At 37.6% G+C, this 103451-nt stretch overlaps 10 protein-coding genes across 19 annotated transcripts; 5 read left to right on the top strand and 5 right to left on the bottom strand.

Moving 5' to 3' along the window:
* Window positions 1-1651: 1651 nt before the first annotated feature.
* On the top strand, window positions 1652-3657 carry LOC106161420 (uncharacterized). The gene is made up of 2 exons (XM_013538369.2): window positions 1652-1883; window positions 2628-3657. Exons 1-2 carry the CDS (start codon window positions 1861-1863, stop codon window positions 3229-3231), a joined length of 627 nt encoding a protein of 208 aa, XP_013393823.2. The 5' UTR covers window positions 1652-1860; the 3' UTR covers window positions 3232-3657.
* Window positions 3658-4323: 666 nt separating this feature from the next.
* On the bottom strand, window positions 4324-15323 carry LOC106161442 (uncharacterized). The gene is made up of 5 exons (XM_086997053.1): window positions 15150-15323; window positions 8745-8875; window positions 8225-8368; window positions 7873-7951; window positions 4324-7639 (listed from the first exon to the last, which is right to left on the bottom strand). The coding sequence occupies exons 1-5, from the start codon at window positions 15214-15216 to the stop codon at window positions 6531-6533; spliced, it is 1530 nt and encodes a 509-aa protein (XP_086853179.1). The 5' UTR covers window positions 15217-15323; the 3' UTR covers window positions 4324-6530.
* A 10-nt stretch (window positions 15324-15333) lies between these two features.
* Window positions 15334-26623, top strand: LOC106161443 (4'-phosphopantetheine phosphatase). Of its 5 annotated transcripts, XM_086997049.1 has the most exons (17): window positions 15334-15489; window positions 15701-15860; window positions 16645-16727; window positions 17176-17393; window positions 18193-18382; window positions 20062-20154; window positions 20381-20543; window positions 20811-20998; window positions 21487-21568; window positions 21950-22047; window positions 22432-22587; window positions 23024-23136; window positions 23415-23502; window positions 23818-24022; window positions 24472-24626; window positions 24813-24982; window positions 25519-26623. In XM_086997049.1, the coding sequence occupies exons 2-17, from the start codon at window positions 15767-15769 to the stop codon at window positions 25781-25783; spliced, it is 2361 nt and encodes a 786-aa protein (XP_086853175.1). In that variant the 5' UTR covers window positions 15334-15489; window positions 15701-15766; the 3' UTR covers window positions 25784-26623. The 5 variants fall into 5 exon arrangements, with proteins under 5 accessions (XP_086853175.1, XP_086853176.1, XP_086853174.1 ...); XM_086997050.1 differs by lacking the exon at window positions 15701-15860 and having other exon boundaries at window positions 15340-15489; XM_086997048.1 differs by lacking the exon at window positions 15334-15489 and having other exon boundaries at window positions 15673-15860.
* Window positions 26624-28910: 2287 nt separating this feature from the next.
* Window positions 28911-46638, bottom strand: LOC106161404 (transmembrane protein 164). 2 transcript variants are annotated; one of them, XM_013538348.3, is made up of 6 exons: window positions 46355-46638; window positions 44993-45496; window positions 35490-35606; window positions 35043-35121; window positions 34292-34392; window positions 28911-33921 (listed from the first exon to the last, which is right to left on the bottom strand). In XM_013538348.3, exons 2-6 carry the CDS (start codon window positions 45383-45385, stop codon window positions 33697-33699), a joined length of 915 nt encoding a protein of 304 aa, XP_013393802.2. In that variant the 5' UTR covers window positions 45386-45496; window positions 46355-46638; the 3' UTR covers window positions 28911-33696. The 2 variants fall into 2 exon arrangements, with proteins under 2 accessions (XP_013393802.2, XP_013393803.2); XM_013538349.3 differs by having other exon boundaries at window positions 46441-46638.
* An 81-nt stretch (window positions 46639-46719) lies between these two features.
* LOC106161416 (methylosome subunit pICln-like) lies at window positions 46720-49959 on the top strand. Of its 2 annotated transcripts, none has more exons than XR_015331351.1 (6): window positions 46720-46994; window positions 47298-47434; window positions 47849-47962; window positions 48132-48206; window positions 48405-48619; window positions 49176-49959. XR_015331351.1 is itself a non-coding variant. In XM_013538364.3 (6 exons), the coding sequence occupies exons 1-6, from the start codon at window positions 46858-46860 to the stop codon at window positions 49244-49246; spliced, it is 642 nt and encodes a 213-aa protein (XP_013393818.2). In that variant the 5' UTR covers window positions 46723-46857; the 3' UTR covers window positions 49247-49959. The 2 variants fall into 2 exon arrangements, 1 of the variants encoding a protein (XP_013393818.2); XM_013538364.3 differs by having other exon boundaries at window positions 46723-46994; window positions 48405-48512.
* Window positions 49960-50555: 596 nt separating this feature from the next.
* LOC106161417 (uncharacterized) lies at window positions 50556-54330 on the bottom strand. Its single transcript, XM_086997769.1, has 4 exons — window positions 54178-54330; window positions 53749-53981; window positions 53624-53650; window positions 50556-53270 (listed from the first exon to the last, which is right to left on the bottom strand). Exons 2-4 carry the CDS (start codon window positions 53965-53967, stop codon window positions 50919-50921), a joined length of 2598 nt encoding a protein of 865 aa, XP_086853895.1. The 5' UTR covers window positions 53968-53981; window positions 54178-54330; the 3' UTR covers window positions 50556-50918.
* Window positions 54331-56506: 2176 nt separating this feature from the next.
* On the top strand, window positions 56507-62876 carry LOC106161448 (uncharacterized). Its single transcript, XM_013538405.3, has 8 exons — window positions 56507-56779; window positions 57375-57507; window positions 60117-60238; window positions 60539-60636; window positions 61265-61359; window positions 61711-61850; window positions 62173-62259; window positions 62738-62876. The coding sequence occupies exons 1-8, from the start codon at window positions 56572-56574 to the stop codon at window positions 62806-62808; spliced, it is 954 nt and encodes a 317-aa protein (XP_013393859.2). The 5' UTR covers window positions 56507-56571; the 3' UTR covers window positions 62809-62876.
* Window positions 62877-63003: 127 nt separating this feature from the next.
* LOC106161447 (uncharacterized) lies at window positions 63004-68794 on the bottom strand. Its single transcript, XM_013538404.3, has 3 exons — window positions 66759-68794; window positions 66324-66456; window positions 63004-63514 (listed from the first exon to the last, which is right to left on the bottom strand). The coding sequence occupies exons 1-3, from the start codon at window positions 68707-68709 to the stop codon at window positions 63499-63501; spliced, it is 2100 nt and encodes a 699-aa protein (XP_013393858.2). The 5' UTR covers window positions 68710-68794; the 3' UTR covers window positions 63004-63498.
* A 277-nt stretch (window positions 68795-69071) lies between these two features.
* Window positions 69072-80454, top strand: LOC106161418 (uncharacterized). 3 transcript variants are annotated; one of them, XM_086997243.1, is made up of 8 exons: window positions 69072-69145; window positions 74819-74961; window positions 75993-76146; window positions 76646-76819; window positions 77161-77258; window positions 77833-78017; window positions 79117-79256; window positions 79443-80454. In XM_086997243.1, the coding sequence occupies exons 1-8, from the start codon at window positions 69134-69136 to the stop codon at window positions 79536-79538; spliced, it is 1002 nt and encodes a 333-aa protein (XP_086853369.1). In that variant the 5' UTR covers window positions 69072-69133; the 3' UTR covers window positions 79539-80454. The 3 variants fall into 3 exon arrangements, with proteins under 3 accessions (XP_086853369.1, XP_023931532.2, XP_013393821.2); XM_024075764.2 differs by lacking the exon at window positions 69072-69145 and adding an exon at window positions 72302-72400; XM_013538367.2 differs by lacking the exon at window positions 69072-69145 and adding an exon at window positions 73258-73665 and having other exon boundaries at window positions 79443-80453.
* A 1403-nt stretch (window positions 80455-81857) lies between these two features.
* Window positions 81858-94964, bottom strand: LOC106161405 (uncharacterized). 2 transcript variants are annotated; one of them, XM_086997242.1, is made up of 13 exons: window positions 94927-94964; window positions 92479-92609; window positions 90287-90385; window positions 89877-89975; window positions 89455-89553; window positions 89130-89228; window positions 88714-88812; window positions 87221-87319; window positions 86167-86256; window positions 85174-85390; window positions 84332-84476; window positions 83803-84206; window positions 81860-83523 (listed from the first exon to the last, which is right to left on the bottom strand). In XM_086997242.1, exons 2-13 carry the CDS (start codon window positions 92578-92580, stop codon window positions 83387-83389), a joined length of 1689 nt encoding a protein of 562 aa, XP_086853368.1. In that variant the 5' UTR covers window positions 92581-92609; window positions 94927-94964; the 3' UTR covers window positions 81860-83386. The 2 variants fall into 2 exon arrangements, with proteins under 2 accessions (XP_086853367.1, XP_086853368.1); XM_086997241.1 differs by lacking the exons at window positions 92479-92609; window positions 94927-94964 and adding an exon at window positions 91065-91259 and having other exon boundaries at window positions 81858-83523.
* Window positions 94965-103451: the final 8487 nt, after the last annotated feature.

Genomic DNA, 103451 nt, shown 5'->3' with positions numbered 1-103451 from the left:
AAAGTTTTTTTGGTGCTTGTAAGTCTATCACCCAATTGTTTGTTTTTCTTTTTTCTTTGCAGATATTATTTTTGATATTTGTGGGATAGAGGCCAGTGAAATGTTATGTGCCAAATTCGTGATATTGGGTTTAGACGTTATTTTACAAGATGCTCGAAGATACATTCGAAGCAAGCATAAATGTAATTCCCTGTACAGCATTTGTCGAGAAACAGTTCGTCACCACATGCAAATAAATAAATAAAATAAATAAATAAATAAATAAATAAAATATAAAATAAAAGAAGAAGAATAAAACATATTTTGTGCAGCAGAAAAAATGGATTTAAAACTGCATCTTCATCAATTTTTTGGTCGTAATTTTATCTTTTTTTTTACTTTTTGTCTGCAATGCACAGCACATGAGCAGAAAATCTGTAGAAATACCATTTCCGGAAATATGTTATGAAACTGTGGAATTTCTTTTCAGTTATACATCTACTAGGTCCCTATTTGAAACTATATAGTGGCATTTGTTCGGGTTAAGTTGCTGTAATTCGAATACTTACTCGCTCAATATGCGTCTTTAAAAACATGGGAGTTAGCACAGCAAATGTCAAACAAAATCTCCCAACCCACATCATTTGTCTACAAACACGTCTTCCCCCAGGTCTAGGGAGGATTTTGACTCCAATCTCACAACAAGTTCGATAAACGATAATTCTCATAAGGTTGGTGATAGAATATCTCTGCCCCCATACCATTTACATATCATATAATTCACTATACTTTACGTTAGTAACAGCTTCATTTCTCACAAATGTGGTGTATTACATCCCTTTGAAAAAAAAAGCATATAGTAATAAATATCGTTTTCACTGTGCACTAGTCTTTTATTTATCTCACGTAATCTCGCTGTGTTTGCACAAACTTATTTTAACCAGCAATCATACTTAGCAGGCCACCAATTCCCGATGTTGGTTTGACACTAAAAGCAATAATGCAAAACAATATATTTGTATTTAATGATATTCTTTGATAAAGAATCACTTAAACATGAATTCTATTTGGCACTATTTTTCGGCAATATTAACTATATCTTTGCCTACCATTGTACTTTTTAATAACGTTGTTGTACATTTGTGTATTTTTGCGTACTATGCCCTCTCAAGTGTGAGGTAAATAAAACAATAAGAAAGGAAAGCAAACAAGTTGCAACTGCCGGTGTAAAATATAGGCCTCCGTGCAGAGAACCCGCCCTCCATTAGATTCATAGAGGTTAGGGTTACCATGACGCAAGTGGGTCAAAATCTAGGACGGGATTCGCCTGTACAAATCATTGGAGAACTGGCTGTATCACAGGGGATTCTCTCTCGTGCATGATACCGGAGTGTTTATCTCGCTGTTACCCGAGCCCTGGACCTTAATACTCCTGGGCGTCTTCCTAAGCGTCCCCGGTCATCCAACCTCCTCTCTCCGTAAATCCTCGCATCAACGCTTTAACTAAACATTAAACAAGTTGTCCGTCATAACTTACGCATTGTACACAGACAAATCCAACGACTTAACACTTATTAGCAAAATTAATTAAGTTCCGATCAATTGCAATTCAAGTGGGGACTATTCATTCGCGTCAAGAGAGATTAGAAAGAACGCCCACAGAGTCTCGTAACACCCTCAGTATCGAGCTGGAAATATCCATTAGCTGAATAGAGGGCGTTCACCAAACATTCTGGTTATAAAAGAGCCTGGTCCTGATCTCAGACCAGATAACACTGACACCTGAACACCAACCTGATGTCACGGACTGATTTCTGTGAGGGAGTTTGTAGCCAGGAAAAATATTAGGAAAGTTACATTGCGTCCAACTCTTGAAACAAGATGGTTGTGATCATGTGGAAAAGGTATGGTTTTTTAAAAATTTTTATTCTATGTCATCCTGAAAAACGATCTCATTACAAGGGTTTGTTTTGCAAATGAGGAGCTAATAAATAAAATAGGGCTATTTTAATTGGCAGATTAAAAAAATTCTTTCTTTCTTTATCATTTTATTATCATTTTTTTTAGGGGAGGGGGGTGCATAACGTTTTGACTTGCGGCATAAAAGATTTCAGTTTAATTTTGTCTGTTCCTTATTATCCGAAGAAAAAAAACTTTTGAGATCAACAAGAAAGAAAAGAAGGATAACAAAACATGGTCTCATATTTTTCTATAACATTGGTTATCTGATAAGAAGATTTCCAAAAGTAAGTTTCTTGTAATTATTTCCAGATTGCATTGATGGTTTATCGTTGGAAATTTGAGACATAAAAGAATTACAAAACAACTTTTTACTTACAAATTCTTTCATTTGTGAAAAATTATCTATGATCTCTACATATTTAAAATGGCTTTTTTTATATTTAATTTAGAAATTTCATAAATCTAAAGTAAAGGAAAAATACCACGTGTATATATTAGCCCATTATGGACGTAAATATACAGTATATCAGAATTACAAGTCACTTTCATATGGAATGGTGAAAGTCGTGGACTGAATGCTTTCAATTTATTTAGTTTATGAAAACAAAAGATAAAGTATTCATATTTATTATGTTCTTAGCATGCATATGTATTCATTGAATGAACTGTTTATTTGCGCATTTCAGAACATGTCGCAGCGAGCAGGTGTCCCGTGCCGTCCACGTTCTCTTGTTTAGCGCAACGCTGTGCACGGCCTTAGGTTCCTCTGCCGCCAGGCTGCTGCAAAAAACAGACGACACATTTCCCGGTTACCGTCCAAGACAAGCGGCACCCAAACATTTGCAGACGAATCAAAGACTTTCAAATCTTCCAATTGAATTTCAACCGATGTTGACGGAAACTCGACAAAGATATCTCTCGACAACGAGTTTTCCACTTTTCTTCCCTGCCCGCCAAGTTACTGATCGTGAGAAAGAAGAAATCCATTTAAAACCAAACGCTTTGCGCAGGTCACATGGTTTTGATGGTTCTCTCCCTCCTCCCGGGAGGGGCATTGCTCATATACAGACAATTCTAGGACGCTTACCGGGAAAAGAAAAACCATTGAAACAGTTAACGAGAAATTTGAACTTCGAAGATGCAATTTCTAATTTGAGAGACGCTGATGAGAGCAAATTTACAGACACATTTCGATCCAAAATGCTGCGCTTACTGCGAGGAATGAGGCACGTGAAGCCTGACAAACGCCAAGGCGGCACTGGGCCCCCGATGTACCCCCCGGGATGGTGACAACACCCCACGGGACAGGGGTGAAATCTTTGATCAGAACTCAAAATGCTCAATATTGAAGTTACACAATAGACAAAGAAGTATTAAAATATAGCGAGTTTTGCGATTTTTACTAGCATTGTGGTTTTAATCTGTCTTGTTTAGTGAATGGATCGGAATGCATTATCTTTCACAGATTTTCTTCACATTTTCATTTTCTTTTAGCACGATTTAAAAACTGCGTTTCTCGAAAAAAAAGCATCAAATTTAACATCGTACGTGAAGGTTAACGATGAAGCGGATTAGTTATGTGTTTCGTTAGGAAGAAATACGCTTCTGTTAAATAAATTAATTTTAAAAAAACGTGTTTGGATGTCGTGCACTTAGTGACTGACACCTGCGCATGTGACATTTTGTGAGATAAAATCTGGGAAAGGCGCTTTAGATCGCAAATAAATCGCCATCGAACGTTTTACATTAGATTGCCACGAAACCTTGCTATTTCTTCGTCTGTGTTAACAAAATGAGCCATTGCCGGTAAGTTGACAATTTTAAGCAGACCCGCCCCCCCCCCCCCCCCCCCCCACCTCTCCTGGCCTGTCCAATAAAGGGGAAAAGCCGAATTCTTGATCTAGAGAATGCTGAATCAGTTTCAAAATAAGCCCAACTGTAAAACTTTCAAAGGGGAAAATCTCCGTTTTCTTGCATACCGGCCAAGGACAAGTTGCCCGTCTCCAATCGGTCTTTATGTATATCGGTTGGTTAAACCCATATTAATTTCTGAGTTATTTTAGGAAAACGTTTTAAATAAATGCCATGAAGATTTTATGATTCAACCTTTCTTTGTTTTGGTACACCGGAAAAATTAACCATCTTAAGTCAAAAGTGCCATGTCGGCTTATGTGACTGCTGACAGGTGTCGTTGTCCGGCAGTTTTGTCACCTGAGAATTGTGTGTGTGTGTGTGTGTGTGTGGGGGGGGGGGGGGGGGGGGGGGGGGGGGGGCATCGTTTTTGTAGATCAAAACCCCTAAGTGACTATAAAATGAGCTCGAGCGTCAAAACTACTTGAGAGTGAAAAAGAATGTTTTTTTTTAAATCACACGAGACTGAAGTTGAAAAATCAGTAACTGTTTTATTCAAATATATTATATTCAAATTACATTATACTTGAATGAAAGCGCGCGATTTAGAATCATCCAAACAGAAAGACAACTTTTCAAGTTTAAAATAATATGAAAAACATCTCACTTGAAAAGAGAGTAGTTCTTAAATATTTTTACCTGCACAAAACACAGGATGAGATTTTACATTTTAAACATAAAAATAACTGTTCTCACGTAAATGCATATGGTCTTGTATAGTTACATAATTCAAAGGCGCCAAGTCTTCAGAACAATAAGTTCTGAAAACATTATTTCTACAAAGTACTATCGCGAGAAAATAAATAAATAGAAAGAAAAATTGCTCTAATACAAAAAAAAAAAAAAAAAAAAAAAAAAAAAAAAAAAGTCAGATCTTCGGTAATTTACCGACCTCTCTCTCGTGTCGTGTTCCCAGCCCGGCTTGTACGATCTAACTTGGGGACGATCTCGGCAGAATGGTTGAATACGACCAAATCGAAACATGTTCACTTTAGGGCATCTTTGGGGATTCATCATTAACACCGCATTGATCTTGTAAAAGAAATAAATAAAATACACTGACAACGCATTAGAACTACATTGTATGCCTCAAGCTCCAAAAAGCTCCGACTCTTTTTACCTATCATAACTGATCCTTATATAGATGCGTTTTCAATGTATTTTATTAACTTCAGGACCGAACACGACTATCAACACGACTTAATAGCACACCTTGGGCAAACGTTGAGACACTCGACTTCTTAGCCCCTCTAGTGAGGGTTACACTTCACTGGACAGGTGTAACGTAACTGAGGATCCGTGTAACAGGAGGTCCACCCTCCATTTAGTTATGATGGTTAGGGTTAGCCTGACCTAAGCGGGTCAAAATCTAGAGCGTGGCTTTAATACCTGTAGAAATGAATGGAAAGCGGACTCCCGGTCATGGGGGACTCTGTCACGTTACACCGGTCGATTTTGAGAGATTGTCCACTTGATAAACTGGCCAGAAGTTGCCTACAAAGAGCTCCAGCATTCTACACGGCTAATTTAACTTATCAAATAGCAGGTGGCAAAGAGATTTTGTAAAATGATAATGATTATAAATAATAATAAATAATAATAATAATAAAACAAATAAAAAATAAAAACTGAAACTTAACCACAAGTTCGGGCCTCTCAATGTGTACCACACCCTGATGGAAACCTTTGAATCCAGCACATCATACTGCCCCATAGGACTTGTTGCAACTTTTCCATGTTATTAAAAAAACCTGCAACAGATTATATCAGTAAATATCTACCATTTTAACAGATCTAGGAAAATCAAACAGCTGTCTATTGTAGCTCAGGTATACAAAAAGATAAAATAATCAGACGTTAACCTTAAACAATATCTAACAAAGCAGCTAGGACACTGCATCAGCTGTTCTACCAGTAACACATGATGCAGAGTTGGTGTGACAGGAATGGCAGGCCTAGGAATGGTGCTCCTAGGAATAGACTTCCTAGGAATGAAAGTCTTGAGTACAATATAATAAGTATAGGTCGGGTTAAGCAGTGGAGTATCGGAGCAAGTATATGGACGAATGCCACCAGTACAAAGTAATGGGGAATGGACTAAGGTTTCTATCAGACTGTCACACCTGTCACACTGACACAACCCTGGCTGTCATCAACAGGACTGACCTGAGAAACCATACTGGTCTTCTTAACATGTGCCTCATACAGAAGCTGATACTTGACATTTATTTGTTGGCTTTACCTGTGTTTCAGCCCTCTCACTATGTGTATCCTCATTAAGGGTTAGGGCAGTGAGGAGGTATAAAATCTTTAGAAACTAGTTTATCGCAGCAACTAAGGTATAAATCCCTGTACCATTAAACTAACATGAAAAATACTGAAAGACAACTGGACACTTTGGTAATCAGTATACTGAATAACATGAAGCAACACAGAGATAAGTAAACCTTGAGTGAGAGATCAAATAATTGCTATATGAAATGCATGAATATCTAAGTCACAACTTAGACCTCCTCTGGCACGGAACTTGTTTTAAAATATGCCAGCTTTATAAATTTTCTCCCAGACTAAGGCCTTACTCTTGGCATGTAGATTTTTAAATTCATTTAAGCCAAGATGATTTATAACTCTCAGTTCTCATCCATATTTCACATCCTCTAAAATATTCAGGTTGTAAATCAGACAACTGGCTGCATTTGAGGTAATTTTCTCTTTGGTTTAGCACCGCCATACCCATTGGGGTTATCCGTGACTGTCACACTAGAAGGAGCCACCTCAGCTGGTTCCAGATAACTGAAAGAGTGGCCTGAGGCGGCCCTGTCTGTCCGTGCCCCATTGGTCATGTCTGCAGCCTGCCGTGTGCTGTCTGAGACAGCTAGCCCTGCAGGGTCCCTGTGCAAAGAGGCAATAAGTATATGATCATCTCCCAAAGATGGGTGGTCCTCGAGAGACCCAGGCTCCTCTGGGCCAGGGTATAAGCCATTTGTTTGTCTGCTTTTGAACTCTTCATTCTGAAGACTTGAGAGGCGCACAGAAAGTTCTTCTGCAAATTTTTCACCGCCATCTTGATGAACGCTCACCCCTTGTCTGGGTGGATTTGAGAATCTTTGTCCTCCTTTTTTTCTTTTTCCTCTTCGCCCTCTTCCAGAATGGACTGAGTGATCAAATTGGTTATTATCCAAACCTCCTGAGTTTCTTAACTGACTGCCATATTGGCACGAATAGATGTCTCCTCCATAAAGTCCATCTCCCCTGTGAGATTGTTTACTCCTGTGTTTTTGTTTTCGGGAACCACCCCCTGTATCAAAAGGAGTGAAAGGAACCTTTCCTGAGTGTGAAGGGTTTAAGCTATAACCCACAGCCCCTTCTAAATCAAGGGGCCCCTGGCCACCAGAGGGCAGTTTGGCATTGATACTGTCTTGGACAGACTCGCTCTGAAACTTGACATCAGCTTCTCTTGGCTGAAGTGCAGTAGAGCTCACAGCCCCATCTACAGTTGTTTTCTGTGCCACTGAAACTTTTTCTTTAATTTTATCACTTGATCCACCTGGCACTTGTGGAGCATCTTTTTTGTCCTGATGATGTCTTCTGTTGGCAGAGGATTGACCTGCGTCTGCGAATGGTTCAGCTACTGCTGGGGCCTCCATGTTTAAGATTAACTGCTCGCGACGTTTGGAATGTTTGCGTCTTTTGTAGCAAACAAAGCCCACAGCAACACCGAGGCTGATGACGGTGACAGTTACAAATATCCCAGCGAGGGCCGCAGCTACAGGGTTGGTGGTGCCACCTGGTGACAGACATAGTATACTTTACACAATAGGCAAAATAGTTTGAAATAAGACTTCTTCTTATGCAATGAAAATTACTCACGGCAAAGAGGATAATATTAATATGTAGAAAAGAGATGATATGCAGAAATCTGAAGGAATGGCCCCCATAAAAGATGATTAAATTTAAATAATATAGCCATGGTCTTATTCTCTCTCTCTTTCTCTCACTCACACACACATAGAGGCTCACCGTGACAGTCTTCTGTGCTAACCATAGTGGAGGTCTTCAGAAACCTGTTCACTCCTTCTTTAGACATTATAATCCAGGCCTATGAATAACAAACAACACTCACTTTAGTCTGGGAGTTAGTGCTTTAACAGCCACTGACAGTGCTCAACATGGTCTAGTCTATCTTATAATCTACCAGCAAAAATTAAGGACACCTATTACAATCGGAGTTGTGTTTGAAACCAGACCTTAATGAATCTAAACAGACATTTTGCTAAAAAGAGGATGACAGTCTTTTCCCTGGTCGCATTTCTCTCAACATCAAAATCAGTAAATTAATTAGTTTTTTCCCCAAAAAATCATTTTCCCTTACAGCCATCCTAAGCTCTGGTTTGTCCTGCCAGAAATATCTGTCAATCTGAAACTGCATGTACGTCTCCTCTGTGTAGTTACCAATCCGCTGTGTCTCCCCATCATTGGCAAACGTGTGCTTCCATGTGAAAGGTGGCTGGTCATTCTTAAATGAAAGATAAAAATTGCAATTTTTTTACGCCATAAATATTTTTGGAGATTTTTTTCATAATTGTTATCTTCTTGTCAAACAAAGAGGGGCTAAATATTCTAAAATTAAGGAAAACCGTAAACCCCAGAGTGGCATTAATAGGCTATAACTAATCTATAGCTCTATGGAGACATCTAAATATTATATATCAGCTTACCTGTAGCTCTACAGTGAAATCTTTATACATTATATATTTACTTACCTGTAGCTGCATGGTGACATCTATATATTATATATTAACTTACCTGTAGCTCTATGGTGACATCTATATATTATATATTAACTTACCTGTAGCTCTACAGTGACATCTATATATTATATATTAACTTACCTGTAGCTCTACAGTGACATCTATTGGCTGGTGACACTTGTTGATAGTGGATGTTATGGTGACATTATATTGTTTCACAGTTGTCCTGCAGCGGGAGACGAGGTCCACAAAGAAGCAGGCGTCTGGGTCAGCTGAAGAACAAGATGATATATATAATAGAATGCTTTTTTATTTATAATAACATAGTTCGAAGATAACAGCTGAGAGTAGAGATGAAAAAAGAAATATATATATAAATTAATAATATAAATAATAAAATAATTATTAAATATATGATAAATGATAAATCTAATAAGATAAAATTTGCTAGAACTTTTTTCCATATTTTAGACTCTACTATAAATGTGAAATTTAAAACTGTACATTGCAGTATAATTTCAGAGTACCTGCCCCCCCCCCCCCCCCCCCTTTTTTATACATATGGTCAGTGTATGAAATTCAAGGAAATTACTAGCCAGACCGCCGGGCAGGTAACTCTGAAAAGTTACCAGCCCGGCCATGTAGTTACCTGCCCTATTTATGATAACCCCTAGAGTTAAGAGAGGTATGCTGAGGGGGTCTAGAATGCATTCTTGGGAGAGTAATTTGGAAATGAAAGGGCAATATCATGCCTTATGCATGGAAATTTAGAAATATTTTGGAATTTCTACTGAATGATACCTTGTCAGTGTTGGATTTAGAGGGGGTCAAGGGGCTCCTGACGCCCCCCTTTTAATTTCTGTAAAAAAAACTCACCTCTTGAAATAAGATTTTCACTAGTTGAATCATAGTTCTAAACCATACCAAATGGCACCATTCACCATCTAAAATACCAAAAATTTTCAGGGCCCTTTAGCAGTCGGGGGAGGGCGGGGGTAGTCAATTCAGTTTATGTTCACCTTGCAGGCTGTCTCATTTCTTCGTCAATAATTTATTCATAACTTTTATTCCGATTTCGTGATATAATTTGATCATAATTTTTGCTTTTTTGTATAGCAACAAGTATGACCAAAAAAATATATATTGTTGTCAAATAAATCGATCTCTGTGCTAACAATAAAGAAGAAAAAATTTAGCACGTAGGGTCCCTTTGAATATCGCTTTTAAGCTTTAAAAAGCGGTCGGGGACGGTCCTGCACGCTAATGGCCCATAGACAGTCCTGCAGGGCCCCGTATCTCGAAAGCATTGCTTATTGAGAATAGCTATATATATCACATAGAGGCTACAATATCATTTTTATATGGGGCGAGTATGGACGAGTTATTGGATCGAGATGCTTGCGCTCGGTCGCACTGCGTGATACTTTCGAGTTACGGTTTTACGAAAAAAAATGTTGCCGCTCGACTAATTGCAAATCGAAGTCACCTTTCCATTGGTCCCAATTTGTTCTCTTTCGTTTGGTTCTGTCGTAATCTTTGTTAGTTTTATTTCTTTCCTCAATTGTTTTTCAAATTCTCTATCGGACTTGATAGAATTTTTTCATTTTTGACAGCCCAAGATGAAAGCACGTGGGAAAAGAACTACATCTGACGCATGGCTTAAACTCGTACATTCACTCATAATTTTGGGATTCAAATTTTTTGTAAAATTCTCCTTTTATTTGCCTCCATTGCCTATATTACTGTTGATTATAAGCACTTCATGTACCTATAAGTCGATTTAATCAATATCATAACTTTTTATACTTTCACATTTTTATTACTCTCAACCTACAAATTGCTACTCGCGGTATCTCCTCTACACAAAACAACGACGTAACGTTATCTGCTGTGCACTGAAGCTGGTTAAGAACATTGTGCCTCGTTTCAAATTGTCTTTCAACTTCATATCACACAGACAGAACTTCGAAAACGAGGCCACTGAGAGGGAGACTGTTGGTTACATTTCGATACGAGCGTTTGATTGCAAGCTATGGATAGTTCTTTGCTTCTATGAAAGTGGGTGAAAACAGTGAGTTTGTTTGATATTTTGCTGAAATTGTTGTGAACATAGACAAAATAAAAGGTGAAAATAGGCTGTAAAAACAGCCAGCCCGTCGGGCGGGTAATCTGCAAATCTTACCCGCCCGGCCTGAAAGTTACCAGCCTCGGGCTGGCGGGCAGGCGGCCATTTCATACACTGATATGGTACATCCTTCAAAATAGAAAGCAGAGTGGCACCTGCCTTAGAAAATGCAGCAAAAAATCAAATTGTATGTGTGGAAACTTTTTCAACTGAAAGGTCAAAAGTTGTCTTGCCTACTGGCTCACATGCCCACTTCCTTAAAGTTAGAAGAAAAAAGAAAGTTAGAGGTAGACCTTCAGGTGGAATTGTGATATACTATAAGAAAGAGTTCCGAGATGCAATCAAGATGTTTAATAGTAAGAGTGAGAACTTGTTGTGGATTAGACTGTCTGGTAAACATTTTGGACTGCAAAATGATATATTTCTCTGTGCAGTATACATAAAACCAAGCAATTCTCCATCTGATGAAGCAACTTTTGATATACTAGAGGAAGAAATTGCACAGTTTAAAGCCCTGGGCTCAGTTTGCTTGTTAGGTGACTTTAATGCCAGAACAGGGATGTTGCAAGACTTTGTGAAAGATGATAATATGATTGGTCCTATGCCTGACAGCCGCATCAGTGACAGGAACTTAAAGCCTAGAAATAACCTAGACAGTGTGGTGAATCCCCAGGGAAGAACCCTACTAGAACTGTGCATTAGTAGTAACTTGTGTATTCTAAATGGTAGAATACGAGGCAATTCTTTAGGATATTTCACCTGTTACAACACAAAGGGTTGCAGCACAGTAGATTACGCTATTGTTAGTGATGGGCTTTTGAGCAAAATCAAATATTTTACAGTACATCCAATAGATTACTTATCAGATCACTGCAGGTTAGATCTGACATTACAAATAACAGGTTTCAAACAGTCTGCACAAACACAGCAAGTAAAGGGATTCAGTGACCGCTACATTTGGGAGTCAAACTCACGTGAAAAGTTCATAGAGGCCCTAGAAAATGAGACAATGATGAATGACATTTGCTCCCTGCAACTTACCAATTTCCCTGCTACAAAAGAAGGTGTGCACAATGCATGCAATTCACTTACAAACATCTTGGAAAAGGCTGCTAAATCATCCTTGCGTATTAAGAAGCGAACTGAAAATAAGCCTAAAAAAAGACCTAATAGAACGAGAAAACAACCGTGGTTTGACGGCACTTGTGCTGAAATACGACGAAATGTAAAGTACCTAGGCAAACTTCTTCAAAATAACCCAAAAAATAACTTCATTTCTTGCACATACCATGAAGTGGCAAAAAAGTATAAACAAGTAATTAAACAAAAGAAACATAACCACAAAAATGCACTCTTAAATGACCTGTTAAACCTTGAAGAAAATAACCCCAAAGCATTTTGGCAAACCCTTAAAAAACTAAACCATGATAAAGAACAGCAAAACTTAATTAGCCCAGATACATGGTTTAGCCACTTCTACCATTTGTGTGGGATCCCTCCTGAAGGTGACCATGCCTTAGATAATGAAATTAAATCTTATGAAAGCCTACCTGGTGAAGCAGTACTTGACAAACCTATTACAGTGAAAGAGGTTAAAAATGCCATTAAATATCTAAAAAATGGGAAATCACCTGGGGAAGACAAGGTGAGAAATGAAATGTTGAAAGCAGGAGCACAGTATTTTGCAGTTGTGCTCACAAAACTATTTAACATGGTGCTAAATACATCTGAAATCCCTGAATCTTGGAACCTAGGAATTATAATCCCGCTTTTTAAATCAGGAGAACATATGAACCCTGAAAACTATAGAGGCCTCTGCATAACTAGTTGCTTAGGGAAATTATTTAATTCAGTTTTAGCACACAGGCTCATCCAACATATTAACAATGAAAACAAATTAAGTGAAGAACAAGCAGGCTTCAGGCCAGGTTATAGAACAACAGATCATATCTTTACTTTGAAATCACTAGTCAACAGGTATCTCAATCAAAACAAAAAGCTGTATGCCTGTTTCATTGACATGAGAAAAGCCTTTGATTCAGTATGGCACAAGGGACTATTACTGAAATTACTTAAACTCGGGATTAGGGGGAAATTCTACCGTGTCATAAAAAGCATGTATAGTAACACCAGATTAGGCATCTCGGTAGGTTTAGGTTACACTACCCCATTTCTATCAAGATTAGGAATCCGCCAAGGAGATAACCTTAGTCCCACTCTCTTTAATTTATACATGGATGACCTCAAGGAGGCTTTCCTTTCTTGCAACCAGCCCGGTGCAATTAATGGACTGAATCACATCTTGTATGCTGACGACCTTGTCCTAATATCGGCATCCAGAGATGGTCTACAAAATAAACTAACGACACTGCAAGCTTACTGTAAAAAGTGGAAACTAAACATAAATGAAAAAAAGTACAAGATCATGATATTTAATAAAAAAGGAAAATTAGACTCTGCAACATCATTTACAATAAATAATATAGCCATTGAATCAGTAAAAGAGTACAATTATCTGGGTTTAACCTTTACAAATACAGGTTCAATGAAAAAAGCAATTGAAAATTTAAAGAAAAAGGCTCTAAAAGCAACTTTTGCTCTTAAAACAGCCCTGTCCTCAAACAAGATAACATCTCCCACACTCAACTTAAAACTTTTTGACAAAACCATCAAGCCCATCTTACTATATGGATGTGAAGTTTGGTCTGAAGAAATATTCAAGGAAAAACAAATGTCACTTACAAAACTAAATAAATTTCCTTTTGAACAACTACATCTAAAAATGTGCAAATGGGCACTAGGTGTACAAAAAAATGCTATGAACAATGCCTGTAGAGCTGAATTTGGAAGATTTCCACTCTATTCTGATATTGCAAAACAGACACAGAGATACAGCGCCAGACTCAAAGAGCTACCTTCCAGCAGATTGGTCAAAAACATTTATGAACAGGAGCAAAAAGAAAAAGGACCCTGTTGGTCTGAATCAATAAGAACATTTATACAGTGTTGGGGTCTGGGTCATAAAACTGATACACAAACACTAGATAACTTTGAAAACCTAAGAGATGCTATCAACAATAAAATTGAGGAACTATTTTGGAAAGACCTGGAAAGTGATAACTACAGTAAACTCAGGACATACAGATTACTTAAAAAAACTTACACCCCTGAAAAATATCTGTCAATGAAAGTCACCCCATCAGAAATGAAGACTATTGCAAAAATGCGGATTAGTGACCACGAATTAGAAATTGAACGTGGCCGCTATACATCCCCTAAAACCCCTACTGAAAATCGCAAGTGCCCCCACTGTAATGAAATTGAAACGGAGATCCACTTTTTACTGAAATGTGAAGAACATAGTGTCAGAAGAATTAGATTAATGATACCTCCTGAGCAGAAAACAGATCATGAAAAAATTCAGTGGCTGCTCAGTCCAAAAAGTGAATTGTGTTTGAGAACATTATATCTATATATAACTGAAAGTTTGAAAAAACGACACACCCACCAATAGCAATAGTCGTTTTATTCTGTGCTGCTTCCCAGTAATCATTCAATAAGAGCGGATTCTCAACGAATTGAGCCGGGCTTTGCAGGGCCGGTGACCTAAAGGTGGCGGACGTACATGAAGGAGGAGCCGCCTAATCTTTTAATAGTCTCTCCGCCTCCCCGCGCGTCGTCCCTGCGGGGTACAGTAATTAAATCTCGGCTCCAACCTCCAACTACGTCTACTGGGGCTGTGTAGTTCTGTGAATATCTCTGGTGATATTATCTCCGTAGATAGTCGATTCGTTGCTGCTCTACGGGCCAATTCATTCCTTTTTCGTCTCTGTTTTGACAGATAATAAAACAGAAGAGCTTTTTTCCTTCGAACACCTTCTGCCGCCATGCTTTCTTCACCACGAGTTTAACTGATGAGCATGCGCAGTTAATATTTCTCAGGTAGCTTCCGCATGGCGAACGGAGCCGAGATTTAATTACTGTATCCCGCAGGGACGACGTGGGGGGAGGCGGAGAGACTATTAAAGGATTGGGCGGTTTTCTTTCATGTACGTCCGCCATTTTTGGGTCACCGGCTTTGTGGAGCCTGGCTCAATTCGTTGAGAATCCGCTCTAAGTATTGTATAGCTTTGTATAATTGTTGCTAAGTTGTTATGACTAGTGTAGAGAGCCTGTAAAATGTAATATGTATGCATTTTAGTGCTCAATAAAGATTATATTATATTATTAAAAATCAAAAGTAACAGCTAAGACTGACACAGTTCACATAATTTAAAGCCCTTAATAAAATGTTATTTAACATAATTATTTAGTGTTTGGTTATAAATACTTTCAGATGACCTCTAGATCTTCAATTAATTGACCAAATATAAATCACTGCAAGGTCCGTAATTTAACAGAAAAATTAAAAATAAAACTACCTGTTATACTAGCCAGCAGGCTCAGGGAAATTAAGCAGGCGACGGTCGTGTAACAGCAAGCAGTCATTTTACACGATAGCTCTACATTCCACGCAAAAATTCGGTGATTTCGCTTTGGGCAGGTCGACGCTCACTTCAGCCTAACGTGTGATTCCAGCGCTTAACCTTCATATTAAGGACCTATAATAATCAGATATCCATAATTTTGCTTCAGTTTTGTCCTGATCCACTAAGGAGGTAACAGTGAAGAGGTATGGAGAGGAAACCGTTGAGCAAACACAAAGAGGCTTCATCATGACCTCATCTACAACTTTCTTGCTTGGACTTGGCAAAAAGCGAGGTAAATCTTACTTATATAGGGATATTTTGAAACAATTTCTCATAAAATTTTGTTTTAAAAATCTATAAAAATATCTAAATGATACACAATCCTAGTAATAATATTAAATGAATTATACATTTCGCATTCAGTTTTCAATAATCATTCCGATAAAATTCTTGTTTCATACGAGCTCGTTGCTGGTATCAACTTCCGGTTCGCGTGAAACTAGGTCAGATGCAGGTCGGGAGGTGCAGCAACTGCAGCAGCGAATAATTTACCCATTTAATGTCATGACATGGCTGAATCGCAATATGCCAAGAGCATTGAGCTCTCACATGCAGAGGCATTCAGAAATATGAAAAATGCAAAAAGATTTGCAATTGATATAGGTCAGTTTTGAAGCTGTCGACTGTCAGATTGCTCTGTTGTTTAATAAGTGCATGTACTGGAGTTTTACAGGAACTTGAAGAAGTCATGCTCGTACTCGGCTGTCACCTAGATCGATTACTGAATGCCAAAACATATAGATACTTAAAAGTACCACGTTTGTTTACCATAATTCAAAAGAAAATATTAAGTTTTCTTTGAAATTTTTTTAAAAATCTCCAATTTTCCGAATAATTTTTGTTTTTAATTTTTATTATTATAGATATTTTTTATTTCATTTTATTTATTTATTTATTTGCTTGTTTGTTATCTATAATGTAGACTGGGTACCCATGCAGTATTGTGGTATTCTTGAGTTAGGGAAGATCGGGGCTAGTTGGACCCCGGGGTAAGTTGACCCCCCATCAAGTCTCTTTAATAAAGTTACTTTTAGATGCTAAATTATTTCATTTGGACTCACTGCCAATGCTTTCTTAGCACTATTGGATACGGTCACTTTACAAAATGATGTGATAAATTCTTTTACCCCGTAAGGCATATAGTTACTTTGTTATAAATTGATGGGGGAGGGGGGGGGGGTAACTTACCCCGGGGTCCAACTATCCCCAGTCTTCCCTATTTAATGTAGTTTTTAGATTCATTAACTTATCAGGGTGACAGCTGATTCTGCTGTGCTAGAATTTGAAGGATAAAGGTAAAAGGTGGAAATGGTATTCATTCTTGCCTTCACTCCACTGGAGAATTTTATATCATTTTTCCCATGTGTTTTCATTTCATTCCATTGAGGTGGTTCCCTGGCCAAGCTTGCCTACATTTCCACAGTACAGAGGAAGAAGTCACTACTGGCAGAGGGCCTTGATAATCTGGAGGTACACATAGTAGAGCTGCTGAACTAGTCCAAGAAGATGGTTTTAAGTAGAGTGGATAACTCTGTGCATTCTGCATACTATTTAGGACTATTACTCCCATTGTATACTGAGATTATTCTATTGTTTTAACATAAGGCATTAGACAAGTTCTGTGCATTCTGAGGACTGTTATATGTTGCCAGGTCTGTTTAAGTTTTATGTTAAATAATTTTGAGCTCTAGCAAATTGTACAGTGATGAGATACCATTGATATCATGTACTTAATCTTCAAGGACACACCTGTCACACCCACCTGATTGTCACACACACACCCCATAGCCCACCTACCCCACTGTCACCCCTACCCCACTGCCATACCCACCCACCTTTGCACCCACCCTACCATCACACTCAGTGCTTCAGTTTTTCAATTTTCTCCGTTACCAACTTAATTTATATTTTTCTCCAGAATGCAGAGCATATATACACAGTTGTGGAGGACATTGAGAACCAAGATGCCTTACATTTTGTGAAGTTTGAGAGTAAATTTATAGAGACCTGCCTGGACTTCATCCAGGGAAACCTACTGCCAGCAAATAAGGAGAACCTGAAGAACAAGGTCATCAAGGTCACAGGAGGGGGAGCCTTCAAGTACAAGGATTTGATAACCAGTAAATTAGGGGTACAGTAAGTGTTAGGTTTGTGAGTATGTTTGTTTTTTGTTTTGATTATTGTGCATGATAAATTATAACAAAATTTGCGTGCATTCACACAGTTATATATAGTTCACTTTCTAGAAGAGGCCTTTCGTTTACAGTTGTTTTCTAAATTTATAGTTCCTGATTCAGAACCTTGACACCATAAGTGTTAAATGTGTATCCATCATTGCACCCTCCAGGGTAGATAAAGAAGATGAGATGTGTAATGTGTATACTCCAGGGTAGATAAAGAAGATGAGATGTGTAATGTGTAATGTGTATACTCCAGGGTAGATAAAGAAGATGAGATGTGTAATGTGTATACTCCATGGTAGATAAAGAAGATGAGATGTGTAATGTGTATACTCCAGGGTAGATAAAGAAGATGAGATGTGTAATGTGTATACTCCAGGGTAGATAAAGAAGATGAGATGTGTAATGTGTAATGTGTATACTCCAGGGTAGATAAAGAAGATGAGATGTGTAATGTGTATACTCCAGGGTAGATAAAGAAGATGAGATGTGTAATGTGTATACTCCAGGGTAGATAAAGAAGATGAGATGTGTAATGTGTATACTCCAGGGTAGATAAAGAAGATGAGATGTGTAATGTGTATACTTCAGGGTAGATAAAGAAGATGAGATGTGTAATGTGTATACTTCAGGGTAGATAAAGAAGATGAGATGTGTAATGTGTATACTCCAGGGTAGATAAAGAAGATGAGATGTGTAATGTGTATACTTCAGGGTAGATAAAGAAGATGAGATGTGTAATGTGTATACTCCAGGGTAGATAAAGAAGATGAGATGGAGTGTTTGATAAAAGGTTGCAACTTTCTGCTGAAGAACATCTCTGACGAGGCATTCACCTATGTCAAACATGGCAACCCCGAGTACGACTTCCAGGCTGTGGGTTCAGACCCTGAAATATTCCCGTATTTATTGGTCAATATAGGGTCTGGAGTGAGCATATTGAAGGTGAGGGTCTTGGTTAAATAATGTTGAAATACCTCTTTGATTGGGTCTTGAGATAATATATTATAATTTAGTATTTCAGTTAAAAAAGATCATAAGGAATATATATATATACAGTGTTTCCCCTGCACTTAAATGATTGAGGCGCCTGCCTCGATGATATTTGCAAGCGCCTCGCTGAAATTTGTCAAAAGCACCGCCTCGCTGGACTATATGGAACAACAAAGTATATTGTCACTCATGCTAACTGAAAATTATATTTATTTCTAAGCAAATATGGCATTTTCTGTTTACATAAGTAATCCCATGCTTCTGAGAACTTGATTTAGTAGTAACGGAAAGACGCATGTGCGTATGCCTAAAAATAACCAGCAGTTACTATCTCCCTGTGAGTGCCTCGTTTTCGCAGTTCTGTGCCTTATTTGAAGTATAAGAAACAGAGCGAAACGAGGCAACTGTTCTTGACACCATTTAATCACGTGTCTAGAATACACTTTCTCTATCACTTCATGTTCCGAAATTCAGACCGCCTGTTGTTTGTTTTTATAGTTTACGAATATTCACTGATAAAAAAGGAGCAAATAAAGTGAACTTCGTTGATTTTATAAACTTGGAGAAGATTTTCTATTGATTTATGGGTGAGTTTTGTGAAAGCAGTAGCGTTGTAAAACTGGGTCACGTCAGTATTTCGCGTGGAAACTTATGCATTGAATATGAATTTCCATGACTGAATAGAACCATATAAATGAATAAACGAAGAACTAAAATTGATGATAAGTGTGATTTTCATCTCTTTAATTCCGAGGCATTCATTTAACGGTGTTTGAAGTTGTTGATTATAAATTACATCTCAAACTACGTATAAGTAGTAGCGGGAGTCGCTTTGCGCTGAACGACAAGAGAGAGAACTTTTGCGGCAGTTTTATATTAGGATGAAGCGCTCCCACACGCAAAGTCAATTGACCAGTTACTTTCACAAGAATGTGAAAACGGTAAAAACAACATATTTTATCAACTTTTTGGTCAATTTAAAAATAATTCAATGTAGTAAGCCCTTTTTCTCGTTTCTTGTAAGTATTAAAGTAGTTAACTTTTTTTTTTTTTTTTGAAAGTATTAACTTTTTTTCTTTTTTTGAAAGAGTATGTTCTATAAACTGAAAAGGACTAAACTGAGTGAATGCACAGACTGGAAAATAAATTTTGTCCAAACCTTTGTTATGTCATTACTGAATTTACTCCTCAAAACATCTAAAACAAGACAATTCAGTGCCACATAAAATGTAAAAAAAATCAGTTCTAAATACCCTAAAATGCACCAAATTGCACCTCGATTTAAAAAATTTTCCAGGGGGGCATGCCCCCCGACCCCCCTAGTATTGCTGGGATCGCGGACTGCCTACCACCTCGCAGAGCTTGAAAGCCAGGGGAAACACTGTATATATATATGAATTATTTGTTACTTTCAAGAAAGAAAAAAAAACAAAAAATAAATAAATAACATGAAATGAGTCTTATACACTTTGAAAAACTTCTATATTTATAATTATGAAAACAAAATAAAGACGTAATATGAATACCAGTCAATGAGCAATCACAATGTCAAAGTCATGAAGATAATATTGACCTACATGATAAGTTGTGCAATTTTAAATTTATTGATCAGTGCTGCTGTAATATTGCAGGTAGAGGCAGATGGTCAATATGAGAGAGTTGGAGGCACATCTATGGGAGGAGGAACGTTCTGGGGTCTTGGATCTCTGCTCACCAAGGCTAAGGTATTTACAGTGTGATGTTAAAACTAGTGGCACAACTAACACAATCGGCCATCTTTGTCACATCTGGCACATTTGCCCTGCCAATCTTGACTTACAGAGACTATTTGTTATTTAATGGTCATTTTACTTTTATTTCCTATACTCAGGGCTTTGATGAGCTGTTACAGCTTTTTGTCTGTACATTTGACAGCTTCGCTGCCTTATTATTGTTATTTCCTACACTCAGGGCTTTGATGAGCTGTTACAACTGGCAGCAAAGGGAGACCATAGGAACATTGACATGTTGGTGAAGGACATCTATGGAGGAGCTTACAACAGGGTGGGCCTGGCCTCTGATGTCATTGCCAGCAGTTTTGGGAGAGCAGCTCGGTCGGCACAGGAGAGACAGTGTAGGTGAAGCCTGCCACTAGTTACATATCACTGGGCTAGGAAGAGATGGGATTTTCCACTCTTGTGACCAGCTCACATGCAAATCTCTTATTATGTGCATATATATATATATATTATGTATTAACCATAGCATAGGGTTCCTTCAGATGTTCCATATGGGCTTAATAAATAAATAAACAATTAATAAATAGCATGTAAAATGATTTACACAAATCTCCACATCAGAACTATCATATTTGAAATTTCTTATCTGTTTGTTATGTCAGATGCAGACTTCAAGTCGGAAGACATTGCCAAGAGTCTTCTGATCAGTATTAGCAATGACATAGGACAACTGGCTTATCTACACGCCAAGTTCCACAAGCTGAAGAAAATCTACTTTGGTGGCTTCTTCATCCGAGGTCACCCTATGACTATGCAGACCATCTCTTTTGCTATTAGTTTTTGGTCTAAAGTGAGTATTTTATTGCCAGAATCTAAGGGATTTGTTGTGGCAGTTTGGTTACTATGTCCACCTTTTTGTTGTGAAATTTATGGTTGTATAGAATTTTGTTCACATTCAGAAATGCTAGTTTTTTATGATATTTAGATGCGTGGAATATATGGTTTAAAAAAATATTCCATTTTTTATTTGGCAAGTAGAATGAATAATTGGACACATTTGATATGTAAAGAACTGTATGAGGAAGAAATCGGGAAACTAGTATTTTTACAATGCGTTTCACTATCACACCTAGCACAATTACCCACTTCACTGTCACACCTAGCACAATTTCCCACTTCACTGTCACACCTAGCACAATCACCCACTTCACTGTCACACCTAACACAATCACCCACTTCACTGTCACACCTAACACAATTACCCACTTCACTGTCACACCTAACACAATTACCCACTTCACTGTCACACCTAGCACAATTACTCACTGCCTGTTTCAGGGAGAGATCCAAGCTCTATTTCTCAGACATGAGGGATACCTTGGGGCCATAGGAGCCTTTCTGAAAGGAGCTGAGGAGGAGGGTAAGTGGACCTCAGTCCCTCATTTGTCACACTTCACTAAATATTTTTTCAATATAATAATTTGTATTAGTTATTACTTTTATCAAATGCGTACATTTGGTATTGTTATTTTAATAAAACACAGTTTGATATGCTCAGTACAATAAGTAGTAGTTGAAAATGCAATTGATATCTATGACCAATTATAACAGAACACTTGAGCCAATGAGAACATCTGTTTGTTGGTTGATGAAGATGATAAGCCTCTCAAAAAAGATAATTTAAATGTACACAAAATGGTCTATTAACAGACTTGTTAGTGGAACACATTGCTGCCAAGTCACAGCATTGAAAAATAGACATCAGAATATGTGTATTAATGCCTCTTTTGTCTTATTCCAGAGGCTGACAAGTACTCGTGGATTGAGGACTACGCAGGCAGCTCTGGTCTACAGAGTCCTAGGACCAGTAAAGTCCCTCTGAGGGAGAGAAAGTCCACAGTAAGTTATAGATGTATTGATATATTGTATGAAACAACAAACAGTTCCACATACAGGCCTTATAAATGAATTAGGCATGTGAGCACAAGTACCCAAATTTAAGACAAATCAAGAACCCAAGTGTTCAGTTTGAAGCCATGAGCACAGTGATATGACCCACAAACCGTAAATCCAAATTCTCTGTGCAGTCTAACCCTGTGCTCATGGCTACTAATTTTACCGTCGGGTATTTAATTCATGGCTATACTCATATGTGTTCCCAAATCTAAAGCTCTTGTAAACAAATGACAAGTATGGTGTATGAGATATATTTTGGGTATTTCTTATAATATTTTCCAGTTTGACATGCTAGAGTTACACAGGTTCTCCTGTTATATTTTCCAGTTTGACATGCTAGAGTTACACAGGTTCTCCAACCCACTGGTCAACTGTCCACTACTGCTGGACCCGTCCAGTTATTTCCCTGATGTAGTGGACCTGACCCAGGACGCGGCGGCCAGGGAGTACTGGCTGCAGTGCTTTGAGGAAGCCACTGATAAGGTGACAAAATACTTGGAATAATTATTATTATGGATTTTACTGAAATCAGAGTGAATGTTGAAGCTAGGGAGAAAAATTAGCTTCTCTAATAGACAGTTCTCCATGTTCAGATTGATAATGATTGTGTTTGAACTAAATGAAGTTTTTGGATATTTTATGTAATGTCTGGATAAATACATATAATTATGTTATAGTCAGCATTTTCGTGATTTTGTTGAATACAATTTCTAATTTGAATTTTTGATATCGGTATATCTATTCCTCCAAAAAAAAAAAAAAAACAATGATATTGGTTATTCTGACCTTGAATATTGTAGTAACTGTTGCTACCTGTACACTGGCAGAAGCGAACGAGGCTCAAAATAGACTACACTGTTCACGAAGCTCTGTAATGGTCAAATTTACAAATGTCTTATCAATATTTGGTTTCTATCAGTTTGTGGAACGTGCTATTGCCAGTCAGCCGGACTCCGCAGACGCCAGTGACAGGGCTGCCAAGTTCAAGGACAAATATTTACAGAGATTGAAGGAGTTTAAGGCAAATCCATCGTAAGTCATGTGACAAGATAAGACATAAAAATCAGCAACCTTTACTTTCAAGCTAAAAAAACTATTTTTTGTGCTGAAAAAAAAAGAAGACACTGCATGAGATCGGAATGTCCTAATTTGACCTTCTACTCACATGTAAATAAGAATCATTTTCTAAGTTTGTTCAGATCAATCCAATATGTTGAAATCAAAAGAAATATACATAATCCCTTATTTCATTAATTTCTAATCTATATAAGGTACATCTATATAAAGGTAATTTGTATTATACTTTTCAGAGCATTTGGGTCATTAACAGTCCGTAGTCTTTTAGATACAAGAGAACATTTTTTAAAGGAGTCAAGTTTCTCGGACCCTTATATACAGGTGAGATATAACCCATGCATCCTGAAGGGATCAGTATTTTAGACCTCAGTCCTTCCCAGCTATCTTTGATAACTGCTTCATTTATACCTCAAGCTTTTCCCTTAGGATACCTAGTAACTTCTGTCCTTGGGTGATATCACTCTCTGATTTCATGATTTTTTATCTTGTAATTTTTTTTCATATTTAAAGAGGCATTTGTTATCTTTTCCAGAAAGTAATAACAGACTTGAAAATAAACAAAAATGAATGATGAATCATATTTAGTGACTTATTTCAATGGCATTTGTTCTTACCTATGTTTTGTGCTTTTTACAGCAAAAGCAATTTGAAAATGAACAGGCTTTGAAGCATCTAGAGGACCATCTGAAGTTTTTAGACAGCTTGTCTTGGCAGGCTAAACAGCTGGCCCTGGTGGAGGGATTGCTGGCGGGGAATGTGTTTGACTGGGGAGCCAAGGAAGTGGTGAACATCATGGAAGAGGGCCAGTTTGGGTTCACTGAGGCCAGGGCTAGGCTGCAAGGTGAGAGTCACATTCTTTCTCAACCAGCTGTCACAACTAACACAATGCTGGGATGAATGCACAGAGAGGTGTGATAGCCAGGTTTTGTACATCTATACCACATTACCTAACTGGGTTATCATAACACCATATTCATTTAGTTCACAGTTCAACAAGTGAGGCAATTTGTTTACCATTTTCAAACACAATGATTGACAGAAAGATGCCTCCTTAAACTTATTAAATTTTAAAGACGATTATAATTTTAATTATAATTCTTTAAAAAAGGCTCTGAAATTATCCCTGAAAAACCTTGGATGTCAGAACGGAATGATGCCAAGCAAAACTAGAAAGTGTGCAACATTTTTTTTGACCACACTCCTCCAAATCCTATGAAATTTAGCTTTATTTCATACAAAATCAATCTCAAATGATTCCCATTGATGATCTTTATGTTTTTAAACTCCCAGAGAGGCCCTGGTTGGTGGATAACTATGAGCAGTGGTTAGAGAGGCTGAAAGGTCCTGTCCACAACTGTGCTGTCATCTTCTGTGACAACAGTGGCATTGACATTATACTGGGAGTGTTTCCATTTGCCAGGGAGCTGCTCTCTAGAGGGACTAAGGTACATGAGATAGCATAATTTTTAAAACATCACCATGATTATAATGATCTTAATAAAGAATATATTAAATAGAAAAATAATAATATAGAAAGAAAGATCTGTGTTACCTCTAACCTAGGAGTACCTCTCACTCACCTGTATTGCCTGTGAGATATTATAATACTCTCTCTCTCTCACCTGTTCCAGGTAATCTTATGTGCTAACACCATGCCAGCACTGAACGATGTCACATACAGTGAAGTGATAATACTTGCCAAAAGAGTGGCCGCCATCTCTGAGACGATCTCCCGGGCACTAGCAGAGGAGAGACTGGTGATAATGGAGTCTGGTCAGGCTTCACCTTGTCTTGATCTCAGGTAAAAGTCTGGACTGGCTTCTCCTTGTCTTGATCTCAGGTAACAATCTGGACTGGCTTCTCCTTGTCTTGATCTCAGGTAACAGTCTGAACTGGCTTCTCCTTGTCTTGATCTCAGGTAACAGTCTGGACTGGCTTCTCCTTGTCTTGATCTCAGGTAACAGTCTGGACTGGCTTCTCCTTGTCTTGATCTCAGGTAACAGTCTGGACTGGCTTCTCCTTGTCTTGATCTCAGGTAACAGTCTGGACTGGCTTCTCCTTGTCTTGATCTCAGGTAACAGTCTGGACTGGCTTCTCCTTGTCTTGATCTCAGGTAACAGTCTGGACTGGCTTCTCCTTGTCTTGATCTCAGGTAACAGAAGAAAATGTATTTATGAGGTAAAAAATATTAGGAAACTACTGAAGTGCATAAAATGAGACTCCATCAGTTTTCATATGATTTTGAATGCCTGTGCATAAAGACAGGAGTCTAGCTTGAAAACTAACTAGAGTATCTATTAAGATATTAACTGATTGATATTGTGTTGTATATTCTAGGTATATCAGTTATGACCTGAGTTTGAAGATACGTGACATGGCGGCTGATCTCATCGTCCTTGAGGGTATGGGTAGATCAGTCCACACCAATTACTCCACAGCCTTCTCCTGTGAGGCCCTGAAGATAGCCGTCCTCAAGAACCGCTGGCTTGCTAACAGACTGGGTGGAGACATGTTCAGCATTATATTTAAATATGAAAAACCCAAGCGTGTGGTGCTACGGACGCACTCGTTACCTGCCAAGTTTTCCGTGGACAGCAGGTAGCAGTGAGTGGGAACAGTAAGCTGTGGCTGGAAGTTTCAAACTTGGAGAGGTTGACTTTCAGAAAAAGTGGACCTTTTTAACCCCTTCCTGCAGGTGACTATGTTTGATGAATGAAATAAAACCTTGATCTGTTTTGATCCACAGTGGACCTATACGGGGCAGAAGGGCTGTTCTTTCAACCCACCACACCCCCTCTGCCTACGACACTGGGAACAAATGGTTTTGTGCCAGGAAGAATGTTTGTATGCAGTCCCCAGGGTTACACCAGGTGACCTTAGAGAGTGGGGAAGTCAAGTAAGGTTGATAGCACATCTGTTACTGTGTCAAAGAACATATTCAGATTCAAATGTTGAACTGGCTAGGTCAATCCAACTCTGCGGGGGAATTCTAGCTTAATTGCATTCAGTGTAATCAGCTTAATTGACAGCTAGGGATTAATAAACTTTCATGTGCATTTGCCTTACTTACCCATGGCAGTTCCAGGAGGCATGGCAGACATTTATCCTGATTACAGTGGTTGCACTTAGGGAGAATCTCTTGCAGAGTTTGAGTGATCCAGCAAGTGCGATGGTTTTGTGGGAATGCTCCCAAAGAGATCATATAGATATGTTGATGATAATTTTAATATTATTTATTTTGAAAAAGTCTAAATCCATTATCTGTTCAGTAGAGTTAACAACAAAATTTATGTAAGTTTATAGATAGTCATGATTAAATGATATTATAGAGTTAAAGTTTGACTAAAGAAATAGTAATTAAAAGTAAAAAATCCAAGATTTTACTATGTTATGTGATTTTTGTAAAATATGAAGAAAGTCATGAATAAAACATGTAAGTTTATCTATCGAGGTGTTCATTATTACCTTCTAAGTTTTTTAATGTTCTCATGTTGCGCGCAAATCTGCGGCATAATCAACTTTGAAATTCTGCTGCAGCAACAGTCATAAATTCTTTGATAACTTCTAATTTGGAATACATACTGCAATTGTTTTTCTATGGATGTTCTAAGAAACAGATTTCAACAATTTAAAAACATTTTCACTGGACAATTAACTTAAATGTCAATGGGCAGATCCACAGATCGAATATGAAGCACCTACTTGAATGTTTGTTGTGTTAATCCTCGCGGGGAATCTATTCAGTATCTATTAGGGGATAATGCAGCATGCCTTGTTCTGAATGAGGCCTTCAAACTTATGGCGACTATCCTTTTGCCAAACAATACATTTATATTTAAGAATAATTGATCTAAATTTACACATTGAAATTATTTTACATTTATTTCTCAAATAATCACAATAAAGATAAACAACATGCTATTTAACATTTTTTTATTTCTGTATCCTTTCAACTTGGGAGAACATTAGATTACAAACAGGTTGAGAAAAATTCCTGAAAAATAAGAATATAATCAGAAAAACTAGATAATGATATTTGGAAAGGTAAATGTTTGAAATACAATTTATGGTCAGAAAATGAATGCTACTGAAAGGTCCCTCTTAATGATTGACAATACAGTCACACTTGAACATCAAGGTGATAATAGAAAGTTTAATTGTTCATCAATCAGATTCAAAAATGTCGAAGAACAAAATTAATGCTAAAATATATAACTTAATGTCAGGACTGGATACACCATAACGGTTCTTACACATTTTTCTTATATTTCCTACACTGCACTTCCAAACTCCTGTCAACTTGTGACTAGCATACATACTCAAACTTCTAAAATTTGTATAAAATGGAGAAACTTCACAATTGCATATTCCTATAATTATTTACACCAAATGAAACTTAAATGATAGAAAAGGTAGGTTGTACACGTATTAGTATTATTTAAGTAGAATGGTCCTCAAGACTGAAATAATGCAAACGATAACAAACTTAACTTTGAAAAATAAATTATTCCTATGACCTAGTAAATATCATTATCCTAGATCTCCAGTAATTCTCAGAATTCCCACCATGCACCAGTGACTATCTGGGCAACAGCATAAATATAAATCAATCTTTAAAAAAAATCTATACTATTCCCAAATCGGTCTTGAGAACTGCTGAATTTTGGAAACAGTATAATCAAACTGGTGATAAATAAGAAGTAAATGCACCTCAATACTGTTTGGACTGGTATATCCACAATGCAGTATATGTCCTTTGACTTGACATAAAAAAACAAGAACTCTACAACGGATACACTGAAGCAAATTTAAATCAATACTGATGTATTAATATCAATATCATTGGCAATTGAAGCAATACTACTGAAATTAAAACAAAAATACTGCTCATATTTGAAGACATGTATGTTAAACTATGAGTAAAATTCAATAAAGCCTCTCACAATAATTCTTCCCTCAGCCAAAAGGTCAAGCTTACAGCAGTTTTACCATACAGTTTGCCGACTTACGATAGATTTTTTACTCACAATGTATCATAGAGGTGACTTCATGGCCAAATTTAATTTCAGAAAATCCCTATTTTAGTTCAAGTTATATGTAATTAAATTATATTTAGATGTCCTAAAATTATATTAAGTGAATATTTCAGTAAATTACATTAAACTTCTACACAAATCAAGTCAGATGTCAGTGTATAATAAATGTATTTAGATGTCCAAGTTAAAATTACATTAAAGTTCTGCAGGATGTTTTCAGGACTGAATAACTTCATTTATGGCTTCATCTTCTATTTAAAGTTTAAATCCGCCTTGGTCTAATTGTGTTAAAGGTCTCCTGCAGTATGTCTTAATTCTGTTAACTGGCTTCAATATCTCTGACTTGTTAAGGAATCACTGTAATGTAATTGTCCTTATGTATTAGTATATAAGGAGAAGAATTTGCAATATACTGTCATTAGAGTCTTGTGTCTTCACATGAAGTAGTCAGAAGTAGTGTAGAGTAGAACCTATAGTCAGCAGATAGAAGTGGACCAGTGACACCAATACCTGGATTGTACAGAATAAAGGTAGAGATCACATAGATTGTAGTGAGTCTCTAGAAACCAACCAAAGGCTTGGTGTTACATGGTGGAGCCTGAAGATCCCCAAAGTACCTCTCGCTAGATGTCAAGTGTACCAGAAAACAACATAATCAGACAGCTACGAAATAGAAATATCATGAATCAATGACAAGATTTTATAATTAATCTGAGAAAAAATAATTATGTACTGAAAAGGTAAATGAGATCTCAACTAAGAGTTCACCTATCTGCAAAAAAAATCTCACTTAAAACTGAGCACTCTAATGAAAAAAATGAAAGCAACAAGATGGCATCTGACTCAGACAATAAACATAATTCATAACAATTACAGTAAACATAAAGCCATTTTTTTTTCCAGAAAGTACTATCTCTGGCCAATGTCTTTAATCACATGCAACGTCAGGACATAAACCCTCTTCCAGTGACATCAAAGTCTAGGACTGGGTCCCATATCTTGATCAAGCTAATAGGATCGATCCATCTCTGAGGGGTTTCTCGCTAAATTGCTCTCAGCTCAAGCGGCTTAGATGTCTGTCATGTCTACTGAAGCTACTAAATGATAATTAATTACCCCTTAGCAGATTTTCTAGGCATGACAGACATCTAAGCCGCTTCAGTTGCTTGCAATTTAGCGAGAATTGCCTTGGAGATAGATCGATCCACAGTTAGAACGATATGGTCTGGGAATGGTCCCAAGGCTGACAAGCAGTGAGGGTACAAGCATTAAAGGGTTAAACTGATTGTAGTGATCCAATAAATATAATACTGCATTTGAGAGGGAACCGTTTATAACTTAACTGAACTGTCAATACGTACAGCACCTTCAGATGGATAATAACAAAATAACACATGTATTATGCACTAACTAAAAACAAGAAAGAAAATTATAAGAGGTTTTGTTTTGCACCAAAAGGAAAAAAATACCCTATTTGCACATCAAGTTAAAAAGCACATTTTCAGAAAAAAATGTATCAGATACATGGATAGCCTTTCGTTCCAATTAAATACTGTTGAAAAAAGTGACTGATTTATTAAAAAGTTCTTTTAAGGTCGTACTAAAACAATTTTCCACAAGACTAATTTTGCACTCATTATCTTCTGTGTCTCCATGGCTACATTACACAATTAAAACTTTGGCAATCCCTGTATACGCAAGACTTCAAGCCATTATTATTTATAGGATAACATGACTCCTGCTCTCAGTCTCCCATTACAGAGACAACAGCACAAACCCACAGGATGTGAAGTAAACAAGAGCACATTGCCTACTCTCTTAGGGCGCATTCCCATAGACTTTAGATCGATCTATCCCCGTGGGGAGTCTCACTAGATCACTGTCAGATAATCCGGCTTAAATGTCCTTCCCGCCTACTACAAGCTGTAAGGGGGTAATTAACTGTCGTGCGCGCTCGGCAGACTGCAATTTAGCGTGAACCCCCAGGGAGTTAGGTCGATCTAGTAAGATTGATCTAAATCTCTGGAAATGCCCTCTTATTCCAGTACAATATACACAGGTATACCTAGCTGCTCCACACATACACTGTATATTAACATATTGCATGACACATGACACCACTACAAGTATTATCATTATGCCTTATGGAGACTAGATATACATGTACAAACACAATGTATTTACTGAACATGATATAGAATAAATCTTAAATCTTGAGAACTATATAATGACATATTATATATATACTTATGAGCATAGTTTATTATGTAATAATGCGTAGAGGAAAGACTAAGATGAACAAACAAACAAAAAAAAACAAACAAACACCTCACCTTTTGGTTATTAATTGAATGAGAACATCTAGATAAATGTTACAGGAAGCAATGATGAAGTTATAAGTGAGAACAGGTTTCCTTTGGAGACAAGATTTAACAAGGAAGAGAAATGATCAACATCACCCAAAGTCACTCTATAGTGATGGCTGGTTTTGACCAAATAACTACAATTTTCTTACCAAATAAACAATAAATTGTCCAATTAAAGCATAACTTTTTGGTGACAAAGTAAATTATCATGATAAAAGAATGGGTGAACAATATTTATATATTAAGTCTTAACTACCACCTTTGGAATACTGACATGTCTGTCCCAGCCATTAACTAAATGAACTGGCCACCCAATATCCTTGAGAGTATTAATGAGGACACTGTTCCTCACCTGTGAACACCCTAACCTTTCTCTGGAGTGAACAGTTACCTGTGCTTCCAACAAGAACCAGGGAACAGCGTTAACTAAAGTACTTTCAAATACAATTGTGAAAACTGGCTCGTTCACATTCTGCTTAATACAGAACAATTTCTATAATGATAAAAATATACTCACAACAACAATGTATTATGTAAACATCACTAACAATTTCAGGATTAGTATCAAAACATTTGATACTTAATCACTATATAGAGGAGAGAAATCGAGGCTAAAGCATGCCCTTTAACGCAATTCTTGGCTCATGGATGTGCTGGTCAACACTTTACCTTGTGTGCAAGTAAAGCTTTCCTGTGCACAGAAATACGATTATAAAATTAAAATTATGTATTGGAAAATTTGATCATTTATGCCCATTGTAAAGTTGGCTTCATTTCTGTACCTCCTTGGTATTACAAAGCATTAAGTAGCTTATGAAGATGCCAAATCCTGGCTGAATCAACCCAGCTGAAATACACTTCAGAAGTGATTGAATCTTTCTACTGTATATATTTACTACATGAATGATCCTCAAAATAAACCAAGTTTACAGATCTTTTCATATCAGTAAATCAATAACTGGGACATAGTATTTAATTAAATAAATACTAGATGCAGGACTTGTGGCAGGAGGACTTACTAAACAAACACACACACTGTTTGTCTTAAACCATAACTGAATGTTATATGTGACTGATGGATGATCTTCATACATATAGCAGACTGAGACCCATGTAGGTGTAGTAGCAGTTCCAGAGTTGCAGGATGACTTCTATGTGGTTATCACCTTAGAGTGTGTAGTAGCAGTTTCAGTTTTGCAGGATGATTCCTATATGGTAACATCCTTACAACATGTAGTAGCACTTCTAGTAACTTGATAAAAGTAATGTTAATAAAATATGTAGCAGCAGTTCCAGTGTAGCAGGGTGACTTGTACAATATGATATCCTTACTCGCAGTAGTAGCAGTTCCAAAGTAAATTGATTACATTTGCTAACAATGTACCATACAACATCACAATCATTTGTTCCTTTAAAGGGACTTAAAAAATAAAATAAAATTGTTCGCATTATGAATTTCTCAAGGTTAGTTTTCTTGGCACAAGAATTGGAAATGTTTATTTTATTTTTTTATTTTCATTCTTAACATTATGCTTATTATAGTGAAGGATCAATCTCAGATGCTCTCTCTGGTGGCCTGTCAGAACAGCCAGTCAAAGCATTGCACATATTCCACATTAATATACCATGTGTAAGTAGGGTGTATCCCTCACATACAACCACTGTGCCTTCACAGTACCTCTCTCTCTAAGATGACTGACACTGATACTCTCTCTGCATTCGTTATCTAACTTATTCAACTGTGAACTGAACATTTTTCCTCTGTACACATTCCTCAAACAGAGACAGTGCTGTGTAAGTTCTGCTCACTATGTGGAGAAAGCACACATGTTCACATACTCCCCCCCCCTTCCCTCCTCTCATTATCGACTAGTTTTTATCCTCTATGAAACCACTGGATGGAGAAATAATAGGGCTGGATTCATCTCAGATCTACTTCTCACTTTACAGTGTTTTCCATGACATTGATAGTATCCACTTTAGATGAATGATCTGGGCTCAATTTCTCTTCATATTTCAGCAGCAAGTAGTTTAATTTTCATTTTATCTACACTGGTATCATCAATCTGTAATAAATGCTCCATTAACTTGATATTCCAAAGCCGTCAATCTCAAAAAGCAATATACCCCAAGCTTAGTTCTGGTAACTGTGGCTATTGCATCAATTTTTCATATCCCAAAATCATTAATAATATTGACAGTCCACAAACCCCCCACGTAAATAGTATCAATCTTCTTGATGCTGTGGGTCTTCAATATTGTTGTATACATCCATAGCTTTCATATCCAGGACAAGACAAAAAAAAAAAAAAAAAAAAAAAACACAGACAGGACATTTTAACATGTCTATGAAACATCACACAATCCACTCTTCTGCTCACTTCTAACAAGGTCTCCTTTTTCTCTGCCAAGTGGACAAGTCTTCTCACTGGTGACTGATCACTTCAGCATGTCTGTCACTGCCCTGTGCCCAAACTCTTTTATACCAGCAGCACCCAACCATGTCAACAGATCTGGACTGTACCTCTTCTGTGGCTGCAGTTCACTGAATCACATCACATATTGTTTTAAGTAGTATCAAAGCATGCCTACCACCTTCCCACAAACTGCTGCATTCACTGGTATCAGTTAATTAGCACAGTTATTGATCATTTTGATCAGGTTTATTCACTGGTATCAATTCATTTCAGAAAAAAAGCCTTGAACATCCTGGTACCAGTCCAACATCCTGGTATGAATTCAACATCATGGTATGAATTCAACATCCTGGTACCAGTCCAACATCCTGGTATGAATTCAACATCATGGTATGAATTCAACATCCTGGTACCAGTCCAACATCCTGGTATGAATTCAACATCATGGTATGAATTCAACATCCTGGTACCAGTCCAACATCCTGGTATTAGTCCAACATCCTGGTACCAGTCCAACATCTTTGTACCAGTTCAACATCATGGTATCAATTCAACATCATGGTATGAGTTCAACATCATGGTATGAATTCAACATCATGGTATGAATTCAACATCCTGGTATCAATTCTACATCCTGGTATGAGTTCAACATCCTGCTATCAGTTCTACATCTTCTACAATCCTCCGCCCCTGTCTTCAGTTCATCTTAGCATGTCCGTTGGAGCCAAGGCTGTCCCCCCTGCCCCTGTGGGAGTCCTGAGTGCTGCTGGGCAGAAGGAGGTTGGCCACATAGGTGTACACCTTGGCATGGAGGGGGATCATCAGCACCTGGTGCCCCATGGCCCACCACCTGTAGCGTGGCCCATAGAACGGGTCACTGATGGCTGGACACAGCATGTTGTTCAGGTTCACCTGAGAAAGCTGGAAACACAGAGTGCGAGAAAATGTGAGAAAGAGCTAGGAATTCTTCAAACTCCATGGTACCCCTGTCTCTAGAGAGAAGGTGATATGACTTGTTGCTGGACATAGTGTATACTGATCAGGTTAGCTGTGTGTGAATGTGCGTGTGTGTGTGTGTGTGTGTGAATGTGTTTATGTGATTGTGTGTGTTCATATGAATAGGTGGGTCTACATGTGTAAATTCGTGCATGTTGAAGAGTGTGTGCATGTTAATGTGAATGCATGCATGTGAAGACTTTCTTACACAAATGACAAGAAATTCCTATGATATTTTTTTTCTTCATTTTCCAAAACTCAACATTCCATACAGTCAGCAGGCAGTAGAACTTACATAAGCTATATAGTGGAGTGGTCCAAAGTGCCAAAAATACAGAATTCCCAGAGCCATAAGGGGCCACCATATATCAGATATAGGTTCTGTGAGGTAAGGACCTGAAATATTAAAATAATTAATGTCATATTAATGATGCTATAACGTGTATGTGATTGTATGTATACATATGTGCACACATGCCTATGTGGATAATGAATTGCACAAAATCCAATCATTAAAATCCAGGTTCCCCAAATATTTGAAAGTGCCTCAGTTACCTTTTGAACCTAGAATATCTATCAGAATTATCTTTGTGCTATAAAATTCATTTTTTAAATTAAAACATGGCTACTTTCCAGCCATGAGGATCACCCCAGGTGGATAGTGCCAACTCATGAACTGGTGGTTACAGCATTCCAATGTATACAGAAAGAACTGAAAATACACTGCTTATATCAGAGACATTATGTAAGTTGCAAGGGAAATTTCAAAAATAGAGTCTATTCCTCTGGATAGCCTCATTCCCTATGGATGACGCTCTTAACTGACACCAAAATATTGGAGATGGAAAACACTTCAATATAAGCTATTGATTGAATATGTATTTATTTACTGCTTTCACAAACTTATAAATGTGTATATCAAACTAGATGAAAGAGAATAAACTTTTTGATGTGCACATTTTTTCCCCTCTATTCATACATTTTTCCCTTAGATAATATAAGCTATTTTAATATCAAAATAACAAGACTTGACCATAAAAACTTACCCCTTTCTCTCATAAGAAAATACGGTACCAGCAACATCAGTATATGTTGCACGTAATAGACCTCTGTCTCAAATGGCAGCTGAAAGGGGAGAAGAAAGGAGTGGCTCTTACTCTGAACAGGTCTCTGGTATGTTACAATGTCAAATATCCACTAAGGTTATCTGAGACATTCAGAAGACCTAAGTTAGTGGTTCAGTTCAAAGCCTAACTAAAATAATAATAATAATAATAATAATAATAATAATAATATAACGCAAATATTGATAAAATTTCAAGGAAAGGTCAGAATTGGGTTATTTTAGAACCCATCACATTATCATTATGGTGATGATCTCATAGTTGATTGATAGATTAATTATTAAAGAGAACTGAACTGCCAATTAACTGGCAAAGGTTTGCTCTCTGTGACTGCTTTAATTCTAATTGTGCCATAGGAAATATCCTTACCAGTCTTGTGTTCGTAACAGGAAGTAACATGGCAAGGGTTGCGCCGTGAAATGCGTACATGTGTAGACGGAATACAGTGGTCACGTACTTGTTGGAAGGGGCGGCCAGCAGAAAAATCTGAAAAAAATATCTCACACTTTTATTTCAATTCTTTTTTTTTTTAGGAACAATAGTTTTCATATATTCTACTTCCTGAAAATATGCATATATATAAGAACACAGACTGCCCGGGTGAGTGTCAAAAACTTGTCCTGCTCCTGCATTTTCCAGGTCATTTGCCAAAAATGCATAAGAAAGAGAGAGAGAGAAAGAGAGAGATTATTATACCTATGCTATAGTAAATAGCATGCTTAATCTCACATAGTTAGCATGCACAAGAAATAAGAATTGACAGGAACTGTAACACATTAACCGACCCTTAAAATATGCCTAACACTTTGCCCTTTATATCTGCCATATGCTGAGTGATGACTTATAAACCATTCTTACAGGTAAGCCTGATAAATAACCATAAAATTCATACCAGGATATAACATTCTGACAAATCCTTGAGAAAATATGTTTAAGGACTTGATACAAATATTAAATTAAATTTATCACTGATGTGGCTCAAATTCTAATCTGAATAAACATCTTTGCCCACACTTATATGTGTTGTTATTCATTGTATCAAAGCTTGTGCTGGTTCTCTAACAGCCCAAGTTACAGAGTTTTCAAATATCATCCGAGGGAACACTCTCAGAATGTCAGGGTGGATGCTGTAAACTTAGATGACCTCTATACCCAGTAACCCTTGGAATTCTATTTACTTAAGGCCAGTTCCAGGTGTATAAAGATGGGTCAGCCTAATTAATATATCAGTCAGATACCCCATTTCATCTGGCCACCTGGTTATGATTACTTCACCATGGAAAGGCAATGTAATATCAACTAACTTAATGCCTTCCTTACAATGACAGCCAACCTAATATTAATGTACAACCCAAATCATGAAATTAGTTCACCACAGAAAGGCAATGTAATATATTTATATATCAGTTACAATGGCAGGTGGGACAACAGAGAAATTACTATAGATACATTTACTCTACTCATAATGTGGAAACACACTGACATAGATTGCTGTACTAATTAAGTAAAAAACAGCCCATCTCCAGTGGAAACACACCTGAAGTTTCCAGTGACTGACAAGTGCAGTGTGTGTGTGTGAGCCTGCAGCTGGCAGCACAGAACTCTCTTTACCAAGCTGTATAAACAATGAAGCGTGCTTGCTTGGATCAAACTTCACATAGCAGGGACAAGAGAGAGAGAGAGAGAGTTGGGCATAATTATAACATGGACCTTATATCAACCTAGCAACCTCTAAACTGTACCTCAGTTCATGGCTTAAATGCATGTACAGGGGCAAATTGAAGACCCAGAAGACAGTCAGATTAAATCTCTCTGGATCAGCTCCTGATGTGTGTCTTTGACTTTGGGGAATTACTGACCTAAATCTACAGCGCAAGTACTGATACATTTCAGGATAAAAACATGTTACCCTGAAAGAAAATGGTCAGCATCCATCTACACCTCACACTACAAGCATACACAAAGTTTAATGCTAAATAAATAAGCTTTGGTCTTATGAAAACTAAATTTTTTTTTCAATTTTCTTAATCACATTCAGTATTGTGCTTAATTCATTACAACCACCTCAGTGACAGTGCTCTGAAGATGTTTCCAGTGCCATACAGTCTAGCAGTCAAATCAACTGCCTCCTGAAATCAAGTCTAAAACCAGGTTTAGTAAAATGGTGCTAAATGCGGTCTTTTATTTGTCTATATTTACCACAAAAGCAAGCCATGTAAATGCCTTGATAATGTATCTGTCCACCGTGGTAAGAGACAAGTACTAGAATACAAAGGGAAACACTCAACCTAATCCTGACAAATCAATAACTGTTGTCATATAAAGATAATCATAAACAGACAACAATTAAGGCAAGTGGACACATGTACTCAGTATATGACATGTATTTGGAGCCAAGGTTAATGGAAAACAATTGTATTACCTCTGAGGTACAAGCTGATGCTTTTTATTTATTTATCTGGATATATATTGGTTGTAGCCTGGAAGGTTCGTAACAGGATTGTTCATCAACTCTACTCACTGGTGATACAAATAATTAACCCCATCAAGTCATTTGTTGTAAGTACAAATCTTCAAAAACTTCCTAAATCCATATCTTGGACCAATTATCTTCCAAATATTAATCAATCGACCCTGTTCAGCACCCATCCAATATATCAGAAGGATTAAAGCTGTTATTGACATAAGATATGCCTATTGTATGTACAAGTATTCATTCTGTTAACAGATGTTGACAGATGGGCCAAAAAATGTATCCCCTACTCCTTGGTGGTGGTGGTGGTGGTGATGGGGGGGGGGGGGGGGGGGGGGGGAGGGGGGGGGGAGGGGGAGGCAGGTGTAAAACAGCAAAGTTGATAATTAATTAGATTGTTATTGATTACCTTCATTAAGCCCTGCAAATGACGTCAAGCTAATGAGCCAGTGTTCCTCAGGGAGATGCTCTCAGCCTCTCGAAAACCAGTTGTTTTTTCTTTCGTCTACACTGTTAAGGATTCCACAAGCTGGCATTTTTTTTGAAGTAATTAAATTAGACCGGAGGGTCGATAAACCAAACATGACCAATTAGGTAATTATTAGGTAAACTTGCATCACAGATGCACTAGCTGGAAAATTCTTCTCTCATGATAATTACTTTAACAGGTCCTAGGGCCATAATCAATAAAGACGGGTAATGGCATCTACAGTCCCTGCCAAGCTTAACTTGTAGTTTACTACTGCAAGTATTATATCACATGAAGACTTTAAGGCCATTTAGAATAGAAGATCCGAGTACCAACTGGTCCAAGGATCAAATATGGCTGACCCTACATGAAAGAAATACCGCTTAATCCTGTTATGGTCTCTCCACTTCTCACACACCTCCCCACCCATTGTCCCTGCAGGGGCACAGTAATTAAATCTTAGCTCCATTTGACTGGACAGGTGGGGAGGCATGTGAGAGGAGGAGAGACCATTACAGGATTAGGTAGTCTTTCTTTCATGTGGGGTTCGCCATATTTGATCCTTGGACCAGTTGATACTTGGATCTTCCATTCTGCATGACCCCTTACAAGTGTCTTCACTCTCTCTCTCTACTGGGATTCTACAATATTCAATATCCCCACACATACTACACATAGTACTCAAATTAAATGTTAAGAAAGAATAAAAAACAATTACATTTGGTGCTTGCATTCAACATCAATTTGAATAAATCAATCATCTGAATATGCCTACCACTGATATATTTCAGGTCAATTCAATCAAACAAATCTCAGATCAAACTGTGTATTACTGTAGGTAATTCCATATTCTCTGGCAGAGAACAGGCCTCATCTCCACTGTCACTTGCCATTGATGTTCCCTCTTATCACTGAATGTCAGAGACAACGCTGAAAAGGTCATCGTTATTCCACAGCTAATAAAGCCAGTGCAGTTGAAGTCAAGTGGATGTTAGAGGTTGGATATATACCACAGAGAGACTGAAGTTTATGTAGGAGTCAGTGTTAAATTAAACTATAAATTCAACTGTACATTCAACCACTGATGAAGCCATCAGCAAATCATTGTTTTAAAAAGGACTATTAATCCCTGTACAGAAGGAAAAGGACCAAAAGCTCTTCAAATATAAATTTATTCTAAGATAAATCGTACCTAAATGGAACAACAGGTTTGGCATTCCCAAACCTCACTTCTTGGCTCATGTCTGGGAATTAAAAAAAAAAGTCAACTTTTCTTTTAAATAAAAGGCTTGAGATAGCGAAAAAAAAAAAAGAAAAAAAAATAGTTTGACACCAATTTCACGAAAAATTGCATTTTTTAAAGTCTTTTTATCCCCTTCTTTCTTTCTTTTTTTTAATGTACTGTTATCACAAGACCTGGAAGGTGACAATGCACATAAGAAATATTGACAATTTGCAGTCAATTTAGCTCAGGCTATATATAGCACATCAATTTCAATGTGAGATCTGAAATAAGTCTAATGATGGTGTAATGATTAGACTCTTTGCAATGACAGATCAATAAGAACAGCCACATTGTAATTACATTTATAGATTATCACGAGGTCACAAACATGAGAAATTGGCAACTTGGACTACTTTTTTTACTATTTTAAGCCCGTTTTTTATATCGACTTATTGTAAGCTAAAGGACGGCTTTTGTTATATCAAGTTCAAAGGATATAGTAATACACCAGAGAGGTGGATACAAGGAGTCCAATAATAGCAGGATAAGAATAAAATGATTTCTACAACAGCAGCCAAGAGAGAAAATAGCGTAGAGTGACAAAAAATAATAATAATAAATAAATAAATAAATAAAATAATAATTAAAATAAAATAATAAAAAAAAAAAAAAAAGATTATATTAAATACATAATTCAAAATGGGAATCTTGGCAATCTTTTGCATAGCTTGTATTTGTGATCAATTTTTTAAGTCAGTTAACTCCTGAGTCTTGGAGATGTGCTATGTAAATCTTCTATAAGCTATAAAATACATCCTTATAATACTTTTGACATAAATTAATAAACAGAGCACATGTAGCAGGCATCCAGGCAGGGGAGAGGGGGGGGGTTGGGGGAGGGGGTGGGGGGTGGGAGGAACTGACATACCATCCTTTGGGCTGGTTTTCTAGGTTCTAGGCAGTTTCTAAACTACAAAGGTAAAAAGGTCATTTTTTTTTCAGAAATTTAACTCCTCATTTAAAATGGCTAGTTATAGGCTTGTGCTGGCACGCAAAAAAAAAGTCACATTTTCAACTGTGAATGTATGGAGTTGCTGTAACCTAATAACCTCATCCATTTTCTTACCTGAGTCGATTTAATCAACTTACCAATCCACCTTGACTCCATCCACTATGTATCAAGCTCCATAATGAACAGAAAATTGATGATGTTCAGTTTGCATGAGCAGTAAAAATCTCACTCAGATCCCATGAGAATGATACAGTAATCTCATCTAAATCCAATACAAGAACATAAGCATTAGAAAACTGCATCAATGAAGTGGCCACAATGATCTTTAAGCAGGGGGACTTTACCCAGGATTTGGGATACAGGGAGTCCAAAATGTGGGTCTGTAATTTGGACATCTATTTACAGGGAGTCCAACCCAAGCAAACCGAAAAAAACAAACCGAAAACTTTTGTAAGCTGTCTTTGAATATTATGCTCTCTCTAGAGGCCTAGGCCATTCAAATGATGGCTGGAAGGCCCTCTGGGGGAAGCCTTATTAGTAATTGTCTCTAACCAATGCTTAAAAAGACTAAATGTGAAATTTTTAACACACCTTCAGTGTAATAAAAAAAAAAAAAACACTTCATGTTGAACTAAAACTTAAGGACAAGGATTATGTTTTGATAATTTTTTTAAGAGATAAGTATAATTTGTCCATGAAAAATTGACACCAAAAAGGTGTCTCTTCAATGACCTTTGATCACTACCTGTCAACCATCTACTGTAGATATAACTATCACACACAAAGGGAAAGTCAGTGCTCAAAGGTATGGTATGTATGGCAGAATCTGAAATGACTTTTCAAAGGTATGGTATGGCGGAATATGGAATGACTTTTCAATTTTCAAAGACTGTTACAGATGGAGTAACTCTACTACACTGTATTGTTTTGTGTTGCATTGTATGTTAAATGGCAACAAAGGAATCAATAAATAATTAAGTTATACCACACAACATCTTTGGCATTGTATATTGTGTGTACTACTACATATTTCATGGTAATTGTGTAGCATTGTATTGCAATTACATTACACGGCATTGCACTGTATAGTACTTGTGTGTATTGTATTGTATTGTAATCTGAATGACAACCAAGTATTCTCCGTATTATGACCCTATTCAGTGCTGCAGTGTAATGTGTGGTACAGTACAGTACAGTACAGTACAGTACAGGCAGGGAGGGATCAATACTCCAGCAGGAAAGCTGTGTCACGTTAGCTTCTGCTTGCTCTTTAAATCTTACGGTTGACTTAACAGATGATATCAAAACTGTCTAGCACAGGTTTAACCTTGGGTGAATTAACCATTCTATATTCCTCCAAGTTCTAACCACATAATGCTGGACCATCTGATTTGTTTCCACAAACCCGAGAATACTGTATTGACTAGATCTTCTCAGTGGTGAAAAATTACCAAACTTTTAGACCTGTACACAATTCTGTAATCACGAAATTATATTGTTATAGCATATGCGGTGCTTTCACTGCACGGAACAGGAACTATAGTAGAGTACCCAAAATTTTGATCTACCAATTCCCAAAGTTTCAGTTTCCTAACTTGAATGGTCTAGGAGGAGATAGCATAAATTACTATGTGAAAAGAATTTAGAATCAACCCCCCCCCCGGGGACAGCCCAATCCCCTGTGGCACTAAAATTCCAAATTGCCCATGCACGTCCCTGATGATGGGTCTACCAATTCCAAAAGTTTCAGTGTCCTATCTGTAATGGACTATGAGGAGATAGGGGAAATTACTAACACACAGATGTACAGACGGGTGGGATAACATGATCCTTGACTCTTAATTGTCCCTAAAGTGCGGGGATAAAATCTCTAACCTCATGTTCTGTTTTCCCCCTTTTTTTTCAATCTCAATGTATTTCAAAATTTACTTAGAAGAATGAATTGAAATTTCTTCACTATACAGGTCGGTAGCCAGATGGGATTCAGGAGGTTCAAATGAACCCCCTTTTTTTTGCTGGGAAAAGGTCCCCTCTGGGTAAAATTGTATATAGGTACAGTACATGAAGGTTTCATGGTAAAAGATCCACTTTTCAGAAAAAGGACCTCCTTTTCAGATTGCTGGCTACGGGCCTGCTATATATATATATATATATATATATATATATATATATATATATATATATATATATATATATATATATATATATATATATATATATTCCTCAACTCAACATAATGACTGCCAGAGGTCACTGGAGACCACAGGAGAATCAATACAATTCAACAAGCGCAACATGTGGATTAAACTGAAAAAGGCAAGCTGTTGATATATCACTGGATACTGGTAATAGTTAGCTGCCCATGGTAACAGTTAGCTGTCCATGGTCATCATTTACATTATGACATTATGGATATTTAAATGAAACAAACAAAAAAAATGTACAGCCACTTCAGCAATTCTCTTTGTTAAATTATCTTCCTAGTTGAATTGCGCATGCAGACAGCAATTAACAAAAAAAAAAAGGGGGGGGGGGCAATCTTTTTCTGAAAGAGAAGATCTTTTCACCCCCAATTTCAGAAAAGGCAAAGAACCCTCATCAAATTTTGATTTAAATTCAGTGGACCTTTTCAGGCCAAAAGAGTTTTTTTCTCCAATTGCAGCTAAGACCCCTGCTAACCAGCCTGACTTTGCTTTTTATTATTATTGTTATTAAGATGAATAACCCTGACCGTGAAGAACATGTCTGTGATTACCAGCTACAGCCAGCAAAACTGAATTGTTGCTAATGAATCAATTAGCCAATTGACAAAGTACACAAAACCCTCTTCTATCAGGACAGCAAATTAAATAGAGATAAGTTAGTTAACACTCTTTACAGCAAAATGGCCACAAATGTGACAGGAAAGTCTAACAAGGCATGGAAATTGAAAAGTTGCTAATTATAATAAATTACTTCAGCCAATGTCCTTGATAATGTCACAGCAGTCTGGCATTAGGCTGCCAAATTGAAAAATTTCCACTAAATCACCTAAGATTCTCCTGCTACACGCAAAGGTAATACATAATTCAGGGAAATGCCACAATGTCCTGCAGCTACTTACAGTGAGAAATCATTTCTTCACAGCACTTGATGAAGAAGCCATACATAGGATTCGATGAAAAAAAAAATGAATATAGGGTTTTCCTGATGTTGTGAACAGATTTTAGACACTTCATGCCCACAACTCTTTCAGGTCCTTAACTCATAAATGTCTCTTAAATACACAATTTAAAATTGATCTTGTCAAATGAGCTGAAACCAGGTGAAAGTAAAGGACACTTTTGCACTTCCACTTGCCTGTAAAAAAAGTGTAGTTCAAGCACAGTGCACAGGCATTAAATCTGTGAACCACAAAGGCTGCCATCTCACTCTAAAAAAATAAAAACTGGCTCATTAAATCAAGATGAAATAAGGAAGACTTTCAGTTCTTAAAAAGAAAACTTGCTCCTACCAGGGTTCCTCCTTAACATTATCCTTAAGTTTATGAATGCAGGAAATCAATAAAATAGCCCCTTTCTCAATAAAACAGGGATATTTAACACAGATCCTCATGAGCTCTGTTCACTGGGGGTTAGCCACTCAGGAAAGTTGACAAGAGACTGTAGATCTTTCTAAACTCATGCTGTGCAATAGATCACTTCAGCACATCAGTCACCTGGCTGTTTAAAATTAATGCATTAAATATTTAACCCCTTTCTACAGAGCACACATCTCAACGATAATTAACTTTTGACAACCAAGTTTACTCTCCTAGGTCAGCTTACATTAGTTTATTGTCATAAAATTCTAATGGTTAGATGCCAGTATGAAGCAAACATCCCATCTGTTTAATTTTGTTACTGTTGATTCACTCTGTGTTGCTTATCTAATTTGCACTCTCACATGACATACTAAAACATTCATATTCAATTAAGGTAAAACATGAATTTCCAAAGGGTGATGAAACTTGAACTCATTTTTTTTATATCCACTGATTTTTTTTTTTACTTTAAACCAAGGGTTTAGTCAGCACAAAAACATCACAAATATCAGATTAAGCTGATGTAAATCTAGCACAAAATGCCATGAAACAAAGCATCATGACATATAGACTAAGCTGAGAGAGAGAGAGAGAGAGAGAGAGAGAGAGAGAGAGAGAGAGAGATCCAGTTCTTCACATGGACAACACATAAATCTTCCACACATATTAGGCAAGTCAGTGGGAACAAAAGACAATGCCAGATTACGTTTCTATATGAAAGCCACTAGTCATGCAACCTGTTCAGTTTATTGAGGCTAAAAAAAAGCACCAAGAGAAAGACTGCTGATCCTTTGCAAACACTATACAGATCATAGAGAGCTCCATGCTTGGCTTAGTAACTGAATCTAAATAAAACACATGAAATTTTACTTATGATACTCAACGAATCCAGTACCATAGGCAATAATTTGTGACTTGGGTGACTTTATCTTTCAACCTTATTTAATCAAAAACAAATCAGTGTTTGAAATTCTTTCAGTGGCATTATAAAAATACTAGTAGTTGATTTTTAATTTTTGATTTATCAACAAAGAAAGGTGACAGCCAAACTTGGACAGGCAAATTTCACATTTTAACACTGAATCCAGCATGGAAAAACTGTGCAAAAATGAAAAGACCTCAATTACTTACCTGTGCTATGGTTTCCAGATGGCAAGGGTTAAATATCCAAATAAACTGCTTGGTAGCCAACTTGTAGCCTAATTCCACGCCAAATGTCAGTGTCAGTAATACTGACAAAAATCTCTTCATTTTAGAATTTCTATCTTCTGCTAAGGTCTGTGGAAGCTTCAACCTGGGATATGCCACGTACATTGCCAAGCAGGCTAACCCACAGGCAAAGAAGGTCTCGATGAGGCGTTGACCGAGGCCTAAAAAGTTTACGCAATCCTCGCCTCCTGTTCCATCTATGCTGTAATCAACCCCCTCGTATGTCCAATATAACAGTGTCTTAGCGTAGGTGTTCCACTTCGAGATGGGTTCAACAGCACCCTCTATGGTCAGATTTACTTGTGGAATCTCCATCTTATGATATGTTGATAAGTTCCTTTTTTTTGGTGATTACATGTAAAAATAATGATTAACCTGAGATGTTATTACTATGGAGATCAATGTGAAAACATCATGTGATTGTCTCTGAAACAAAAATGAAGTTTAAAATGTAATTGTGGTTTTGTCATAAGTTTAACATCGAGCTTTAAAAAAAAAATTCATAATCAAAAGAAATGCTATAAACACATATTGCAAAATGTGAGCATTAAGGACACTCCCAAATGTTGCATCTGCATTGAAAGAAAAACGTTTAGTTAGAAAAGCACTAAATTAAGAAAACGCTGTCATGCAAGCTACTTGGTACTAGTAACCACAAACAAATGTGACACTTTTTGTTCATATCAAAATTGTAAGATCAAGATGACAAAGCTATGAATTAGTTTATGATGTGAGGACAATAGTGTCTGTATGCATATAATATCATAATTATTATGTTATAATTATCATGTTAAGTTAATTAATTCAATATACCTCGTAGATAATAACATATAGTGTTCTTAACAGTTAGCCTATCTTTATGCATGTAACTGAGATTCTTTCCACAATAAACTCATAAGTATCAACAGCCTATGTATGAATAAACCTAAATATACCGAGGCTATTATGTATAAGTTACGTGACAAATGCTATGACTAATATTAATAACAATACAATAGCCAATATTAACGAAGTCTACCAGTTGTTACTCACTTTACATACTACGTGTCACTTACGTAACAGTGCATTTCAAGATGCTACAATAACCCATGGCTTCAAAACTGATGCGTTATGATCATTAGTGAACTGGCATGACACACGGCTAATATGTTTATTCACCAAGAATACAGGTTCAACTAGCGGCAGCGTTAACCATTGTTACAAAAGGGGGCGGCGAAAAATTAACTTATCGTTCATTCATGAATAAAAATTTATACAATGAGCACATAAACACTTTGGTCTCACCTTGCTGGGGAAACCTTCATGTCCCTCACAACGCTGTCGGTTGATTTGTTAAAATTCTTTGTTAACAACGGGGAAAATCAATTTACCTTTACTGTAGCAGAAGGTCGACCGGACTGCACTGTCAGCTGTTACGTTACGCGTTCCGGTGAACCGTAAAATAGTGCAAGAGGTCATCTTTTAGTTCGTAGTTTTGAAGGATTGTAATCAATAAAAGACAAAACAAAAGGTAATTTTTACTTTAAAACGCGAAAATTCTGTACGGAATTTATTTTCGATTGGGAAACCGGAAAGCGGCGTAACCTGCAAAATAGTTCCAGTAGCTGTCCAGCTGCTACTGTCCAGCACCAAACACAACCCGTCGTCTGATTGGTTTAAATTACGGAAGCCATATTGTTTTCACAAAACAACGTGTTGCGATCGCGTTGCGAATACCATCAGGTTCATTCAATCTTTTCAGCGCGTGAAACGTGCTTATCTGTTGTGGATCAGATAAGATAACAGGTATGGTCGTGTTGACAAACTTTCCACCACCAGCTGAAGGGATAAGGTGCGAACAATCAAACACTGAAGTCCACGTGAAGGGAATAAAAAACCCACAGAGTCGAGTCTTAGGAAAAGGCACGCTTTACATTGCTGAAAGGTAAATATGAAGCTGTAGTGATCTGACTTGACTTTTTAAAGAAAATCTCATTAAAAAAATAATCAGTGCAATTGCATTAAAATCTGGCGTACGTGTACTATTGTTGATAGTTTATATACATATTTTCACAAGCTATGCATTTTATATGTGAAATATATATTTTCACTTCCGATGCACATTAAAGAAAGTCATTACTTGGTGTAATGAATTTGTTGAGTTACATTATATGGATTATTTCATTCAAAATTAAACTTGAATTACGTGGTATTGCTTTATCATAAACTTTTTTCATATGATTTTCAGCCGTCTCTCCTGGGTTGGTGAAGATGAGAAGGGGTTTTCTCTGGAGTATCCGTCCATCTCCCTGCATGCGGTGTCCAGAGACCTATCAGCTTTCTCACAGGAGTGTCTGTACCTAATGGTGGAGGGAGATCTGGGAGGTGATCCTCTTAGCATGGGCCTTGAATGGCTCATTATATATATCATGCATATATATTTAACAGTTTATAATGAGGGATGAGATTTTTCTGACTTAATTTTAATTAATTTTTAGAAGCCAAAGTATCATTTTTTGAGATATAACAGAACTGCAATACTGTTTTGGAGGAGGTGGAGGGGGGGGGGGGGGGGGGGGGGGTCAGACCCCTGTGCCAAATTGTAAGTCTTATTTTACTAAAGACAGTGTTAACCCTGTATAATTCAAATGTAGTCTTTTTCCTGACTGAGCACCTACTTTGTCTTCCTGTTGCAGCTTTAAGGTAATAAGCATGTGGCTCTACTAATGCCAAGAAGAACTGCTCTGTAATATGACCTGTCTACAACATTTCCACTGACATCTGTTTTGTCTGTTTCAGAGCCAGAGGGACAAAATGGTCACAGCGGAGCTGAGGAGGAGGAGGAAGATGATGAAGTAGAAGATGAACAGCCAATTACAGAGTTCAGATTTGTACCACAGGACAAAGGGCAATGTAAGTAGTGTTTCTGGCCACTCAGCTGTGGAGTTTTCTCTTTGTAAAGGATAAAACTTTATACTTTAGATGTCTAAATTGGGGACAGAAGTAAGGGAGTGTTAGTGTCTTTTTTTTTTTACCTGAGATAAAGTGTAGTCAATGTATAGTTTATATTTTATTATTTCAGTGGATGCCATGTTTGAGGCGATGTCAGAATGTCAAGTTTTGCATCCAGATCAGGCAGACTCGGACTCTGTGGAGGGTGAGTTTATACACACACTAATGAGAGCAATGCATATTTAATCACGAGGCCCTAGTTTCTCAAAAAATCTTATTTTAGTGAAATACAAAACCATTAATGGGATTTTTAAATACCATTTTTTAATTATGATATTTACCAAACTTAAACCTGAAATTGCTGTCCTTAAAATCAGATCAGAACTGTTTGACTTATTTTTAGATGACTTCTTTGGAGAGGAGGGAGAGGAGGGGAACTCTGCAACTTTACAGCATCTAGAGTCCATATTCTCTGTGGGCACAACAGAAACCAATGGACAGGCAGGGGAAGGTATGCTAACTGAGCACTGTCACATCTAACACACTGTCACAACTAACACACTGTCACATCCATATTCACTGTGGACACAACAGAAACCAATGGACAGGCAGGGGAAGGTATGCTAACTGAGCACTGTCACATCCAACACACTATCACAACTAACACACTGTCACATCTAACACACTATCACAACTAACACACTATCACATCTAACACACTGTCACAACTAATGCACTATCACAACTAACACACTGTCATGTCAACTGAATGTTACAGCTTATACAGTGTTAAGTGCTAAACACGTTTAATTATTTTTCAAGTGTCATAACTTTGATTTCATATGCCGTAAAGATAACTTCATTTTATTTCAGTCACATTTTGTGTTGGTCAAAATTCTATGAATACTAGTAACCAGTGTTAGAAATTTAGGCTGGACCGTCTGCCCGGGGCAGACAACTTTCAGTAGGGCTGAGAAGTTTTCCCACCCATCAGACATTCTGTCCAGCTAATTTTCCTAAGAGGCAAACACTGCTAGTAACTGAATTGATTAATTGTAAACACATCAAAATGTCCAAAATTATTTTTGGGTTAATTTGTTATAACTGTGTGATGAAAAATTAATTTTGACTTGATGAGATTGCTGATTAACATGGAGTCTTTGTACTATGACAGAAACCATGCAAGAAGAGGAGGAAGAAGACATGGAAACAGGACAGTTTGAAGATGCGGACATTGATAAATGAAAACAGTTTGAGGATGCAGACATTGACAAATGAAGAGAGACTGGACAGCAGAACAGTAACAAATTCACGGAAACCTGCAGCTGCCATTGACTGGAGTCGCAACACAGAAGAAAATGAGCTCAAAAAAACTTGTGAACCAACAATCATCATCATCAGGCTGTCAGTCGTTAATAGAGAAGTGAACAAACAAAAGATGATAGTGGAATACACCAGGGCAGTGGTTTTAAACACCATCGCTTACTGAATATGGTTTTCTTTTGGTAATCCTCTGAACAAGCCATTCCCTGCGTAATACCTTATTTCAAAAAAAAAATTTTAACTGCCCCCCCCAAAAAAAGGAATGGAGTACAGATAATTGACACATCCTCGTTAAGGTTGGGTAGCGATTTGCAACATTTGTGGATGTAGAAGTAATGACAGCATCAGGAGGACATTCCATAGTATTTTCACCATTGATACATATTTATGACTTGTATTCATTAAATTAGATTTAATATTTGATTAATTTGGACATTCACTTTATATTCTGACTTAACCAACAGAGTGAGTTTTTTTTCTGTTCATTGTTTAAGAAACACAGAATGATAAAAACCTGGAAAAGTTGGAGCAATGAACCGTATATTATGAATGGCCAAGGCAGAAATTGGGTGAAATTATTTTCTTACAATCACTACATCATTGTACATCTGTAAATAAAACATTTTTGTACATGCTTTAATAGTGTGCCCTTTCTTTGCTAAGTCCGGAAGCTACGTTGTCACTTGGTTGGGTTACGTAATATGTGCTGTTGCCGTCTCACGTGAGACGATGCCAACATTCAGCTTTCAAGCTAAACTGTCATGATCTACTTGTAAAATGAGCTTCCAAACTCCCTACAACATCCCATGACCACTTACTTTTCTTATAGTTATAACGTTATGATTGGTAAACTTTGTTGAGGAAAGAACAGGATAAAACCACCTTCTCACTGCATCATCAGGCCCGTAGCCAGGGAGGGGGGGGGGGGGGGGGGGATTCGGGGGGATCGAAAGAACCGCCCCTTCAGTCAGGAAAAGGTCCATTTTGGGTAAAATTTGATCTTGGTACACGTAAGTTTCATTGTAAAAGGTCCACTTTTTCAGTAAAAGAACCCCCCTTTTAAATATTCTGGCTACGGGTCTGACCATGGTCTGCTTTTATGTCCTGATGGATTTTATAAGCTCTTTCTCTCTCTTCTCTCCTCCAGCCCACCTCTCTCTCTCTCTATATATATATATATATGTATAAATTCTATGGTTATACCTCTCCAGGAGGACCTGACAAAAGTGGATTAACTGAACACATACTTTTATTAACGAGTGACGACGCTGATAGTTAACGTGATTCTGATTGCCATTTTAATAATGTAAAAAGACAAAATGCTATTGTACTTTATTACAAAAAAGATCTACATAGGAATTTATTTCAAGTGTGTAGCAGTTTAAAGCCGATATATAGAATAGAATGTAATACATTTTCATGACTTTACACAACGCCGTGTGCTCAGACGTTTTGAAAACATGATGGTGTGAGTATAAATACTGCTGAGGGTTTACGACTTGTTTAGAGTTTTGACATTATTACGAGTTATTTCATGAGCCAGACGTTTCTGCGTAGAGTTGTAGGACAGCTCACAGTGGTGACACCTGTAGGCCTAGTTGAGTTCCCCAGCGTGCGTCTTCTCATGGCGCGCCAGGGAGTCATTCCTGGTGAAGGCGCTGTCACAGTGCCGACACTTGAATGGTTTCTCGCCCGTGTGCGTCCGCTCATGCTGTTTGCACTTACTGAGATATTTAAAGGCACTGCTGCAGTACCCGCACTTAAACTTGCCATCACTGGTGTGTTTGCCCATGTGTAGTGTGAAGTGGCTTTCCTCAGTGAACGATTTTTTACAGAATTCACATTTGAAGGGAGTTTTATCGATGTGAGTGAACTCATGGCGTCGACAGTTACTGGCATTGGTGAATGTTATACTGCAGTGCTTGCATTTGTATGGCTTTTCTCCAGTGTGCGTTCGTTCGTGAATTATACAGTGGTCTTTGCGAGGGAAGATCTTTTTGCAGAACTGGCATTCGAATGTTGGTGCGTCTCCAGTGTGGGTTTTTTCATGATCAACACATGGTTTCTTGTTAGTGAACCTCAAGCAGCAGTACTGGCACTGGAAAGGTTTTTCACCAGTGTGAGTTCTTTCATGCTGCACACATCTCATATTTCTGGAGAACACCTTGTCACAAAATCTACATTTGTACGTCTTTGACTTCCTGGCAGTGTGGTGACTACTTTCATGTTCCACACAGCTTGCCTTGGATTCAAATGTGTCTCTGCAATGGCGGCACTCGTAAGGTCTGTCCCCAGTGTGTGTCATCTCGTGGAAAGAATGATCCGCTTGATCTGTATACGACTTGTTGCAGAACTGACAGAGAAATGTCTCCTTAATGACAGAAACTACCCCCATTTCTTGGGCCGGCCTATCTAGAGGCGACATTGACTGGGGTTTCGGAACTGGTTCTTCAACACCGTGCGTTCTCTCGTGTACCATGCATGAATTTTTATGTGCAAACACACTGCCACAAAAACGGCACTTAAAAGGTTTTTCACCACTGTGAATCCTCTCATGGATGGTTCTAGAATCGTTTCTTGCGAAGTCCTTGTTGCAGTACTGGCAGTGATAAGGTTTTTCCCCCGTGTGTGTTCTCTCGTGCGTGACACACATGCTCCTGTACGGGAAGTTTCTTTCACAGTATTTACATTTGTATGGATTGTCGCCGGTGTGCGTCCGTTCATGTTCTACACACCTTCTCTGCATTCTGAATGTTCTGCTGCAGTGGCGGCACCTGTAGGGTTTTTCTCCCGTGTGTTTTCGTTCGTGCCATATACACATGTATTCGTAGACAAACATTTTTCCACAGTACCGACATTTGAAGGGTTTTTCGTCAGGGTGCGTCCTCTCATGGTCCATACAGGCGCGCTTCGCTGGAAATGTTAAATCACAGTAACGGCATTTGTATGGAGTATCTCCAGTGTGACTCGCTTCGTGAGATTTCTTCTCCTCATCGCTGGAAAACGACTTCTTGCAGTAATTACATCTAAATGGAAGAAAGTCAAGGTGGGACTTCTCGTGTGTAAAACAGTTCTTCTGATATTTAAATGTCTTCCGGCAGAACTTGCACTTGTATGCTTTAGTAGTGTGGGTTCTTTCATGCTCAATGCAGTTTATCTTGGTTTTAAAACTGGTTCCGCAATGATGGCATTCATAGGGCTCGTCCCCTGTGTGTGTCATTTCATGAAAGGCATGCTCTGTTTCATCTTTGAATAACTTGCTACAGAACTGACATATATATGGGTGTGGGGTGGCGTGTAACTCCTCATGTTTTAAATATTCCTCTCTCTTTGAGAATGTTACCCCACATTGCTGACATAAAAAAGGTTTGATGTCTGCGTGTGTTCTCTCGTGGCTTATACAGTGACTACGGTCACCAAATGCCTTATCACAAAACTGGCACTTGAAGGGCGTGGCACCTGCGTGGGTCGTTTCATGATAAATACGAGAACTCATCTTGCGAAATGTAAGCTCACAGAACTGACATTTATATCTGCCACTGTGTGGCGCTGCATCATGTACAGCCTTCCCACAATGCTGCCTATTGAAGTTGAACCTGTGATTTTTAGCTGTGTGGATTTTTTCATGCCGAAGCATTGCTGTCTGTTGTGAGAACACAAGTTCACAATGACTGCATTTGTACGAGTTCTCACCAATGGGAATTCTCTCCTGGGTACTCTCATTGGTTGGGACAGGTAACTGGGGCCCTCTGGTGGAGGAGTTAAGAACTAACATGGTAGGAGTTGGAGTTGGAAACACTACAGATGAGATGCCATCACTCTGGTCATTATATGATACATCATCATTGTCCAGTTCTTGTTTTATAACTGTGTTGAGTTTAATGGGCGATGAAGCGCCGTCTAGTGAGTCACCTACACCCTCAGGACTAGTTTGTGCAGTGGAAATCTGAAAATGAAAAAGTTTTTAAAATGAGTGCACAAATATGGAAATTAACTGGAAGAGCATTTCTGAATGTAAAAGAATCTGTACTTTAATTACTCTCAACACCGCCATTTTAATTAACATTCTGATTCAATTCTAATTCTAATCATTCACCCTGAGTGCTTTGTTCTTCCACAGTGTTTTATTTCATGAGAATGTTTGGAGAACTGGGATGTATTATTTAAATTATCGATGGGAATAGTAAAAAAAATGGTTTCATCAAAAATGTGCAAAAACCAATCAAGAAAAAAAATTTTAATTAACTCATTTAGTTATTAACTTATTTATTCATTTATAATGTCAATGAGTTTAGTCACCTTTTGAAAACAGTATACAGGAGACACCTGTTTCTCTTCCTCCCAGACTTTATTTATTTATTTATTTATTTATTCATAATGTCATTGAGTTGAGTCACCTTTTGAAAACGGTATACAGGAGACACCTGTTTCTCCTCCTCCCAGATTTTGACCAGGTTTTGGAGTACCGCCAGTCGTTGCTTGTATATCACCATGGTGACCTCACTGGCCAACAGCGCCAGTTTCTCAGACTCCGCCATTGCTGTCCTGTACTTCTGCTCTTTACTCAGCACTAGGTCTGGTTTGCTGTGGCTCTCACTATCAGGATGATCTGTATTACATCCTTCAGGATCAGCAGCCTCCATATTGCTTTCTACACCTGATAATTGAAGAGTTTACATTGTGCACTTAAAATTTACACACTTATTGCATTTATTCACCAACTCTATTTAAATAGAGTTCTCCGCGGTGCATCATTATGGTGGAGATCGAACCTGTTGTTATCTTGCTGGTTTGTGTGGTGTAAACGGCGTCACCAGGTAAACACTGTCTGACCTTACTCGTCAGGTACTTACCTCCCCTGCTAGCAGCAGCTTTTCCCGACACCTAAATAGTAAATCTAAGCATCAAGTAACAATGAAAAAAAACTATTTTCCTCTTAGGACTATAATCCGACGACAGCGTGACCGGGGATATCTTTAGTGTTTGGAGGCTAGAAATTATGGGATTTAAACTTGGATTGTGTTAGCGGTGAAGGACACAATTTGGTGAGTTCGTCACATTTCAGCCGTCGCAGCTAAGGCGACAAGAATTACTCTGTGACGGGTATGTTGGGCTTCTGTTACAGTACTATAGTCCGATTACTTTACCCGGGTGGTGTCCATTCCATATACTGGGGTTCTACATTTCGCATTTTCCGCTACCTAAATAAATAAAAGCAAGTTATAAAAAGAAAAAGCAAGAACAAAAAAAGCAATATGACTCATTATACACACACTGGACAAAAGAAGTGTCACCCCTACTGAGCCAATACAATGGGGGAGATAAATGACTGTGGAATGACATGCTCCTGGTATCATTTTATTAACATCAAATTTCACAAAAAATCACAAAATGAGAACTAAATATACATTCTACCAAAATATGCAGTTTCTAGTCCAAAATTAGTACTTAGTGGCATAGCCACGTGACCTAATAATAGGTGCCAGTCTACGAAGCAAGGTTTCATATAATTGTCTGATGCGTTCAGGGCTTATGCTGGCCCAAGCATGAAACACTGAATATAACAGAGTTTCTCTGCTGGTTAGACGGGCATTTGTGAAAAGTTTTGACATATCATTCCACACATTTTCTATTATGTTTGCATCCGGACTCTGGGCAGGCCACATCACCCTGCGAATGTCCTGTTGGTCAAACCAATCATCAACTGCTCTGGGCCTGTGACAAGGAGCATTGTCATCCTGGTGAACAAATGGATAATTCCTGTCACCAAACATGTTAGTAATAGATGGTAGCAAGCCTGACTCCAAAACATCGATATATTTTTAGTGATTCATGTTTCCATTAACCACTATCAATTCGCCCAAGCCATGGATGCTGATGCAGTCCCACACCATGATGAATATGCTGCTCCGGGTTCGAAAATTCAGTGCATGTGGTTCAAATGCTTTACCAGCAGTTTGCCAGCATAGTGCCCGTCTGTCATCAGAGGTCAGACCAAAGCGACACTCATCAGAAAAAAATATATAGGACCAATTGTCATGAACTGTCCAGTTCCAGATCCTGTTGACCCTAGTTTACTCTACGTTGCCTGTTTTGTAACGATATAAGAGGTTTCAGTCTTGCTACCCTGCTGTACACTCTCAGAGCATGTAACCGACGCCTAGCAATTTCCACAGACACATTCTTATGTGTGAAAGTGTTCCACTGTGTTGTCAACTGACAAGCAGTGTCGAACTTTGACAACCTGAACATCAAAATCAGTCGTCGGTCTTCACGGCCAGTATTTTCTTCTTGGACGACCCATCAGAGGCAATTTGTCTCTTGATCCAGTGTTTCTATACCGAGACCAGACCCTCTGCACGGTTCTGACTGAACAATTCAATTGTATCGATATTCTGACATTGCTTATATTCCGCCTCTTCCGGTTAATAACTTGCACCTATAACCGTTAGATAATTGCCTGTATCTTGCCATATTGGAGGAAGACAGGAATAGCATTTGCTGTACATGTACAAGACCAACAATACAATTCCATGGTATAGCGGTTTTATACTCATTAGTCACATTATAAGTAGACCAGGCATTATAAGTATCCAAGAGCTGCCTACTTTTATTACTCTGAGGTAGGGGGTGACACTTCTTTTGTCCAGTGTGTGTATGTAATGACCTGAAGTAAACAGAGAAGAAATATTAATATACATAGTAATTGAAAAAAAAAAAAAAAAAAAAAACAGGTTTAACGGCAAAGTCACTGTTACCACATGGAGCGGGGTCACAGCACCCTGAGCTTCAGAGCTAACTTGACACTAACCTTTTCACTGTAGCCTATCTTCATCGTGTCAAGTTACCTTGACAAGAGCTAACTTGACACGATGAAGATAGGCTAATAGTGAAGAGGTTAGTGTCAAGTTATCTCTGAAGCTCAGGGTGGGTCACAGCTAAGCTTTGTCCCGGTTCCAACATCACTGCACCCCTGTGGATAGATGAAGGTTACTTATCTTATCATTCCTCACATACACACTTTGTTTGAGCCAATTGCGGAGTTCAAACAAGTCCGCTTGTAAGGTTCTAGATAATGATAATATAGATCGACCTAACCTACACGTTTCTCTTCAAGAACCTCACTCTGAGTTTAAAAACTCATACAGAATTTATTTATCCATATACCAGTATATTCATCCTCTGTTGGTATAGGCCTATAACCAACTCTAGAGTCGTGGTAGAAGTGCGTCTCTTGCAGGAGGAGGATGACGGCAAATAACGAGGACCTTCACCCCGAGACCCGGGCCTATCTGCAGGAGCTGGTGGAGTCGGGGGCCAGGCCGTTCACGGAGCTGACGGTGGCCGAGGCACGGGAGGCGGTTACGGCGAGATGTAGGGTGTCTGACCAGAGATTGGACTATAACTTCAATGGACAGAGGAAGGAGTTCATTGTTGACTCCCCGCATGATCCAGGTAGGCCCTACAATGGAGCCCAGATCAACCCCGTAGCCAGGGATGGGGGAAGGGGGGTTTCGAAAGAACCGCCCTTTTTGTCAGGAAGAGGTTCATTTTGGGTAAAATATGATCTAGGTACAGAAGGGTTTCATTGTAAAATTAAGGCCCACTTGTTCGGAAAAAGAACCCCCATTTTGAGACTGCTGGCTACGAGACTGCCAGATGTAAAGTTAGATTTCCTTTTTGTTTTCGCTGAAATGTATATAGTTAATATATGTCTCCCATTGAAAGTAATGCTTTGTTTAGAGAAAACACCGTTTTAAAAGACAAGCTTATAGGAGATTGAATAAAACTAATTAAATGCAGTAGTACCAGCTAGCATAGCTTATATACTAGTACAGGTAAGGTGATAAACATGTTCTTATTCTACACAAATTATTTTACTTGCAAGTTGAAGGCAAAAACAAGTCGCTAACAAATAATAATAATAATAATAATAATAATAATAATAATAATCATCATCTTTATTTAAAGAGAGTAAAGCATGTTAAGTGTATACACTTATCTTACACACGGCCCTCGTCTTATATTCATTTTCTATACTACACCCAAGCTGGTATCCCGCTGTGGGTTTACACCCCCACTGTACTGACGGCAGACCCTGCTATTTTGGTGTATTTTCACGGAGGAGGGTTTACAGTAGGGGACAGACAGGCCTATGACACCTGCTGCAAGATGATGGCCACGTGAGTATATACATATTACCTCGGCCTTTGTGGGTGAAAGTGCGTGAGTTTGATGATCAAAGCCTTCACAGTAAAGGTACATTTGTCACATAAATATAAATAGGCCTATGCAAATGAAAAGATACACCCCATTTCCATAGATTTTTAGATCGATCTATCCCTGTGGGGAGTCTCACTAGATTACTGTCAGCTTGGCCGGCTTAAGCGTCTGTCCCGCCTACTAAAAGCTGTAAGGGGGTAATTAACTATATGGTGCCCGCTCGGCTGACTGCAATTTAGCGTGAACCCCAAGGGAGTTAGGTCATTCTAAATCTTAATCTCTAGATCGATCTAAATCTCTGGGAATGCACCCTATGATGGAACCCTCGTTGAATGCAATCAGGTTAAGAGATAAACACGTCCTCCTCTTGTTTCCAACGTATATTCACTACCCTCTACCAGGGCGATAGATTGGTTTTCCACTGATATTCACATGCAGATATGCCTCTAGATAAATAGACCGTCATTTTGGTCTGATGTCAGCCATTAAAATGTCCACATGTACAGTAATAACTGCGGCCCTGGTAGAAGGCCTATAGGCCTATAATCACCATGCAACTTTTTCGTATTTTCGTCGACGGCAGGGAGCAGTGTTAATCTGTTAATATGACTGCATGCATTGAGGGTGCCCACTTAGCTGTATCGATCTACCTTGGACCAAACTGGGGCTTATTCCCAATGTATATATATATACAGACTTGACATTTAATATGGAATATTTTTTTCCAAATCATTTTTCATCAGTTTTTTCCTATTTCGCTGACTGATAAATGAAAATAAGGATTAAAATCGTGTTTTGATAACTTTTAATTAACTCTTTGATGTCATTGTGACATCAGTTCATTAATGGAATTTGCCAGAGAAGCAAACAAAAACACATTGCCTATTCTATGTCATACAACAACAATTAAAAGAGATATTTTGGATCTCCATATTTTCCAAATTATTTTCTGTAAAAGAGTTACACGCTTCACAAAGAACCTCCATGTCAGTGTCTAGTCACAGTAACGGTCGCTGTTACGCTTGACCTCTTCTGTTTGCTACCAGCGCTCCAAAGTGGCAAGGCATTCCTTGGGTTAGGTTTTTAGAGTTCAATCTGGAATAACATTCCAGGCATCGGTCAAAATCTGTCCAATTTGGTCCAGTTTTGTTGTAGGACATGTAGGCAGTTGATTCGGCGAGTAATGGCCTACCCACATATGGTCTATGTGGTTCAAATATGGCGATTTTTATTACCAAGGTAGCTGCTCATTCCCTTGGTTCTGTAAGTAATCTGCTACTAAAAGTGCTATGTGTGTACCGGGAATTTCACCGTGCAACCTAAAATTGTTCCTAAGGTGCCCCCTATCAAATGATAGTCAAGTGGTTCTCAGATTATTCCTTTATTTGATCTGGTTCAGGTTTTCGTGGATGACCATCATCGGTGTTTTGGCACCAATGTGGTATCCACTCCAATTACTGACGTTGTTAATGACCTTAGTCACTTTAGACGCGGCACACGCTTCGTCGTTGGCCTCTTCTGGATGTCTGTAAACTCTGTTTTGACTGGTTGAGCGGTACAGGTAAAAGCTGACCTCAATAAAGAAAGTCACGAGGTTTCAGTGTTCAACTCAGAAACGATCAGGGTCCCCAATTCATTACAGAAACATACAACGATGTTTTGCTGTTTACAGTGGGTTCCCCTGAGGTCGTCTGGTATTCTAACCAGCTAAAACCAGTTTGGTGTTCGCTAAGGGCCTTGAAAAATGCGTTTTGGTGGCAATTTACCCCTCATTCTGAACGGACTGGGTGGTTTTTGTTTAGTTGCAATAGCATATCCCGACAGACAGTGGGTCCTGTACCCTGGTGGTAAGATTTCAATACATTGGCTGTGGATTCTGTGTAGGTACATCAGTCTGGGCATTATTCTATAAAACTGTGCGGACCGTTTCGTTTGGCGCAATTATCTGTCCGGCAATGTCTGTCTTTTTCGCGCCATTCTGCCACAGATTAACAAATATGCAGAGCACTGCATAGCTCATTTTACACCTTGCAAAAGCGACCACTCGCATGCAAAATTTCGAATTCTTCTATGCAGTAGTTGCCGACATATGGATACTTATTTGACAGAACCATGCTTTGCCAAAGCCAAGCTTTGACCTGCCCAAAGGAGCACTACCCAATTAAATCACTGCATATTACATAATGCAGCAGCGCAACAAACCTGGTATTCAGTTAATTGGAAGCGACACACCTGACTACACACTTCTCCATGCACATATCTTATATGAGATCGGAGTTTTTTGAAAAAAGAATGCATTTTTACCTAGGCATACCTTCGAAACTGAAATATTCCATATTAAATGTCAAGTCTGTACTTAGACAGTTTCATTGAAAATGCGCCCTAAGTCTATCCAGAGTTGATCTAAATCGATATCAGGATAAGGGGTTCATCTGTAGCCTGTCCCAAGTTACTTTTGTCACTCTGTTAATTGTCTGTAGGCCCCTACGATCTATATAGGGGCCTACGCTTATTAAAAAAAAAACTTAGAGAGTTCCTTGAAGTGATACAAAGTTTATTTTGATACCAGGGAGTCCAAATGTGTCGTGGTCAACGTAGAATACAGGCTTTCGCCCGAACACAAGTTTCCGGCCGTCTTGGAGGACGCCATTGTGGCAGTTAAGTGGGTGAAGGAAAACAAAGAGAAAATTGGTGAGAAGAATGGACTCACCTCGTCCTAAATGTATATAATTGAACTATTGACAACTCTCTTAATTTGACCATTGTAATTCTTTTAAATTCAACGAACAAAAATTAAACGAAAATTATAGAATCTTTATTCCATAAAATAGGCCTACTTCATGAAATTAAACCCAAAGCTGGAAATTATTGCGAATTTTAAAACAGAGTGCGTACAGTGTTGATTCAATTTTGCACTGCAACGATTGCTTCCAAATTGTAAGCTATATAACAGTATTTCTTGAAAGCAAAAAAATTCTTTCTCTATCTCAGGCGGAAGTTCCAAGAGTAAAGTTGGGGTCGGCGGTGACAGCGCAGGGGGGACCGTGTCGTCGTCTGTCGCACATGACGTCACTGGCCTCGCTTTTCAGGTAGTTTATCTAGTTGGAAGTTTCAAAAGGCTAAGCGAATTCAGTAAAGTGATTTTATTTCGAAAAAAACGACGACTAAAGAAAAAATGTACCGTTGGTGTACATGTAGCTGAAGGCAGTGTACGTTTTCTATGATACTGGTAGACAAGACTTCCCTCTAGATCTACCAAAATACAGCTGGGGGATGACGTCACTTAGGCCCCCTATGAAATTTCGTGCAAAAATCATCCTGTACAGAAGTGTGCACAAGATAGTCCAGAGAAATATCTGTGAATTTCTAAGTAAAAAAACTCTCTGTCACCGCGGTACAGGGTGTTCTAAAAGCCTTTAAAAAAACTTAAGACAGATAGGCCTATGTAGTAGGCCCTATGGGAGAAAGTGCCTTTTAAACAACCAATGGGTAAGCATTGGCAACCTTTGTTAATTCACAACAATTTGCATTGACAACCATTGTTACACGCCCACAATGGTTGTTAATGCAAATTGATATCACAGGATCGAGTCACTTGTGTAGTGTACAAAAATTGAAGAAGGGTTGATTCAGCGATTTTGTAAGAGACTATGAGCGACCCCTGTGGCCAGAGAGTAGCCTACAATGTAGTTTGCTAAGAGTTGTTCATGCTTTCAGATCCTGGTCTATCCCTGTGTAAATCTCACCATCCCTTATCCCGCCTATGTAGAGTGTGCAGAAGGATACGGACTCACCACTCCTGTAGTTAACTGGTACGTTTTTTAATTTACACCTTCTTGCTAAGACTATCAATGGTTCGATGACGCGAATTAGTTCTGTCTTCTTGTTGTAAAAAGGTTTTTCATTTTATAATTTAACGGTCGCGAATAAAGACAAACCTGAGGTGAAAGGGTCGGTGTAAGCAGAAACCACGTGATACCACTTTGGTTCCACGTTTTTATGCATGACACTAAACTCCCTAGCGCTCCACGTTAGACTAACCCTCTCCCCTTTGTAGTTGATCCTTGGGTATGTTAAAAGTAGATTGCAAATAGGCATACTACTAGTATTTCCGTTACCTTTGTAACCAACCATTTCCTAATCAGTTTTAACTTGACATATAGGTATATAAATCACTGGTTAAACAACGACGCTGAGAAAACTGACCCACGGGCCTCTCCAGTGCTGCGACAGAAGTTCGATCATCTTCCACCCGCGCTGTTCATTGTCGCCAGTCATGATCCATTGCGAGACGATAGTGGGGGTAAGATTGTTCATGTCTCAACTAACGCATTCGGTTCACAATCACACCTAACACATTGATGTGTTCATGCCACAGCTAACACAATGGATTTGATGACATATCCTCCACCTTTTTCATCGTGAATTGACTCGATGGGTAGAGAGTCACCAGTTGCGGTATAAAATACAATGTTTTGTTACCAAACCTATTACACATAATGAAATCAGACACGCGACAGGTTTACTCATTGCTAAGCTGTCCTCACAATGAACATTATTCACGCATTATTTATCAATCTTTGAATTCACTGTGAAATTTCGAGTTGAGACTGAATTCATTTCAGCCTATGCCAAGGCTCTTACAGATGCAGGGGTGAAGAACGAGACGCTTTACTTCGATGGTGTTATACACGCGTTTTTCAACATACCAGGTAATTTGTTTTCAGACATTGTGTTTTCTAATTGTCGCTTTTTTAGAGATTTATTTATGACCAGTGATCAGCATAAACTGCCATTAATCTGACACTAAGACTGGGTTCCCATGCTTAGATTGATCCATCTAGATCGACCTAACTCCCTGGGGGTTCACGCTAAATTGCTATCAGCTCAAGAGAGAGCAGAGTGCGCAAGAAAGTAAATTTCCCCCTTACAGCTTTTAGTAGGCCGGACAGACATTTAAGCCGGTTAAGCTGACAGCAATTTAGTTAGACTCCCCAGGGAGATAAATCGATCCAAATATCTGTGGGAATGGTCCCTAAGGGCCCCATTTATCATGTCATATATGCACACTTAATTGAACATACAGGTGTTTCATTTGTTGACTCCTTGGCTTCATTTTGAATAATTGGTGGAGACTGTTGCATAATTATTCGGCTACATAATACAGTATAATCTCTTTAAATTTTCCAGGCTATTTCAGAGAGAACTGCCAAAAGGCATACAGGAGGATAGCACAATTTATTCAAGAGAACGGTTATTAATGGATAATGAATTTTTGTATGGGATGCATATTTTACAATAAAAATGTAATCAGTTAAATTGACTGACATGATTATTCTATTATTATTATAACTTCTAGGAGAAATTTTATTAACAATTTAATTTATTTACAAACTCTTGGCTTTTCCCAAATTAAGTGATTGAAAAATTTGTTACGTAACGAAATAATAATAATGTAGATGTCATGTATAGCATTTTTATTATATATTTCAAATATCTAAGCTACAATTTTCTTTAACTTTAATGTTACAATTGTCACAATTAAAAAAATACAACAGGCTGTACAATGGTAATTAAACATGTTTCAAATTACGCAAGTGGAACAAATGTCTTCAGTAATATACAAAAGGAGTTGCAAGTTCTATATTCTGTTTAACTAAATTGAGCAGAATGACAGATTAAGTGTACATTATTGTCCCAGTCACTGGTGTTTGTGACTTTTAGTCAAATTTTACCAAGCAGATTTGAAGCGTAATACAATGCCTTGCCTAGTGTTATTCTGTCCCAGCAAAAGGCACACACATCCACAGAATTGTATCATTTGATGAAGTCCTAATGGTAACAGCACATCACTACAGAGAGTTTGGTTTCAGATTAACATTCAACAGTCAATGTTAGCAGAGAGTTGCCCAATCCTCTTCAATCCTGTCATGAAACACTCCAAAAGTCTCCTAATTATCTGGTAACCTTTAAAAAAAGTAATAAAACAATATCAATATTTTAGAGCAAAACTGTACAGCTTCAAAGCATACCACATGCTAAATCTCCACATATGACTTTTAGGTCAGACATCTTAAGTAACTTTTCTCATAACTCTTTCAGCTTGGGGAATGTTAAACCTTTATATTTTCAAAATATGCTGAAACAAGGCAGCAAAACTCAAACTTATAGATATAAAGCAGAAAAAAAAAATGTCCATTTTCAACGCTTTTTTTACATAATACAAAATAACCAATTTACTACCATTTTATATGATCAACTCACATATTTGTCAAGATATCAATGGAAATTTCAGTAGAACAATTTTAATGTCTAATTTGCTCCATTCTGAGAATATGAACATAGTGAAGGATTGAATCTGACAAACTGCAATGATATGAGTTTATTTCCATTTTTGACTCTTTTTTATGCAATGCATGATAACAGATTAACCACCAGTTTTATATAATGAAAAAACAAAATTGTTAAGATGCAGAAAATGTCAAAAGGACAATTTTACATATGCAATGAGTTCAATACTGAGACTGTAAACAAACCTAAGAAATGACACTGAGGAAACACCACTCATATAATTATACAAAAAAAAAAAAAAAAAGGATAATATCATCCAAACTAGACCAATTGAGATAATTTTCAAACTTGACCTGAACATTAGTCATATGAATCAGTCTTGTAAGGTTTAAAGCAAAATATGACAAAGTTTTCATGTTATTTGTATAATGATAAAAAAGGGCATAACTTTTGGAAAATGGTCAGATCAAGCTGATTGCGAACACACATTTTCATAAGATCTGTTAATTTGAAGACAAAAAGAAAAACAGTTTGCAGTTTATTTGTATCACGGTGGATAAAATGATTTTAAAAAAACAAAAAAAAACAAAAAAATTTAGAAAAATTTTAGACCCTGCTTGCGCAACTTTAAGGAAAATGGTTCGATCAGGTCGAATTTCAAACTTGAGCTGCATTTCATTTTTCCACTTGTAATGTTATCACTGAAAGTGCACGGTAATGAAGGCAACGACAAACACAGGTGCTGACTATATATACATGTACTGATTGTGTCCGTATATAAAAAGCAGGAAAAAAAACCTGCATAACTTTTGGAGAAATGGTCTAATCAAGAGTTTATTATATGTATTGCATATAAGCTGGAAAAAAAAAAAAAAAAAAAAGAGCATAACTTTCAGAAAAATGGCCCAATCAAGCTGATTTTCGAACTGGACCTGCACTATATGAATATTCATCATTCTGTAAGTTTGAAGGCAGCTGGACAAACAGTTTTCATCTTATGATGTTATCATTGAAAGTGCATGACAATTATGTTGGCGATGTCAGACACAAGTGATGAGGTATACAATGTTAAAGGGATAATAACTCTTCGTTTCGGCCAAAAAAAAAGAATTTTCCTGGAGTAAACAACAATTTTCCCATACTTACCAATGGTTAATGAATCCATTTTTACATTCAAAGTTAGTCCCTGGTTTTTTTCTAAAATGTTTGGAAATCACTGGAGGTCACATGGTATAAAGACAAGCTCAGATATCAGAATAATAGCTATAACTGCTGTTTTTCTGGTAAAACAGCATATATTATATTTCTTTGAGTTATTCACAATGTTTTTATTGTGAAATATAGATCTCATGCGAAGAGTTATTATCTCTTTAAGCACTAGCCCGAGGCAATTGCCCACCTAAAGTGGCATCAGCTTAGTAAACAATTTTTAATTTTCTAAAACACTAACCCAAATAGGCTAGCTGTAGTAATTTTGAGCTTATTTTACCTCTCAGCAAAATGTTCAAAATATCAACTGCCAATCTTCTTCTTCCCGACTCTTATTTGATGTACCCAGCTTGTATTTAGCCTCTCAGTTGAATAAAACCCTTCCAAAGCCAACCCACTTTTAATCAACCTGATTGACTTTGTTATTGATCACCTGATAAGGTTTAAAGATAGTTTGATACCACAACTCTTTACAACATTTGCTTAAACTGTTTACATTATTATTATAAATCAGGCTAGTGTTTTTTGGTTTGGGCTAGTAAATGTTTAGACCCTGCTTACCCAAAGGGCTAGCAGTCTAAAAGTTTTTGGCACAGACTATAAAAAACCAGGGGGTTCAAGTTGAGATTATATGTGACCTAAATCTAAGAGATGGGGACACGGGTCTTTGCGGTCTAGAAGAAGCAGTAACGGTGACTTGTATCCGGCGCCAGAACATGGAGCCGCAGGAGCCAAAGGAGCCGTACGAAAAGGGTTGGGACAAAAAGCATGAGTACTGCCAGCGTACACGCTGGTGGTACTAATTAATCATCAAGTCATAAATTTTCTTTTGTATTCAGGTGTCTAGTGGTATAAGGTTTCAGAAATTTAAAATTTTGTAAGTAGGAATGTTCTGAAATTTTAAGTTTGTATTCCAAATACATGCACTAAGTGCAAAAATTAGTGACTGTTTTGAAAATAGTTTTTAGTCTTATAAAGTGAACTAAGTCAACTCAATTTATATATTTTTGGGTAAATAGCTTGCAATACTAGATCTCAAAACAAAGATGACTTTGCAATGAATGCAGTGTATGCTTTGCCCAAAAAAATCCCCTTTATATGCAAATTAGGTAGGACCCTGCCTCAAAAAAAAAAAAAAAAAAAAAAACATATATATATATATATATATATATATATATATATTAAAGATATTAAAAAGAACAAGATTCTATAACAAAATGTTACCTTTTAAAAACCACAGTATTTTTATTCATCAATTATAATGCTACTTCCTCACCTTATATCAGGGATTTCTTTCAATATATCCCTCATACATTTGTGTAACTTCTCCTTTATCGGAACTTTAGTAACCAGTACAACCTTTTGGTATCCTGCACGTCCTAGGAAGTGTAGCTTTGCTTTGAAGTCACCTGATGAAGAGAAAAAATACAAATCAATGTAAACATTAATCATAAATTGAGGCCTTACTGTTAGAAAACGCATGCCTTAATGTAATGAAAAATTAACATAAACTTGGGAAATCTATTCAAATCTTAATCACTTTGACCTTACATATAATACATTCAAATTAAGATGGCCTCTAATACCGTCATCCCATTGAAGTATGTGAGAACACCTAAAAAATAATAATAAAAAAATAAATTAATAAAATCTATTTCTGAACCCGACCAGTAGATGTTATCTTAAGCAGGACAACAACATTTTAACTCACCAGTGTATGCTGGCTTGTTGATAAAGAGATGTTTATATTGTGAAGGCAATACTAGTACTGCTATTTTTCTCCAACCTTCAGGCAGGGCAGACAAGTTTTCCACTTTGAGGAATCCATTTTCATCAAAAACCCTGGGCACCAGCTCCATGTCTACAGGCTCATTCACTTCATTCAAACAGCACTCCACAATAGGAAGATATATGGGAAGTACTGGCATGATTCTTGCCATGTGGGAACCACCAAGATTAATCTGCACAGCTGCTAAAACAGCCTTCACTGAGGACAGCTGGCAATCTGTTTTCAATTTCTCTGCACAGTCTTGAACACCATGTACCTTGTAGAGGCTGGGTGGAATCTTCTTAACATATCTGTCAATTTGTTCTATTTCTAACCTTCCACACAACTCTAGAATGATTTTAATCCTTCCTGGGCTCAGCTCACTTAAGAACTCTTCCTTCATCAGATCAGACTCAAAAAAACAATCTAGTATTTCACTGAAGACTTCAAGATAGCCATGACGGCATATCAAATCATGAGCAATGGAAAGTAATTGGAAAGGGGAGGCATTTTTCCCTTGGCTTTGTATTAAATCTCTCACTGTTTCTACAAGAGTAATATTTGGATTACAATCCATTATTCGGTAAGCGGTAACTAATTTATAAACATTGTTGTTATTGCCGTCTTGTTCATCAGCCACATAGTTCTTTAAAACTTTCAAAATCATTTCATGATCACAATACAGCACTAAACTAAATTTCCATGTAATTTCAATTTGGTGCATCAATGACAACAAAGATGCCTGCTTCTTAAATACTTCTGCAAGTTCTGTAACATATTGTATGTACATGAAATCTTTATTCAACTCCTGCTTTTGAGCTAAATCCAACATGTTTTTAATGCACAAATATGCATTGTTGTCTTTTCCAACTTCTTCACAAAGTGTTGCCTTTTGGAGAATCTTTAACATCTTCCATAAAATGTCAGAAGGCACCAAATAATCAACACTGTGACAGACACTGACATAACTGTCCACTTCTTTTGGCTCTAAATCCATGTCAAAATACCACGTTTCCAAATTCTGTAAAAATAATCCAACATCGTTTTCATCCGCCCATCTTCCACCCAGTGCATTAGAATAGTATGTTACACTGGACAGAACATGAAGGAGCTGGTAAATATTTTTGCGTCCAGGTTCCTCCCACCCAAGCTTTGCCTCTCTCATGTGCTTTAAGAAAATTCGGATCTGGTCCTCGAAGTATTTCTGCCTGTGTATTGCAGACAAACGAAACCACCCGTGGCAGGCTTGTATCTTAGACTTAACAGGCCATTCGGACCATACCTGTGACATGTGTCTCTCCAGTTCCTTACTAAACCGAAGAACTTCTGGAGATTGATGAATTCTGGCCCCAACTAACAACAATCTGCGTAACTGACTCGAGGAACTTCCCTCCATCAAACCTTTGTTGAGGATGATTTGCAGGGCTGATGATATCCTGTCATCTTGTGGAAGATGAGTTTCTTGAGATTTAGGTGAATCCTTCAAAAGACTACCGACAGCAAATATGTACAGTATCTCTCCGTCAAGGTCACTATCGGCCTTACTGGCTCTGTTCTCGTAATCACTGATAATCTCCGCTTTGCTCCTTCCATCTTGCGTTATGTTCCACTCCGCTTTACTTTCAAAATTCATTTGGCTCTCTCTGATGATTCTGTTATAAACATGTTTCGTGATGGCCATTGTAGAGTATGACTGGTTAATTCCGCCGACATGTCTCCCCAACGACCAACCCCACGTCTTCCGAGGACTTCGGAGTTGTGAAACGGCGCATGTAAACCGCAGCGGTACATGACATCGTGACGGCAGTGGTGCAAGACACTGAGCTACTCTACCTACAAAATCGTGTCTACTACAGCTTCGGTAGACATATCCCAGTGCCGAAGAAAACATCATTACATGTTATATAATGGTCAAAATACCGAGCCTACTGCTGAACATGTCCGCCAGAACCACGAGGCGGTTGAGACAGGTTCGCTATTGGAGAAACGGCAGGACAGCTTACAAAATGGCGGAATACGGCATCTCAGGCCACTAGAAAAAAATGTGGGGGGAAAAAGGCATCTCAGGTCACAAAAAAAAAAAAAAAAAAAACAAGAAGAAGAAAGAAAAAAAATGAACCACAGTGATTATGTATTCTAGGCGAGAATAAGCGAATGTTTTTCGTATCTTTTAATAAGTAGAGTTTTATTTAAACATCTGATAAAATTTTATTAAAATAATGATAATTCTGAATACTTTCTGAATTTCTCGTACCCTTTACCCCGTCCACCAGGAATAATAAGTGCCCGGATGTAAATACAGGTGATCTGATCTACACATGAGCACATCGGTGAGAAGAAATCTTCTGTTTTTTTTAAATATAAGTACGTAAACCCGGCGTACTATAGCCAACCTAAGGGATGACAAGCAATTAGGGTGTTGTGGCGGCAAGTGTAGTACTGCCTGTACAGCTGTAATGCAACAGTAGATGGCAACAAGAACATTGTCCGAAATTTGCAGAAAGAAGTCGCTACCTTGAAGTTTCAAATTCCACAAATGGGAGGGAGCCTCGTGCTCAGATCAATTCAATTATAGGGGCTGATCCAGGATTACTTGAAGAGGTGGTCCGCGGATGGGAAGGCGCCCCCCCCCCCCCCCCTCTTGGCACGGGGTTCGGGGCCTGCTGAAGGTATTATGGTATTTTAGAGGGCCAACGGTGCCATTTGGTACTCTTTAGAACTATGATTCAGATAGTCAAAATTCTGATTTCAGGAGGGGACCATGGATGTGATTTTTTTATTCAGAAATCGAACGAGGGGGGAGGCAGGACCCCCTCCCCCCTCCCCCTCCCCCCCCCCCCCCCCAAATCCGACACTGTACGTAGTTCAGAAAAATCTTTGTTCTGCATTATTGAAGCTAGGGAAGCAATTACCCTTAGCAAAATATCAGGCCTGTTGAAATTTTTTAGCAGATTTGCTGCAAAATTGCTGCAAGCTACAATTTCTTCTTGTAGTTTGCTGCAATGTGGTTGCAAATTAGCAGCAGTAAAAATTTTTCTTACAAACTGGCAATTTTTCTGCAATGTAGCCGCAAACTTTTTATTTTGCTTAGGGATCACTAACATAGATTTAGGACATTCTGCAACACAGTTAGGTTCTAACGAGATTAGAACTGGGATGGCCGGTTTCAAAATCCATAGTATAGTGCTTACCATCTATAGGATTGCTATTTGTGTAGACTTATGTAATTTACTCTTCTGTTTCAGATACCGATCATTGTCAAGTTGGACCAATAAATGCTTAACGACAAATAGTACAGTGTACTTATTTATGAGCGCTATCAGACACTCGATGACATGTTTTTAATTATCTGTATTTGATCATTTATTCAATGCAATTAAATTACTTTCTGTACTCCTATTGATGATGGCACTAACTAGTCCGAGGGTCAAATATGGCTGACCCACTTGAATATTTCCCCTCGGGATATCTATTCAGTATCTACTAAACGGCAAGCTTTGTAGTGGGTTGCCATATTTGAGCCTCGGACTAGTAAGTCCCCTATTCTGAATGGGGCCAATGAATTAGTTTATGCAGGCAGTGGGGAGATAGAGGAGGCTGTTAACTGTCACGCCTTATACGTAATTTACCTGAGAAGTAAAAAAAAAAGACTGGTTACACCGAGATTTTGATTTCGGATCGCTGGATTCAGGTTCCTGAGTGCTGCCCATTACAACATAGAACCTTACACATACTGAAAATGAATAAAATGGAAATCAGCAGGCTTGTCTATAAAGAAATGGTACGTCTTCCAATTTTCAAGAAAAAAAATTGACCTACGTGTAATTACGGAGTTACATTGAAACCCGGTCGTTATTTCAGGTCCTCGGAGCTGAATTGACGATAATGCTTGGTCATCCTGTGTCTAGAATACGTCATTCCGTGTTTATAATACGTCATCCCGTGTCTAAAATACGTCATCCTGTGTCTAGGGATACGTCATCCTGTGTCTAGAATACGTCACCCTGTGTTTAGAATTCGTCATCCTGTGTCTAGAATACGTCACCCTGTGTTTACAATACGTCATCCTGTGTCTTCAATACGTCATCCTGTGTCTAGAATACGTCATCCCGTGTCTAGAATACGTCATCCTGTGTCTAGGGATACGTCATCCTGTGTCTACAATACGTCATCCTGTGTCTAGAATACGTCATCCTGTGTCTAGAATACATCATCCTGTGTCTTCAATACGTCATCCAGTGTTTAGAATACGTCATCCTGTGGTAAATAAAAAGCTAGGGAGTTTTAATTTTAAAGGTGCATTTTACACAAAACAAAAGCAACAAAGGTACATGTATGTCTGATATAACGTATTGCACCCTTTCAAGCGTGCATACGTGAATTTAGTAGTAGGTTCTTTACGTTAACAAACGAACCTTTTCCACAATTTTCTTTTAAGATATTTTTGAGTGCATCTTACTTGCCTCATAACAAACAAATTCGACCTTTGTAATAAATGGTAATAAAATTTTAAGGATCAGTGGATTATAATTCGGACCAATAGATTTTTGGAAACTGGTGGCCCAAATGTCCAGTTAGCTGAAAAGTTTAGGGCACAAAGTGGCGGATCCAGGATTATTTGAAAGGAGGGGGTCCGGAACGACAGGACCCCCCTCCACCTCTACATCCGCCGCTGGACACAGACTGTTAAAGATCATTTTATTTAAAAATTGAAAGTTGTACATTTTACCGAGATTTGAACTGGATTCAGTTGGTTGGTTAGCACGCTGGGCTCTGAATCAAGTCTCCGCACCATATTTGTCTTTTTTTTAACTTATGAACTACATTGCGTGTGAGACCGAGCAGACTTATTAGTCAAGTGCAAGTCGGTGGCAGACGAATTGCCACCGTGTACATCTAATTACAGTGGCGGATTTTTTTTTTGGGGGGGGGAGGTCAGGGGGGTACCCTACGCCGGTGGGGGGGGGGGGGGGGGAGGGTGGCTTTGCATCCGTGGACCCCCCCCTTAAATAATCCTGGATCCGCCCCTGAACTATATATATATATATATATAGGGGACTCAAATATGGCAACCCACTACAAAGCTTGCCGTTTAGTAGATACTGAATAGATATCCCGAGGGGAAATATTCAAGTGGGTCAGCCATATTTGACCCTCGGACTAGTTAGTGCCATCATCTGAATGGGGCCATTGTGAACTACATATACACAAACAATGTAATCACGTTTAAAAGGGCAAAATCGACTAATTTCATGGTACGTTAATATTTTCCTATTTTTGTATGTAAAATGCCTTTTTAAATTTTTTTTTTTATATATATATAATATAGGCCTTCTTATGATACGTGTGACACTACCGGGTTTATTTGACTACACCTTAGTACGTTCACGGATAAGATTTTATTTGTCATACTTAATTAATGTGTCAAGGTTGTGTACACAGTCTACCCATGACCCTGGCCTAGCAACAAAAAAATGCACAACGCTGTTAAACTGACTGTACATAACGCTTGTTATCTTGTTGAAGGCCGGTGTAACAGGAATGGTAATCCTAGGACAGAACTCCACGGTTCAGGTTATAGCTAGGTTAGCCGGTGTAACAGTAATCCAAGTCCACCAGGAACCGATGTCTGTACTTGGAAATAGTAGTCCTACTGCATGGGACTTATAAGTTCCTGGCTCATAATTAGAGCAGTTGGGACTTGTATTACTGGCGGGCTTTTATTCCTGTTACACCTATGACAGTAATGTAAGTCCGGGCATTTGAAAGTCCTATCCTTATGCAATATATAATATAGTTAAACGACACGATTATAAATATATACATAACATTATATATATATATTAATCTAAGAACGGAGATCCTGTGTTTTGTGTAAAGTGATTTTCCCTTCATTCGAAGACCTAAAAAGATCAATGACACGTGTAAAAATATGTGTTTACTACAAGAAAAATGCACAAAATAAAAAAATGAAGAAAAACTATGGGAACCGTGTTGTTTTTGTTACTTCATTAATAGGCCAATGCATATAAACTGCCTCATCGGAAAAATAAAAACATCGTAAAATATTAATATAAGATGAAATAAAGCAAACATTTTTATTATGTCTTTAAATCTAGTATATCACTATATCTGTTTATTCATGTCATTTCTCGGTGTAAACTATATATAGGACATGCATTACTAAAATGTTACGAACACACGTCCTATCAGGACATGCATTACTACAAGTAGGACTTGCATTACTTGGGAGCCTTCGTCCTACGGACATTGAATCCTAGTAAAGTATGTCCTAGGACTACCATTCCTAGCAATGCATGTCCTATAGGACTTGCATTCCCAGGACTTAGTGTCCGGGCGGACTTTCGTTACTAGGACGTGCTCTCCTGCCACACCGGCGTGACAGGAATGATAGTAATAACAGGAATGTCCGGGGTCCCATGTGATAAGTACAGGTTAGGTTAAGTCGGAGTATTGGGGTTTGTATGTGGGACCAATGACATCAATATTGTCACCTGTACAAATTAAGTAATGGGGAACGGACTACAGTGCTCAGCGGACTGCCATTCCTGCCACACCTGTAAACACACGTGGTTATTCACAACCCCTATACCGATGTAACAGTACAATCAACAAACGCTGTTTGGAGTTCAATGATTAGGCCTATATTGATCGCGTCCCAGTTACACATTCAGTCGACCCTGTGTTGTCCGCCGAGTAGGCCTAAACATTAATTACCCTGAACAAAATGGCTAAGGCTCAGATGGAGTACAACTTTTTAGGGAGGTCCGGGGTGAGGGTGTCAAACATCTGTCTTGGAACTATGACGTTTGGGCAGATCAACGTAATGGTATGTATGACTTGCATTGACTTCATCAGCGTCTGGGCTGGGTTACGTCACCACATGCTGGTCTATATGTCTCCCTCCGCAACACTGTCAAAGTTGACACTCCGCTGAAGGTGTGTAGGGCCTTTTCTACACCCGGCGTGACCAGAATGATGGAAGTCCTAGGAATGGAAATCCTGTGTAACATGACAGAGACCCCCTCTCCCCCTCCCCTACGATAAAGAGTCCAATCCCCATTCATTAACTAGTACAGGTCAGCATCGCCCTAGATTTTGACCCACTTAGGTCAGGCTGACCTTAACCGTTATAGCTAAATAGAGGGCGGACTTTCTGTTACAAGGACCCTCAGTTGTGTTACACCGGGGTCCCATATGATGACCACAGGCTTGGGTTAGTGGGAGTAGGGTTAGTATATGGGACAAATGTCACCTGCGTAATTGGAAACTGACTATGTTCCTAGCGGACTACGTACCATTCCTGTCACACAGATAAATGTTCGTTTAAATTAATTTTCAAAGGGTACCACAATTTAAATTATTATTTGAAATTTAAAAAGAAGGTTGAGATATGATGATTGAGAAGGTATAACTTGAATGGAATTTTTCTTACTGCACGGTGATGTTATTTTTACCTCCCCACAAAACATGCAGCGTCTTACTTGAGCTTGTTCTGTAGCTTTATTTGAGTCAACGCCGGACAATAATATGTAAGGTATTCAGTGTAATGTGGCATATATATATTATAGTTGAATAAACATGAAAGCATGCATGTCGTTTATTCATTTATTTAGTCATTTATTTAGTCATTTATTCAATCATTTATTTATTTATTTATTTGAAATTGCTATCAGAGTTACATGGAAAAAACCACACCCTGGGAAAAGTTCAGTGTTCTAACCCGCTATAAGTTCTAACAACAAGATGCCACACAGTATCACATGGTTTGGGTGATGGACCTCTCAAAATTCATAATTTTGGAAATCAAAAGAAAAAAAATAATTAAAAAAAGAAATAATAAAGGTTTATTTATTTTATTTATTTAATTTATTTTGCATCAGACTGCATGATATTGTAAACAAACTAAATATATTTATCTATTAAAACTATTTTCAGTCTACTACTTATTTATTTATCTATTTTTTATTTCACACCAACAGGGAGGTCGTCCCGGCAACCTGGACGAGGAGGCCGCTCACGTCATGATGGACAGATTTGCCGAGCTAGGAGGAAACTTTCTGGACACAGCCGATGTCTACCAGTTTGGGGAGTCGGAGAAAATAGTGGGCAGCTGGCTTCAGAAGTACTTGGAACCTTTTTTTTTTTTTTTTTTTTTTTTTTTTTTGATAAACTTTCAGAGCATTCAGAACAGGTTGATCCGTGCACTAACAGATCCCGGGATCAAATATGGCAGACCCAAAGCAATGCCGATTAATCCCCTGAATGTCCCCCCCCGCCCCCGCATGCGCATGCGTTGTCCCTGCAGGGGCCTCGTAATGAAACCTCGCAGCCGATATTTAATGGCGCGCACGAAGTCGGGGAGACCATTAGGAGAATGAGCGGCTTGCTTTTAAGTGAGGTCGGCCTTATTTAGACGGCGGATTATCTGTTCTGAATGCGCTGACACACCTTAAATTAAGTTAATTAGTGGTCTATATACATGTAAGGGCGTATTCCCATAGATTTTAGATCGATCTATCCCCGTGGGGAGTCTCATTAGGTTACTGTCAGATAATCCGGCTTAAATGTCCGTCCCGCCTACTACAAGCTGTAAGGGGGTAATTAACTTTCATGCCCGCTCGGCTGACAGCTATTTAGCGTGAACCCCCTGGGAGTTAGGTCGATCTAGTTTGGATCGATCTAATCTCTGGGAATGGGGTCTAAAAGAGATGCATGGTCAGCGTGATAAAACACTGGGGTATCTTTGGCTTTTACTAAGGCTCGGGTAAGGGATATTTCAGACACAAATGGCAAAACTAAAGATCAATTTTTACCTTGCAATCTGCAGAAAAATGGGAATGGCACAGGCCACCCGATACCACACTTTTAAAGTAAAATAGGTTGTAATTGCCTTTACACAATTCATGGTTTATCACTTGTATGAAAATGTAGTTTTAGCACTGTGCTGGTATTCTTCATAGGCAAGTAGAACATCGGTAGCTGTCACTATCAACCTTGCGTATTGATTGTATCCATATTTGTCAAGTAGAAACTTTGTACCTATAGTTGCAACTTTTGTGAAATGTGTCTATTGTGTTTCTTTATATACCTGATTAACCCCTTCTTTGTGAAGATGCCCGTTCAATTATCCAAAGACATATTTCTCATTTCCAGACAGGACAGGGAGAAGTTTGTCTTGGCAACCAAGGTGGGTGTACCGATGTCCTTCGATGACCCGAACTCCCTGGGTACCAGCAGAAAACACGTCATGCACGGCGTAGAACAGAGCCTGAAGAGACTGCAGACTGATTATATTGACCTCTATCAGGTACATATACATGCTGGGCCCAGTTTCATCAACACTGGATAGCGCTTTCCTCTGGATAACACTATCCTTTGGATAAAATTATTATCCTCAGGACGGTTGTCCTGTGGGTAAAGTAGGCTAATATTTACAAAATAAAAGACAAATTTTTCTGTTTTTGATGTTGCTAATATATTTGTTTCTGATGTTACTAATATTTTTATTTCTGATGTTGCTATCCAGTGGTTAAAATTGGCTGTTCTCTTTTAGACAACTGCCCATAGGATAACAATAATTCTATACAGTGGGTAGTGTTATCCATAGGATTGCCCTATCCAGTGTTGATAAAAGTGAGCTTTTTATGTCCAGATATATCTGTTACAGGACAAATTATGAATTTGTTAAATTTGTTTTCAGTCTGGTATTAATTATATTTATGTATTTAATTGTTTTATTTATTTCCTGCTCCAACATGTGGCAAAACGTGTGTTCAAAGTTCACAATCCACTTCTAATATTAACAGACACATGTTTGGGACAACGGCACTCCAGTGGAGGAAACGCTGCGTTCTCTCAGTGATCTGGTCCGTGCTGGTAAGGTGCGGTATATCGGCGTCAGTAATGTGGCTGGGTGGCAGCTACAGAAGATAACAGACTTGGTCAAGTATATGGGGCTGGAGAAGGTGGTCAGCTTACAGGTGCGTCTGAGATATATTTCCTATGGGCCAATTTCCTATAGAATCCTATATATATGATCTTATAGGATCCTATAGGACTTTTTCGTAAGGGGTATAAATATGATATGATATAACATAATATGATATAATATAATATGAAATTATATAATATGATTAATTAGCAAGTTTTTCCTGTCATATATATGTGTAATGTTATACATGTAGCAGCTGGATATATTACAATTTACAATCGTACTGAACATTACACAACTTTAAATGTTACAATGCTTAGATTTTAAAATGTATGCGTTTTGCTAGGCCCCGTACTACGTCCCAACTTTTAAATGTGTTCATATTTCCAGCAACAATACAACTTGCTGTGCCGTGAGACGGAATATGAAGTGTTAGACGTGTGTATTAATGAAGGCATCGGGTTCTTACCATGGAGTCCACTGAAGGGGTAAGTTTACATGTATGTCTTTGATGTGTGGGACAAGTGATGGACAAGTGTTGGACAAGTGATGGACAAGTGTTGGACATTCCAAGACTCAGGGCGACAGTTTACTTGGTGGGTGGGTGGAGGCTAAATGGATACCTTTTTCTATTTGCTCAACATTTTTAGACCTAAAATACATTTTACAGAGGATATGAGTCATGGAATTTATGGAGAGGCTAGAAGGGGGTAAAGAGGAGCATGTGCGAGTCCCCTAGCTGTAGTGTACCCTCCCCCCCCCCAGCACCAACAAGGATCTAACAAGGAAGAAGCTTGTTCATTTGCAGGATTGATTATAATCGAACGCGAGTAAATTGAATTATCAATCAGGCCCGTAGCCAGCAATTTCAAAAAAGTGGACCTTTTACCATGAAACCTTCATGTGCCTAGATAAATTTTTACCCAGAGGGGACCTTTTCCCAGCAAAAGGGGGGGGGGGGTCTTTCGAATCCCCCGATCCCCCCTGGCTACGGGCCTGTCAATCGACTGTGAACTTTTTGTAGAATTCCTGATAATTAATGAAGCAATTCCGACCTTTCAGAGGCTGGCTGAGTGGTAAATTTAAGCGTGGTATGGGGGCTGGTGGCGCCTCTAGCAGTAGAATAGGTTGGGTCAGTGAGAAAGCTGGGGAGCGCATCCTGCAGTCGGCGCCATCTTGGGATCAGTTCGATAACGACAAAACCTGGACACTTCTGGAGGCCACGGAGAGAATCGGGAAAGAACATGGTAATAGAGTGACCACACCTCAGTAGTCTATTGCCTGTAGAAATGTGGTGAAATACGATTTTAAACAAAGAAAAAACAAACAAACAAACAAACAAAAAACACCGTGCCTGTCATTTTGTTATAAACTATAAAACTATGAACTATAAAATCAGTTTATTTGTTGCATGAAGGTATCAGAAAGTGTGCAGGACTTAGAGAGTGGGCCGCAACGTACTGGTAAAAATCGTTCAATTTCTTTACACAGGACTAACGATTTTTTGTGCGTTTGAAATAAGAGAGTATTATCATAGGCTTAAGGATGCGGGAGGGAGAGTGGCAGGGACGTAGCTATCTTTTTAACCGACCAAGATATACCAACATGTTGCTTATTAACAAAAAAAAAAGGTTATTGCAACTACTTTTCATTTCATATCCTTATTTTATTAGGTATCCCCCCTCCTCCGCATCGTTAACATATAATGCCTATTTGATGAGCTTTTCCCCAACAAATATTAAACTTCATTTTCATTTTGAGTAAAACCACTACCCAAAAAAGTCACTTATGTATTGAGTCTATTTTAATGAATAAGTTCAACTGTAATCATGATATTTCCCCTGATTTACGTAACAGGTAAGTCTGTGTAACTATGATATTTCCCATATTTATATAACAGGTAAGTCTGTGTAACTATGATATTTCCCATTATTTACCTGTATATAACAGGTAAGTCCGTGTAACTATGATATTTACCATTATTTATATAACAGGTAAGTCTGTGTAACTATGATATTTCCCATTATTTATATAACAGGTAAGTCCGTGTAACTATGATATTTACCATTATTTATATAACAGGTAAGTCCGTGTAGCTATGATATTTCCCATTATTTATATAACAGGTAAGTCCGTGTAACTATGATATTTCCCATTATTTATATAACAGGTAAGTCTGTGTAACTATGATATTTCCCATTATTTATATAACAGGTAAGTCCGTGTAGCTATGATATTTACCATTATTTATATAACAGGTAAGTCCGTGTAACTATGATATTTCCCATTATTTATATAACAGGTAAGTCCGTGTAGCTATGATATTTCCCATTATTTATATAACAGGTAAGTCTGTGGCCCAGGTCGCCATCCGCTGGTTGTTACAGAGGCCCACAGTGTCAGCTGTGATCATTGGAGCCACCAAGATGTCACAAATGGAGGACAATATTGGGGCGGCCGCTGGGTGGGAGCTCACGGATGACCAGGTAAGGGTTATAACACATTATAATACATTATAAAGACCCAACTGACACTGCGGTTTCAAGTACTGCAGTGATTTTAAATCACTCCATGCTCTCTCTCTATCGTTCAATAATGATAACATGGTCACAGTTTCATATTCACTCACTAGTACAGTATTCTCATGGATTTATTTTTTCTGTCATATCTAGATGCAGGAGCTGAATAAACTGTCCATGCCTGTGATACCATACCCGTATGAAATGATCAGAAGAGCTAACAAAATGAGGAAAGAGTCAGAATTCTGAAATGACCAGAGGAGCCACCAAAATGACAAAAGACACAGATATGTGTATCTTAAGTGGAGGGGTACCCACGGAATCACTACAGCAATAATACATGTGCAGGCAGTATAGCGTGCTGATTGTCCATGGATAGGTTCTGTCCACTTCTGTTTGTTGTCACACAGCAATTGTTGGCAATTATTTCTGCTCAGTGGTCTCTCCTCCAAATCCCTGGAATCTCGTTTTGTAGCGCGACACTTTGGGTTATCTGGGACGATTTTCCTTGGCATACCACGGTGTAAACAGCATTCAAGAAAAATTAATAAATGGATTCAATCTTAAAATAGAAATTATTGATCTTTACCATTAAAATTAAAGCACAACATTTGGTGTTACTAAATGATACGTGATTCTTTAAAAAAATAGAATTTTATAATAATTCTATATTGAACAATATCCCACTGTGTATGGACATATACATGCTTACTGGTACAAGTATATATTGTCTCGAAAGATATGCATATGTAGGTTGATTGCAGTTGTTTACTAGTACTATGTCCTATATTTTGTTTTTTTTAAATAAGAAATGGAATGAATGTACTCATTCTCTAATTCATTTGCCCTTCATTCATTCAGCATTACAGGTTTGTTTAAAATAAAGCAGTACTCAATCCACTGATCCTATTTTCACGGGCGTGGTTTACAATTATTGCCAACTTTAACAAGAACAATGGAACATGTCACATGTTTGCTTGGTAAATTTAACATAGACATGTTTGGAGTGTAATGGTGTCTCTCTGCTCCGTTTTTTATCTTTTGTCAAATCTAGCTTCAGTATCAAGCAGTTAACGTAATGACACAACCATCACGGACTGTCAGAGTATAGATATAACAGCGATGAGAAAGATGAGAAATCTTCAGAAAAAGTTGATAATTTGCTTCACTTGTATAATATATATATATATATGTTACTAATTGTTCCTCTGCATCATCTTTTGCTTAATCTCAGTTAATCATATAAATGGTCCCAGATAATTAACTGGGCCAGATACCACACATATTACAACTAAGGCCGTGTTCCCAATATGTGCCCATTTCCATGAATTTCACGTCAGCTTGACATTTAGCTATCTAAAAACTCATCACAATATTGAAAAAAGGTAAACTGTTGAACAACGATAGTGGTTCGCTGCGATTTAGTTGTTAGTTGCGAACTTTTTCCTGATTTTCACAAGGTTCTATTTAAGGATTTTATAACATCGTTATTATTGCAAAACATACCATAAAACACCAAAAATCATTAGATACGGGCATATCAGATACGCCGTCGCAGCCAAGTGTCTTATAAATTCACAAAGAACAACTCTATACTCACTGGTTTGGGTGTTTGTAATGTGAAGAAGAGCCACAGAAGAAACACAATAGCTGTAGGGTTAGGGTTAGCCTAACCCTAAAGGATCGTAGTCGCATAAGGGTCCAGAAAGAGCCACATACAACCCAAATACGCCTCATACGTGTCAAATAATAGCTGCATAAGAGAGCGATTTATTCCGAGTAAATCCTTATGTACATTGTAAGCTAGTACACGTTTGCCAATCAGAATCAATTACACAATGAACAGTTTTACCTTTAAGTCTAACCAATCACAAGAGGTCACGCAACATTACTATAAGAGATTCTAACTAACACACCAGATTGTACTTTACTTAAATAGAGACATCTACCGACAGCAATATAAAACAATCTCAACTAACGCAGTACATCGTCTCACTATGCAAAAACTGCACATGAAAACGATTTTCAGCCTCGCTGAAATTTTTTCACCTTTACGTTCTTTGCCACTCTGTCGGTCGATGCAGTAACTTATAGAAAACAGTTTGACTGAAAATAAACACAATTTTGCACCTTCAAACTTTAAAACACGTTTTCATATCTTATACCCCGTATGTATTCTCTGTTCAAAATACCAAAAAAAAAAAATAAATAATAATAATAATAAAAAAAAAATAATAATAATTATAATAATCTTCCCATGCCGTCCGAAAATCCGCCTCAACTTACTTCCAGCGAAAAATAACCAGGCAACTTCATGTCTTACACCATTTGACGTCATATGATGCACACTTCTGGCACAATCTCATCTCATCAGGTTCCTTTAGTTTTAATTACCCCTAGCTTCTTGAGGAGAGGCGAACCAGACAATTCAGCTGAAAATATTGACTGCGGCATGGCGAGATGTAGATGGCTGAGATAAATAAATCCACCTAGAACGATAACTTTTATTGGGAACACGGCCTTAGCTACAGATGGTGGTTTCTATTCAGTTTTGACTCTATTAAGGTGACGACGACGAAGAAATTGGAGCTTTCCAACATTTATTCACCTACTTATTTTTCATACAAATTTATACTCTCTTTCTCACTGCTGATCAAGCATTTACTTATTTTCGTTCTGTTGTATTTTGCGTGATTACCGAACATTTTCCATCATCATGTTGCATTCCTCTATTTAATATTTCATTATGTTTTTTAAAGAGCTTTGTTTTCTATTATGAAAATCTAAAATATTATTTGAATTGCTCATATTTGTGTCATGTCCAAAATCAGTTAGCATATGCAATACACGTGATAGAAACTTACACATCTATTATGACATTAACCAATCAAATAAAATAATATGTGACTTTGCCATATTCCATCTTTTGCGAACTCTACAACAGTTTCTACACTTGTTGACTCTACAGGAAATTAAACTTGCACTCAATAAAATCCCCACCTTTCACTTATTTGATTACTCTTTAATTATCATTTGCAATTAGCGAAAGTGATAGCCTTTCTGCAAAAGAATTTGACCTCGAAATTCTATAACTCTCCAACATACGCTCCTTTTTTATTTTTAAAGCAAAGCAAATACTAAATAACATAAAATTTGTAAAACTCTTAAAGTAATTATGTCATCTTATTGTCTTAAGAGTCTATGTCTTATGCGTTAACATAATCCGATAATTTGGTTCTCTTGGTTAGCTGTAGCATACTTCATTTACATATACAAAACGTTTACGTTAATTCTCAAAAAGCTTAAACGACAAAGTTATGTCATTAATGTAAATGTTATGCACAGGTCAGATTCGGCAAAAATAAATAAATAAATAAATAAATAAATAAATAATAAAAATAATAATAAGACGTATTTACTAAATCATAACTGTTAAGCAAACACTTAATAGAAACATTTATATTCATAACATCGTCGAAAATGAAGTAAAATACATCATGCGCATAATAAAGACCATGGTACGATAACACAATACTTATTTACAATAATTGGACCTACTATAAAATAAAAAAGCGTAAATAATCATGACGTATTATTTCCTTACATCAAAATTTAATCGCTGGTAATAAACATAGTACTATATGGTGCGAGACACATATAGCAAATCAAGCCAGCTTCAAACTGAATTTGAATTTAAAAAAATAATCTGCACCGCGTCTATATTGTTTAAACTGAATATAAAAAAGTGCATTAGCATGTTAAATGCCCAAAAATGTAAAACATTTGCTTTTGAGTAATTTTCTGAGTCTAGAAGCTGTAAACATTAACAATTGCAATACACTTGGTGTTACTATACTAAAACTGCATTAACGGTCCTTAGTCTCTGACTTATACTGAAGTTCCCCGGGATCATGCCAGGTTGCATTACAATGTTATTCTTAAGTTTACACAAGACAACATCTAATATAAAACATTAGCTTGTGGTCACATCATGTGGTCGTCAATTTACGTTATGGATTACATCAAACAACTGTCAAAGTTATATTCAGTGTGTAATCTTTAACCGCCTGTACTGGTAACTATGATGGAAAGGCAATTCAAATTACGTGTTGTTGAAGGTTTTGGCGGATTTTTGCCTGCAGCTCTCTGTTCTCGTCTCGTAGAAATGCGATTTGTTCATGTGCATCCCGAAGCGCATTCCGAAGATTCCCGTACGTTGGAGACTCTGTTGGACCTGACGTAAAACAAAAACATACAAAACATTGTGCAAATTTGATAGGAGAATATGCGAAGATATTTTCCCAAAGGGGAATCAATTGATACCGATGCAGTATGCTTAAAATTTCAATATGAAAATATAAAAACCTTTAATCACCAATTACTTAACTTGTGCTTGCCAAACATTGGAAATTAAATTAAATAAAAAAAACGAACAAGTACTTGTAAACTTTATAACCTTTCGTCCGTGTAACGAACTATACAACAGACTACTTACAAATCGAATTATATATACCTTTAATGATTTGAACCAACTTTGGAATCAACTCTCTGTCACTGACTAGAATGTATTTCAGGGGTTTGAACTCGACGGGGATTTGTTGTGGAAGGAGATCCATTAGGACCGGAATGACGACATCTTCACCTGATTCCGAAGCTTTATGTATGGCAAACTCCCGTTCCTTTGCACAAAACGGGCTCTCCATAAAGCTCTTGGACAGGAAGACAACAGTTCGTTTTGATTCATAAACCGCTTCTCCCATAGACGTTACGAGAGGCTTCCCTGGGTGGAAGTCACGTATGCCATAGCAGCACTGAACTCCTTGTTCCTCTAGTTGCTCTATCACTGGTTCCACGACGGCTTTGTCTTCGCTGCTGTGGGCAATAAATGCGTCGTAGCGAATGGGCTCCAATGAAGAACTGTGGAGTGAAAACACTTGTTTAAATTGGGATTAAATTATCCGGTGTTCTAGGAGTGTAACTTTCAAATTTAAGACGACTAGGATTAAAAAAATGCACCAAAACTAATGCCATATAACACTAACCTCGTATCTTGCTGGTCAGCGGCTGTAGCACCGGATATGTACATGTGCTTCGCAGTGACCAGGGTTCTACAGAGTGCTTCAAATTCATCAGAAGCCATATTTGAAATTACTTTCACCACCTCAGCGTAATAGTCCACTACCGCTCCTGTAAGAAGATTCTTTTAAAGTAGAGAGGGAAATAATAGGTTACACCTTTTTACGACACTATTAATTATTTTATGTGCTTGACATGAAAAATCATTAAAAGCCCACATCATTAATGAAGTCATACGGTTGGGGAAAGACAATTAAGACTTTAGTTTACTGCCACATTTTCTTTATAAATTTTGACCAAAATTGTTATCTCCATCAGTCTATACAAATGCCCACATAAGTAAACTGGCCATCAAAACAAATACCGTGTTAGATATAACCGGTGTGACAGGAATGGAGGTCCGCTAGGAACCGTAGTCTGTTCTCCATTACTTGTTTGGTGACATTCGTCCCATATACTAACCCCAATATTCCAACTAACCCTAACCCATACTAATCATTTGGGACCCGGACTTCTATTCCTAGGACTAGGCCTACCATTCCTATCACATCGGTTATTTCAGCAACCCTCGTAGTCAGCGGTTTATCGCAGCAACCTTCGTCGGCAGAGGTAATTTCAGCAGCCTTCGATTGTCAATTGTTATTAATCATTTTTGGACCGTCGTTTTTGCTACATTAATATAAATGTATTATTTTGTCATGTATTTGTTCTTGTCTCCTTTGATCTACCGTAATATCTGCAGCATATGTCCATAAGGTAATATCCCTTTAGTACCTGAAAATAATACATTAACACGAGTAATACTCACTGGAAAGTCGTGGGTGGTTTGCAGCCTGTAACCCAGCCTTTAAATCTCTAATATTTTTACAATTGTTCTTGGTGGCCCACACTTTCAGTTCCTGAACTTTTTGGAATTGAAAGACATCAGGGAAGTTCGAGCTCAGGTTGGTCTGGTTAATGAAGGTATATTCAGCAGGTTCTAATTTTTCAGCAAGGTGCTCCAAAGTCTTGGTCTGTACATACCCCTGTAAAAATGACAATAATCCAGATATTTTATAGAAACTGGTATAGATGCATGAGATGAAGCCGCTAGTAAAATATCGTCCATGAACACAGGGCGTGCGCTGTTATATGCCAGGATATCTGAGCTCTGAACATCTGCCTACAGGGACTGAGACTAAATATTGAACAATATTTCATGTGATATGATATTTTCAAATGAATATATTTACATATTGTTGGAGCACATGGTGTTTTAAAACAAAAATACATTAAAGATGCATACAAAGTCAATTTTTTGTCACAAAAACCAACCAAATGCCAGCAAATAGTTTCAAGTAGTATAACTAAGAGAATTACCAAAAGGCATTGTTTAATTTTACCCGAAAATGATGTTTGAACAGATTTTTCTGCTGGCATTCTAAGCTGTATGTCAATGGGGCAGGAAAGTAGGTCACGAATGTAGGTTAAATTTACAACCATAAATTTAAAGAAAGGAGCAGTCTAAAGGTCTTTTATGGCTGATCGAGTGATCTATTCAGTTTATCCCTTGGCATGTCGAATTTATTTGAGTCATATAAGAATCTAGTAGAAGTGGTTTACAAGTGTTACTGGGAATCCACGCTCCACCGATGCTCGGTTCGTATGTACCTTTAATGTAAATGTAGATGAAAAATAAACCGCTCAGAATAATTAAGTGATTTAAAAGTAAATTTCCACTGCTGATCGAAACTCAATATATCATGATCCAATGCTATATAAAGGCTAATTATTTACCAAGTTCACACTGATACATGTATACCTGCATGTCTAGTATTTCTATACGCCTCAACTGCTCTGCTATGCCAGCGTGTCCTCTCTCTTCTGCCAGCGTTTTCGGTGTCTTTCCCTCCTGTAACAGCAGATAAATACAATTATGAGCTGCTCTAGGAGAAAATGATACTCTGGCTTTTGTAGAAACCAACAAGTTAATAGGCAGTTGAAAACAACAGTATATACAGGAAATCCACACATACTGACCAGTACTTGGATTTCAATTCACATCACTCACAGGAGCATTAACTCGGTATAGTTAGAACTTTACACCACGTCACATCAGAATCTACGGAGTTGTGTAAAGAACTGAATCATGTGAATAATGCATTGAAAAAATGTCACTCTCCAGACTGGTCAATTAGTAAAGTCTCCAACAGCTTCGTAGAACCCACGGATCTAGTACCCTCTACCAGGGTCTCTGTTATTATTGTAGACATTTTTTGCTGAATCGACAGACTAAAAAAGACTGTCTATTTATCTAGAGAACTATCTGTGAGTATCTGTGAAAAATCAATCTGTCGCCCTGGTAGAGGGTACGGATCTACATTGTCCTCAGAATAAGACCTCTCATAAACATCAAGAGGTCAGAGCTAGGGGCTCGATAGCCATACCTTATGTTAAGGGTTGCATAGTTTGTACATCTGACGAGTATTAAAAAAAGTCGATGTCGGCTTTAACCCACATTAGACGCTTAAGATTCTATGCCACCCTTAAGATAAGACTGACGAAAAGGATATCAGCGGGCCCATATACAAAAATAATTTCAAAAAAATACGTCAATTCCCATGAGTAGAAATAAATTGTCATTATGAAAAGTATAAAGATCGCTATGAAAATGCAAATCTAGCTTCACTTGCAAAAAGCATTAATTGCGGACAAAATATGTAGTCGTACTCAAGTGTAGCCGTATTTTTCTCCATAGACCAATATTCTACACTCACCTCATTCAGTATTCTCCCCGTATTGGAGGAGAAGCTAGACAAATTGTAGTCGTACGCAACTGTAGCAATTATTATGTCTACAGAAGTTTCTGCACTTACCTCATCCTGTATACTGATATCCGCCCCGTGTTGGAGGAGAAGCTGGACACATTGTGTGTGGCCGTTACCGGAAGCCCTGTGAAGTGGTGTCCTCTCGTACTGTGGATATGTACAAACAACATGATGATACGTGATAATTCATGTTGACGAAATGTGTCTATTTCCACACAAGTTTTGAAATAATCAGCAATGAACTAAATCGATCATCGAAGCAATTGATTATTGTGTGTGTGGGTACCGGGCAGCCCAGTGAAATGCTGTATACCCGCCCTGTGGATATGTACAAACATGGACATCATCTATCATTATGTCCATGGTACAAAAAATGTGATTAAATAATAATAATTCATTTTGAAATTTAAAAAAAAATGTTTCTTCAGGATTCTTAACACCCAAACCCAATATAGAGGTGCAATTGATGTCACAAGCATGTTATTAAAATATTTACTGCACAGATTGCTAACTGTGTTTGATTATTTTAGGGTCCCACATGATGAAGCTTGTATAAAAGTTTCACTCTCCTGGAACCATGAATAATTTTTAAAAATTCATCGTTTAACCCCAAAAAGGAACACACGTTACTGTCACAAATACAAAACGTCCAACTGTGAAACGTTCTACTCACTTTGAAAATTCCGTCATCACTGGTTTTGTTTATTGATTTATCTCCTACATGTATAACGTTGCTAAAAATTATAATAATCTTCTGTATAGACCAGTTAATTGTTTTTGAGCGACTAAGTTTGCTTGTCACAGAATATTAAAAAATGGGGAAAATACACCCTACCGACAGTAAAATAAGCATTAAATAAACATGTTTCCCTTCATGATCCAAATATTATATCAGAAATGGTCAAACTATCACGGAACCACAATATATTGTTCGGTCAGCAAAAGAAAACATTGTTTCTCTTGCACACAAGTACTTGAAAAAAATGAAACATTTTGACAATTTTTCTAGGGAACATACGTTACCTAGTATAAGCCATGACGCAAAGCCCCTTGAGATACAGTTTAAATATTTATAAAAACGTCCTTACGTCATGTCTAATTTACCATGACTGAACCACTAAAAAACATATCGGAACGCGGCATAAAAATGAAAATTAAATGGAAAGAACATACGTTACCGTACGTTTTTTGGAACATACGTTACCATATAGGGCTCTTTGCGTAATGTTAAAGACATGGTAAAAATTAAAAATTGAATTTCAGTTGAGACAGTCGTGGATTTTTGTTCTATACACATATATGTTTTGAAATATTGAATACAATTTTGAATTCATTCATTTTTATTTTTTGACACTTCAGTATGTGAAATGCACCTCTATATTGGGTTTGGGTGTTAAACGTGAGTTGAAATAATAAATGGTCATTAAAAAGATCGCTTTAAAATGTAAACTTCACCGATTTTCTTTACATACTTTGCAGGAAAATATGTAGTCGTATGCAAGTGTAGCAAATATTCTATCCAAAGACTATTCTGCACTCACCTCATCCTGTATATTGGTATCCGCCCCGTGTTGGAGGAGAAGCTGAACACATTGTGTGTGGCCGTTACCGGCAGCCCAGTGAAGTGGTGTCCTCCCGCACTGTGGATATGTACAAGCAACACGATGATGCGTGATAACTCACGTTGACGAAATACTTTTATTTCCATAGATTCTTTGAAATAATCAATAATAAACTAAAACTAACAATCGATCATCGCACCATGTAAACCCCGCTCAGTTCTTATTAATTTTGTATGTTTCCTTCGTTTCCCACACGTGGGTTGAAATAAATGGTCATTAAAAAAAGATTGCATTAAATGTAAACTTCAATGATTTTCTTTACATACTTTGCAGGAAAATTATTAGTCGTATGCAAGTGTAGCAAATATTCTATCCAAAGACTATTCTGCACTCACCTCAGCCTGTATATTGGTATCCGCCCCGTGTTGAAGGAGAAGCTGAACACATTGTGTGTGGCCGATACTGGCAGCCCAGTGAAGTGGTGTCCTCCCAACCTGTGGATATGTACAAACAACACGATGACATATGATACTTTATGCTGACGAAATGTGTCTATGTCCATACAGGATTTGAAATAATCAGCAATAAACTAAAACAAACAACCGATCATCGTAGCATGTAAACCCCGCCCAATTTTTACTTATAAATTGCGGACAATATATCGTCGTTCCTTTGTGTAAATGAAGTCATAATGCTGTGCTTAGACTATTCTACACTTACCTCATCTTGTATACTGGTATCCGCCCCGTGTTGGAGGAGAAGCTGGACACATTGTGTGTGGCGGTTACGGGCAGCCCAGTGAAGTGGTGTACTCCCGTACTGTGGATATGTACAAACAACACGATGATACGTGATAACTCACGTTAACGAAATACTTTTATTTCCATAGATTCTTTGAAATAATTAATAATAAACTTAAACTAACAATCGATCGTCGGTGCATATAAACCCCGCTCAATTCTTATTAATTTTGTTCCCACAGATTTATTGAAATTAATACTTATTAAAAAAAAAAAAAAAAAAAAAGAAAGATCGCTGTGAAAATGTAAACCTCGACCATCTTCCTCACATAATTTGCAGGAAAATATGTAGTCGCACGCAATTGTGACAATTATGATGTCCATAGACTATTTTACACTCGCCTTATTCTGTATATTTGCATCCGCCCTGTGTTGGAGGAGAAGCTGGACACATTGTGTGTGGCCGTTATCGGCAGCCCAGTGAAGTGGTGTCCTCCCATCCTGTAGATTAGTAGAAACAACACGATGATACGTGATCATTCATGTTGACGAAATACTTCTATTTCCATAGATGCTTTGAAATAATCAATGATAAACTAAAACTAACAATCGATCGTCGGTGCATATAAACCCCACTCAATTCTTATTAATTTTGTTCCCACAGATTTGTTGAAATTAATACTTATTTAAAAAAAAGAAAGATCGCTGTGAAAATGTAAACCTCGACCATCTTCTTCACATAATTTGCAGGAAAATATGTAGTCGCACGCAATTGTAGCAATTATGATGTCCATAGACTATTCTGCACTCACCTTATTCTGTATATTGGCATCCGCCCCGTTTTGGAGGAGAAGCTGGACACATTGTGTGTGGCCTTCAAGGGTAGCTAAGTAAAGTGGTGTCCGTCCATACTGTGGATATGTACAAACAATGTGATTAAACAATGATACTTTATTTCGAAATAAAAAACATGTTTGTTCCCTCACATGCATTGGAATAAATACTATAAACACAAAATAAATTTAATGTGGCAATTATTCTGTCCAAAGAATATTCTGCATTAAATTGTGGACAGTATATAGTCGTGCCCAAGTGTAAATGAACCCATAATGCTATGCTTTGACTATTTTGCATGTACCTCATCCTGTATACTAGTATCCGCCTAATGTTAAGGGAGAAGCTGAACACATTCCGTGTGGCCGCACCGGACAGCTCAGTGAAGTGGTGTATATACCCATTCTTAGGTTGTGTACATATAATGTAATTAAACATAAACCATTCATATCACATAAATACCAGAAGGGATCCAGGTTCATTTGAAGGGGGTCCGTTTTTTTTAAAGTTTGACAGGCCTCGGAAGCTGTCCCTCTTCCCCTTGGCGTGGGGTTCGAGGCCAGTTCAAAAACAATGATTCAGTTAGTCAAAATTCTAATTAAAATTTTAATGTTTTTTCCTTTTGGCAATTCTTTTACTCTGCTCTTTTGTAAGCGAGTTTGTGAATTTGTTTGTGGGTTGTAAACCCCGCTCAGTTCCTACTTGTCTAAGTGTAAATGAAGCCATAATGCTGTGCTAAGACTATTCCACACTCACCTCATCCTGTATACTGGTATCCGCCCCGTTTTGGAGGAGGAGCTGGACACATTGTGTGTGGCCTTCAAGGGTAGCTAAGTAAAGTGGTGTCCATCCATACTGTGGATATGTACAAACAATGTGATTAAACAATGATAATTTATTTCGAAATAAAAAATATGTTTGTTCGCTAACATGCATTGGAATAAATACTATAAACAAAAAATAAACTTAATGTAGCAATTAATTATTCTGTCCATAGACTATTCTGCACTAAATTGTGGACAGTACTGTATATAGTCATGCCCAAGTGTAAATGAACCCATAATGCTGTGCTTAGACTATTCTACATGCACCTCATCCTGTATACTGGTATCCTCCCAGTGTTAAAAGAGAAGCTGAACACATTCCGTGTGGCCACACCGGACAGCCCAGTGAAGTGGTTTATATACCCATACTTTGGACATGTTCATAGAATGTGATTAAGCATAGACCATTTACATCACAGAAAGACCAGGGGCGGATCCAGGTCCATTTGAAGGGGGTGCGTTTTTTTAGGTTTGATTGCATGCATTGGCATTTAGGATTTTCCGTGCCCCTGGGGGTTGGACTGTCCCGGGGATGTAGTTTGGGTGGGGGGGGGGGGAGGGAGGGGGAGGTGACTCTGATTTTTTTTAATTGCAGTTTCTGGTATTTCATCCTAGACCATGAGTGAGTAAAATCGCACTTTGGGTATTGTGAGACCTATCATCAGAGCACTTTGGAACTTTACTGCAACTGGAGGTTAGGGTGTCCCTGGGGGTAGTTGGTTATTATTAATTCTTTTTATAGTGTAATATTTGCTTTCTCCTCCTAGACGATTGAATTTTGGCACTGATAGAATTATATTCATGCATGGACACTTGGGAATTTCTGTGCACCTTGGGGTTTAGCCGTCACTGGTGGCTGGGGGTGGGGGTGGATGACACTTAATTCTTTTCACATTTTAATTCATGTTTACTCCTCCTGAGCCATTAAATTGAATAATTTCAGTCCTTGATATTGGCAGACTCTATCGTCACAGATGCACTAGTACATGGGCCCTTGGGATTGGGCTAACTGCCCCTGGGTACAGAGGAATGTGTACATGCTGACAGGGAGGTCACAAAGACCATTAGTTATCTGTTGGAATATATTTACAATAAATATACCCGTACTGTAATATAGGACAATAAATGAATGACAGCATAAATTGTTTAGAGTGATTGAGTTTCACTAATCTATTCCAGCGTGAGCTTCAAGATCTTTTACGTGTAGCCACTCTCTTAAACAAAATTTGAAATGAGTCGTTTGTAATAATTAGATGAATATTTTCATCTTGTTCCGTAAATGCAATAGCGGGTCCTTAATAATTTGACAATGAAGTGACTAGTTGTAGAGTAATTTAAGTTATTACCCAGTCCCGGACATTGATGTTGCACTCCCCGGCAGTCAGCAGTTCCTGTAAACTCTTTATATCTCCATGCCGTGCAGCCTCGAGAAGCCTTCTGTTAGCCATACTGGCTGGTTGCTATACAGTGGATAGGCCTATAGAGAGCAAGAACATGCTATATCTGATATAATACAATGAATAAAATAATAATTTTTTATTTAACTAATATATAAAGATCACATGTAAAATATACTGGCTGGTTTCTATACCGTGGATAGGCCTATAGAGAGCAATAACAAGCTATATCTGATATAATACAATGAATAAAATAATAATTATTTATAAAAGTAATATATAAAAGTATATATGTCATATGTAAAATATACATACGATATTTAATTCTGACGGATCTGTACAGAGTGAAATAAAAGTATAATAATGATAATGATAATAACAATCATATCACGTGTTTCATCTTTAATAATAATAATAATAATCCTTTGACCCCTCCTCCCCCTCCCTTGAAATTTCTAGATCCGCCAGAGAAATATCGTAGTATTCGTCAGAAATTTCACAAATACTTTAAAAATAAAGAAACTGCAAAAACTTTAAGAAAGGTTACACAAATTCAATAATGTTGATTTAGTTAACTAATATAGGGGCCATACTCATAAATACTTCTCCTTCTCTCTCTCTCTCTCTCTCTCTCTCTCTCTCTGTGGGGGGGGGGGTGAATGCACGCGAGTGTGTGCGTGTGTGTGTATGTGTGTGTGTGTGTGTGACGTGCCAATGCATAATTAATACATCGATATTCGTTATTTCTAATTAAAAATGAAAAATTTCATATTTACAAAGGCTTAAGTTTTACCAGTAGAAATGTGGGAAAATGCCGTAATAGTCAAAAGAGCTAATTCAAATCGTTTATATCTAAGCACTGTTTATGTCTTTACATAACAACAATCCACGTTCAAACAGAAAGTAACCTAGCTTTAAATTTTCTTATTTTGCATGATCACTAGTGGAAAACGATTAAAATTTTGTTGCTGTCGGGTCAGGAATGTTTAACCCAAATGTTAACAACACTGATATCCCTAGTACAGCTAGTTGGGTATCTCTCGTTCTCATTGAAATGGTTGACATATAACTTCAGAATTTCGTTATATATCATGAACTTTATACATTTTAACGCCCCGTGTAAATGGCTACCCATATCTATTATTACAAATGTCGAGGGTATTTTTAAGAGAATTCCCCTACTGTTTATGAGAATTCCCCAACTGTTGACGTACGCGTTCTCAAATAACGCGATAATGGAGTTGAAAGACGTATATTGTCCTATGGATCATATATCTATGGTGTTAAGCTTGAATTGTTTAGGTGTTATACATATCTAAAAAATACTGACCTATGAGAAATTGAAAATCTATAATACATGTAAAATACTGGTACAGCGGCAGGTCGTAATAGGGCACAGTGGGTCACACGCTCTCCCTTAGCTTGCTGCAGGTACTACCCCCTGCCAAAAATAATACACCAAACGGAAGGAGACAAATCCAAGAATTTTCCATCCATCTGGCCTATTCATATGTGTGTGTGTGTGTGTGTGTGATAAGCCCCCTTACACCGTCGTTTTTCTTTTGAAATCTTCAAAAATAACACACGTATGTTCCCCTGTAAACGTTTACGTGGTTGAAGTGACACCTGGATTTTTCTTTTATTTCAATCGTGGCAAAAATTACACGCACTGCTACTTCTATACAAAAATACACGTACTGCAGAAACAAATATGTAAATATGGTTTGCTGTGTTCTCCACTCCCACTGGTTCAACGTATGTATATATTGGCCCTCCTTAAACCTTCTAAATGAACTCATTTATACCCTGTTTCGTTATTAATGTAACTATTGGGACATGTTGTAGCTAGGCTATTTAAGATTTCAATTATTTTATTTTTATATCATAAATGCTGCACCTTGTCAATATTTTTCTCATAAATGTTGTATCTTGAGCTTTAAACTTGAGTACATTCACATGTTAACATATACATGTACTTGTGCAAACAGAAAGTAAAGCCAAATTTCCCGCTTTGATCAGTAAGGGCAAACACTTCCAATTCTTTACGATATCGTGCGACGGATTTTTACCTTCTCTCTTGATATCCTGATTCCAGCTGTGTTAATGCAACTATTAATTATTAGTCCAATATTCTAATTTCAACTATTAACGTTTAAGTCTATATATAAGTACTGTTGATCTCTTTACAAATGCACATGGAAACAGAAAGTAACGCCAAATTTCCCAGTTTGCTCACCAAGGGAAAACACTTCCAATCTTATGATGTATTGGGACTGGATTTTACGAAATATTAACAACACTGTGATGTACCCCAAGTATAACTAGCGTTATGTCTCTCGTTTACATTAATGTAGTTGAGATATTACTTCAGAATAACGGAAAATATCATTAACTTACCTGTTACCTGTTACCTGACTTTACGCGTAAAAATGGCGCCTCTTTATTTACAGAAATGACAAGGGGGAATTCCCTTTATTGTTGTTGACGTCAGTGTTTCGGCAAACACAACCGCTTGCTTGAAACACATACATGTACGTTTATTGGCCAATGGAATATCGATATACATTGCTTATATTTATGGTACTAATACGTTTGATTAGCTTTTGTGCAATTCGCTATAAAAAGGTAGATGTACCTGTGTAACTTTCATATTGATGACACCGTTTTGACACGATACAGCTAGTGGCGGACTTTGGGGTCACGAATTTTATATGAGATACAACAGCGTGTTCAGACCGGTAAGTTTATTATTAATAAAAATGAAAATGGATTCGATCAGAGTCGAGGGCTTGGGTGCGCGACTCCACGGTAATAAATTTCAATAGAGGTACGATATCTCTTATCTAACGTTAATAGCCTCTTTTTTCCTTTATTTTATCTTCTATATTTGTAGCTATTCACAGTAAAGATAAACGTCTATCACGCCAAGTTTAAGTATAAAATCAGGGTGCGACCTGACAATAAAGAAGTTTTGATTTTTGTAACTAAACGGTGGTGTTGTGTTACTTTTCCCTCCGGGCATAACCCAAGTCGGGAATCGTGTACCGTTCCTGGAATCTTCCAGCGTAGGATTAGAGCCCCTAGCGTTTAAATTATACCCGAGGTATATCTAAGAACCTAGTACAATCTGTAGGCAGCAATTACATGATGATATGAAAAAAAACTAATTAAAACTAGAAATTGTACACTCGTGTGTTTTTCGTCATGAAAAAATTCAAAAGTGGTTCTGTGGTGCGTTTATTCCTTTATTTTTCGTAATATACTTTTAGTCTAGGTCCCCACAATTTAGGTAAGACCCCTCGAATTTTATGCAAAATGATTAATTACCTATATTTTTTCTCGTTAAAATGCACAGAATGAAACAAACAAATGTTGTATCTTGAGCTTTAAACTCGAGTACATTCACATGTTAACATATACATGTACTTTTGCAAACAGAAAGTAAAGCCAAACTTCCCGCTTTGATCAGTAAGGGCAAACACTTCCAATTCTTTACGTTATCGAGCGACGGGTTTTTACCTTCTCTCTTGATATCCTGATTCCAGCTGTGTTAATGCAACTATTAATTATTAGTCCAATATTCTAATTTCAACCATTAACGTTTAAATCTATATATAAGTACTGTTAATATCTTTACAAATGCATATGCAAACAGAAAGTAACGCCAAATTTCCCAGTTTGCTCCATCCCCAGAAATGCACTGCATGACGTCACGCCAGCCCACTGCGCATGCGTGCATTTTTAATGAGTTGCTAGATTGCCATAGGAAAATGAATGGGTTCGCGATTCGTGGGTAATTCGTGAGAATTGACAAACTTACGGCCTGATGCCGATAGACAGCAACGCTGTGCTATGCTTCAAGCAACTCCTGACCAAATATCGCTAGGGTTTTTAAAAAAATTCTGTTGTACACACATACTAAGAAGTTTGCCGTATATTGCCTAGACTACCCTCAGCAAAACGCAAATATTTTCAGTGATAGTGATTTTAGAGGGTAGATTCACTCAGAAACAAAGGGAAATTAATTCGTCGCCGATAGCACCAGCTGATAGCAGTAACATACAGAGTCTGATTAAAAAATTTCATGGCAATTGAAGATTTTTACCACTGTACAATGGAGTCCAAAAAGAGCACTTGGCACAAATGTAAAACTGCCCAGTGCAAGGCCAAGAATTCAATCAGTATTTTCAATCATATTATCAGATTCTACATAAATTGACTGACCATATCACTACTCAGTATTTAACTAATCTCTTAATCCAAAATTCCTATCATCATTTAATAATTATGCAAAATTCTTCATTCAGATTGCTATTTATTAAAAATTTTAATGCTGCAACTGTTCCAAAATAATCTTGTAGTAAAGGAAAAATGCAAATAAGAAGTGGAAGACCAATTTTACCCACAGTATTCTATTATTTGAATATAAAAAGAATAATATCACGATTTAACAAATTAAAATAATCTTTCATGAACTCTTTCATGAATAACATATTAAACAAAAATGAAAGTTATAAATCAGTGGTAATGGCTTATTCTGGAATATATGACCTCTGTACATCATCAGTACCTGACTTGGTACATTATAGTTACTTCTTGGATACAGAGTTAGATTTAATAATGTAACAATAAGAACGATATATATTATAATAATAAACTTCTCTGCACATAACAGACGCTTGTTACCATGAACTAACACTACTTGACAATGGGCTGAGCATTTATCACAGAGTCTGTGTGCGATGCCATTCTTGTGCTGTGATTGGTTAGTTGAGTCACGTGAAGCCCTACTGTTGCGCCCTCGCGTATCGCGTAAATGCTGCACATTTCTGGCCATGAGCAAGGGCAAACACTTCCAACCCTTATGATGTATTGGGACGGGATTTTACGAAATATTAACAACACAGTGATGTACCCCAAGTACAACTAGCGTCTCTCGTTAACATTAATGTAGTTGAGATATTACTTCAGAATTACGTAAAATATCATACACCTGTTGCATGTACAAATGAAGTAGGCGTAAAAATGGCGACTCTTTATTTACAGAAATGACAAGGGGGATTCCCCTTTATTGTTGTTGACGTCAATGTCTCGGCAAACAACCGCTTGCTTGAAACACATACATGTACGTTTATTGGCCAATGGAATCACGATATACATTGCTTATATTTATGGTACTAATACGTTTGATTTGCTTTTGTGCAATTTGCTATAAAAAAAGGTACCGGTAGACGTATAACGTATAACTTTTCATATCGATGACACGATACAGCTAGCTTTGGGGGCTCGAAATTTATTTGAGATACAACAGCTGTAGGCAGCAATTAGGCCCCTACATGATGATACAGTACTACTACTACTACTACTACTACAACTACTACTACTACGCCAACCACGACGATTACTACTAGGCCTACTACACCTACTACCACCACTACCACCACTACTACTACTACTACTACTACTACTACTACTACTACTACGTCTACTACTACTACTGCTGCTGCTACTACTACTACTACTACTACTACTACTACTACTACGCCAACCACGACGATTACTACTACACCTACAACCAACACTACTACTACTACTACTACAACTACTACTACTACTACCACTACTACTACCACCACCACTACTACTACTAATACTACTACTACTACTACTACTACTACTACGCCAACCACGACGATTACTACTACCTGTACACCTACTTCCACTACAACTGCAACCACTGCGCCAACCTCAACACCTACTACGGTTTCTACTACGCCTACGGGTGCATTCCCAGAGATTTAGATCGATCTAAAGATTAAGTTTTAGATCGACCTAACTCCCTGGGGGTTCAGGCTAAATTGCAGTCAGCCGAGAGGACACCATAGTTAATTACCCCCTTACAGCTTTTAGTAGGTGGGACAGACGATTAAGCCGGCCAAGCTGACAGTAATCTAGTGAGACTCCCCACAGGGATAGATCGATCTAAAAATCTATGGAAATGGGGTGTACCACGTCTACTACCACCACGACAGTGCCTGCCTCGCCTCCATCGGTCACGCCAGCGTCTACCCTTCCGAACGTAACTCCCACTGAAAAAGAGGAAGCTCGAAATGACGCAGGTAGTATGACTTCCAAAGGTCAAATATAATTATGAAATAGAACAGTTGATGGCTGATAATGATTTTGAATAGTAACATTATAAAGCGAGAGTGTTTTATCTTCTGCAGTTGTTGCAAGAAAAATTGTTGCTGCAAACTTGCTGTTTATTTGCGAAAGCATCTAAAGTTTGCGGCAAGTTTGCAAGAATCTTCAAATTTTGCTAGGAGAGATCTGCATTTTATTTGTCTTATTTGTCTTGTAATATCATCACTTTAATCTTCATCAATTTTCAAAAAACTTTCTAAGCATTATGTGTTATTTTTATGATTCCAATAGTGAAAGCTGTGGACACGGCAAGCATCCCGATGGTAATTGGTGTCGCAGTGGCCACACCGTTGGTCATCATTATTGTGGTGGTGGTGATCATACTAGTATTTCTTAGGAGACGAAAGACCAGTATTCGGATTATGCCAGCATCTTACCGCAGAATATGGACGCATAACCAGAAGCTGCAAAGGGGGTATCTCCCCCCCCCCCCTAAAAAAATGATAATAATAAATTAGTAAACTCCCATTCGCTTCCCTTATGTTGAGGCAAAGAAGACGACGGTAGATATCTACATGTTTGGTTGACTCAACCTGAGGAATGGAATTTTTAAAACCTGTTAACTTAAGGTTCAGAGAGTTACATGTACAAAATATATGCCATAGCTTGACATGTGCATTTATACATTTAGTTTTATATATACAAGTAAAAACATATGTTTGTACGACCTCTTGTCCTACAGAACCTTAGGGTAGAGAGGGTTCGGGGGAGGGGGTCTCTATAAACATAATACCTGTGGCCTATTTCTCTTACTCCCATTCCTTTAATAAGGAGCATTTAACTTTACCTTCCCTTAGGGTCTAGATGAGTTCCGCCGACGAAACAGAAAATTGGATTGCAAGAACTGTAGGATTTCAGCCGCCCTCCCTAGCATTTTTTCAACCTACGAAACTGTTTCTGTTATTGTACATAATGCAATGCTTCCTAACAATTACTATTTCAATTGCCGCAACTATTGATGACGGTATTACTGTACATAAAGTATTATTTAAAACATCATTCACAAGTGAGTGAATGTGGTTAGTCATCCAGAAGAACAAAAATGATAGATATGAATAACTCTGATACTGGAACTTACCCTTAGCAACTGACCCCCGTTGCCCACATATGGAACGGGAAACTGGAGACCTTTCCCAGCCGTATGACAATAAATCCGGTGCCCACTCCATCTAGGTCATTTAGCTAGTGAAAAGCCTAAGGTTGAGACAGCAACGTCGGTCAGTTGCTAAATGTAAGTTCCCGTATCAGAGGTATTCTTATTTATCATCATTCACATTTATGGCTATAATCTTTATTTATGGCTATAATCTTGTCACAATGTATGTTAGACCTTATTGAAGCCCAAAAATTCTGGAATTTCATCAAATATCCTTTAATTACTATTGAAGCGATCCCAACCTGTAAACCTGCTTAATTGTGAGTTCTACATGTAAATGTATGTGTTCGCCAGCTTACATCGCCATCACCACAGCAACTCAAAAATGCACATGATTTACCGGTGTGACAGGAATGGAAGTCTTGACACCCATGTTATTAGTTTAAGTTAAGTCATTGTATTGGATTTAGTATATGGGACTCATAAGAATGTACAAAGTAATGGTAAAAGGAATGTGGTTCTTAGCGGTCCATCATTCTTATCACATCGGGCTTAAATTCCAAGAAAGTTCTTTTTAATGTACAGACACAGATGTGTCTGTACATATAGCCATCACCTGCGTCTGTCGTCGCCGTCGCCGTCGTCGCCGTGCACTTTTACCGATAACACGATAAGTGGGAAACCGTTTTTTCTTTTGGCTTGAAACTTACAGAACTGATGAATATTCATAATACGCAGGTCAAGTTCGAAAATCAGCATGATCGGGCCATTTTTGGGGAAGTTGTGCAGTTTTTTCACTTTTTTTCAGCATTTATGTAGCACCGATAACACGATAAGTGGAAAACTGTTGTACCTTTTGGCTTGAAACTTACAGAACTGATGAATATTCATAATACGCAGGTCAAGTTCGAAAATCAGCAAGATAGGAACATTTTTATGGAAGTTATGCAGTTTTTTCACTTTTTTCAGCATTTATGCAACACCGATAACACGATATTTGAAAAACCGTTCTACCTTTTGGATTGAAACTTATAGAACTTATAAATATTCATAATATGCCGGTCAAGTTCGAAAATCAGCATGATAGGAACATTTTTATGGAAGTTATGCTGTTTTTTTTTCACTTTTTCAGCATATATGCAACCCTGATAACACGATAAGTGAAAAAGCGCTTTACTTTTGGGCTTGAAACTTACAGAACTGATGAATATCTATAATACGCAGGTCAAGTTTGAAAATTGGCATGATCAGGGCATTTTTATAAAAATTATGCTGTTTTTTCACTTTTTTTTTCAGCATATATGCAACACCTATAACACATTTTAAGGAAAATCGATTAGCCAATTATCTTGAAATTCACAGTCGTGATCAGTATTACTGAAATACAGATTAAGTTTTGAAAATAAGCTTGATCAGTTAAAGTTTAGTGAAGTTATGCCTTTTTTTGTATATAAGTGTTTTTTCCTCAAATTTAATTCTCAGGCATGTTAATCAGTCTCATTTTTGAACTAATTAGATATGTTAAGTTGTTCTTTTGACATTTTCTGCATCTTAACATTGTTAGTTGATAATATAAAAATGATGGTAAACCTGATATTGTGTATTGTGTAATAAGTGTCAAAAATGGAAAAAAAAAACACATATCTTTACAGTTTGTCCGATTCAACCATTCACTATGTTCAGAATCTCAGAATGGAGCAAGTTGGACATTTATAATTGTTCTATTGATATTTTTGCTTTGACAACATATTTTTTGATTGATCATGTAAAAATGACAGTAAATTGATTATTTTGTTTTATGTAAAAAAGGTGTTGAAAATGGAAATAAACTCTTTCAAGACAGTTTTCTCTTGTTTACAATTTGGGATTTTCAAAGTATGACTCTGAACTCTATGGGCTAGTCACATTTTCTGAATATCCATGATACTTTTATTTTATTATTAAAAAAATTATGGTTATTATGCTGTTAAGCATTGTGTAATATTGCATCAAAATTGAACAAAACCCTATTCTGGGCACTGCCTCCATAGTGGCGGTGAAAGGAAAACCATGTCACTTGCTCTTCTCACACTTACAGGAAAGAAACATTGGACTGAAATGCAGCTTCAGTTGAAAAATTGTCTCATTAGTTAATTGTTTGGAAGTAATACAGGTTTTTTGTGAAAATTTTTATCTTTCACATGTTGCAATTTTCAATGTGGGACTTAGAGCTCCCTTGGGCATAAAGCCCAGTGGTAATCAAATTTTCTTAATGTCCATGTTTTTAATAGTAGATATTTTGAAATTGGTGGCATTTAATTAGTTAATCATTATGTAATGTTGCATCAAAATTGACAAAACTACTTTGTGCTCTGCCACCATTAATATTATGTAAAGTAAAGTGTTACTTTCTATTTTTTTAACTATTCTTACAAGAATGATTCTTAGGATTGACATACAGCTGATATTAGAGAACCAGCTCTATTGGATTATCATTTTTATTAAATTTATGAACTTTTTGTGAATTTTTTTTATTTTCTTATTCTGGCACTTTCTAATTGTAAACTTGAACTCTGATGGGCCAGGAGCCTTATGCTTTTACTTTCATCAGTGTTACCTGTTGTGCATAATTAAAATTTGATGTTGACTGTGCAGTTAAACATAATGTATTATTGCATCAGAATTGGCAGTCTCCTGTTTTATTTTGTGCATTATTGTTTTCTGCTTTTCTTAAGGTGTGACTTATGGGCCTGAAGACCTTTGATAGACAAATTTGTGTGGTCAGTCTGTAAATTCCCCTTGGGTATTCACTAGGCTAATTTCAGTGCTATAAACTCATTTGCCTAATTAAGCGACCATTAAATGAAATTTCATAAAGCACACTTGTTGATATTTCCCTGTAAACTCCCAAAGGTTAAGCTCTCTGCTAGATAACATAGTGTCCATAATAAGGAAGCAGTGAATAGCAGCTTCATTGGAATTATATTTTTGTTGTTTTCTTTTTAATTTTTTCTCCAACACTGGCATTTTAAGATGTGATTTTTAACTCCCATCCACCTGAGGCTCTGCACATTTTCAGTATTTCCACATAAGCAGTTGTGTTGGTATTTATGTCTTTAGACACGCTGTAATATTATTTTATGCACTGTCATCATTTTTCATATATTGGGACTTTCATCATGTGAATTTTAACTCTCATGGTCCTAAAACTGTAATCTTATTGAAGGGGTGGATTGAGACCATCTTCTGGGTCTCCTGGAAGACAGTCAGATTTTAAAGTTTATAATAATGGGTTTCTGTTGGATGACCATCAAAATGGAGGATGGATCAACAAAGATACTTAGGAATACTGTCAGTAAATATCTCTGGATCTGCTCCTGTTATTGACCATGTTACCTGTTGTGCATGATTAAAAATCAGTGTTGACTGACTGTGCTATTATAATTTTATTTATTATTGCATCAAAATTGACAAAATTGACCTATTTTGCATCTTTTTTTTCTGTTTTTTGTCTGTACATTTGACAGCTTTGCTGCCTTGTTGTTAAAATTGTCTAACTTGGATTTCATTGTGCAGGCCATTTACTATTTTTGTTCTCTATTGTATACATTAAAAAGCACTGATATTGTATTAAAAGTATATC

This window comes from Lingula anatina, chromosome 10, assembly GCF_051362555.1.
Source record: "Lingula anatina isolate TDL-2025a chromosome 10, LinAna3.0, whole genome shotgun sequence".
NCBI lineage: Eukaryota > Metazoa > Brachiopoda > Lingulata > Lingulida > Lingulidae > Lingula > Lingula anatina.
Note: the sequence above shows the minus strand (reverse complement) of the source record. Positions and strands in the feature narration are given on the sequence as shown.

Bases quoted from the DNA above. Each gene is read 5' to 3' on its own strand.
- LOC106161418 (XM_013538367.2), top strand. From the start codon at position 73,564: ATGGCTAAGGCTCAGATGGAGTACAACTTTTTAGGGAGGTCCGGGGTG. The intron at 73,666-74,818 runs GTATGTATGACT...TCACACCAACAG, and splicing joins TTGGGCAGATCAACGTAATG to GGAGGTCGTCCCGGCAACCT. The intron at 74,962-75,992 runs GTACTTGGAACC...TCTCATTTCCAG, and splicing joins GTGGGCAGCTGGCTTCAGAA to ACAGGACAGGGAGAAGTTTG.
- LOC106161416 (XM_013538364.3), top strand. From the start codon at position 46,858: ATGGTCGTGTTGACAAACTTTCCACCACCAGCTGAAGGGATAAGGTGC. The intron at 47,963-48,131 runs GTAAGTAGTGTT...TTATTATTTCAG, and splicing joins ACCACAGGACAAAGGGCAAT to TGGATGCCATGTTTGAGGCG. The intron at 48,513-49,175 runs GTATGCTAACTG...GTACTATGACAG, and splicing joins CAATGGACAGGCAGGGGAAG to AAACCATGCAAGAAGAGGAG.
- LOC106161404 (XM_013538348.3), bottom strand. From the start codon at position 45,385: ATGGAGATTCCACAAGTAAATCTGACCATAGAGGGTGCTGTTGAACCC. The intron at 35,607-44,992 runs GTAAGTAATTGA...TATTTTTTTCAG, and splicing joins ATCTGGAAACCATAGCACAG to ATTTTTCTGCTGGCCGCCCC. The intron at 34,393-35,042 runs GTAAGTTTTTAT...TTAATATTTCAG, and splicing joins TTTTCTTATGAGAGAAAGGG to GTCCTTACCTCACAGAACCT.
- LOC106161448 (XM_013538405.3), top strand. From the start codon at position 56,572: ATGACGGCAAATAACGAGGACCTTCACCCCGAGACCCGGGCCTATCTG. The intron at 61,360-61,710 runs GTACGTTTTTTA...CTTGACATATAG, and splicing joins ACCACTCCTGTAGTTAACTG to GTATATAAATCACTGGTTAA. The intron at 62,260-62,737 runs GTAATTTGTTTT...TAAATTTTCCAG, and splicing joins CGCGTTTTTCAACATACCAG to GCTATTTCAGAGAGAACTGC.
- LOC106161443 (XM_086997049.1), top strand. From the start codon at position 15,767: ATGGCTGAATCGCAATATGCCAAGAGCATTGAGCTCTCACATGCAGAG. The intron at 17,394-18,192 runs GTAAGTGTTAGG...TGTATACTCCAG, and splicing joins ACCAGTAAATTAGGGGTACA to GGTAGATAAAGAAGATGAGA. The intron at 24,023-24,471 runs GTGAGAGTCACA...TTAAACTCCCAG, and splicing joins GGCCAGGGCTAGGCTGCAAG to AGAGGCCCTGGTTGGTGGAT.
- LOC106161420 (XM_013538369.2), top strand. From the start codon at position 1,861: ATGGTTGTGATCATGTGGAAAAG. The intron at 1,884-2,627 runs GTATGGTTTTTT...TGCGCATTTCAG, and splicing joins GTTGTGATCATGTGGAAAAG to AACATGTCGCAGCGAGCAGG.
- LOC106161405 (XM_086997241.1), bottom strand. From the start codon at position 91,244: ATGCATGTTAGCGAACAAACATATTTTTTATTTCGAAATAAATTATCA. The intron at 89,554-89,876 runs GCGAGTGTAAAA...ACATATCCACAG, and splicing joins ATGCAAATATACAGAATAAG to TACGGGAGTACACCACTTCA. The intron at 85,391-86,166 runs GTATACATGTAT...TCATTTTTACAG, and splicing joins TAGAAATACTAGACATGCAG to GGGTATGTACAGACCAAGAC.
- LOC106161447 (XM_013538404.3), bottom strand. From the start codon at position 68,709: ATGATGTTTTCTTCGGCACTGGGATATGTCTACCGAAGCTGTAGTAGA. The intron at 66,457-66,758 runs GTGAGTTAAAAT...TCTCTTCATCAG, and splicing joins CAACAAGCCAGCATACACTG to GTGACTTCAAAGCAAAGCTA.
- LOC106161442 (XM_086997053.1), bottom strand. From the start codon at position 15,216: ATGACTGCTTGCTGTTACACGACCGTCGCCTGCTTAATTTCCCTGAGC. The intron at 7,952-8,224 runs GTAAGGGAAAAT...TGTTATTCATAG, and splicing joins AACCAGAGCTTAGGATGGCT to GCCTGGATTATAATGTCTAA. The intron at 7,640-7,872 runs GTGAGCCTCTAT...GTCTGTCACCAG, and splicing joins TAGCACAGAAGACTGTCACG to GTGGCACCACCAACCCTGTA.
- LOC106161417 (XM_086997769.1), bottom strand. From the start codon at position 53,967: ATGGAGGCTGCTGATCCTGAAGGATGTAATACAGATCATCCTGATAGT. The intron at 53,651-53,748 runs GTGTCTCCTGTA...GAAGAGAAACAG, and splicing joins TCTGGGAGGAGGAGAAACAG to GTGTCTCCTGTATACTGTTT. The intron at 53,271-53,623 runs GTGACTAAACTC...TTTCATTTTCAG, and splicing joins CTGTATACTGTTTTCAAAAG to ATTTCCACTGCACAAACTAG.